The sequence below is a fragment of the Leptosomus discolor genome, chromosome 5 (assembly GCF_034619465.1).
Source record: "Leptosomus discolor isolate bLepDis1 chromosome 5, bLepDis1.hap2, whole genome shotgun sequence".
NCBI lineage: Eukaryota > Metazoa > Chordata > Aves > Leptosomiformes > Leptosomidae > Leptosomus > Leptosomus discolor.
The window spans coordinates 78,654,864-78,799,042 of record NC_141395.1 but is presented as its reverse complement, the minus strand read 5'-3'; the positions used below and the strand labels follow the sequence as shown (position 1 = coordinate 78,799,042).

The following is a 144,179-nucleotide window of genomic DNA, read 5'->3' as shown; positions in this document are numbered from 1 at the left end:
CATTTCTGATCCAGGCCAGGATGCTGTTGGCCTTCTTGGCCACCTGGGCACACGGCTGGCTCATGTCCAGTCAGCTGTCAACCAGCACCCCCAGGTCCTTTTCTGCCGGGCACCTTTCCAGCCACCCATCTCCAAGCCTGTAGCGCTGCATGGGGTTGTTGTGACTCAAGTGCAGGACCCAGCACTTGGACTTGTTAAACCTCATACAGTTGGCCTCGGCCCATCGATCCAGCCTGTCCAAGTCCCTCTGCAGAGCCTTCCTACCCTTGAGCAGATCAACACTCCAGCCCAACTTGGTGTCATCTGCAAACTTACTGAGAGAGCACTCAATCCCCTCATCCAGATCATCGATAAGGACATTAAACAAGACTGGTCCCAATACTGAGCCCTGGGGAACACCACTTGTGACCGGCCACCAGCTGGACTTCACTCCATTCACCACAACTCTCTGGGCTCAGCCGTCCAGCCAGTTTTTAACCTGGCAAAGAGTGCACCTTTCTAGGCCATGAGCCGCCAGCTTTCTTAGGAGGATGCTGTGGGAGACGGTGTCAAAGGCTTTACTAAAGTCCAGGTAGATGATATCCACAGCCTTCCCCTCATCCACTAGGCAGGTCACCTGGTCATAGAAGGAGATCATGCTGGTTAAGCAGGACCTGCCCTTCATGAACCCATGCTGGCTGGGCCTGAGTCCCTGGTTGTCCTGCACATGCCATGTGAGCGCCCTCAAGATGAACTGCCCTTGGTACCGAGGTCAGGCTGACAGGCCTGTAGTTTACCAGATCCTCCTTCTGGCCCTTCTTGTAGATGGGAGCCACATTGGCAAGCCTGCAGTTGCCTGGGACCTCCCCTGTTATCCAGGACTCCTGGTTAATGATGGAGAGCGGTTTGGCCAGCTCCTCCACCAGCTCCCTTGATACTCTTGGGTGGATCCCATCCGGCCCCATAGACTTGTGAATGTCCAGGTGAAAAAAACCTTTAAACCTCCATGAAACATTTTGGTGAGTTTAACTATATTACTCTTAACATTTCTGCTAAAGACTAATCTAAATGTCCCTTACTATAATTTAGGATAATCTTTCTTGTCCGTTCCCAGGCAATAAATTTACTTTCTCACTGAAACTGGAACAGTTAGATGTTTTCATGTGTTTCACAGACACTTTTGTAATTTCCCCCTCTGTAACATTAGTCTTCTCTGAAACAGGATGAGTGTTCTTCCCTGCTTTCCCCCAGCATCTCTTGAGGAAATCTTATCTGGATGTTTGTTCGTCCCCATACATCTGAGCAGTTGATTGTACATCTTCCTGCTCTTGGCTGTTTCTCCCTGATCTACTGTTAGACATATTTGCTCAGTTAGAGACCATATCAACAGTTACATGAGGTGTGGGAATCACGTAGCTGAGTTTTGGGAGACTCGTGGATCTCTTTCCCAGGCCAAAGCAAAGGATATGATGCTGCTGTCAGACAATTTCTGTGCTGTAACCGTGCAGGCGATGATGTAGGTATCTTCATTTCAGAGCTGGCAGGAGGTTTTATGTAAATTACAATAAATGTTGAGTAATTTTGTGAAGTTTCTTACACAGTTCTGTGTTCATCTACAAATGACGCTAAAATTCTTATTTTTACACCTTTAACAGTTCAGAGTAGCCTCAAACCTGGTTTCAGTGGTCTTCATGGATTCATCCAGCAGAAAGGAGCAGTCAGTGAAATCCTGCTTTTATGGTACCATCATTCAGAAGAAGCATTGTAGCCTATGGGCTTTCTCCCTTTCTAATCTAGCGATGCACAAAGTAGATCCCAGTTTCTACATATGTAGTAATAAACGGAACAGGGAAATGCTCGTTCTACTCTGCCCTGGTGAGGCCGCATCTGGAGTATTGTGTTCAGTTCTGGGCCTTCCAGTTCAAGAAAGGGAACCACTATTCAAGACAATTAGGGGACTGAAACACCTCGTATGAGTAAAGGCTGAGAGATCTGGGGCTTTTTAGCCTGGAGAAGACTGAGAGGGGATCTTATCAGTCCTTATCAATGTCTAAAGATGGGTGTCAAGAGGATGGTGCCAGGCTCTTTTCAGTGGCGCCCAGTGACAGGACAAGGGGCAATGGGCACAGACTGGAGCATAAGAAGTTCTGCCTCAACATGAGGAAAAACTTCTTTACTCTGAGGGTGGCAGAGCGCTGGACCAGGCTGCCCAGGGAGGCTGTGGAGTCTCCTTCTCTGGCAATATTCAAAACCCACCAGGATGCAGTCCTGTGCAGCCTATTCTAAGTGAACTTGTTTTAGCAGGTGGGTTGGACTAGAAGATCTCCAGAGGTCCCTTCCAACCTGTGCTATTCTGTGATTCTGTGATTCTTTGATCCCAGGACCAAGCAGCACAGTGCTGCTGTCATCCATACGAATAAACTCACCGCCACAACCAGAAGAAAAAGAGGGTGGTTTCATGTAAAGTGCCAAGTGACATGGGTCCCTGGTGGGGCATGACAAAATCGTGCCCAGGCAATATTCATGAGAGAGCGAGCTGATACAGGCCATACCGTGTCCTGATCTAACGATTAAACAACTGAACAACTCCTGGCACACTTCTGCTAATCCCAGTCTCTTATTAACGTATTTGCTTAGATGTAGCTGGTAAGACCTTCAGGTCTAGCCCAGGATATCAAGGAGTGCTGCATCATGTTTTACTGATGTGCAGCACTTTTATATCAGTGAAATGTTTTACTGCACTTGAGCTTAAATATCCCCTTATATAATCTGAAGGAAGGGAAAGAAGATAAAAGGTAAAACATCTATCAAACCATGGCTGAACAAGAAGGTCAAAATTGCTTGTTATGAGACTTAAAAGACTAGCACCATACTCCAACGAAATCAATTTTCCAAGCCCACTCACTCTCCTCACCCCATGCTTAGTTAAATTTAGCTGCAAAAATTCTCTTGCAGGCTATTCTTCATGATTATATGAAGTCGTTCTTTGATTAGGAGTGCAGAAAAGAAATTAGGGTGAGTATCACCAGAGTAAAAATGGAAACACAAGTTAGATTGTGAAATGAGTCATCCCAGCAGAAGCATGTAAACTAAAAGCAACAGCAAACCCAGAATAGCTCTTTGTGAGAGAACACATTGCAGTGGCTGAAATCTATCCATGCAGCTACCAGAGTAAACCACAGGAGATTTGACACACTTTGGATCATGTTTGTAATAGTTTTTGTAAGCTTTAGAAACATTTTGGAAAAAATTAGACTAAAATTCCCAGATTTGCTGCAAAACTATAACAATATCTAGAGAATAGGAAATAAACAAAGGAAACTTTCATCACTTGTAATAAAGATGTTACATAACAGACCACAGCCACTATTTGGTTATGATTTAGCATGTTATGGCCTCTTCGGACAAAAACCATTGTATGAAATAAAAACAGATGTGATATTTACAGTGGTTAAAAACCCTTTATCTCTTCACCTTCATGAAACGAGCTTCTTCACTGACTACTCGACAGGTATGGGTAACTGATGGATCATTCAGGAAATTCCAAACGGGCAGACACCCTATGCCACAAGACACATTAATTCCTGCCCTTACTGCTTGGCTTATCTCTCCTGTCACGTTCAAAATTTTGGCAATCCTCAGTGGAAATCGTTGATCTTCAGAAAACTATGTAACTTTCTATAAATTTAGCATTTGCAACACATAAACAACCACTGTACTAGCTAATGCATTGCTAATGCAATCCCACCATATACTTTCTTTTAAAGGCAAGCTGTATAACCACAGATGTCTGTGTAGCACTAAGCACAATGTTCACGCTGCTTTGTCGTGAAGTCTTTATTCCACATTTTTTGAAAGGCTCAGCTTCCAGGTTACTAGGGAGCATTCCTTTTGCCACTGCCTTGGATCATTTTTGATCCTCAAATCACTACAAATTGCAAACAGACAGTATCGATATTAGGTGTGTCTGTTTCCAATTTAAATTAAAAAAAAAAAAAAAACAGCCTCCCAGTGGTGTGCTCCTAAATTTTCCCACTAAACTGGCATTCTATAATAATTTTCCACCATTCAAGACAAGCCATTTCCATATCCATTTGGAGTCTCCTAGCTCAGGCTTGTGAACAGAGATTTTTTTCTGTCAAAGCCAAAGATCCACCTTCCACAGTATGGGACTGTGCTTCCTCTTTACTTTTCAGTCCAGAGTGTTTCATTCTCTGTAAGAAAGAACAGCTTTCTTCTAACTGGCATAAATCAGATCTTAAAAAAAAAAAAAAAATAGCCTACAATCTACCAGGGAACAGAAACCATCAACAAAATCAGTTCTGAGCGTTGTCATTTTTATCAGAAAAAAAAGTATATATTTTTTGCTTTCCATCTGGAGGCTAGTACACATGAAAGATGAATTAGTTCAATACAAACTCCAGTGAAGAAACTTTGCTATTTAGCTCAAATGCAAGATCGTGGAGTTTTAAAAGCCCAAAACAAAATTCTGCTGATAGCCTAAGTGAGAAAAGGTACTAAAAAATAACGCCAAATAATAATAAAAAAATGTCATGTGCCTTTAACTAATTCCCAAGTCTTTCCTTAGAGTGCAATTTATGGGGGTTTTTTAATAAGTTTGAAGCAGCAGTTTAACAGCTACTCCCCATGCCCTAGCTGGTAACGGTGCTCATCTGGGCCTGTCTCTTGGTCATCCTCACTTCGCAGCATGTCTCTATGACTCAGCTTGCACAGATAAAATCAAAGCCACCATGTGCCGCCAAGGGCTTGGATGGGTCTAAAACATGTCTGATAATGCAGATTCATCTCTGACCCGCAAGTGATAACAGCAGATCTAGTTCAGATTCCTGTGTCTGCAGGGTAGGTTATAAGTCACAGGTATTTTACTATAGGTACCCATGGTTGATAATAGATAGAACTTTTCGATCTGTCTGTGTCTGTCTGCAAAATTACGGTCTGCTTTGGAAAACGTGGTCCTCTGCAGTGCCTGCATGTGCTGTCACTTAGGGCTGCAGGCAGCGGTGTGCCAGCAGCGTGCGCAGATATCATCGGAGCTCACGGTAGTCCTGGCATGTGCAAAGGAGGAGAGGGAAGAAGACTAGGATTAAGCTTCAACGACAGGCAAAAATTAATCTTTTGCAAGGGGTTCTATGATTATTGAAATTCACCTTCCCTCTGAGGGAGACCCTTAACCCCACCTTCTGAAATGCTCTGTGATGGAGATGTGTGGGGAAGGAAAGGGATGCGAAAAGTCGAGATACTCATCATTCAGGAATCTAAATGTTCCTTTCAAAATGGATTCCCACTAGTTTTCCTCTTCTGATATCACTGAATGTATGTTTTAATGCTTGCACGGGTGTCCTAGTTTCAGCTGGGATAGAGTTAATCTTCTTCCTAGTAACTGGTACAGTGCTGTGTTTTGGATTTAGTATGAGAATAATGTTGATAACACACTGATGTTTTAGTGGTTGCTAAGCAGTGTTTGCAGTCCCCCTCAGGGGCAAAAAGAAGTGTAAATAATAAAAAATAATACATGACCTGCTTGATGAATTTCCCTCTATCAGGAACTTGATCTACAACATTTAGATTTTTGTTATTTCTCATCAGAAAATCAGGGAATTTTTAATAAGCCCCAGTAATCTAAAGCCCCTTCTAGAAAGGAAGACATACATTACTGCTCTCAAGAAAAGTGGAAATGTTGGACTCTTAGACTTAATTCAGTATCAATCAATTTAATATCAGTGTAGTATTTCAAATCTGAGAAGTTTGTTAAGGACAAGATCTCACCTTACCCAGGTGAGATTCTCCATAAAGATGTTGTTTCAGCCACTCCCCTTGATTATCCTCCTCATTAAGAAATATCTCTTAATGTCTATCCTAAAGTTTTCCATTCATAGTTTCAGGCCATTGCTTCTTACCTTATCATCCTCTGAGAATTATTTTCTTTATATTTATTGTTACTCTGAAGCTATATATAAACTATGATCACATCCTTCCTGAATCTTCACTGTAACAGGCTATATAAATTCAGCTCCCTCCATGTCTCCACCTATAATTTTTTCTCTAATACTTTTATCTTTCTCATCACTCTTTGTACTTCTTTGGTTCTCCACTGCCTTCATAAATGGTGCCATTCTTTTGCTGACAAAACCTATTTTTTACCAATGACAGAAGAAAATGAGCAAAGAAAAGGCATTTTTTTAAAAAAAACTCTCACTTTTTCCTTTACAAATTCAGAAAGATTAAAGGTAAAATTCTTTAGTTCCACTTACTACCTGTGGTTGTTCCTATCTTTTGACCACCAGGAAAGATTATAAATTGCCCAAGAGTTAGGGAGCTTATAACAGCAGTCACTGTCTATAACAGCTATCTGTTTCATACTCATTAAGTTTTCCTTTCCAGAACATTTCTCCAGGGACAATGATACAAAATTGAACAACAATAAAAACCATTGTGGGAAAAACTGAATAGTCCAGGGACACTCTTTTCAGCATATCTTTCAGATATATGTCCAGCAAAGGTCTGGAGTAACTTAACATTGCTGACAGCAAAGATCAAAGTGTGTCTGTAAATAAGGAACGAAGTGTTCTCTGCAAAGCTGCTCTTTCACACATGCAAAAGCGTAAATTTGTAGAATGAGCTGCAGATGGAATAATGTTTTCTAACATTTCCCACAGAAACTAGTTTAGTTCCTAATGACCCTTGGTTAAATTCATAAATACTGTGGTTTTGTCTGTATTTTCATCGTTCTACTCGGCAGAATGAGTATCTTTGGGTCTTTTCCTCTTATGCTTTGCATTTTGATGTGAACTTGATCACTAGCTTTGCCAGTATTTTTGTGTCCTGGTACAATTAACTTCCCCATGAAAACACTGAAATTCGTCATCTCTGTTCTTATCAAATATGGCAAATGGCAATATGACAAATATCAGAAGTACCTGCTTTCCATTACTTTTTCCTCTGCACTCCAGATTACTACAGAGTTAAGAATACACATTTTTATATGTTTTTTGTGCACTGGAAATCCTTTTGGAGAACCTGTGGAATTTTCTGCTGCTTCTGAGACCTCACCATTTGATGGGGACAGGAATCTGCTATATACATCAGGATTTGGGGGCTTTATTCTCTTCTGTTGCCAGAGGAAAACATGTGGATGTGGAGCATGAGGAGAAACAAGAAGGACCAGATAAGTGATCTATAAATCTTGTGCTGTTCTTAGTTTCTGATTTCTCAAATCCATAAAAATAAACCGATTTCTGACATCATGTTCATGCTAAGTTCGAAAAGAAAAAGTCAGGACTGAAAAGAACAATGTTTCCTTTTCCACATCCATAATCCTTTCTCTCCCCCAGGCACTCATGAGGCTCCACAATGTAAAACAGCTGACACTGTGTATTTATTTACTATATTCTCTTCTGCAGCAACCATCAATTCATCTGCAGAATTCACAAATGGGAAGCACATAGTATTTGTCACTTTGATATATAAATACTAACTAATCACAAGGTGAGTTGGAAATATATATCCCTTGACTAGGAAACCTGTGTACAATATTAAAATTGAGGAAGGGTTTTAGGCTTTGAGAAAACTGGTTTTGCTGTATTATGTACTACTTTGTCACGTTATCACAAGTACAAACCTCACATCAGTGAATCCTCACACAATGCCTGTGTGATATAGCAAAATAGTGTGAAAATGTGTAGCAGTGGGGAGAGAAATGAGGTTAACACACCTGCAGGCAGACCCCGGTTCGGCACTGCCAAAAGTAGCCCTTTCACTACTTATAGTAGGGTGTTTGGTTTAGATCTTTAAACATTTTGCAGTTGTCTAGTACTGTGCTTTATCTGTCATATTGCTAATACTGATACTGAATGTAAAGTTGACTGATTGCCTCTTAATTACATGTCATTAATATATCTATAAACAGGCTTCATCCTGCTCTGAAATAAATCACATGAATCGAGCAGTTTTCCCCTGCAGCAGTCATCATCGTTTTATCTTTTCAGAAACAAATACTCGTTATAAAGTAAGTTAATAAAACAGTTTGATCATTAGTATGGTATGGTATGGTATGTTGTGGTTAACTCCAGCAGAAGGTAGAGGCAGTTTTGTCTAACAAGAAGGGAACTGAAGCTCAGCGCTACTGTCATTGAGGGACAAGGAACATGACAGCCACATGGAAGACCGGCGCTCTTCTCAGTTTTCCTGCTCACTTCCTCCAGCATCAAGAACAGAAGAATTTGCTTCTCCAGACCCTGAAATCCTAAGCTTTTGAATTTAAATACAACCAAGGTAAGGCAACGCACTTTGCTATGTGTTGTACAGCGCCGAACTCAGCGAGGCTGCTGGTGGTTTTGAGGCTGTCCAGATGAACTGAAGGAAAAACGCTGAAATTTTACCATTTACTGGCTACAGTATGGCTACCTGCAATTCAGCCATAAATATAGCAGTACGATCGAGAGCACAGAGGAGTTACCTTCACCTTTTCTCTCTCCGTCTTTCTTTGATGTGCACTAGTTAAGGATATGACTATTTATACATATTTATATTCTTACAGAAAATATAAATATTCTCTTTAATCTTGGCACTAACTGTTGTCCTGGGGATCTTGGTTGATGGGAAATATTTCATTAACTATGCCTGTAAGTACAGAGACACTGGACTTCCAGAAGCACCTTTTTTTTATGTTTTAAGGGTTTTTGTGAGGCATTTCACAGCAGGTTAGAATAAAACAAAATAACCAAGAACTGTATTTTTGTTCAACCTATGGCTGTGGAAAATGAACAAGTTTGCTTACTTCAATTTTGTTTACAGTCCTCACTAAAGGGTTTGTTTAGATATCGCTTGACTGTCAAGAAGATACTGTAGAAATAAGCATGGCCTGTGTGGCCTCAAGAAAGTAAAAGACTTCGTGCTTTGTTCAGAGAAATGCTGTCATTTGGATTTGAACCAAATGGCTTCACAGGGAAAACACTGCTGCCTTCTGCCAGGGAAGGCTGCAAATAAACACCATCGTTGAAATTCATCTGAGTATGGAGAAAGCAACTCTGTGACTGTGCTCTTCTGAAAGCCTTACAGACAACACAAAATAACAATTGCACTCTTCTCTCTTACTCAGTTCTGAATGTCTTTCTCAGTTCTTGGAAATATTAATTATGAGGATAGATTTATTTGTGCCCCGAAACGCATGCCAGGTCCTTATACTTTTGATTTTTGACTCGAAGATGAAGGACGTAAAGTCCGTACGACCCCACAGTTGGTTGTGACTCTTGCTGCTTATACATCTATAGCCACTAGAAACGGGACACCAAATGGGAATATGAACCCTGTCAGCAGTGTCCTGATAGCTCAGCAGCCCAGAAGGACTAAAATGCTGGATGATTAATCGCTGCTATGCACTGCACAAAGGTAAAGGGCGGGAGGATGACCCCACGCATCTCCATGACCACTTAGACTGGAGCAGAGGTGACTATCCCAGCTAAGACTAGCTAAGAGCTGGTAGGAGTTGGGGCCTGTGAGGTACCACAAGGTGATACAGCCAGACTTTCAAGCACAGTAGTGGGCTCAGAACGTTTCATGAGGATTAGAAGCTTGGAGCAGCTCACTGCAGAGATGCTTAGATGCTGCCTCTCCTCTGCTAAAGCTTTTGCGTCCACTGTTTGTCACCTGACATCCAGAGGATAATCCCCTCATGCTCAGCTCACAGACCCAGAGCATCAGACTGATCATGGGCAAAGCAGTTGTGATGGCATGGACTCCCAGGGAGCCGTTCTGCCCGTCTTCTTTCTCAGAGACCATAAAGCTTGGAGCAAGGGGGACTCCTTTCATTGATCATTCATTAATGATTGTGTCCTGTTGCTGCAGACAAAGGATTCAGTTTTCTATTACTCCCATATGGCATCTTGTAGTGAATGTTATCAAAACTCCAAGTGGGGAGATGGAGAGGGCAACAAGTACTGGAGTGTCACTTGTAAACCACAGGAGGAATTGCAACACATCTTTTCTCCGTGCATGATGGTGACAGGGATGCTGACCTGCTCTCACAAGCCCTGTCATCTGCAGGAAGCAGTGGGGTTATTTGTAGAGGAATCTACGACCAGGGAAGCAAAGGTTTGTGGGTTGATTTCCCTTCACAAAGTTTCATACCACATGTGCAGCGATGACATTCGGCCCGAACGACTAGACTTAAACTAACTTACAGACATTTCTTTGAACTGCTTGTAGCAGAGATGGCAAAGATTCAACACAAATCACTTCAGCTTACTAATCCAACTCCATTGTGCCAAATTACTTATAAACCTAGCTGTAGCCCCCAGCACCTGTGTGCTGAGATTTTTTCAAGCCAAGAGCCCAGACCCTTCAGACAGCACAGTGGCCCTTCAAGTTTGGGAGCCGGAGATGCCTTCTGCCATTGCCCAGGTCAGAATGACCATGTGAAGCCAAGAGCTCACAGATATCTGTGAACTGTCACAACATTCAATCTTGTAAGCACTGCTCCCTTTTTCCAAAGGTCTCATTCTGGTCTGGGTTCAATAGTCCCGTGTCAACAAAAGTCCTGACACCGATGTTCAAGAACTGAAAATCTACCTTTTACCTTATGTTCTGTTGAGTGAGAAAACAGGCTGATTGGCACTTTTATTACTACATTCTCCATGCCTTGATGAATAAATCCAACACAGCTGTCATTCATGGGACAGCATCATGGCAAAACATAGTGGAGTTTCTCCATGATCATTCTTTCTGAAAGAGAAAATGGGGATGGAAAGAAAAAAACTTCAATTTTGCAGTATGCCATTTTCAGTTTGCTCCAGAATGTCATTACTACATAATAAATGTGAGCTGGCAAGCATCTGCTTCTTAGCAGAAAAGTGAACTATTTTGTTGAGGCTGGGAATAGTTTAATATCTGTGATAAATCATCTGTAGGAGGTAGGGAAGAAGGGGAAAATTGCTACAGAGCTCGTGCAGAGAAGCAGGATTGGCTGTGCCTGCTTAGAATTCAGAGCAGAACTTCTGCATTTGTATTAACACCAGGAGCTTTGAGAGATCACACCTCAGTAGCCAAATTTTGTTCCACATCATAGGAATTTAGCCATCTAAAAATTAAGCTAAATTTGGTCATCATTGTGAAACTTCACCCCCTTCTTTCCTTTTATTTTCTTTTGAGAAGAACAAAATACAAGCAATCAACCTCCTGGTAAAGGGATCACATGAGCATCTAGGGATCAAAGAACATGGGTCAACACGAAGAAAAGACTAGAAGCTAAATTGAGGCAACTGTGGCAAGAAGTCAAGTGAACACAATAGCTTTTGACAGCCTGAACTGGAAAGAGGCAGCTTGTGCCAGCTCAGGAGAGCTAGTCTGCTTTGCCATATTCTTAGATTATATAAGAGAGCACAAATAGAAAGTCAAGCAGAGGTAACCACAGACCCAGAATAAATGAGAGATCAATGAACCATTCCACACTTAAAAGATCTCACACAAATGACCTTGGCACACTAAAAGACAGCAAAGTCTATGCCTTGTGCTAATCTGTAATAAAAATAACTACAAAGAGCTGAATCTGATCTTGGAACAAAACTGTCCTTTACCTTATGTTTATGTCCTTTACCCATGCTTAGTACCCAGTTTATAGACCTAGTGGGACCTTTGTACTGCAGAGTCCTGACTGCTGAATGCAAGAGAGTGAAAGGTAAGGACATCCCAAACAGAAAATAAGCTATGCCTTATCATGCCTCCCGGCCTCGTAGTGCTCTGGTTTCTCCCTCACCAAAGCAAGCAAGAAACAAGAAACTGAACTCTGCTGAATCCCTTACCGAGGATCAACTGTCAAGACGCATCACAAGCCTTAGATATTTCCACAGCCTGGTGAAGGCACAGATCTGGTTCCAGTTCTCTCTGGAGACAAAAAGCATGTGGTTCCTTTTTGTATTTGAAGAAGAGGTAAATCTCTACTGTAAGGCCAAAAGCGTACGAGTAAACTTAGCTGGTAGGATTGTGGGGTTTTTTTGCGGGGCAGGGGAGAATGATTATATAGGAGTTTGTGGACACATATTCATTTCATTGGGTATTGTGCATCTCCATCCAGCTTAGACAGCTTTTAGGTCATAGTTTCCAATTTATGAAAAGTTCCCTTAAGGTTTCCCAAGAATTCTTTAAGTACTTCGACTTAGGAAAAAATCCTGTATTTCAGAGAAACAAATGCAAGTCTAATAGAGTTACAGTCATACTGAAGAATCTCACTTGATTGTTCTGATAATCAACAAGAAGACATAAAATTCTCAGCAGCAGATACTTCATGCCAGTTGTCATACAGAAACCTCGGCTGAGATTCCTCTGGGCTAGATACTGCAACACTCATTTTAGGGACTTACCCCTCAGAATAGGATCAAAAATCCAGAGCTGGAGCTCCTGAAGGAGGGTGCTGTGGTGGGTTGACCCTGGCTAGATGCCAGGTGCCCAGTAAAGCCAGTCTATCACTCCCCTCCTCAGCAGGACAGGGGAGAGAAAGTATAATAACAGGCTTGTGGGTCAAGATAAGGACAGGGAGATCACTCAGCAGTTACCTCCATGGGCAAAACAGACTCAGCTTGGGGAAAAACGTAATTTATGACCAACCAAATCAGAGAAGAGTAATGAGAAATAAACTCAAATCTTTAAAACACCTTCCCCTCACCCCTCCCTTCTTCCCAGGCTTAACTTTATTCCCATTTAGCCCACCTCCTCCCCCCAGGTGGCTCAGGGAGACAGGGAATGGGGATTGTGGTCAGTTCATCACGTGTTTCTGCCACTCCTTACTCCTCAGGGGAGACAGTCTTCCATGACTTCTCCATCTTGAGTCCATCCTAGCGTGGATCTCTTCCAGGGGGTGCAGTCCTCCAGGAACAGACTGCTCCAACGTGGGTCCCCTATGGGGTCACAAGTCCTGCCAGCAAACCTGCTCCAGTGTGGGCTCCTCTCTCCCCAGGTCACAAGTCTTGCCTGCTCCAGCTCGGGCTTCCCACGGGGTCACAGCCTCCTTTGGGCACCCAGATATCTGCTCCGCCGTTAACCTCCATGGGCTGCAGGGGAACAGCCTGCCTCACCATGGTCTTCACCACAGGTTGCAGGGGAATCTCTGCTATGGCACCTGCAGCACCTCCTGCCCCTCCTTCTGCACTGACCTGGGTGTCTGCAGAGCTGTTTCTCTCACATACTCTCCCTCCTCTGGCTGCAACTGCTGCTGCGCAGTAACTTTTTTCCCTTTCTTAAACACGTTATCCCAGAGGCACTACCACCATTGCTGATGGGCTCGGCCTTGGGCAGCTGTGAGCCCGTCTTGGAGTCAGCTGGCATTGGCTGTATCACACATGAGGGAAACTTCTAGCAGCTTCTCAACAGAAGCCACCCCTGTAACCCCCCCCCCCACCAAAACCTTGCCACACAAACCCGTTACAGGCGGGGAGGCCCTTTCCACTGCAGCCTGGTCCAAGCTTATCATGTCAGAGGATGACATGCAGCCAAACCCCTGGGCAGGAAGGGAAGAGGTTGCTGAGCGCCTTGGTGTGCTCAGGTCCATGACACCCCTCTGTGGATCCAAGCTCCTGAGCTACTCAAGGGGAGCATTCCCTGAGTTTGGTTTCCTCTCACGAGTTTTATCTGCTCTTCTGAGAAATCCCTCCTTCTACCCATAGAGCCAAGGCTAGCCCAGGGCTTTGCATACTCAGCTGGGAAAACAGGAAACCTAAGCATTAGTAAGACCTCCTCTCAACCTCAGGGGATTCAAACCTATGTTCCCTGGGAATATGTGAGTAAACTGTGGGGTGAATGGGTTGTTACTGGAGAGTATCTGACCATCCTGATTAAACCACCTCCTCATTCAGTGATGACTGCAGGATTTATTGAACAAGAACAAGAAAGCTTGAGTCAATAGGATAATGATTAGACAATTTTGGTATAATAAAGGAAATCCTGGGGCCCTGGTCTATGTTTAAGCAGGGAATTGTTTCTTTTTTCACTTTTTTTTAAAACCTGGAACTAACGTAAAATGAGTATGCAGTTCCTGGTAGAGAGGACTAAATTCCAGTCTGCCTTTCACTGCATAAGTATGACGCTTTTTTCCTTTTTTTTTTTTTAATTATTATTTTCTGCATAGTACACAAGCTTAAAATTTCCAAGACATTTTTTTTACCTGTCAGACTGGCAACAGAAACAGAAATCTGAATGAGCACAGTGAATTGATGTCCATCAGTACTCTCGTGCTGAAGTCAAATTATAACTGAAGTAAGAGTTTGGTACTTAGGGGAGCATTTGGGACTGGGATTTGCTGTTTCATCTAGCACCCAGACATCTGCCTATCTGCACCTCCTGAAAATATCCTTTCTTTGTGGAAGAAAAGCCCTTTCAAGAGAGGAAACATGCTAACAGATGAGACTGGGGAAGTCACTGATGTTACTCTGTTCCTGTACAGTCAGTTTGAGGTTAAAAGCTAAGAGGAATGACTTGTTTGGACATAAACTTTTGCTGATGGCCAGAAGCAAATCCTACACCCCCTTTCTGCCGGTTTAACCTCTTGGGTGTCAGATTCCTTCGCAGATTCATCTTCTTGATAAAGCAGTTTCTCACTAAAGGAGGAAGGAAGCAACCGGGAATTTCCTGGTTATGCAGAAAAGCAGGTGTGTGATTCTTCTGTGGACTTTGAGCCGTTTCAGACAAGAGGAGCTTGCTGCTCATCTTCTTCAGCAAAACTGTGGGGACAGGTGGGCCCCCAAGCACCTTTCAAAAGGACCTTTGAAAGTCAGACTGAGACCATGAGAAGATGTGCCGATTTTTCACATTTTAGGGTGCCAGGTAGTGATACAGATTACTGCACGTGTGCCCCATTTAGGAGGGGCTGCTGGATTGCCCCTGTGAAGGTCTGTGATCATATGTGTACATGCTTGGTCTCTTCACTAGCTGTGGGTAACCAAGACATCTTCAAAATTCCCAAATGAGCTCTGGAAAGGCCACTGACATGCTGGAGGTGAGCTCCACACAGCAGCCTGGATCCTGGCCCCAACTGTCCAGCCCAAGGACACCATTAAAATTGTGCTCTGGCTTTCTTCAGCCTTGGTTTCCAGAATCCCTTCACACAGAAAGAGGGAACAGAGGAGGAGGAGGAGGAGGAGGAGAATGGAGGGGGGACCTTGGGCCTGGGGAAAGGGGGAAGAAAGGTGTTGTTTTAATATCTTTATTTTTTGTTTCCCACTACCCAAATGAATATTTATTTCTTTTTTTATTTTAATTGGCAATAAATTAGTTTTCCTCAAGTTCAGCCTGTTTCGCCCGTAACTGATGAGTCATCTCCCTGTCTCCATCTTGACCCATGAGCTTTTTTATCCTAATTTCCCTCGTCAGTTTGAATGGGGGAGCGAACAGCTGAGTGGGTGTTTGGCTGTTATCGGGGGCTAACCTACCACAGCACTGAGGGAATCAAGGGAAAGACAGTCCTGCTCTGTATTTACTTGCAGCTGGGATGTGACCGGTACAGTAATCTCGGCTGAAGAGACCAGAAATACAAGTTGCCTCCACAACTTTAAAACCCATCAGTAGCAGAGATACAGTCCAAACTGTCCATGGAAAATAATGAACAGCCTTTTTCACATTTACTTGGAGAAGTTTCCTGATGAATACCCTTCATATAGGTGCTCTTTTGTCAGAGCATGCTCCTCCAGATTCCCTCTATTCCCACGGCTAGCAGAGTGTTTCATTTCTTTACACCAGTTCTTCATCCAGAAAGTACCAAATAAAAGCTGTGTTAAGAACACCATGGAGTTCTTCCTGCCAGCAGCTCCTTGTGGGATTTCAGAGCACTGGGGGACCTTGCTCCGTGTTTTCAAGGCCCAGGCCAGAGGATGCAGAGGTTTACATGCCATGTTTTGGAATCAAACAGGAAACCATCTGAAGGACAGAAGACATGAAGACATTTCGAAGCTAAGAAATGAGCCAATAAACTTCACCGGTGCCTTCGGAAATGTCTCCACCAGGGTCTTCCAAGCTTATGCCATGTGTTTCATTAATGGATGTGCATTTCAAAGGCAGTTATTTCTCCTCAGTAGCTTCCTAATGCACTCTCCACTGCACTTCCCCTAGCTCTCAAACGCATTTTGCCTTTGGGGCATCTTGGGCAGAAGAATATTCCATTAAGGGCTGGCAGCTTGGAGCACCGCCAGGATGGCATCGCTCTTGCCCACGCCTGGCATATTGCTTAGCAACACCAAGGAACATCTATTGCACATCTTGCTATTTATGTTTCATGCTTCACATGTTGACTTTCTCTCCTGCCTCCAAGTTCCTCTGATGGAAGTGCTGTACATTAGATGCCCCAAACACAAGATGGACAAACACAAGCCCCCATTCTGTCCCTATGAACTAAGGAGGCAAATGATTTCATCTGCTGTGACAAGCCTGTCAGCTTTTCCTGCTTGTAGTTATGGAAAGTTGCAGCACCTGATTAATATAAAATATCTGCTCATTGTTAAAATAATGCTATATTCACAGATACAGGGATTACAATAGGGATGCTCCCAACCTTTAAAGCTGATAATGATTCACCTAGAGTGTTTTTTAACACAGTAAGGCATTCCATTTTGTACAAGAGCCTGCCCTCACTGTCCTGCTGGCATGCTACAAAAGATCTCCATGCCTTTTGGAGTCTCTCTGTTTTACTGGTACAGTTGTACCTTCATACTGGTATTCCCCACATGCATTCCTTTCAAGGGGTACAGCTGACTGGGAAAGACAGGGAATGAATGGGCAGCAGGAGGCACGAGTGGCTAAAGATGACCAAGAACACCAACCCCACCCAGCAATTGTTGGCTAGGATTTTTTAATATTTTCATTCTTCCCGCTTTTCTATGTCTAGAGTGCACACCAACAGAAAGCCCAGAACGGCACCAGAATGTGCTATGCTACAGTGCAGCAGCTGCAGTACCCATAAAAATAATAAGGTGTAGGATCTTCTGTCTGAGAGGCTTCACATTTTAAATATTTGACTCTGTTTACAATTATTTAGAGAGGAGCTCAACAGGTCAATATAGTTTCAGAATAGAAACCTACCCTGTTACCCCCAAACGAGTGTTTTTCAGGGAGGCAGGAGAGAGGGAATTCTCTTTCATATCCAGCTGAATTCCTTCACAGTGAAATAAAATGTCTAGCAAAGAGCAAAAACCATATATACTGAATATAAGATATGGAAACATAGGGAAAATACCAATGATAGTTGTCTAAAATGTGATGTGCTATATTCACAGAGGTGTGTGGAAAGCTCTTTCTGGTCTCATTTCATTTAGTAACTCTCAGATGTCACCCTGGGATTTGGGGCTTCTGTTTGATTTTAAAGAACTATTTCTGGAAGCAGCCAAGCTACATTCTGGGAACCAATCCCAGTAATTGAACATGAAAAATAAACGGTGACTGTATACCTGATGCACTATTTCCATTTTCCTTATGCATTTGACTGGAAAGAAGATGTGAAAGAGCATCTTATGAAAAATTTTACATTAATTTAAGATAGCCATCTATACAATAAATACACAATATTGGACACCGTGACTTTAACACAATGAATCAATTTGAACCTTGATGTAAGCGGAAATTATTTGTGTATGTAGTCAAATACCACCATTCTGGGGAAGAATGGAATACTTTGTGGGAAAAGAAATAAGCACAACAGTTTAGAAGAAGGATATTAAGTACAGTTGGGAATACAGAAAAATTCAGATTAAAATTGTATAAATTACACTCATATAAAAATGGGTCTGTTACTGCCATTACAAAATACATGAAAGCACTAGAGTGGCAAAAAAATCTTATGAGATTCAGGAAGCTCAATTTCTCACAGTGTTAAGTGCTGTGAATCAGAGTATATGCACACAAGGTATTTTAGACTTTCTACAGAAATTGCAGTGAAATTAGACATTTTGTCAGTGCTTCTTACTAAATTTTCAAGGCACGTCTAACAGAAATGGCTTCAGGATGCAGATAAGGTTTTTAGTTGTTTGGGTGATGTCTTGAAAGAATCAACAGAGATTTGAAAGCTAACAATGGATCACTAAGAGAAAAATATAAGAAGTGTGAAAAATATAAGTGCAAGGCCGAAATTGCCACGTATACCTAACTGTTCGTTACTAAATCCTGTGAGCCATGCAGCAAGTCTCCTCAACAAAAATCTAAACTAACAGTAGCATCCTACTCAGCATATGAAATAAATGTGGGGAAAACAACGTGGACATATGTATCAGTCAATGTTAGTGTTTTTCTTTCTGCCAGTTTATGCAGGTAGGAATGAGCGGACCAAAGAGGACGACTGCGTTCAAAACCCATTCGCTCAGGGCAAGTGGCAGCTCACCCATTCTCCTGCAAAGGCGAGAGGCGAGGATCAACACCAAGTGCTGCAATACAGGCTTGGGAGAAAGGCAAGACTCCCTGTTTGTAGCAGTGGCCCCACGAGTGACGGTGGCTCGCACCCTTCTGCTCTATTTTGTCAGTGTGCTACCCACCGGCAGCATGGGGAGGTCCAAGCAGCTGTCTGAGCAACGCCACCTCCAGTGTAAGGTATTTCTTCCTGAGTAAGGGAGTGCATTCAGCAGCTCCCCACTGAGACACAGCTGCCTTTGTACAAGACATGTCAAATGAGCCTCGGGATGAGCAATCCATATGCTAAAATGTACTGTTGAGCAGATTGCGCAGTTCCCTGCCCAATTACAAGAGGAGCTACCTGACTACTCAGACTTGTTGGGACTACTACCTCCTTTGGAAACCAAAGCCTTTGCTCTCAGTTGTACTTTGATGTGGGAGTATCAGTCTTGAAATCATAGCTGTCATTCACACCACATGGGAAACCAGGGTACGTGCTGGCCTTCTTACTTAAAGAACTGAGTCAGAAGTTCCACAGTAGTCACAGAGTTCAAAAACGCTACATAGTGGTCATGAAGTGACAGCCATACACCAGCTGTGACCAGGAGCAGTTCTCACCAAGAAAAGATGGTAAGAACAGAAGGACGTATTCCAAATTCCTGGTACGAGCTCGGTGAGCCTGAAAAGCTCAGCCCTGATCCGTCTGGCCACTGCCATCACATCCTCTTTCAGGACAGAAGATTTCCGAGGCCGAAGGCATCTGAAGACAGGTAATCCATAAAGTTCAAATTTCAAATGCAGCTTGGGCTGCTGGAGACTACTGCTGATGACAAAAACCATGTGCAAGCTATCAGTAAAGTTAGTGTGCAGGGATTTTAAGTTAAGTGGGGACCACTGATAGAAAATGTGGGTCAAGGTGGAAGAAGCCTTCAGGTCTCCCAGTCAAATATTTTGAAGGAGCTGACAACACTTGCTGGTTCAGAAATGTTCTTTCCTTCAGAAGACTGCAGAAAGTGCAGGTTTTTTTTAAGACAGACTCACTGCCTCTTTTTTTTTTTTCCAGAAGAATTCCAAATATCTGCTGACACCCTCAGGCAGAAAGGAAAACTTTCTTTTTGTTTAAAAAGAGCATGCTTCTCTCTAAAAAAAAAACCCACAAAAAACAAAAAACAAAACAAACCAAAACCCAAACAAACCCAAATAAAGAAAACCTCTTATCCAAAGTAACTCAGGAGGGGGAGTTTGCTCATTTTACTCAACTCTGCTGCAATAACATCCAAAAGTAGCTTGTCTGTAATACTGGAGCTCGGGGCTGTGGATAACAGACCACAGTTCCTGTTCTGAGCAACCTACAACAGAAGTCTGAAATATTATTTTTTTGATTCTTTATACTTGGTTATCCCGAGCTTTATATCTCCCTATACCTTCTTCTCTCACTAGACAGTAAATACTCTCAAGGTGAGCAGAGCTCAGGAGGCCCAGAGCATGCTTTGGGCACTGCTGAAAGCCAGGCAACAGGTGCCGTCTTCTCCAGGAGGAAGAGAAGACCAAGAAGCGGAGGCAGAACGTCTCCGTGTTCAAACAGTAGCGATAGGGCTACTCTGTCCCTGTAATTCTGGTCCTGGCTCTGGGCACCACAACGGTCCGACATTATCGTGGTGATGACACCCACCGAGAGTCTTATCCTTAGCCTCCTGATACTTAAATTGTTCTTTCTAAAGTGCCAGCTCTGTGTGATTAGGTGAGAATTTAAATGCCTTTTCAAAAATAAATTTCTTCATTTACAAAATTAAAAATAAAAAAAGAGGGAGGAACAGAAATTTAAAAAAGACATTTAAAAAAAAAAAAAAAAAAGCTATTTGTTCCAGTCTCATTATTCTAAATTGGTTTCCTCCTTCTTGGCTAGGAAAATTTGCACTTCGGAGGCTCATTTGAGCCTTCATCATCCTCATTTCCGTGTTCTTCTCTGCTAAAAGGAAACAACAGGGGCACTGCTCAGTTCTGATACAAGTTTCCTGGGCCATGCCATTTTCTGGAGGAGGTGATTTTCCAGATAAGGAAAATACCTGTTACTGTACACCAAAAAGTTTTCAGTTTTGCTGTGATCTTGCACGCAACAGGAATTAATCAAGTAACCCAGATGTACTGGAGCTAGGGTCATACCCTCTCATCTTACCACCACTGAAGACAATTTGAAAAGGTCTTTTTTATGAAAGCATAACCCAGGGTAACCATTTTTATTATCCCTGTTTAAGATGTATCTCTTATACTTGCTCTGGCTTGGAATATTCCTCCAAGGGTAGCATCTTGCTCAGAGGAGTAAGTGCCAAGTTGCCACGTGCAAATACCTACCATTGACTTGTGAATGACATAATGTGGCACAGCAAACACAGACTTCAACAGCAAAGGGCATACAGGAGGTGGAAAGAGGATTGTTACTGGACAGCAGGAAAAACACCATCTTTTTTTTTCTGGAAGAGACATGACTTATTAGAAGGGAAGAAAAAGTGAAATGTGAGCTCAGGAGGATCAGGGAAGGGCTTCTGCAATGGAGATGGAGCTAAACCACCGTAGACCAGACAGGACCAGCCACAGGGAAATTCCAGTGCAGAAATGACAAATAGAATGTGAATGTGAATGTATTTCTACAGATTGAAAACTTGCAGTCAGGCAATACCGCTTGATCTTCACACTTCCTCCTTCAGGTTTCCAAAGGTTCTTTGTGGGGTTTTGTTGTTTGTGAGTTGGTTCTTTTCAAAGTGACAACTAGAATTTAACAGATACCCTCTCATGACCAATCTTCTCCTTTCTTGCCCACACAAGCCCTCCTCTTCCCCATCTGTAAGGAACAACCCAGAGCAAAGTCATCACAGGCATCAATACCCAGTCTCAGCATCTTGACCTTGTACATCAGTGGACGCAGGAAAATAATACAAAACAGGAGAAACCTCAGACGGTTGGGAGAATTTTTTAGAGGACTGAGGTGGTTTGCTTGATGGAGTTACTCACATGGGGTTAGCCCATGGCACTTCTTCACGGCACACTGCCTTTTCGGGAGGAGGTACCTTGAACTAGCTCAGTTGCCAGAAGTAGCGTAGCTGCTTCACGTGTTACCTGTTATCAGCTCTGAGACAGACTCCTCTGCCAAGCTGAGATTTGCATCAAGTCCTTTGTCAGCTACAACACTGATGACTGAGACTTCATCTGAGCATAAGAAGAGAGAAATGCTTGTTTCTCACAAAGTGAGAAGGCAGAAAATCTGAATGTGTGAATGGGCAGAGGGATATGACTGGGAAGACCAGGATCATGGGCATCAGCAAGTGTCTGCATGAAGTCCAAATGCAATCTCAGTGGATTTTCCCTGTTGCCAGTGAAGCATTCAAAGTCAAACAGGATGGCAAGGACAATTACGTGCCTGCAGCTATGACTGATGCAAGCCATTCATCTAGACAGCAAGAACTTTCTTGAAATGAAAAGATAGAGCTGATAGCAACTATTGGAGGAGGAAACAAGACTGAAAGATTAGGTCCAAGCTACAATTAGAGGCATCATTTTGTATTGGTCTGAAGAATCCTGCAGTGGCATCAAAGCCAGGCTATTCTGCAGTCGGTAGTCAAATACGGGGTTCAGTGGGAAAAGAAAAATGTGGGAGCATTGTAAGGGGAAGCCCTGAGGGAAGATGCAACAGTGCAAAGAATTGCTTGACAACATCCAAGAAATAAATGAACTAAAAACCACTCCTAGGTTTACCTGGAGGGCTCTTTTACACAGAGTATTACTTTTTAAAACTTGTGCTCCTTTCAGCCAAGGTGTGTCTCAGACTATTTTTAGTTCAGGAAGAAGAGTGAGGGGTTCCATAATGACACAAGGAAAAATTTTTTCACTGTGAGGGTGGCAGAGCACTGGAACAGGCTGCCCAGAGAGGGTGTGGAGTCTCCTTCTCTGGAGACATTCAAAACCTGCCTGAACACGTTCCTGCATGACCTACTCTGGCAGGGGGGGTTGGACTAGATGATCTTTTGAGGTCCCTTCCAACCCCTAACATTCTGTGTGATTCTGTGATTCTGTGTGGGAAGGAATCTAGCAGAGGAAGAGAAAAGAGTAAAACCAAAGCTGAGAAGTCAAACCGAAATCCAGAATGCAGGTTCAAAGGTTAATGGATGCAAATAGCCCAACTGGGGTGCTGCACACTGAAAACTAGCAATCATGTTGAACATGGGCAGAATCAAGAAAGGATGAAAAAGAAACATACCGGGCCATGGTAAAGGCACAATTAAACTTGCTTGATCTAAGTCTAATGATTTTTCGTGGAGATACAACCAGTGCAAATGTGGTCCAAATTTGGAAAATATCTTTTGCCACCTTTTCCTTTTTTCTAATGAAAACATTTCTGCTGTTCTTATTTTCATATAAACAGCTGTTTGTACAAATACTGCCAGTTTTCATCCATTAGCTTCCCTCCAAGTATTCCCAAGGCTAAAGGTGAAAACAGCAATGCTCTACAAAGTACTATTCCTAATCACCGCAGCTGAAGGGCTAAGGGTGTGAATGGACACAGGACAAAACAGCAGCGTTCACGGGCTGATTCAAGAACGGACACCAGCAGAAGTGAGAACCTATAAACCAGCCTTATAAGTAGGTCCCGGAAAAACCAGTGAGAAGCTTGTTGTATATGAACAGCTTGGTCAGCAGGTCTGTGCACAACTGTTCTGCATCACAGCGTGAGAACTTTGAAGCAGGAAAAGGTCTGAATTTATGGCAAACACAGCAGCCAGGTATGTTGTACCCAAATGTAAGTGGCTTTCTGTGATGCACACGGGCTGCATACAGTTTATAAGTGAAGTTTCATTTGTTCTAACCTACGAAAACGTAAAGAAAATGGGTTGAGAGGAAGGAAGTTGAAGCCTTTCCCATTATCACCTGGGGCACACGCTCTGTGCCGCATTATGGAGAGGACACACTGCTATGGAGCTAAGCCCTCCTCCTCCTTCCCAGCCCCTGGTTAAAATGCTTTGGATGCTTCCAGCCTGAGAAATTGCCTCTGTACTTCCCTTTGACATTGCAGTATGACATTCAAGGAATGTGAAACTAACTTTTTTTTTTTAGTTAGCAATCATGCCAAAAGCACTTAAGCGTAGGTCAAGATAAGGTAAACAGTATGACTCCATCACTAAATGATTCTATTAAATAAGGATACTTTTCTCAGTAACAGTTATACAGCATCCCGAAAGATCTTTCTTTTCACTGCTTCCTTCATTCTGTTTTTTTTTACCAGTGTAAAAAAAAAAAACCTAAACAAATAACCAAAAAACCAAACCACACTTCTGATATAACTGGAGATCCCTGATCCTAAATATGATTAGGGTTTTTGTTTGTTTGCCCCACACAGTCTGGTCACTTCTTAACTGTGGATTATGCTCTGTCATGGGAGAAGCAGCTTTTAGCAGTTTTTAAACTGAAGAAAACTTCTCAGGTGAGTATGTTTAATCTGGAAAAACCTGGACCACAGTAAAATAGTTTGGCCTGAAGGAGATGAGCTGGGATGTGCTTTAGAGACCTCATTAAAGCCTCCGGGAGACTGAGACTGCCAGGGCTCACGTGACTTGTAAGAGGTCTGGGTTTTATCAGACTACATGCTGTGGACCTGCCATATTAAAGAAAATGAGTCTTTGGTTTCTATTTGTTTCTTAATTAAAGTGTTTCTAGGAAAATCTGCCACCTAAAAGAAGCCAACTGGTAAAGAATAAAAGAGTACCTAACCAAAAAAGCTCAGTGTAAAATTAGTTATTTCAGGCAATAGCAAATCTCAGGAAAAAAAAATGCGCTTTACTCCTTCAGAGCTCAACATTGGTGTTTTTTCAAAATGTACCCTATCATGGCACATGTTCAACACCCAGTTCTGACCCTGAGTACTGGCTAAGGTCTCAGTGCTGTAAGATTTCCAGTACATGAGGATACCATATAGCAACGCAAGAGAAAGAAAAGAGAAGAAACATGTAACCTGTTTCCCTTTTTTTTTTTTTTTTACTGATGACTCTGCATGAGTTAAAAAATTGACAGTAAAAGGAAAGACAAAGACGACCCTCAGAGCTTAGGATGTGCTTTGTAGCGAAGGTTTTGCCCTGGGACTTTCTTTCTAAGAGAAAGGCAAATAAAATGAAGCAAAACAAGCTCCAGTTTGAGGCTGGTAAACAGACCCGTAAATGTGCACATTGCTTCCAAAGCAAGGTGGTTGAGGCAGAAAATATTGGGATCATTGAAAATAGATTAGAGGCTGCCCTAGGGAAAGTGGAGTACAACAGCTGGACAAACCTTGATGGGCTGAGGGACCTTTCCTCATTCCCAGAACAGCTATACAGTTTCCTCCTAATAAACCACTAAATTACACTGCTGAAATTATGTGGTTTCGAGGTCTGAAAAGGGCTATTAGTCTTTTCTCGGTACAGCCAGTAGTAAGTAGGTAGACTCAAAGACACCTGCCTGAAACAAAGGGTTACTTAACACATCACGCAAAGCACCTTTAGTTTACTTTTTAAAATGGGAAGAAGATGGTAGAACTGCAGTCCGCATAAGCAAGAAAAGACCAGCACGATGTGCAAAGTCTCCAAGAGTAAACAGCAAAACAAGCGTTTTTTAGTTTGTTCTTTCTTGTATAACTCCCACACCAGTAAAACAACCCTGAAAATGAATCAGCAGTATTATCTCCCAGCGTCAGCCATCTACTCCCTTAGCAAGAGAGTGCTGCAGGGGGGAGGTTCTCCTTTCTCCTGTATAGTTAAGAAGTACATCTGTTTTCCTTTCTTTTATGCAGAACATGCTGCTCTCTGTCCTCGCCAGGAGGAAAAAAAAAAACAAAACCAAACAAAAACCAAAACCCAAAAATCCCCCAACCCAAGCAACCAAAAAAACTGACCCCAAAAGCCCCAATGAAGTCAAACTTTAATTTTCTAATAATAAATGAGGTTATCAGAGCCCATTAAGAGAAGAGGCTGGGGGGTGTGCGTGGAGGAAAAGTCCCTTAAGTGCTAAACTAACAATTCCATAGAGCCTTTTTTTACGCATGTTCTGGAAAGAAGCTTTATTAAATGATTTACTCTCACTTTAGAGACAGCACTTACCTTAGCAGAATCTGGCCAGAAGCTGTCTGCAGCTTGCTTCTAAAAACACAGCTTTGTGTCAAACCAGAAGTGCGGGAAGAAAAGGTAAGTAGATCCAGAGACTCAGTTCTGTCTTGGCATTTTGAGATGGTTTACTTTGTTCAGAAATGGGCTTTCAGCAGCAGATGCAGTTAGTGCAAACACTGCACTGGGTCTAAGTGCACGAGCAGGACATTGTCAGCTCTGCTTGCAGCACTGGTGGCAGCAATGGGAAGAACTGTGTGAGTGGGAACAGCAAGTGAGGACCTGTGCATGGCTGACAGCTTGCTGTGGACCTACTACTTTTCGTCCAGATCTTGTGATATCTCTAGTATTGCCTTAAGTATAATTACTGCTGCAATTACCATCCTGCTTTGCTACTCTGGGTCTGCCAATCCTTCTCACATCCTCCTTCACCAGAGCAGATCCCAGTTTATCCTCCTAATTTTCAAAGGTCACCGGTTACTTCTGCCCTACGTGTCCTTATCAGTTAGCAGCTAGGTTGGCTCCTTCCTTGGCTCTTTAGGTGGCTGCACTGCTGATTTAAATCCTCCTCCCTGCCCCAAGTTCCTTTCTGCCATCTTTCTTGTGCGAGATAAATATAATTTTGCAAGTTTTAAGCCTGTCAACCTGTCTGCACCTCCACCTCACCTCAAAACCCACTTTGCCTTGAAGCAGCAGCTGCCATGAGAAAGAAGCTGAACTGCATTGCCACCAAGCCTCTTGACTGGGAATTAAGAGCACAGTCAATTCGTGTTAATGCTTCCCAGTGCTCTCGTTACCCCAGACCTTTCCACTACTGCTTGCTATTCATTTCCTTCTCCCGTTATAATTCCTCTGAAAACTGAGGCAGGTTCTTGATGCCTGGAGCTAAAGTCCACTGTGCAGCAGGATGAGACCTGGCCAACAGGCAGTCTGTACAGCATGCAGGGAAGGGAAGGGATGGGATTTTTATATTTAGGACTGTAGTGGAAAGTTGTGAACTCTGGAACTGAAAAACTTCACAGTCCTTAGCTGTCACATCCTAGTAGTCTACAGGCAAGGGCATGATAGCCTTTACCCTGCCAGGTATCACAGAATTTTGAAGATGGATATACTAACAAATGAGCATGTTTGTAACCTAGCCATGTGGAGGTGGTGTTTGTTGTTTGCCTCACAGCTTAATCCTCCACAGCCTCTCTGCTGTAGAGCTCGCCTGAAAACAAAAGGCAGCTTATTCAGTTTTCCCATATAAGCAGCTCTTCTTTGAAGAGATGCAGAGAGGCTTTCACAGCTGTTAAAAAAGCAATGCTGGGACACTTAACACACCTTCCTTCCAAATTATCTCTGGGTTGCAGAAGGGCTAGGGTATTTGTACATTCTGGTATATTGCATCTGCCTGGGAAACTACGATTTTGTAGGTTCCTTGTGAACTGTACTTTAAAACATCAAAGACCTCACACTTGCCTGTCTTACTGTTCCTACAACCTCAGCTTACCATTTCTTAATCTTCCCCCGAGCTACCACCCACCTCCCTGCCTGCTGTTCTCAGACTGGTCTTCATTAACAGGGGCAGAGGACGAGCAGAGCCTGTGGGGGCAGGGGCTGAATGAGATCACTCCTGTGGCACTTGGGTGCTGTGTTTGCCTCAGGCTGAGGGGAAGGAAGAGCTCTGTGGATGGTCTGCAATAAGCCACTCCTGCAGCCCTCACCCTTTTCTACCTGGCACACATGGGCTGTGGAGCTGCAGGGCACAGATCCAGCCCTGTGGGCCAGTCTGAGGCAGAGGAATTTGTGACCGTGAGTGTTCCTGAAGAGCAATCAGCAAGAGCAATCACCCTCTTTCTCAGAGGCATGAATGGCCACACGGAGAGTTTCTCCTCACCACTGCTGCCTGGCTGCCCACCCTGGCTATAAGAAGAGTCTATCAGAAATGATCGTATTGTGTACCAGGTGGAGGTACCTGATATGGTGCCCCTCACACAGTTCCCTTCCCTCCTCTGTCTCTTCTGCTAAGGCCACCTCAAGCAAGGGGGGAGTTTGATGGAGAGGAGAAATCAGGAGACCTGAGATTAAGAAAAGCTGTGGAAACGGCAGCTCCCTGGGGCTAAGCAAAGCTGAGGGTTTGGGGAAACTGTGAGGTTTGTGCTTTCCTAAGGGTGAGGTCATGAGATGGCCTCACAAAGTCAACCAAGGGAAGAGCTGGGGTAGGTAACAGGTGCTCCTAAGAAGTTTTGTACTGTGGTGCTGTTTGATGGAGGAATAATTCCCGCCTTAGCTGACAAACACACAGATCCTTCTCGTTTCCCACACCCTCAGAGTGCCCACCCAAGCTGGAGTGCACAGTTCTGCCTATTGAGGCAGATGCCTCTTTGGGCAGTAGTCAGATGAGAATGGGAGAAGCCACATTTCTGCCAGGCAACAAGACAGTCCCAATGCAAAGATCTCCCCAGCTCTGTACAACAGCCTGAATCTCTTGTAATCTGCTTATTATTCCCTTCTTTTTTTTTTTTTTTTTTGTTTTTGAGATTTTCAATGATGTCATCTTTATAGATCTCCATTTTCCATATATAAAACAGGAATAAACATTTCTTCTTTCCTTCCTTCCTTATGAAGATCAACTTGTTAAAGTCAAAGAGTCTGGAGTCTGCAGTGCTACAGTCATACAGCTATTACAAACCAGATAGACACAGATCAAGCATATGTCTTTGGGTTAATACGGATTTTACTTTGCCTTTGAGCTATCAACGATGCCGTTGACTACAGGTGCATCAGGAAACTTTAGAAAATCTCACTGGCGGTCGCAATACCAAATTTTGTCCCATTCTTTTGCCACCATCTCAGAAGCTGAGTGGTGGCTAAAGAAAGAAAGACAACAAAGAGCTGGGTTTCATTGGAGATCCAAGTTTAGAGCCTCACGAGAAGCTTCAGAGACAGGAGAGCATCTACTATCGGTAAAAAGGTACATCTTTCCTGCCCAACACTAACTACTAACCTCTCGCTATATAAATGCCAGCATCTTCCTCAGCAACAGCCACCCAGTCTATTCCTTCAGGCTCTAGAACAGGCACTAGGCAGCAACAAGTTTGCTATCTTTACTGCCAGTGCTGGCGTTTCAAGTATTTGTGCCGTTCTTCATATAGGTTTAATATGGCTCATTGTGGTAATATTGTTGCTAATGAAACAAAAAAGCCGCATGACTCAGAAGCCTCCTCTGCAAGGACCTTGCATAACTGTAAAAATACGCAATTTCTGCGTGTGAAAGGGAGACGGTTTTCCTTTCTCACAGAAGGTGCAAACTGCAGCATCTTATTAATGCAGGTAACCTGACTCATGACAGCCAGCTCGCTAATGTGAAGGGCACAGCTCATGGAAGTACGTTTGCTCCTGTTTTACTTGTTCAGTTTCACACTGTTCTAGAGTTGTTGTTGTCTAGTTCTTCAGAATTACACATTTCGAACGGAAGCTCTAACAAGCTTTTAGCTGTGCAAGTCCCAGTTCAATATGCATGTGTTGTAATTTTACTGGGGACCGTACCAAAAGTCCAGCTGGGAGGAGATTCGAAGTCATAAGCTGCTGCTCACCAAACCCATTGGCAAGGGCGTGCTCCTCCTTCCCTTTGGCAAGGGTGTGCTTCTCCTTCCCTTCTTTGCCCCCACACCTACGTCTTACTAGAAAACTTTAGTTTGAGCTCAGTTTGTGACAGCTGATGAATTTCACTCTGGATATTCAGTAACTATTGCCCAGAGGCAACAGCCACGTAAGAATTTCAACATCTGCAGAACCGGGCCATTAGACACTCAACTGACAAATAATGCTGTCGGCTGTCAAGGTCCAGATAGCCTTTTGACTGGAATCTGAAAACTGGAGAACATGTCGGGGGTTTTTTTGAGATGTATTTGAAAACACAATTCAGCATGTGCTAAATTAATGATCACAGGCATGGATCAGATGGTTGGTACAGGAAAAAGAATCCACGCGCCATGTGCCTGTTTCTGCTGTGATGTGTCGGTAATTAGTTTAAATATATCTGTTACATCTGTTGATTTTTGGTTCTACTTTTGAGTAATAATCTAATCTGCATCATTATTTAAAAAATAATTTAGCTCCATACTGCAGCAAAATTTATTATAATACTGTAAACAAACGCAAATGAAGATCGCCCAAGTCCCAGGACTGTAACAACATAAATGAATAGGGATGGATAACTCATTTTAACACGTACATGAAATATTATTTAAGCTGGCAACCTGCTGGTTTTCATCATTGTATCATAAACAACCTTTAAGATTATGTAACAGCTGTAAATATAGCACTGAAGCAATTCATAGTTAAGAGAGGATTGACAGAAGCACTGTCTCTCTTAATTATTCAGCTATCAAATTTAGAGAGGATTTGTTGATCCAGCAGCAGCAGACTTCTGCCCTCCAGTGTGATTCTCACTTGTGCTCAGCACCCAGTGAAACTGAAGTATGTTTTGAAAGAAAGTGAATTGATCTCCTTTTCCGTGATAAACATAATTTGTTCTTCTGTCATTTCTGATTGCTTTTTTTGCTCATAAACACTGAGCTAAGCATTGTGTTGGAGCCTGGTTGCCCATAGAGACCTCAGATCTGCAGCGTTGTCTCTATTTAGGGCAATGCTCAAGCACCTGGTATTGTGTAATCGCACACACAGGTGCTTTCCTGAGCTGGAAATAGCTAAGTAAGTCCAGACCCAAGTGATTGTCACCTTTTTTGGCCACATCAGCTTTGAAAATGTTCCTTTCCACTCTATTCTAGCAGAACCGTGTTTCAGCAGTGCTAAAACACCTCACAGGCTCAGGCTAATTTCAGACTGGTTTTAGTTAAAAATTCTTCAGGCCCTCATGCAGGACAGGGTTTTCCACTCTCTTTCTCTGTGCATCTCACATATTAGAGCTACCTCGAAAATTAAAAGCTTTACAACCAGAGTTTCATCAGGTCCATACCAAGCCATGGTTCTGTGACCTGACTGTCAGGGATTCGCAGGTTGGGCTATGAAGTGTTGGATTTGATGTTCAAACCCCACTATCTAAGAGGACCGCCTTCCCTTGCATGTGCTCCTGCCAGCGGGGAGATTTTCAAGGGTGCAGATAGGGGGTTCCTATGGAAGCGGTCAAAAAGGACAGTGCCCTCCCTTGGGGGATGGCTAGCATCAGAATCCACTCACTAGGTGTGTCTCAAATAGTCCAAATATTTTGCCTTTGAACAGCAAATTATGCCTCTCCTTTTTTCTCAGATAGAATCGGTGGGGTATTCACGACAAGGATCATTTAAGTGGAATGAGGCTGGAGCACAAACTTAACACCTTAAATGGAACTGGACTACAAATTACATGTCTGCCATTAGGTTACTGATCTGTAGGATGTATTTTGAAAGCATAGCAAAATTCTGGGTGACCTTGGTAGTTCAGGATTAATCTGTAAAATCAAAATGGATTCAAAATGTTTCATTTTAGAAACTGAAAAACTGTATTAATTCATATCATAACAAAGCCAAGATTTTTCCAAGGAATGAAGAAGGGTAGAAACAAGAGAAATGTATTCAGAGCATAGTGCAGTACTGAGAGTCAGGTATGTTTAAGAATAATCTTTAGGTTGTCATATCTCTGAGGACTGCTGCAAAACTCATCTCATGTAACAGAGTGGAAATGCCAACTTTCCTGAAATAGTCTTAAAAAAATGTTTGTTTTGAAAAAATCCATTTTGCGGGGGGGGGGGGGGGGGGGAAGGAAGCAGAGCAGAAATGGAGTTTTACCTTAAACCTTTGTAAACTGCTCTACTTTAAGAACCAAGTCTAAATATAAAACCAAATCTGCAGAGTGTGTGACCATGGGTGAATAAAATATTTTTTTTTACCTTCATAATAATAGACTAGACTTTTCAGTAAGCATGCTTATAAGTTTTACTTCTAAAACTATTGAAAATTTTATATGAGTTTGATGCTAGAGGGATTCATATTTCTATTAACATTTCAGGAGCCAAAACTATTTATTTTCCCAATAGATATTTGATATTCTTGTCTTGGCTGGCTTAAATGAAATATTTTCCTCCAATGTTTAAGAATGTAGAGCAGGGGAAGAACTGCTTCTTTTTTTTTTTTTTTGTGGATAGAAAGGAGCTTTCATCTGACTTTTATAAATTTAGGACAAAACCAGCAAGCAATCCAACTTACTGCAATCTCAACTGCATGCTATTTAGATGGTCAGATTCACAGAAAAATAAACGACATTCTGGCTGCTGGATTTGTCTTTCCTATCGATTTGAATAATTTAAAAAGAATTCTCAGGATGCAGTTATGTTGTACGGATTTCATGTAATTTTGAAAATTTCATGGTGTGGAAGTACCTTATTTGACGGGGAGATGGATCACTAGCTCATGAGTTAGGAATGGGTCTAGAATACTTTGACCCTTGGCAAAATTGCATTGTCACTTCTGGGTTTACCAAAGATGGATCTAACTGTGTTATTCTCTCAGTTACGGCTTCACTGCTTCATGAAAGCAGAAACAATCTACCTAAAATATTCTCCTCTGTCAAAGTTTTAATTTAGTTTCTATGCAAATAATGCATGTGTGCAGGCACTATTGCTACTGTGATTAACTGAGAATAAACCTGGAGCTTTCGGCTCTGAAAGTACAAATCCACACAATTTGAGCAAAAGCGGCAATTCTGTCACATACTATTAAATAACGGGCTGCAATAGTCACTGTTACTCACCATAGGGAGGGCAAATCTGCATGCATTAAACACTGTTTATAATGCTGAATATGGAGGTGCTAGCAGACAACGTAGAGCCCTCACTTGATCAGTTTTAAAGGGTAAGAATCAAGCAAGGCATGAAGACGGGTTGCACACAGCTCTGCCTGCAAGCACATCTACCTCACTGTTGGTTTCTCTGGCTGTACGACAGTCGTTAGCTACCATAGCTGTGTTACTGAAAACAAACCAGACTAGAAGTAGCAGTTGCAAATGAAATAATTAGTCACCTCTGTTTTCCTGCATTTTAAGAGGCTAATTGTTCTACATACAGTTACCGAAAGCCTGTATCTTTTTTGCGTGTGAAGTAGTGAAAGCGTACTTAAATACTGCAAATGTGCCTCCAATGAGCCAGCTAGAGACACTATGTGCTGCAGTGGGGAAAGCGAAAAAAAAAATGCTTTTTTCTCAAGTCTCAAAGTGATGAAATCTCGATTTCAGGGGAAGGCTGTCTTGAAATGCCTGACAAATAACCCGTTGCATTGATATTCTGTCAGAGCCTTCCGCTGCTGAAGACAGAGGTAAAACAAATAAATCCCTTCATTAAGGAGCAAGCCGACGTCAATACTGTACGCGATGTTTGCAAGGTCAATGCCATGCTCTCTACAGGCAGGTCTGTTTATAACTGCTGTGCTCAAAACCAAAGCCTGCTGTGGATTCCCATGTGCTGACAGCAGTTACTATCACACCAAAACCAAAATAATAAATGGCACCAACTATTCTTCAAAGGGAGACCTGCATTCTTCAGGGTTAACTCCAGAGAAGAGAAAAGCGATGTCAGCATGGAGGTGAACGTTAAAACATATGCTGGGGAAGCTTTGAAGATCACTTGGGTTCTGGGAGGGAAAGAGTTCAGAATTTACACTCCTTTTTTCCATCACTCCTCTCTTTCCAGACAATCCCCATTTCTCTAGCTGTCATTCATGTTTTCTGTGCCTTTCACTGTATTCTTCCATGCCTAAACTGGGAGAATCCCTTACGGTAACTTCTTAGGATCTCTCCATCCCCTTCTTCCTCTTTCAAGCTATGTGAAGGGGGCAAAATTGAAGTGATGTGCTGCCGGAGGATAAGTGGATGCTGGATAACTGTATCTTACCCACAGAGACTGTTCACTCGGAGAACATACAGACTAAACATGTACGGCTCTCTTTAGCTGCCCGCTCACTCACTCATTAACTTCTGCGTCACCCTAGAGGGGGCTGAATGATGTTCCCACCCTTAGAGGTGTCCTTTCCAAGGGAAGGGGACGCAGCAACAGGGTTTAGGGTCCCCAAGGACTCAAGAAGGCAGACAATCCTCCTACTAGGACTCCAATAAGCAGGTTACAGCAATCAGCCTTAAGCCCTGAACCCTCCTGAGCACATTTTCAAACCAAGAAGAGAATAAATGATTCAGGCAGAGAGCAGATGTTTAGGCTGTGGCTGCTTGGTTCGAAAGAGAGAAAGATGTTTTCCTCTGTTGATCTTGATAAGGTTGAGTTGTTTCACTCTTTTATTTGGGAGAAAATAAAAGCTGTTTTGAAACGCTACCCCTGACTTGCGGCGGCACCCACCGGTCTGCTGAGGAGTCGTCACATCAGCCAACTGCAACACGTAAACCGGGTAGGGCAAAACGGGCAATGTTAACAGCCTTAGCTGTATGGAAGAGCTCAGCGTACACCTTGCCAGTCTTCTTGTCTGATTAAATTAAACTAAATTAAAACAAGTCACCTCTGAGGTCTAGATGGTAGAAACATGCACAACAGAGATCTGTCTATGCTTTAAATCCTGCATGAGGTGCGGATAAGAGGAGTGTGCCTTTGCAGCTCAGTTTCATTGATGTGTGAGCTAGTATTCATGTTAGGTTTTCTTTTAAGGATACTTGAATGACTCTATTTTTAGGTTTTACTGTGATCTTACTTCATCAGATATTGCATGCATAATGCATCATCAGCAACAGAAATTTTAATCATAGCGTAGCATAAATCAGCCAAAAGATGCTACAAGAAATCAAAGTCCCAATTGCTTTGCTTGGGGACTTGAGTAAATGGATTCTGCTTCTTAATTCCTGAATTCAGACAGGCTCTATGGGGGATGATCCCCAGATGTCTAGCTGATTGGGGAACGTGTGTTGCAAGGCCCCTCGGGTCCAGTCCCAAAACATGAAACATCACATTTCAATCTGAAAGCAGCTTTTACCTTTACAGTTTTTGCTTAAGAGAAATTGAGACCAGAATTTGGGTCTCTCATCTAAATAATTCAGATAAAGTACAGCTCCTGATTGACGGCAGAAAACCACTTGCTGATCATTCACAAACTCCAAACTAAGGAAGAAAAACCTGCAAAGTAATTTCAGTGCAGTCCCCCATGACCCAGCAAGTAAGCTCTTCACAGGCACAGGAGGCTCAAATACTTCCAGTTTCATTTCCAGCAGCAGAGAGTAAATACCTGGGGCTGTGTCCTGCTATTAACATGTGAAGGAAATAGCCTTAAAATCAGACAACTTATGGAACAGCAAAGAACACTGAAAGAGAATTAACAGACATGCTTTTGAGCTGAGAAGGCTTTTTACTCATTGTTGCTGGTTTCATTATGGACAATGCACTTAATCTAGCTCAATAGCTTTAAAGACTGGGTCCAGTATGTTATTTGTGGGGGGCAGATTTGGGGGGCGAGGGTGTATTCCTTTTCCTTGCAGGTTACATGGAAGTGACAGCACCGGCCACTTCAGCTAGAGGAGGCTCGACTGTGCAAGCCGATCTCTGCTCCTTGTTTCACCCTCTCCGGGCAGCAGAGGCAGGACCAGCTCATGGCATGCTCTGTCCAAGGACACCCTGGGCTTGAAAGGAAGCACTCAGGGATTAGGGTAGCTCTTGCTGCCTAAATAGCCACTCTGGGTTGGATGGATGAGCCAGATCTAGACAGTAGGTCAGCAGCTGGGCCTCTCCGTCTTAATGGGACAAATGTTGAGTAAGGTATTTAATCTGAGGGCCAGAACTATGACAGCAGGAATATTTTTTTCCTGACTTCAGTGACTCCTCTTCACACAGTGTTTTATCTTTTACAGGGAAGAGCTTTCTCCTCCCCAAGCTCTGAAATCTGGAAGAGCCTTTTGTATTTCTCTGGTTCGAACATTTTATCTTCAAGTTATCTCTTTCCTTTGATTAGGCCTTTTATTTCTCTTTCCCCTGGCTTATCCATCTCTGTTTCCATAGTATATAATTGAGCTGCTGAATATTCATTATTAGTCCCTAGAGTCACATAAAGATCTCCAGAGCATGATAAAACTCTCCTTGGATGTGTTTTGGTTAGATTAGAGCCAAAGAACTAAATGGAACTGGGAGATGCAGTACCTCCAGTTAGTTTAAAAATAATTGGAAAGGGAACATTTATCCTTTCATAAGGAAAAGGAGGGATGGAAAGAGAGTTGGGGAGTGAAAGAGAAGGAGGGAGGAGGAAGAAAGCAGCCAGGCAGCTAGCAAGAAGGGGAAAGCAGACTCTACTTCAGTCCAGCCCACCATGATGTGAAATCTCTTCTGTCCTGACACCATTGTGTTTACCGAGGATATTGCATCACTGCTTGGCAATGATGTCACAACATACAGATTTTCAAAGCAGCAGGGGCAAAAAATTCAAGCAACTAACTTCTTAGTCAGCCAAGCATATACCTGCCAGTAGCAAGCCCCCCTCTGCAAGCAGAGGAGTAGTAGTGCTGGTAGTGCTCCAGACAGCGCAGCTATTAACGTGAGAGGAGATTACGGGTGCCTGAGCAAAGCATCAGTGTATTATTTCCCCAGTTAGAGGCATGATCTAGTTCCTTGGGGATCCCAGGCCCACCAGGGCATCAACCTGCTGCAAGGGCAGGTGCTGTGCAGCCTGCGACCCTGCCTGCTTTGAGCCCTGTACCAGCAGGCTGATTTCACTCGACTGGGTACAGAGGCAGCAGGGACAGCGGCATTCCCAGAGGGCAGGTCAGAGCATCTGGAGGTGCCATCCTCAGCACCGACTGCTTGATTCATCCTTGATGAATTTCCCATCTGATATTGCAGCTTTTTAGCTGAATAAACAGATCAGGAAAACATGTCAATTTGGAAACCCAAACCCATCGCTTTTTTTCTTAATAAAACGATCTGCATGATAGAGGGATTTGAACAGTTTTGGATTTGTCAGGCAAGTGCCATGTTTGGCTGTAGTAAATACTCCTAATATTCTCATTTAGCTGGACTTCTGTTTGACCCTTTTATACCTTGCACTATATGAGATACTGCCCCGTGACTGTGGTCAGGAAACTAACCTAGATCTATGTATTTAAAAGCATGAACAGTATTTAAAAGCACGAAGAATATAGTATTTAAAAGCATGAACAGGAGAGAATAAAAGGCTCCAGCCTTTCCAGGAGGGTAGAAGGGCATATTCCTGAGTGGGATACAGCTGAACCACAGTTCCCTCAAGTGCTGGGTAAAACTGAACCTGATCTTTCTCTCCACTCTCCATTGCTAGTGCTTACATCATTGCAACCTGCTGATGTCTCTGCCCAGACTCTTCCCCTCAGTACAGGCTACTTATCCCATCAGGGATCTGTGCAGTCAGCCAGTGTGTTACACATGCTACAGTTACGTTAAATTCACCACGAGGGTTTGCAAAGAGTTTCTTACAATTGTGTGCACAAAGTTCCAAGGTGAACTTTTGCACTTACAAGTGCAGACACACAGTATTTACACAACGAGAGGCCACGGCGGGCTGTATCCCCATGATCATCCCTCTCTGTACATACCCGAAGTGATTCCCAGCACTTCAAAGCTGCCTGTAATGCTGAAAAAAAAAATGATGTTCAGGACACGCTGTCAGTTAAATAAAAACCCCACAACCCTGAGCTGTGTTACGGAAGTCATATTAATTGCAAAACAATGCCTTACAGTCGATGATCTGTCTGTGTGACATTTCATTTGCTGCCTTAGGGAGTTTTCGGAGACAATATATTTTAATGAGTCACTGCAATGACTTAAAATCGAGTCAGAAAAAGATACTTTCTGTAAAACACTACTTCTAATTGGGAACGTGGGATATTCAGGAAATATCAAATATCTCTTGTTCATGTAACGTTTTTTTACAAACCCAATGCAACACTTTTCCTTGGTAACTGCTGTGTTAACGGAAAACGTAAACCCTGGCCCAAGAAAATAATTGTTATATTTTGAAATAGAAAGGGAAATAATTTTCACTCAGATTCTTTAGCACTTAGGTTTAAAATTATTCTTTCAAAACAAACAAAATTAAAATTACTAAATGTCGAGAACAAGACTCCCGAAAACTGACATTGCCCATGGGGCTGGGGCTCCTTGGCTTAAGGACCTTTGCTCCATTTCATCATTGGTTATACTATGTCTGGTCTCATGAAGCTCATGACAGAATGAATGTCATGAATTTAATGAGGTTATTATAAAACAATTTTTTCAAGTTACATGATTTCCACAAGGTAAGCACGTGTACTTCTCAGCTTTCAAAAGACTGTAAGAGGAAAAGCCAAGCTGGCAGGTAAAGATGTGCAAAAGAGCAACATAATGGACTGCGAGAAGGATTGAGGAGAAGGAAACGAAATTATATAACCACCTACCTTACTGGGAGATATCCCAGTAATCAATTACTGAGACCAAGAGAGATGTTTTTCACAACAGGGACCTTCTCCAGGCTGAGGTACGAGCGAGAGGTAATTGGTAAGCAGGAAGAGGCTTTGCCAAAGAAAAAATCAGATAAAAAATTAATGTGGTTTACATGTTCTGAGGCATCCTTTTGGATATAACTGTGTCTCTCCAAATCTTCTGTAGCAACCCTAATGAAAGCAGCCTCTTAGCTTAAGGAAGTAAGTGAAATGCACAAAACTGCATGATACAAAAATCCGTTATGACCCTCCTACTATTTGTTTGCCCTTTCACCTGTAATTTTGCTGGCCAAAAGTGGAGGTGCCCAGAGCTGGACACCTAGCCAGTCTGTAAGGAAACAAAGCACAGAATTTCACAAAATGGCTGCAGTTTTCTCTTTCTGTACCGGACCAGGCATCACTAGTCGGTGAAATTAAAACCAACTTGGAAGAAATCCTGGGTTTTTTCAATTTTCATTATAAACATTTTGCCCAGATAGAATAAGACAACACACAAGTTACACAGGGACGCAAGGAAAGCACTTGAGTTAATTGTGTACAAAATGGCCAGGAAGGGGAACAGGAGTCAGGACTCCTTTGTAACCTCTCAGGAAACCACCTTGCCCTCTGAAACATTTACCAGTGTTTCTGAATTGATTCCAATGAGGATTTTTTTCGTTAAAAACTGGATAGGTTTGGTCTTTATTTCCAAATAATCCATGTTAAATTTAAGCTAGTAGAGCAAAAGGCTGTTGATTCAAAAGAAAAATTAGAGACATCCAGGGAAAATTAAACATTACACGAAGCATCACTCTGATTCTCTTTAAGAGACAAATAAACTCTGGATGTTTTTTGAATCTATGCATTAGCAGTCACAAGACAGAGACCACTACGAAAAGTATTGAAGGTGTTACACAAGCAAACATTAAAAGGACACAAAGCCCAAGGTTTTTGAATTGGAATTGCTCACAGCCATCAAATCTCTGAATGAGTTACCATTAACTTCATTTTTCACCCAGACGAAAATAAATAAAAGATATGTTGAACTGTTATACATAATCAATTATAGGGCAATGTATTGTGGAAATGTAACGTAGGGTGATTGCTTAAGTATTGCTATAGGTTAAAAAAAAAAAAAAAGGAATTGGGAAAGACACAGACACCCCCGCAAACACTGTGGTCATGGAAGGGTGGTTCTATCGCTTTGCCTTATCTCGCTGCACACAGCTGCCCCTCGTGAATATTTATTTGTTCCCGACAAATATCCAAACAGCAGCACCCAGGGCTGGTCTTTCAGAAGGTGGCACTGTGGAACTGAATCAGATCTTCCCGGGGGTGGGGGGGGGGGGGGGCTGGAGGCAAAAAAAAAACCTCTGACAGGATTTACACATTTTCTGAACCACAAAATCTGGTGCATCATGTCTGCCACACAGAAGGTCAGGAAGGTACGGAATATTTTGGAAAAGGTATAGAAACGCAAGCTCCAGTGACATCTCATCATTAAAAGCCACGTAATCACTGATCTATTAGCTAAGTGTAGACGTGCAAGTCCCACCAGCCCAGGCACGTTCCAGTTTGGCTAGTTAAAGTCTGCATAGCTGAATCCTCTCTCCTGGTTAAGTGGACATCACCTGAGTGCCACCCTTTTCTTGGCCTCCTTTAGTTCACTTGCTTCCAGGTTTCCCCTTCTGTTTGCATCTCTTTGTTTTGAATTTCTTTCCCCATGCATGTGTTAGCCTGAGCCTTTTTCCATGCTGAGTTTCATTTTGTTATTTTCAGCTCAGCTTTGAATGAGTTAGATTATGCTCATGCTGTAGAGCATTGCCAATCTTGTCACACCATCTGTTTCAAAAATTAGAAAAGAAGTTGAATCCTTTAATGGGATGAAATAACTGTACTTTGCTCTGGGAGTTTTCTTCATGGGTTATGTTTTTTGTTCACTTTCTTTATGGCCCAGTAATTTAAATACCATTATGTTCTCTGCCATTATGCCTTCCTGAAAGCTTCATTTTGCCTAAGACTGCTGACTTTCTATACAATTCAATTTATTTTGCACTTCCAAACACAAAAGTCTTCACAGGTTTTCTAAAAACTCAAGCACTAATGCAGAACAGCATGTTTTACAAGACAATAAATAGGTGGCTCTTCCACTGGTATTTAAGGCCATATAGATTTCTACGTTATCACCTAAAACAATAAAGGGAAATAATTTCAGTATTCATCTTTAAAAACAGTTGTGATTTTTACTTAAAACTGAGCTTTACTCAGGTTTCTTTTGTGCATCCAATTGCTCCTGCCTTCACTAAATTAAATCTGGAGGATTTCTGAAGAGTCGGTGAGCATGTGCTCATCTACCCCCACAGCAAACAAACGGAAAGCATGCTGGAAAGGCTCCAAGAGAAAAATGAGGCGCACAGGAGCCCAGTTAAAGAGTGGCTACGGGAGTGAGTAAGAAGTGTTTCTCTTGTGTGCATATACGAGCACGAACCTGTTACGCATCAGCTATACTCTAGCTCATCTCTGCAAACTGCCAGTAAAGGTGAGCGCAGAGGTCTGCAACAACTAGACATGACCAGGAATTTTTTTTTGCTAAGGCAATGAGCATGTATAATACAATTAAAAATTATACCTTCTACTAATACAGTCCTATGTACGTACGAGAGTGGGTTTTTTTTTTAAAAATCATTCATTAATTTCAGTGGTTTTTTAGTGACTGATTTGGACCTGCTTTCTCCAGAGGATGGTATTCTCCTCACCCGCAGGAGAAAGGACAGAGCAGAGCTGATGGAATCCTCCCTGGCACGGGCCCTTCACCAAAAGGGCCACCAGGAAATTTCTAAGCCCATAAATAAACAGAAAAAACTCTTTTTTTTTTTTTTTTTCTCTGAGACTGAGGCAGAGTACAGCAGTGTCAGGGGATTCAAGAGAAGCTGAAGACTTCAACAGCTGTAGGAAGTTCACGCAGCAGCTCTTGACACGTGTCTCTGTTTCAAGCCCAGCGGCAAGGTGCCGTTGATGGGGAGCATCCCAGGTCTTGTAGTCCTCACTCTTCGCTAACTAGGTTGATCTTCAGTACTTCAAGCTTTCTTCCTTCAGCTGACTGTTGTCTTCTGCTGGACTTGCTGGAGCTGCTCGGGGAAAACAGAAGCTGGCTGTAACTTAAGCGTAGAAACACGTACTAGAGCAGAAAGGGAGAACAGCTAGAAATGAGTGAGTAGTAGGGGTCCGTGCTGTCTCTCGAGCCCACAAGCAGTCTGCAGTTAGCTGCCCCACAGAACACCCACAGCCAGCACTGCCTTGGCCCAGCACCTTTGGAGAGCCGTGCATTTCTCTATTCCCTGGAGCTAGGTAGTGGAAGAAAAGACACCAAACAGTTCTTACTTCCATCGTACCTCTTTGCTTTATGCAAACAAAACAAAGATTATAGTTACGGTCATGGGCACAGATCCGTTTTAAGAGTCAAGAGAACTTAGAGGAGTAAAACTGGCAAGCTCTGATGGCACCATCTTCCTTCGTAAATCACTGTTCTTGTATTTGTTTCAAAGGATAAGGTGCAAAAAACAGGATTAGAAAATAATCATGTCTGTTAGGAAGGATTAGACTACTGCTTCAATTGAAGAAACAGTTTTTCAGCTTGGATCATTTCTAATAAAATGCTGAGATCCTTCAGCTGATCTCATCTCCTAAGCCCTGAAGTCTTCTTTCATCGGCAAACTTCTTGTTTCTGTGGGAGTTTTGATTGCATAAGGACTGCACATGTTCACAAGATTCGAGTTACTTTTAATTTTTTATATTACTCTTTGAAATTAATTATTTATATACACTTTTTAGAAACTTTCAAGTTTGCTGTTACGAACTTAATGCATCTTTTCATCTCCGGATCTTTTTAATACTGCATTGTTACGCAGCTCAATTCAATCAATAACGAAGCCACTTTTTTTTTTTTTTTTCCCTCATTCTAATTAGCTGGCACATTTTTTAATAGCTTACAAAATAAAAATGACAAAGTGATTTATTTTTCTGAGACAATGACCTAAATTTTCATACATATCCTCTAAACCACTGTTTACCTTTAAAGCACAAATCAGCCTGTGGCACTTCATTATATTATCTGCAGAAGACTGCAACGTGATAGATTACACGCAAAGAATTTTGAATTCCTGCAGTGTCACATGTTTTGGTAACAAAATAAAATCATGATTATACCCTAGATTTCACACTAACTAAAACCGTGCATTTATGTTTTCCCCATGGCAGGCTCTGTACTGACAGAAAATATTCTTTTATTCTGTTCCTTAAATGAAGTCAGCATAGAATTCAGTACTCTAAAAAATCTGTTGCCGCTAGGACTTCCTCAGAAAAATAATGTTATTATGAGGATCTAGTCAGCCAGCAGGTTGATTAGTTTAAGCATCAGGTCCTCAAAGGTCTGTGCTCATGTTTCTTTGTGAAAGAAATGAGCCACACATGAATCAATTTTTTTCTGAATCTGCACAGTTTGGATTATTTATAGATACTGCCTCATCATTGGTTGGGTTTTTTTCATTTCGTCCAAGATGGTTAACTAATCTGAAATTGTATGAGAGCAGCAAATTGCCTGAAAATGCCTATTTGTGCCACTCAGTCCGTGATGATACCTGTTAACCTTTGCTGCTGAAAGAGAAAATCACACAAAAATAGACAACAGTCGTAAGAGATTCTCACATAGTCCCTATAAACTTATGAATTAATGTTTCTGGGCTTTTTAGGTAATTTATATTTGTAGGTGCCTGAATTGCCACAGATCCATTTTTTTTTTTTTCTTTACTTTTTAGATGTTACCAGACTTTAAGGGTTCTCTAACAAAGGCTGCTATTTATTGAGGAGTTTTTACTCCTCTAATGTCTGTTGAGAGAAAGTCCAGCCCAAAACAAGGATCAATTTTCATACCAAAATATTGACATTCCAGAAAAAAAAAAAAACTCATATAAAAATAAAGTGGGCTAACATCATCAGGATGACTGAATTATATAAAAAATACAGTTCCATACAAGGCTGCACACTTACTACCTTTTTGATGCCAGCAGATCAAATTTAAGAGATTCCTACCCCTGCTACATCTACCTCCTTGTTAAAGCATCTAAATGTGGGTTCCTGTCTCTCAGTAGAGCAACTGACTCACCTGCCCATTCCTAGGTTCATTTAAGATGGTGTACTGGTTTTAGCTGGGACAGAGTTACAGCTCCTGTGGGGCTGGGTTTCGGATTTCTGCTGAAAACAGGGTTGATAACACCGGGACGGTTTTGTTATTGCTGAGCAATATACACAGAGTCAAGGCCTTTTCTGCTTCTCACACCACTGGGAGGGGACACAGCTGGGACAGCTGACCAAAGAGACATCCCATCCCATATGACATCATGCTCAGCAACAAAAGCTGCGGGGAAGAGGGAGGAAGGGAAGGGCATTTGGAGTGATGGCGTTTGTCTGCCCAAGCAACCATTCCGCGCGACAGAGCCCGGCTCTCCTGGAGATCCTGGCTGAACACCTGCCTGCTGATGGGAAGTGGGGAACGAATTCCTTGTTTTGCTTTGCTTGTGTGCGTGGCTTTTGCTTTACCTATTAAATTGTCTTTATCTCAATCCACGAGTCTTCTCATTTTTACCTTTCCGATTCTTTTCCCCATCCCACTGGGCAGAGAAAGCGAGTGGCTGTGTGGGGCTTAGTTGCTGGCCAGGGTTAAACCATAACAGATATCCTGGCATACCTGGAGTACTCCTGGGATGTCAACATGCAGAGGTCTCCAGCAGGCAGTTTGCCCAAAGTGGATAGGTCTAACCTGAGGGTTGTAAACGGCAACACTTTACAGGACTTGAGCAGGCAGATTGATCCTGCAGACTTTGGGGATGGCAGAATAATTGTAATTTACAGATTCATAATACCAAAATACTGCATTACTTGTCCCAGATTCTCACCACATTTATCCAGGGGGTGGGGAGGAGGGAGGGGAGGAACTTTGCAACGCTCACATTGCAGAAAGCAATCCCATCGAGAGGTGGTGCTGTATGTTCATCTTAGAGTTAAGTTTTATCGGATGATCAGCTCTGGTTAGGCAAGAGGGGTGGGAAGCAAGTGCTGTCCATCTACAACACGGCTGTTAAAATCAAACATCGACTTCTTCATAAGAGCATTGCAATACTTTTTGCCCTACTGCTGCCCACAGAGTTATATCCACTCTCACAGAGAGATTTGTGCGGTATAAAGTGTGCATCAGCTGATTTTCATTTGTACTTCACATCAGTTGTGGTTATAAATTCAAGGTGACCTCTGAACCCTTCTCTGCAATTGAAGTGTTCTACAGCTTTAGTGAACCTCTGCTTCTGAAATTATATCCCATAAGCATCTCGGTTCCGATAATCATTACAGGTAGCTGTTCTGCCACAAAACTTTTAGATAGAAGTTGGGTTTTAGTGATTTAAGTCACTATATTATACATGAAAACTGGAAGTTATTCTTAAAACATAGTAGTTGGTATGTCATTTGGCCAAGAAAACACGAACCCTTGTTTGAACCAATGTCTTGAATGTGATACTGGGCAGTAGATTTTATTCCGCTTTATTTTACTGAAGACAGACTGCTAGGACTGGCAAAAGCATCAATTAGTCTGGAATGATCAAGAAGAACTAGGAGCTACCAGGAGGCTGGTCAGCCTCACCTCGATCCCTGGGAATGTGACGGAGCAAATAATCCTCAAAACCATCTCTACACATAGGAAGGACAAGGAGGTGACTGGGAACAGTCAGCATGGATCCATGCAAAGGAAATCATGCCCGACCAACCTGATGGCTTTCTAGGACAAAATGACTAGCTCGGTGGACAAGGCGAAAGCAGTCGCTATTGTTTATCTTAACTTCAGCAATGCTTTTGACATCATCTCTTCATTGAGAAACTGATGAAACTTTGGCTAGATAATGAAAAGTCAGGTGGAATGAAAACTAGCTGAACTGCTGGGCTCAAAAATTTGTCATCAGCAGCATGAAGTCTGGCTGGAGGCAAGTCACCAGGGGTGTATCTCAAGCGCCAACACTGTTTAACACCTCCGTTGATAACTGGATGATGGGACAGACAGCACCCTCAGTGAGTACGCAGATGACACAAAACCGGAGGACTGGCTGATACCTGAGATGTGTGTGCTACTGTTCAGAGGGTCTTCAACAGGCTGCAGAAATGGGTTGACAGGAATCTCACGAAGAAAGGAAAATGGAAAGTCCTGCATGTGGGGAGGAATAACTCCATGCGCCAGTACAGGCTGGGAGACAACTGGCTGGAAAGTGGCTTGGCAGGAAAGGCCCTGGAGAGCCTGGTGAACGCCGAGTTGATCATGACCCAGAAATAAGCCCTCATGGCAAATAAAGTCAACAGCCTCCTGGGCTGCTTTACGAAGAGAGTTGCTGAGGTTGACGGAGGGAGGTAACCCTCTCTCTCTACTCGTCCCCCACCTGAAGACCTGGATCTAGCTCTAATCTCTCCAGTCAAGACAGACACTGAAATAGTCCTGCAAAGGTGCTTGAGGGACTGGAGGATGTCATATGAGAAGAGGCTGAGAGGGCTGGGACTGTTTATCCTGGAGCACAAAAGGCTCAGGGGCATGTTATCAATGTGTATAAACACTTGATGGACGGAGGGAAGGAAGATCCAGACTCTTCTCAGTGTTGTCCAGTGACAACGTGAGAAGCAATGGACAGAAATCGGAAGTTTTCTATTTAAACATAGGAAAACTTTTTCACTGTGAGGCTGGTCAAACTGTGGAATAGGTTTCCCAGAGAGATACTGGAGTCACCATCCTTGGAAACATTCATAATGTGAATGGACACAGTCCTGAACAATGTGCTCTAGTTGACCCTGTTTTGAGGAGGAAGGTTGGATTAGACGATTAGATAAGGTCCCTTCCAACCTCAATGATTCTGCGATTTTGTGATCATTTTCTATCAGTGTATATATAAAGCTGTTTGTCTGTCTGTCTCTCTGTACCAGATAGGATCTATCCCAGTGACCCACTCTCTATGGATTCTCATTTAACACAAAATACTGCAGAGCATGGCAGAGCATGATGATGTCAGCTACAAAACAACTGTTTCTGATGTGTAACATGGAAGTTATTTCACCTTTTTCTCAGCAAGAAGATAGGAATCTCCCAGACAAAAAATTATGTGAGTACTTCAGATAAATAAACTCCCACTGAAATGGTTTTACTTATTTTTTAATGAAAGACTCACCAGAACTCACATTTTCAGAAGTTAATACAGTCATAAGCAGCACATGCAATATTTGCTTTTCTGTTTTACCTGTGAAGTTTCAGCCCCCTGGACGATGCTGGTCTTCTTTTCCACACACATGGCAGATTACTGAACATCGTATTTTCCTTTTTAGCTATTAGCACGTGTGGTGGGTTGACCTTCACAGGCTGTCAGATCCCCACCCAGCCGCACTCTCACTCCCCCTTCTCAGCAAGACAGGGGGGAGAAAAGAGGATGAAGAAGCTCACGCACCAAGAAGACAGGGAGATCACTCACCAGTTACTGTCACAGGCAAGGGAGACTCGAACTGGGGAAAATAAATTTAATTCATTGCCAATTAAAGTAGGTCCAGAGAAAGAAAGACAACAATTAAAAAAAAAAATACCTTCCTCTACCCTTTCCCCAGTGCCACCCTCACCCCTCCACTCCCGACCCCTCTCCCCCCGAGGGGCGCAGGGCTGGGGCTGGGGGTTGCGGTCGGTCCCTCGCAGCCCCTCTCGGCCGCTCCTCCCTCCTCCCACGGCTCCTGCTCCAGCGCGGGCCCTTCCCCGGGCTGCAGCCCTTCAGGGACAACCTGCTCCCGCCCGGGCTCTCCAGGGCCGCAGCTCCGGCGGGAAACAGCCCCCGGCTGCGGCCTGGGGCCCTCCCCGGGCTGCAGGGGGGGCTCTGCTCCAGCGGGGTCTCGCCAGGGCTGCAGGGGAGCCCTGCTCCGGGCCTGCACCCCCTCCTGCCCTCCTCCTCCTCCTCCTTCTCCCCCCTGCAGCCCCCCGCCAGTCCCTGGGACCCCAATGCCGCACTGCAGGTACTTCTCGCCTTTTCCCCGCACAAATACAAATATACTCTAAATCACTAAGATTGTTCAACATTTAGGTCAAAGCCCAAGAGTTTAAAAAACCTGAACTTCCACCGACTGCCCCCGGCAAGAGGATTTACAACGCATCGAACGTGCCAAAAGGAAAGTAAGGAACAAGATTCTTCCTTCACCCCATGTCTTCTCAATCAGACACTGAGAAACAAGTTAAACGTGCCAACCGTGTATGAAGTTCAATGGAATGGACTGCAGATCACCCACAGAAAGAAGCTGACTTAACATGTAGCTGATTCGATTTCATATGAATTATCTTCAGATCTCATCAGTCTCCAAAGAACATGCATCTAACATTTTTCCTCTGTGCCCACATTAGTATGTGATTTGAAAAAGTACTTTAATTGGTTTGTAAAAGCATTCCCTTGGGAGCAAAGTGAAGCAGCATGCATGTAGTCTGTGCTACAAAACAGGTCTTCTGCCGTTTGTAATTTGCTTAGTTTCACAACACATGCTGTTTCTGGAAAAGCAGGTTGTTTTGCTATATTAAGCTTGTTTGAGCTGCCACAATTAATATGTGAATTCTTGTAGATACCAAGATAAATGTTCAGGACCAAATTCTAAGCAAAATTCCTTCTTCACCCAGCTGCTGTCTCTCTCCCCCATCCTCTGGAGGGGAACTGGACTCAGTTGGCAAAAGGAGCACAGCAATTCAGAAAATCAGAATCCAACAGAAGCAAGGAGGAGTGGGCCTCCAAGAACTAAAATTTTACATGAAACTAGAAATAATGTAATGTAAAACTGCACTGTGCTGAAAAGCAGACTGTGCACCAAGTGCTGTGATTTTGGACAACTCATGGTATTTTATTTGTGTGACAAAGCCCTGACTGCTGGATTTCAGAAATAAAGATTCACATAGGAAGCTAAATCTCTGATTGCCATGAGTTAAAGCTCAAAACGAGACACAAGTGTAACCGTTAAGTCTCAAACATCTGAAGGAAACACAAAAAATCTAATTCTTGTTATTATTGCTTAAATTTTATGATCGTTAAGCCAGCCTCATGGTTTGGAAGAAGCAGAGCAGATTATTGCATTTTTAGTGCTTGGATTGCTGATGCTATATGTGTCATAACAAGTCAAGATAGGAGGTGGGAGGATGGTCAGTTTGCAATATTATCAGAACATCTTGCTCCAGTACAAGCGCTTTGCATCAGTGAAAGTGAATGTTCTTTACAGAGGGTGTAACAATTAGTGATCCCATTTCAAGTATGGGGAGCGGGAGAACAGATGAAGTGTCTTGCCCTGAAGCACACAGTAAGGCCAGGGCAGAGTCTGAGTCCTGAGTCCCTGCTCATGGAGAATGCATTCATGTACGACAAAAGTAGTTTTTACAAATGATATCTTTCACCCAGCCAACAAGTTTAACAGGAAAGGTAAATTTGCAACAAAATGTTCTGATACGAACTTTATTTCCTGCAGGTACATTTATTAATCATAACTGAAGAATGTATAAAAATGTTTCTGCAATTTGACTGTGCAAGCTACATCGTAAAGTAATGTAGGAGCTAGGCATCAGCGTCTCGGCATATCCCTAGAGATCCTGAAATTAATAGCTATAGTTATAACTGAATTGTATTCTGAATGTTAGCAGTGGCAAGGGACATTGTGTATGAACTGAACCATATTCTTAGTCTAGTGAGATACTGTCTCACTAAAGGAGGAACAGAACTGGGTCAGCCCTAGCAAAGGCAGAATCTGTGTCAGGGAGAGGACTAGTGTTAGCCCTTAATCATATTTGAAATTTCGGTTTTCTTCCTTGTGGGCAAAACACTAGGGATTAATTCTGTGAAACACAAATATTCAAAGACGAGCAACTCTTCCTTGCTTTTTGCCTCCCAGTTCTAAACGTACCTCATGCAGGCACAGTCTCCTGTCTGTCCCTTCACGCGCTTCCCTTACTCCCATTGAATGGCAGTCCCTGAAGGGTGGAAAATGTACCATGGAGAATGGCATTGCTGTCTCCCTGGTGCCTGAAACCTGCTGACGGAGACAGAGAGAGGCTTTTGCGGGATCAGCAGAAGCAGGTGATAAAAGAATGGTACTAATGTTCCCTCCATCCTTTATGTTCCTCTCAGCCCAGCTTCACCTCACTTGGGTTCTCTGAAGAGACAGAAGTTATCAGAATAAGGGAATCTTCTGCAGTGCTAGAACACGTAACATTGAACTGTGAGTTACTGTACTACAAGTGAGGAACCCTGTACCGCTTATCAATTATACTCAAATGTCCCATTCACTTCAGCAGATGAAATGATGGGCCTATAAAATTTATTTTATAAACCACACAATTCTATAATACAGGATTTGTTAGCACAGCCCTCACTACGCTGAAATCAGCTTGAGCCTCAGGGGATTTCAGACGTTAGTGAAAAAGCTGTGTTAACAGGTGGCCTTTTGGAGCTGTTCATCACTTGGAATTTGAAGTCACAGTATAGCAACCTGGGTGGCATCAGTCACTGGCCTTAATTCTTTCCTCACCAGACTCATCACAACACAGGAAATCGACCATCACATCAACCAAATAGTGTGACTGTACAGCTGAGATTTTAATCTCTTATAGGGTTCTCCTGATCTGTTGGGTGTTCCTCCTCAGCAAGGCATGGGGTGGGAATGTAAGTAGGTTTCACCTTTCCAGCCAGCCATCACAGCTGGGAGGAGATGCTGGGGCTGAGATAACATCGAGAGAGCAGCACTGAGAAATGATTCCTGGTCCTGAACTTCACCAGCCTTTATCTTGTCTCCTGTCCCCTACCTCATCCCTGACATAACTTCACCCAGCTACAGTTTAGTTAATGATATCATGGTAAACTATTATCAGAATTAAAGAAAGCACTTTTTCAAGATATTTCAATCAGAAATTTTTTCTGTCAAGTGTTTCAAAGACAAGGAGAGTTCTGGGTAAATATTTTTCAAGTTGGATGTGCAGTCACATAAATCCATTCCTAATGAATGTTATGGGAGAATAAAAGTAATCTCATATGAAGAAACAACAAAACCCTACTATTTCCACCCGCTTTGGAGAGCCATTTTGAAACTCACCAACATAAGCCCAAGAGGTTGAAGATGAGAGGCTGATGGAGTCCTTGGGTTTCTCAGTCTTCTTTGAGAAGTAAAATTAAGGATTAAGTCAAGATAATTGTCAAACAACAGTTGTATTTTTCTCAATTTCAACTTGCTTCAAATACAGGTTACTGCCTCTCATGATTCTGAATTGTAAGCAAAGTTGCTTCTTGTCACTATACAGAGTTCCCGGAAAAAAAGGTGTTGCTTCATATATTTTTATTCTTCCTTTTGCTTTAGGTTTTGCCCTATGCAAGAGAGCAAAAAGATAATCCATTGCAAGCCAAGTGGAAAGGTATAATTTTATGGACCACTTCTCTCTGGAACAGGACTGATGAGGTAGGAAGCAGTATGTCTCTTGCTCTGATATCGCACCATAGCTGGGAGCAAAGAAAGGTTTATGCCAACCTGTTCCTCTGAAAAGGTCAAATAAGGAGACAAAGTCTTTCCTTCAGGATGGCTTCAATTATATAACAGCAATGCTTTCTGCCCACCCTTTGAAAGAGTGTACAAGAATACAGGGAGTATTGAAGTATCTTCTGAGCCAATAATAAGTAGATGCAACATGAAAGTGATTGAGTAATCACATCAGAAGTTTGTAATCAACAACAAACATTTGTCTAAAAGGCAGTAGGAGAATCTACAGGACAGGTGAATCTTTTACATTTTATGTAACACCAAAAAATGTTCACCTTTGATCTTGCCATTAAACATTTTATTGTTAATACAATAAAAATATGTTTCACACAGTTGCCTTTCCTTTAATGATCGGGTACACAAGTACCAGTTGTAAAGCAAGGACTGTTCTCTCCGCAGTTTTTGTAACTGGAGAGCAACACCAAGGCCATAGAAGGAGGATGCCTGAGACCATAGGCCACTCACATGGGGACTGGAACATGGTCAGATTCCCTGACAGAAGTCAGACCAGACATTCAGAGCAATGAATTCTTTGGGCACTATCCAAAATGAGCTCCCCCCTCACGAGCCAGGAAGGGGGAATCAGGAAAAGGAGAGGAGACCCACGGGTTGAAGTGAAAACAGATTTAATGAAACAGCACCAATCCCAACAGAGGCATACAAAGTTATCCTCAGCCAAATGAGCACGCAGCAGTCACAGTCAACAGGCGAGCAGTCCTCAGGAGCAGGGAGAATCCCAGCAGGAACCCCACAGGAGCTCCCCCTCCTCAGCAAACCTCCCCCCTTTATAATGCCCATGACATGATGGGATGGGCCACCCCTGTAGCTCACTCAGGTCAGCTGCCCTGGCTGACTCAAAACTGCCACCAGCCTGCCTGGCGTGGCTGGGCTGGGATTCTATCCCAGCCAAACCAGGACAATAGTTGTGGTTTGTTTTAAACGACTAATTGGTGGGGTTTTAATTTTCATATTGGGCCTAAGTGAGAAACAGTTCCTATTAGCAATTTTCTCCTTTTACACTAGAAAATAGAAAACAAGATCCATTAACCATAACGTGAAAGATCAGATGAGTGCAAGACAGAACTTCCATTCTGCCAAGCCTTATTCCTCGTGAAATCAGCTTTTCCGTTTTCAAAAACCCTAAGGAGATCGTACTGTCACCCACGATAAGTCAGACTGATGCAACCTATGACGGAATGATTACCCAGTCGCAGAGTGAAAGTCATCACAGCTTCTGGAGAAGCTATCCTGATACACAGAAAAGGGAAGGAGGGAAGGAACGAGGGAGAGAGGGAAAGAGGTGAATCTGACAGATCTGTCTACAGAACTGATTTGAATTTCTGAAGATTTGACTAATATTTGTAAAGGGAAAATAAATGAAAAATCAGATGCAATTCACTTTGGCTTTATTATGCACAATCACCAAGGGAGTGATTATGTGGTAAATCAGAATCCCCCTCCTGTATCTTGATGTTTAAACAGGCATTTTCATAACATTATGAAAGATTTTAATAAGGTCCTGAAAAAGAACCTATAGCTCCAGATGACCTGCATTTTTCTTCACAGACTTTTGCTACACAGTGTGTTTGGTATTAAAGTCTATTTTGTCTTGGAACCACACATTTTAATGATGCTTACAAAATACTGCACACCTCGAGTGAAAATATAGCACACAGTAAAAGATTTCCCAGTTAGGCACCATTTTTGTCAGCCAATTCTATCCAATTATCTGAACAATAAAACCATTTTAGTGGGAGGAAATAGATGACCGCTATTAGAGTAACCCAGTTATCCTTCCATAAATTAAGAGTAAGAAAGCTACATGATATTGCAATAGTTACAACAGGATATATGACTTCTAGGAGTCCTTTGAGATAAAAGTAGAGATTTGCACTTGGTTCCATTCTTCTGAGGAGTCAAAACATCACATATAGCTTAAAGTCTGTACTTCAGTTCAAAAAAAATAAATAAATAAACTGCATTCCAAACCCATTCACGTGACAAACAAGGAATGGGGCTTCCAATTGCCACACCTATTTGGTTTCCTCTCCATATACCAGCAGGTTGTAAAAAGTACTTTGTAAAGGAAGCAATGAGTCGTTCATCTTTTTCTGCTCTCCATGCAAACCCACCATGATAACTTCTAAACAAGGCAGCAAAAGATTCAGATACTTTAAGGCCATGATGCAAATACCTTTTACTCACTGACCGATTTACAATTTAAATAACTATATAACCACGTACAAGGCACCCTAAGGAATGACTGGAAGGCAAGCTGTCAGGAAGAGATTCTTGCAGAGTCTGTATTTGTAAAATCCGTCCAGCCACTTTGGATAAAAGGCATTAAATATGGTGCTCACAATTTATGCATGAGTACTACCAATAATGCGTAGCACTTTCATATCTTTTTTGTGGCTTGTTAATGAAAGGCCATAGAGAAAATTAATGATTTCCTCTTGGAAAACTCAACAAGAAACAGAAATTAGCAAACTTAAGGCCTGGATTTAGTCCTGTTCACATTTGTGCTGTCGCAACTTGTGCATGAACTTGTTGTTCTGCTAAAGTCAAAGGAACGTCTTTCAGCAGGACCATGATTTCTTCCTATTTACAGTCCTAGATTATCACCAACACTACGATATCAAGGATTAAAAAAATTAACTGCTGTTATTGCTGCAGGAGTTGGGAACTAGGTTTGAGGGTCAGGCACAGCAATTCCTTTCATCAATGACTTTTTGCTGGGAGAAAGGAGACCTCAACTAGAATTGGTTGGTTGGTTGGTTTATGTTCTTCAATATTATGATGATTTGAATTTAGAATATTAAAATTACATGCAAGCTCTCTTGCTTCAGAAACTTTGAAGTGGAAACCTGTTCAAGCACCGCCAAATAAAGTTTTTATTCCTTAGAAATAACTTGTTGTTATTCCTGAAATGAAAGTCATTTCTTCTGCAGGCTATTTAAAAAAAAAAATAAAGTAAATATCGCTTTCATGCTTTCTTTAGAAGGACATTCATAAAGCCAGCAGAAAATAGAAGCAATTGGAATACATAAGCAATTTAGAGACGCTTGTTTAATCTCAGTAATTACCTATTCAGCAGAGTCAGGATTGGTTAGAAAGGGCTATGCACACTTTGCTATTTAAAACTTTTAAAGAGTTTCCTCAGATGTGCTAAACACACTATAAATGCCGTATCTGTTCTGCAGAATCATACCAAGATAAAGGATGGAACGTGGTCAAGCAACAGGCAGTATTTCCTATGTAGCAGTCACAGTAGATGAAGAACTCTGAGCTAAATTTTGTTCACTCACACGGATACAACCTTGCTTACTTCAGTGAACTTCTGAAAGGCAAGATGACATCAGAAATCAGCACTGTCAGTGATTTTCTGAATTTCAGCATGTCTTGAAATGGTTTTATAAGTCAGCGATGTTGAAAAGCTGCATTTTAACACTGCGTTCTCTTTACGTTTTCTGTTTATCTTATTTTTAGTCAGATTACATACCATTTAAACACATGCGTGCTCCTTCACTCTCTCATTGGGCATCTTAATTAGCTTGGAAAAGTCAGATGAATTTGAGAATCCCACCTGCTCCCAGGGAGCAGAGATAAGGGTCAGGAGATTAAGAAGTACGTGGCAGGACATAGCACTTGGATGTGCAAGTTCTAGATCACTTCAGGCAAAATTAATAAATTCCAGTGCCTAAAGAAAAATCTGAATGATGGACAGCACCAGGCTACTTTACTGACAGCAGTAACCTAGTTTTGGAAACGCTGGCCTTACTGGCTGCCACCTTTTTGATCAGCTTTGGCCCTGAGGAATTTTGTCTTCAGCGTGACACCTCGTGTGCATCCTTAATGAAGGACATAGGGCTCAGAGAATCAGGCTGCAAGCACGCAGGACCAGCTGGCACACTTGCGAGCAAATCCGAAACCAGTTTCAGATTTTGATAGCCCCAGATGCCGTGTCAGGGCATGGCCTCTTCCCAGGCTGCTGAATCCAGCACAAACTAGATAAAGCAACACCTTTATCGCAGTTTTCTATTGATGAATTTGGCATATTGGCATAAATAAATGCATGAAAAAGGGAAGGGAAGGGAAGGGAAGGGAAGGGAAGGGAAGGGAAGGGAAGGGAAGGGAAGGGAAGGGAAGGGAAGGGAAGGGAAGGGAAGGGAAGGGAAGGGAAGGGAAGGGAAGGGAAGGGAAGGGAAGGGAAGGGAAGGGAAGGGAAGGGAAGGGAAGGGAAGGGAAGGGAAGGGAAGGGAAGGGAAGGGAAGGGAAGGGAAGGGAAGGGAAGGGAAGGGAAGGGAAGGGAAGGGAAGGGAAGGGAAGGGAAGGGAAGGGAAGGGAAGGGAAGGGAAGGGAAGGGAAGGGAAAATAATGATGCTAAAGTTGGGAAATAGTCTCTAATGTATGTCTTTGGTGACAGCGGCTTTTATTCAGCTTTGCAGCTCTGTAGGCAAAATTCAGCTTCGTGGTAGTGGCAATGTGGGCAGCAAATGGGTAACAGCGAAGCTGGTAGGGGGTGGCTGAAGAAAAACAGGAGAAATGGATGCAGGGGCTGGGAAGACCACGGGGATGTGAGGCAAGAAAGGGAGTTTGGGTTGGCTTTTGGTGAGGGATATCAAGTGATTGCCAGCATGGCTCTGGAAGACTCTGAGACAGAGAAGGGCACATAGTCTTTTCCTCCACCTACCCTTCTCCTCTCTATCTCCATACCTAGTCTCCTTCCTCATGCATGAAGTTCTCCCATAACCCACAAACCCTATCTTGCCCTAGCAACTAACTTTTTTTTGCATTTTTCCAGGAAAGAAACAACAACATCCACTCCTCTCCGCATATGTTGCTGCAGAGGGATTAAGAAAGGAAAAGACTGACTTTAGACCTGGGAGACAGGACTGGAGTGGGAAACCACTGGAGATACTGGAAGCGAGTGGGCAGGTATTGGCAGTGACTGCTTCTGCAAGGGGCCATTTCATATAGCATTAGCAATTGCCCTTCTAGACAAATACTCTAGAAAAACCCCGAAGTTTTCTGCATCGCAAACTCTATATCCCAAGCCTTAATCTCTCTGTGCCCGAGTTCAAACAAGGTCGAAGTGTCTTACCTACTCATCTCAAAAAGGTGCTGTATAAAGCAAATTAACACGTTAAATTGTGTGAGGAACTCAGATAAGTATCGATGAGCGCTAAGGCGAAAGTCCACAAGGAAATTAAGTTTCAAAAGCAGAATCTGGAGAGGTAACAAACACTCCACTGGGACACACATTGAACAGCAATGAGCAAACAAATTAGAGAATAGCTTCTCATTGGGTAAACACTAATTTGTATGTACCTAGACCGTGGCAGAAGTCCAAGCAGAAGCAAGTGCATATGATCAGGTACCGGCACTGCAAAACTCTGAGCTTGAATCTGAGGGAGTAAATTAAGTAGGCACACGCCACCTCCTGGCATTTCTCAAATAGAGCTTGGTGACATATTTATGTATTTCCCACATCGAAAATTTGCAGAAAAATGCAAATCTGACATACGTGATAAATAATTATGCCTGGAAAAAAACCCAAACAAAACAGAAAAGAAAGTTGCATCTACATTGTTATTTTCAAAATGAAATGTACTGGGGGTTTTGCTCCATATAGCATCATTTCAAAATTGACCTAAAAAGACAGAAGGGGTTAAAACATGATAAACCAGCTGAACAAAACGTTCTGGACTTACCTGCAGTTGGGGTGTGGGGGTGGCAGAGTGGAATTTATTCTTTAAAAGAAATGAAATTATGTGAGTTGATCCAAGTCATTTGTTAGCTACCTTTAACCCCGGTATTTCCAGCTAACCCGTACTTCTTACACAGACCAGCTAACAGCAGAGGGGCGGTGGGACTCCTGTGCCTTAGAGTCTGTTCCTAGCACAGGCGAGGAGATGCTGTAGGGAGCATAGGTGACCCTGGGCATTTCAACCAAGAGTGACTCCCAGGCTCCTGTCCCCTAATGCCACTCCGTGTTTCACCACGCCACTGACGACTCCGCACAGTCCCGCTCTCCTCCTTGTACCCACTCTTCAGGCTTTTATCCCAGCCCAGGTCTTCTGGCCAAACTGATACTTCCCTGTAACAGGGTACAGAAAATCGAGAAATATTTTGGGATAGAAAGGGATGAATCTCCTGCTTAGTTTTGATACTCGATCTTAAAACAGTTAATATTTACCTCCCTACTATCTCCTATTGCAATGTAACATTTTTTCATCTTGTAATTTTATGTCCATTTTGCCTGAACATATTCCTGCCTATTTTTTTTTGTTTCTTTCCTGTATTTGCTTGGAAGTATTTTTAACACCCTAAACCAGCAGGCCAATTGGCATTATGTCAGCACAACTCAGTTAATTTCAGATTAATCCTGCTGGTTCACACAAGCTGAGAATCTGGCCCAATGTGACAGGAAATTAAGTCTTTTTTTTTTTTTTTTTTTTTTTTTTTTCGTAGCAGAGGACTCACCCACAGGCCTTTTAGAAACTTATTTGGTTATTTTAACGGACGTGACATGTCTTTCTCCAAAAGACATTAACTGGAAAAACACAAATAATTTTTTTCTGTGATCAGTGGAACTAGCGAGACCTGATTTCCCGTGGGTTTGCATCCCACATACCTGTACTGCCACTGTAATAATCCCAGTTCCTCTGTTATTCTCACGACCTCATTCATCTTCTAATACTTTTGGTAGTGTCGCCCCCTCCCATTCCCTCGCTGCCTTCTGGGAAGACAGAAGCGCACATCAGGCCTGGCTTGGTGTTGTATCTGTGCTGCCTGCTGTTGGCTGTACCTGTAGCTCGTACGCACAGCATGCCTGAGCAGGCCAGGCCAAGTGACATTAAAAAATGCTGAGTTCACGTGAAGCGTTTTTCTCTCAGTGAGGTCACTAGTTCAGTTCACTTTGGCTTAACCTTTTACAGATTTTCACAACACCTCCGGAACAATTTTTTCCGTGAGACTTCTATTTGTATCCATCTGTGGCTGAAACTGGCCTGTTGGTTCCCAAGTTATTAGGGGCTGACCAGTGTGATTGCAAAAGCCTTAGAAACAAGGAAAAAGAAACAAAAATAAATTTCATGGAACATAATGTGCATTATTTGTTACCAGTACATTAAATGACACAGAATAAATACTATTTGCAGCAAAACTGGAGCACATTCATTCTTTTCCAGAGGGTTTTATTCAATTAAGAAAAAAGAAAATCTAGCTGAGACTGAAAACGGAAGAAAATAATGAGATGCTATTTTTGGATGTTACAGTAATCAAAAATGTTGACATTACTCTCCTATTATATAGCAGAGGAAAGAGAATGCTTCAAGTGAAGATACAGAGACTAGGCTGAGGTATATCAGCTCAGTGGAATGGATTGGGAACTTGACTAATCCATAATGTCACTGATTTGGAGTATGAAAAACTGTAGTGTGCTCAGCTGGGAGCCACACACCCAGCCAGGTCTTCCTATAGACAACGCTTCAGGAAATCCGAGTTTTATATACAGCATTTGAGACATCACATTGCCATCCACTCTGTATGGGAGAAAGTTCCGTACCTCATTACCCTTCTGCCCCCAGCTGGACAAGTACGTTAAATTTTAATAACACAGACCTCATTTAAATATGGTATTATAAACCCACTTACTTTATAGGAATACTACCATTCCTAAAAATAAAATCTATCAAAATTGCTCCAATCTGCCAGAAAAATTATAAATGTAGACACTCCTGATGCCGGAGGAAAGGACAAAAGCTATGTAATCCAATGGCATAAGAATGTCTCCTCCTGTTTGAATAAACTTGGTGTAAAGTCTCTTTAACTTCAGAACAATTAATGACAATAAAAAAAAATATCTGTGAATCATTAACTATTGTTTGATGTGGTGGTTTGATGCAAGATGGGGCTTTGGTAGTGGTGGAGGGGGCTACAGAGGTGGCTCCTGTAAGAGCCTTCGAGAAGCTCCCCCGGCTCCAATTTCAGACCCGTCTCTGGCCAAGGCGCCTCTGCGAATAACTCTGTTTAAAGAGTGGAAAAAACTGTTGGGCAAGTTCTCTGTGAGTCTTTGTTGGTGAGCTGAGGAGGGGGATGTGAGAGAAGCAGCCCTGCGGACACCCAGGTCAGTGAGGAAGGAGAGGGGGAGCTGTGCCGGAGCAGAGGTTCCCCTGCGGCCCATGGTGGGGTGGCGGCTGAGCCCCTGCAGCCCCTGGAGCCCAGCGGTGGCCCAGAGGTCGCCCTGCAGCCCGCGGAGGGCCCCGGGCCGGAGGAGCAGGGCCCGGGCCCGAAGCAGCCGTGGCTCCGAGGCAGCCCGCGCTGGAGCCGCCCGTGGGTGGGAGGGCGGCAGCCCCGGGAGGGACCCGCGCTGGGGGGTTCTGGGGAGCTGCGGCCCCGCAGGAAGGACTCGCGTTGGGGCAGTGGGGGGAGGAATGTCTGCCGGGAGAGGGACCCCGCGGTGGGGCAGGGGAGGGCGGCGAGGGCCCCTCTCCCTGAGGGGGAAGGAGCCGCGGAGACCCCTTGTGCCGGATGGACTGTGACCCCCATTCCCTGCCCCTGCGCTGCTGGGGGGGAAGAGGGAGCAGAGCCAGAGGGGTGGGGGGAAGGTGTGTTGTGTTTAAGACCTGGTTGTATTTCTCATTGTCCTTGATGGTGGTGGTTGTTTGTATTAAATGGATGTTGTTATCCCCAAGTAGAGTCTGTCTTTTCCCCGTGACCATAACTGGTGAGTGAGCCCTCCTGTCCTTTGTCTCGACCCTCAGGCCTTTTGGTTATATCTTCTCCTGCCCATCCTCAGGGGACAGGGTAGGGGTGAGTGAGCGCCTGTGGGGGGCTTTGCTGCTGGCTGGGTGGGCTCAAACCACGACAATACATCATATGAGAAATTTTCTTACGCACTTGAGGATTCTGTAATGTTGCCATCTTTAATTTTTATGTGGAATCTATTCTCCAAGTATATATGGCCATAGTTTTGGAAAGTATTTGGGGATTTTGGATGCAATTTTAAGATTCTTGCTCTGAGACATCTGCAAGACACAAACTTTTCTGACAGCGGCTGCTCAGCACTTCCTAAGAATCTCTAAAAAAATGTAATCATTCCAATCTATTTTTGCTGTCCTCTTGACAGCTGTCTTCTTAGTGAGCATAGTTGTCACGGAGAACTCTTGCTTGAGAAGAGACTGGGGGGAAAAAAAAAGGTATCTACCAGGAACTACTGGATGGTTTGAGGGGCTGAATTGGCATCAGCTCTCTGCTCTGCTTTCAGGGCTAGTTAATATTGTCAGTTTGAATCCACTATGCCTCCTGCCAAAATGAACAACGACAGAGTAAATGTCTTAACACAGACCCCAAGGATCTGATCTCTGCAGTCTAACTACGTTGGGTAGAGACATCTTCTATCATTTGGATGGCCATAAAATACTGTGATTACCACCCATTTATAGAATCAACCGTAAAAATATAAGGTTGGAAAAATACGCCACCAAATAAGTATTAACAGAACGATTATTTAATTGGCAACTGATAAAATAGATAAAAGGTGTGTCAATGAAATGCCTGAGAATAGTTTTCTTTACTGGTGGCTGAGCAAGCCGAGGAGTCATTGCTATGAAAACTACTGTCTTCTCACTACTGAAAGCCACACTTGATTGTTATAATGGATTTTCACAACACAGTGGTAAATCATTCACCAATCCAGCCTTTACAGCTTTCTGCTGCTACGTTTCCTTACCTGTTTTTTCTCTACCTACAACATTTTAAACTTAACTGTATCTTTCCTATACAGGTATAAAAGTAACATCAACTTTCTGCCTCTCCAGCATTATACTGTTGTGGAGGTACATTAATTCATCAGGAATTTTTTTACTCTTTTTTTAAAATTTTTCTTTAAAGCTCTTTGAAAAGAGCTCATACCCTCAGACCATCTAAGGCTAACTAATCACTCCTGTTACCCTTTGGAACCTCCACGAGCATTTCAAACTAAGGTACCTTTTGTTGCTTGCCGCAAACACTGAACGTTTGATTGTACTTTTACGTGAATTAGCAATCCGATTAGAAAACATAGAACTGCTGCCGCCAAATTACTAACGCAACTCACATTTCATTATTGGCTGCAGAACAGGACGTTTCCGCGTCACACCTCAGGTATTTGTAGAGTGAAAGCTCTAAAAGCTGTGCCTATGTTACGATTAGCACTTTAAAAGAATTAGAGGCAGGTCACGTGGGACACAGAGCTTTGCGCACGCGTGGCTCAACAGAGGCACGAACTGTTGCTCCAGAAGGTTGAGAAGGTGTTCAAGCAAACCTGGCCAGTCCACTTAGATGGGCTTGGGATGAGGGGTAGTGAAACCAAACCGTGCAGCAATTTCATGTGCGTGTAATTACACTTTTTCTTGATCTTACTGAGTAGTTGGATCGTCACCCTAGAGGCGCTCAAATGATCGGGTCCATCTCTCGTTGACAGTAAATGAAAAATTGCTGTTGGACAGCAAGGCGGCTGGATACTCTTCCTACGCCCTCACTAAACCGAAAGATTCTTGTATTCCACAACTAATTTTGCTACCCATTACACACAACGTTAAGGAAACTCAAAGAGATCAACTCATACATATTCATGGACTACAGCTGTTTGCTCTGATTTGAAATTGAATTAGGAAAACAGTTGTTTTAAACAGCCGCACTACAATTACGCCAAGGGCTTTACTGACTTTTATTGATTAGATACCACACGGTTTATGTAATAATGTCATAAAAGAGGCCTGCTTTAAAACATACCAACTCTCTTCAAACAAACCTCAGTCCCAACACTGGATTTCTTCTATGGTTTGAGCTTTGTAAGACTGGTCCATAGTCACAGATGTTTGCAACACAATAAAAACGGAGGAAAATGTTTTAAAAACTGTCAGAGAAGGAAAGGAATTCATCACAGACACAGGAGCTGTAATGTCGGACAACTGAAACTTTGGTTTTAAACTGGTTTAGTGTTTCTTAAGCCAAAAGAGAGTAACCAGGACATGTTATTCGCAGTGTTACCCTTCGCTCTGTGAGCAGCGGCTGAACGAACACCAACCTGACTTGCTGCTTGTCCCTAGTTCAGGCAACTAGGAAGAACTAGTGACTGCACCATTTGCCAGCATTTTCCTGAAACCATATGGTGTGACAAGTACGCTGGAGCCTGCACTCCCTCATGCACAGCTAACCGAAAAATGAGACAAAGAGCTTGAAGGAAGCACTCCAATGAAGAGAGCAGGCTGCCCTTAGCTGATCGTCAGAAGAATGATCTTTGAAGCTGGAGCTGCATCTTGACACGGCGAGTTGGGACCACGAGAATTCATTTGTATTCCTGGCCGATGAAAAATTTATTAAAACGTTCTTCCACATTTCAGAGAAGAACTAGGAGGATTATTATCACCAGCTATACTGAAGGGAGAACGAACAAAAGTAGCGATACAGAATTTCTCAGTGCTGACCGCTGTTGGCTGAAACATTAATAAATTGCTCTCTAATCCCAGCAGGTTATGCTTTATAGGCAGTGACTCTGCTTTTAAGGCTGAGGGAGTTGGGGTTGTTCAGCCTGGAGAAGAGAGGGCTCTGGGGAGACCTTCTAGCGGCCTTCCAGTGCTGAAAGGGGGCTCCAGGAAAGCTGGGGACAAACATTTAAAAGGGCCTGCAGCAACAGGGCAAGGGGTAATGGTTTTAAACTAAAAGAGGGCAGATTTAGACTAGAGAGAAGGAAGAAACTTTTTACCGTGAGGGTGGTGAAACACTAGCACAGGCTGCCCAGAGAGGTGGTAGAAGCCCCATCCCTGGAAACGTTCAAGGTCAGGTTGCACGGGGTCTGAGCAACCTGATCCAGCTAAAGATGTCCCTGCTCACTGCAGGGGGGTTGGACTGGATGGCCTTTAGAGGTCCCTTCCAACCCGAACTATTCTATGATTCTAACTAGATCTATTTGTCCATATAGTGCTCATGTGAACTGTGCTGTGACTCGATATATCATGTGTGCCTGTGGAAGGCAGGCTGTTCACTTTCTGTTAGTACTTGCATTATGTTTGGCCCCGAGAATTCAAAACCTAAGCTGGTTTTTAGAAATCATATAAACAAATAAGGACTTTAGTTTACGCTTTTAACACCCCCAGTTGCACCCACGTATGACAGACTTGCCAATTTTCCCGTATTAATGTAAGTTTTGGATACTGCTGAAAACATGTCACTTCCCCTGTTTCACATTTTTAGGGATTATTTTCAAAGTAACCCGAGTCAGAAACACTGATTCTGCTTATCCTATTGTAAAAGTAAGAAAAATAGATTCAAACAGTGTAAGAAGATGAAATGCTAGTTTTTCACCGAATAACATAAGCAGACCTGAAATCAGCGAACTATGTAAACCCTTAGTGAGGTTTCAGCTGATAACTTAAATGTGGAGAACATCTTGGACGCCACCGTTTTAACTCGATGGACTGGCACTTCTTCCTTCATGAAACAACGACGTACAACAGAAAACAAACTTTTTCAGATTTCCCCTGGCCTGCCCAGACTACCAGGCATCAAATACATCCGATTTTGAAGCTGGTAGTATTATTCCCAGGAGAACGGATTAAGAGATTACGCGGCTTCGGATCAGTAGCTGTTTCACATGATTTCCGTCTGGGTCACCCACCGCTGCCTGTGCAGATGCCTTTGAGCACTGGTCTCAGCCGAGCCACCAGGCACAGCCAGTCCGGCCCAGCCCGGGCCCTTCCTCCAGCCCTCGGGTGACCGGAGCCCGGCCCAGCCCAGCTCCCTCCCGCTGCTCCGTTCTGACTTGAACGCGGAAACACACAGCCAGGCCGCAGATCTTCCGCCGACACGTTGTTTCGGGGTCCAGCTTTGACTTCGCCTCGTCTCAAGAAAAAAACGCCCTTTCCCCCTCGGGCACGCTGCTCCCCTTCGCAGAGGGTCCCGCCCTTCCCCACGCACATCGCCCCTCGGGGCCGCCACCACAGGAACGCGAAGGTTTCGGCGGCAGCACGGCCCAATCTCCCTCAGGCAGAGCCTCCCTCCCCGAGGCTTCCGCTCATCCGGGTACCCAGAGCGGCTGCCCGGGCCTCCCGCAGCCGCGGCCGCCGCCCCGAGGCGGAGGGGCGCCGGGCACGTGATCCGGTAAGAGCGGGAAGGCGCCCGCGGGGGCGGGGCGCAGAGGGCGGAGCGGGACGGGTTGCCCCCGCCCCTCTGCCTCCGGGCGCCGGCGCGTCTGCGCCGCAAAGGGCGCTGGGAGTTGTGTCCGCCCGCGGCGCCCCTCGCCCTCCGCGGCCGCGCTCCGCCCTGCCTGGGCGGCCCTTTGTCCCAGGGCCGCCGCGCCGCGTCGGGGCTGCTCCTGCTGCCGCCGTGACCCCTTGTCGTTCCTTGTGCGTGGCGAGGGATGGGCGGGGAAAGGACGCGGCTGGGCTCGGCGCAGAACTACTGCTCCCGGCGTGCATTGCGCCCCGGCCAACTGGGGGGGGGGGTGGGGGGAAGATGGCGGCTGCTAAAGCGAGTCGGAGAGGTGGCTGAGGTGAGTCCGGGGCGGCCAGGAAGCGGTCCCTCTGCTTGTCTTCACCCTCCCAGCCATCTCCTTTTCCCGTTCTTCCGCTCCCTTCCCCTCTCTCCGTGGTTGGGAGCGAGGAGGACGTGCCAGCTGGGCGGGGGCTGAGGGGGGCAGCGGGGGGCTCGGGCCGACCTCCTGCAGCGGGACCCTTCCGGGCGGCTGGCGGAGGGAGGCGAGCGGGAGAGGCAGCCGCAGGAGCCGCCTCGGCCCGTCAGCCGGCGCCCCGCTCGCTGTCAGCAGGGCAGCCGGCCGGAGGTGCCGCTGTGGGCGCTGCTGAGCGCCGCTCCCGGCGGGCAGCCTCCCCGCCGCCCGTCCGGGCGGGCTGGTCACCGCGAAGGCTGTCCCGGGAGGCGCGTAGCAAGCACCGGGACCCCTCTCGCTTTTCCCGGGAAAGGGCTGGAGGTCCTGCCGCCTTGGAGCGGTGCCTGCGTGACGTTCCTCCGGAGGTAGAGGCCTTCCGTGAGGCGATCATAAGTCAAAACCTTGTCAGGAGTCAGGCGTGTCTGATGCGGTCAGGCATCCCGGTGGCATCCGTCTGAAAGAGGCAAAGCAGTGGAAGACTGTGGCTTTGGGATTTCCCTAAGCTGGTTTTCTTCAAATGGACCATAACACAGCGAGGTATTGCGTTAACTGAACACAATGCCAGTTCACAAAAGGACTACACTGCGAGCTTTCTTAAGTAGCCTCAACTTTGAAGTTAATTGTGCAGCATGGAGCCATACTTGAGATAATTGAGGTGTAGGTTCACAAATACTGTTACTGAGAACTAATTGTAATACACCTTCTTTTTCCTGAAGCTGAATACAGCTAGGGAGGTATCTCATGGTACTTTGAGCTGAGATACTGGGAAGAAAAAAGATCCTGGCGTGGACTGAGAGATCTCCGCTCTGTTGGAGAACTTGTGGAAGAGCCTGTAATGTAGAACCAGAGTTTTAATTCCTGTATCAAAATCAAGTTCACTATCCCAGTTGTTAAACTTTGTAAAGATACGTCATATGTTTGCTGTGCAAATCGAGTAGGTAAGCTAAAACCAGAGTAAGGGCCAAGGCTTTGGGAAGATACGGGTAATCTTGTACTTCCTGAAGCCTTTGTAATGTATTCAAAATAATTTGAAATGTTTTCTTGAGTAACTTTAGTATTCAGGGCATCTTGCAGGAAGACTCTCTGTATGGATGCTTTTAAACATAAAATTTCCCTGAGGAATTGGTGGTTTGGAGTTGAAATCTTGATTGTAGTTCCTTGATATGTGTAAAGGCTTATGCATAAGTTTTATTTAAGCCTTTTAATTACATTTTAATATTTGTCTAAAAAGATGCTGCTAGTAGGGGATTAATTTCGGATTCAGGGGGAAAAAATCACAAAAAAATGGGAGCTCAAATGTAGTTTGTAATTAAACAACTTTTAAAATGAAATATTTAAGTTTGGCACTGTGTTATGAAAATACTTGCGGCTAATGACAAACATGACCACCTGAACCGACCTTGTTGAGGAGAAAAGAGCAAACAAATTGTATATTACATGCAAGTGGAAGGAGACATTACAATACTAATCAGACTTGGCAGCTGTACTTCAAGTATAGTGAAAGGGGATTACACTTCTAATTGAGAAATCTCAGTTGTAAAATACAGAGGTTAGGGACAGCTTTGGTCGATACCAGTGACGTTTAACTGCCTGGCCTAAATGTGATGAAGTAATTCTTGTAAAATTACTGTGTGATTTATTTATTTTTTTTTTAATTGAAGATTTTTCTTTTACGAAAAGTAAAGAACGTTTTCTATATTTGGAATAAAGCAAAAAGTATTTATCTGTATTTTTAACCCACCACTGGCAACATACGTACCTAGGCATAGGAGAGTTGCTTTTAGTTTTGCTGAGGAAATGGATATTGGATTAAACTAGCCTTTGAGATGGTGGGGTGGGTTGCTAAGGAACACTTACTTAATGTGCAGGGTTTTTCTTGTCCTAAAACCATCTGCTCAAGACTGAATTCTCTAAGGTAAGGCAGGACAAATGTCCGTTTAGATGTGCCTGTTCAGATGAAATCTCTTGGGCGAGAGAGCAGGGCAGCCTCGTTAAGACAGCCGGGCTCATGCATAGCCTTGCTTCTCTACCTGAGAAAGCTGATTGAAAATCAAGTCAGGTACTTTCACAGACTTGCACTGTGCTGTGTAAATTCGTCTTATTTTGCATTTTTTGGATTCTGGGAATTGTAGCTGGAGCCGAACTGTCTATGTTTAGGAATAACTGTGTGACTTATTAATCTTGCATTGCATTGGCCGCTTACCTACCTTCAAAACTAAAGGCATTGATTAATTTTTCAAATGGGCAATATGAGTTGGGAACCAAGGGATGTAAAAACTTAAGTGCAGTGTATTTTGAATTTTTCAGCTCATGCCTGCCCAGCGTGGCTTGCCTGACTGTCAGAAGTGCTTAACCCGTACTCTCCTTTGCCTTAATTTGAAGGAATGGATAGGTGCCCAGCTGGCAATTTCATTCTGAATACTCAAAATCAGGTTAATAATTTAGTGTTACATAATAGAATGACATAATGGTGGCCTTATTAAATGAAAACACAAAACCTCAGGTATGCTGACTTCTGTTTCTTTCCTGTAGCATAGGGATATGTACATTTTTTTCCATTTTACATCTTTACAGAGATCTGTTGTTTTATGTTAGACAGGAAAAAGATGCCTACTCTTCTGTTTGGCTTTCAGTGCCATTTATGGACTCTTGGGATAATAAGAAATAGTTTCTGCTTATAAACTACCCTTTAATTTCAGATCCCAGGTTATTTAAAGTAATGACCAAAAGATCACATCTAAGCATGTAACTGGAGGAAGAAGATGGTCAGAACCAATAAGTAGAACAAAGTGTATTTTTATTCCTATGTTAGTGCTGCTTGAATCTGATAGAACAATAAATTAACCTTGGATTTCCTTATCCTGGCCACACTGTGTAGAATCTCCTTAAAACTAAACTGAAAGATTTTGTTCAGAAAAACAACCCTTATATGTCACATGAGTGTTGGTCTGCCTTTGAAAGAACATTCACTAGCATTGTCCTTTGAATACAGTTGTGTTTAGAATTGCTGTTATATCCTTAGGAAAACAAAACTTAGTCCTCCACAGAAAAGCAGACCTGACTCTTATTTACCTCTTTATAAGCCAGGAGTCAGTTGCTTTGGTGCAGGAGACGCGGTGTAGGGGCGTAACATCCTAACTCGCTTCTGGCGAGCTGTCAAGTAGCGCAGAATGACGTGGAATATGTTAAATAGTAAGTGTTAAACTATTTAGAAAAACTAAATTATATCTCATGGTTTGCCATATCTTTTTTTAATTGTAGCCAAGTTCTCCTTTACCAAATTATTTATTTTTTTTTTACCCTCTCTTAATACATCAAATTTAATTCTGTGACAAACAGCAGAGCAGACTTATGGTGAGAAGCTTCTTATTTTATTTTAGTTCTGTTCTACTGTGACAGATACCAGCATCTGTAGACTAAACTTTGCCCTAGGCCTAACGAGCCAGTGATTGAACACTTTATGGAGAGGAAATTGTGTAGTCTGTTCTGCATGTACAAGCCAGGCCGCCTCCATATTGAATTTTTGATCCTATTACAGATCATCAAATGATTAGAAATCCAGTGAAATATCTAAAAACAAAATAAAAAAAAATCTTTAATTTGAATACCTATGTTAGTTACTTCTACAACTTTTTTAGTAAATCCTTCATTAATACCTTCTAAAGTTAGTTGACTTTGCTAGCAGCAACAGTGATAATGTTCTAGCGGAATTTATTGAATTCCTGATTGCTAGTGTTGGTCCGTGAAACGCTCTGGAGTCTCTGGCACTTGGCTCCCTTGTGCCTCATCAGGTTCTTTACATTTTTGTGTTCTCATACATCAGTAAATCTGTCATCTGTAACCGCTCAGCTAAGTGCTTAACCACACTCCAAATTAGGGATTTCACTTTTCCATGTGTCTGTTGAACATCACCGTCCACAGCACATGTTTCTTTTTATAAAATTATGCTGCTTCTAGCTCTGTCCTTGGAGAGGGACCTAGAGCTTTCTAATAGGATAGGATATTTTAAATAAATTACTTTGGAGTGCTATTTTTAATCACGGCTGCTATTAGCAAGTTAGAACCTTTGACTGAAACACATATACAAAGAATAAAGTTCGGGTTTAGCAACTACGAACGTTGCTTTAGTGCGTCGTCTTTGAAACATATTTTGTGCCCGAATAAAATGTTTATTCTCACATTATCTGTGTCTGCTTTACATATGTAAACAACTATTAGCTGAATTATTTATTTTTATTTTATCTTTGAAAACAGCAATACTCAGTGTCTTCAACTGAGATTCTTTTACTTATTAGTGAAAAGGTACTAGGGGAGGTTGCATTTGATGGTTAAAACCTCAAAGTACTGATTTAATATAGAAAAATCTTTAAATTATTTGCATTTTAATACTAATAATTAGATGGTAGTTTAGGCTATTTTTATCCTCAAAATAGATTGTTGTAACTTCAGTTGAGTTAATTGTGTGAAAATATCTAGTTGCATCAAAAATTCTTTGAGCTTCTACTGTTTGTAGCGGTTTGCTCTCTGATATAAAAATCTGTATTTTTTACTAGTGGGAGAAAAATGTTGTAGAAAGGGCCATGCACAGATTTTTTCAGCATCATTTTTCTTTGTATAGCACAGAAAGCTCTCATAGGCATTTGAGTGGGGAAGTGCTGGGATTTATTTGAAGTGGAAGTACCCTGTAAGGCTATACACCACTTAGCATCGTAAAGAGAGGCACTTTGAAAGGTCATTCTGATAAATACAGAGAAAAATGTTTACTCAGGTGTCAAGTACAAGAACAGAAGGACTGAATTTCAAGAAATGGAAAAAAAAAAAACCTACATATAGTCTAGTCAGATAAAACCGATATGTGGGTTTCTGTGGTGACAGCCTCTGATGTTGGAGCTGAAGAAAGTGACTTTGGCTCGTTCTGTGTAATGAATTTCTACATATGTTTGGATGTAAATTGTCTAAAGCTATTGTCTTGACTTATTTTTTTTGTTTTCTTTATAGCTTATTATATTTTTGCAAACTAGAAGACAGATTGCTGATTAACAATGCCTGGCAGTAAGTATTGTTACCTTAAGTACATTAAGACAATATTTAGGGGTGTTTACTATTACGATACTTTCTTTGGGGGTTAAAAATTCTACCAGAATTAAAATGGAAAAAATGCCAAATTATGATACTTGCTGTCATTTTTAAGATAATTGAGATCTCAGTTTTATCCAGCCTCTGCCTTTGTAAATCTTTGTATGTTTTTCAAAGGGACCTAGTATGGGCTCTGCATTTTCCTTTTCAATAACAAGTTCACCATTTAAGACAGATGAATTTTGTGATTTAAAGTATGTCCTGAAATAGTTGTGTTCAGAAAATAAGTTATTCTGATATAGCTGTAATCCTAGCTTTTGAAAATTACAAATGTTTTTTATAGAAGATAGAATTACGGTTTAGGATATGAAGTGACAGGACTTACAATTTTTAACATCCCAAGTTAAATGAGATTTTTGAGGCAGATATTTCTAAGAATCAAATTATTATTTACCTTGAAGAGTAGCAAATTTGTCTAACAAAGGCTCAAGTTATGAAATGTATTATAATAAAATTTTAGTTGGAATTAATATTTTTTGGTTTTCTATTTTCAATTTAGAATAATCCTGTATGGTCTCTAGTAAAATTACTAACATCAGTCTTTGGATAAAGCAGTCTGCTTTATGCAAAGGATAAAGAAGTCTTCATAAAGTTACAGTACCAATCATACTGAGCACACTTTAATTATAGGTTTGTAATGAGTTTCACAAATGTTTAATTTCATGATAAAATGTTTGAGCTTTTTTTTTTTTTTTTTTTTTTTTGTAGTGACTTAAGATTTATAATACACTGTGACTGCTGGGTACTTAAAAATGTCATGCAGTAATTCTGTGTTGTGTTGTTTGAACCACTGTCTTGTAAACTTCCTTACCAGAAGTATTTAGGAGTTTTCTGCTTTTGTGGTAAATAATTGAAATTATTTTTCAGTATAGACATGAGTTTCTGTAACAAAATAGTGGCAAATATGTATGTATTATATTGTGTACGTGCTTCAGAAGCAGCTGCCATAAATTGTTCCAACTGTACAATGGTTCAGCTTCTGTACTACAGTGACCTGCTGCTGTGTTTCAGTTGCAGTGTTTAGTGCTACTGAGGCCTCTATCGTGATACTCACTCTTGCTGTGAAGGAGTGTGTGGTTTTGTAAACAATTAAAGCGAAGTGAGGTGTTGAGGTCTTTTTCTAAGCCAAGGATGCTTATGTTCAGGGGCATTATTAACTGTTTCCCCTGCTGCTTGTAGGGTCTGCATTACTACAGAGTCAGATGGAACTGAAAGGAGACCAAATGAGCTGGTTGCAATATTTATCTGTAGTAAGACATTCACAACCGTGCAGCCATTTCTTTCTCTTCATAGTTGTCTTGGTTTGAAAGACAGGTGTCTGTGGAGGAAGGCAGGAGCCTCCCTTGAAATGGAAAGTGCAACCCCCTTCCCTCCAAATTATTATCATTTTGAAATTAACGGGCCTTCAGGCAAAGATATGGGGAATAGGAATAACAGTTCTTTACTTATATATATAACACAAGGCAGGGAAAAACAAACAACCCCCTGGTTTACACTGACAGAGTCAGAAACACAACCTGACCCCCTGTTAGGGGGGCAGTAGCAGTCCGATAAGATGCTGGCTGCAGTCCTCCTGAAGCGATGGGTGTAGTTCTGTGGAAGCAGCGATCAGGTAAAAGGGTCTGGTCTTCCTCCGAAGGTCCAGTGGTAGGTAGGTAGCTCTTGTCCTCTGGAACTCCAGTGGGGGGAAAAGCTCCTCTGGGAATCCAGTGGAAGAAGGCTGCTAGGGTGTTGGAGATCTCCGTTTTTATTTGGCATGGACTGCTTGGCTCCTTCCCCCCGGGAGGAGCATCTCACACTGGGATGGGGAGTCGTGAGGCAGTTCCTTGATGGGCCATGAACAGGAGATAGCCCAGGAGCGAGTTATCGATGGGTCAGGCGATAAGGCCTTGTTGTGCCCATGAACAGGAGATAGTCCAGAGGGGGGAGGCAGGGAGCACCGCCCCACCTGGTCTCAACAGCTCCTGAAGATGGTGATAGAATTTTTTTTTTTTTTTTCCCCCTTTTGGCACATTTTACACTGTAACCTAGGACAATAGTGTATATCGATGAGTTTTTTAAGTGTATGGGTGAAGGGAAGGCAACCGAACAGATGTGTGTGTATTGTAATTCTTACGAAGTAACAGTGCTTTCTTAATACTGTCCTTCCAAAAATTGTGGTGATGAAGAAATGTGATTAGATTTTAATGCAAGCAAGCATCACATTGTGGCTAGTTATACGTTCGTCACTGAGCACAGAGACACCCTTCAAGACTTCAACTTTGTGGCATGTGAGAGGGGAAGCTTCTGTCTGCTTATTTAGGCTTCTCAAGGGATTCCACAGGATTCTTTTCCGAGCATATTGACAAAACAGGTTGCTACCATTTAGTGTTCCTTTGAAATCTTAAAGTATTTGTCCTTGAAATCTGAAAAACTCAGTTGTTTGTAAAGGCTGGGTTGTTTTTTTTTTTCTTTTTTTTCACATGGAGTTCTCTCATCCCACGCATCAAGAAGTTGTTAAGCATCTTTTGGAATAAAATATGGAAAAGGCTGTTAGAGTGAAATATTTTGCAGAAATGTTTTCTGTCACGCTAGAACAAGTTCTTTATAAACAAAGTAGGATAATAATATATAGTTAAAAGGAAAGTTTGATGGAGTTTTTGGGTTATACTGACCAACTCCCTCTTCCAATGTTCTGCTTGCTTTCCTGAGTCTCTGTAATCAGTTCCTGGTAATATTTTTAACCTTTTTTTTTTCAGTACAGTAGTTAGGAAATGCCTGGGTCTAGAAGTGGTGGTTTGGAAGGTCAGGAGAGGCTGAGAGACTGGTATTATGGAAAGACTGGACAAGTAGACTTAACTAGTCTTTCTGGGGACTGTAGCTGATCCTAGAAGTCACTTCAGAAGTCGTTCTTGAAGTTGTTGTACATGAGAATATACAGGACAATATACTTTTTAATCTCCCTCAGTATTAGCTGTCCAAAAAATAGACACGTAGTCAGAACTGGGATGTGGTCTGGAGAGGGAAAGAGATGAACACAGGCAGTTAACCAAAGGTGATGTTCTTGTCGTTGAACCTCATCTCAGTCATGTGTGCTGGTCTCTGCAGTAGTGGTTCGTTACAGGTTAGATTATCAGATTTTCTGTTGATGTTGCTGTTCAGTGATCCCCTTTGAGAACACAGGGATATAGTGCTGCGTTGAGTTTTAAATGAAATAATGTTAAGGTTTTAATCTTTACAGTAATAAATAGAAAATTTTCAGCCTGCTCTCTAAAGATACAGAAGTGCCTGGTTTTGATGAGCCGCGGCGTGGCACTTGTATTGACATCTAGTCTGTAGTGGAGGTGTAATGCTACGTAACTGCTGCAGCACTTGTAATAACCTTGCCAAAGCATTGCTTTTCATTGTATGTTTTTGAAGTTGTAACTGTATATAGTTCCTCTTGTGCAAATAACATGGGCATCGATGCAAGACGTGCTTGCTTTTCAACTTCAGATGAAGACACCGTGTTTGTAAGTTCTGCAGTGCTGAGAAGGCACGTGTGTTTTCTATATAATACAATAGGAGTAGATCAATTTGAGCCACAGCTGTTTTATTAACTGATTTAGCTGTGCCTTATCACAAAGAAACCGGGGCTTAAAAGATTAATTAGTCCTTTTATTTAAAAACAAAACCAAAGGACTTGTAACCAGATAGCCTTTGCAGTACAGGCAGTATGTGTGTTTCGTTTCTCACAAGTGTGCTCTCAGTTTTCTATTCGATGTCTTTTGTGTGTAGATAATTTCATTTGACATACTTCTGTTATGGAACATGGGTGGTTTTGGTAGGTTTTTTTGGTGGCTGCATTTGAATTGAAATGTTATAAATGCTTCTGTAAAGGAAAAAACCACATAGCTAAATCACATATCAAAACATTTGTTTAAGACTCTTTTTGGACATTATGTTCCAGATATTCACACTTAATCAGATGCTTGAAACACAGTTTGGTAATGAACTTTTTCAGAAGCAGCTAACATACTTGCTGGCTGTATTCCCTGACTTCAATTAAATATTTAACTTAAAGGCAGGTTTTCTACTAAAATGAAATTGCTTGGATTAGAAACATTGTGTGGTACAGGTGAGAACACCTGCTGACTATAGGAATGTGTTTTCCTCGTGGTGGCTGTGTGTGATTTTTTTTTTTTTTTTTTCCTTTCCTTTCTCTTGTTCTTACTTAGGCCATTAACATACTTAATCAAATCTTTGCTTTTCCAGGTTTTGTTAATGATGATTGTCACATTAAACTGATTTTAGCTGCTGATTAGCAGGTCCTCGTATGACTGACTGTAGCTTACCAATTAAGAGAGCAAATAAATAAAAATAAGTATTTTTGACAAATGTAGTTTCCCCATATTATTCCCTTGAATTACTGCTGTGAAATTCAGTAAAATAAACATCTCCTACGCTGTTCTGCCAAGTATTTGTCAGTTAGAAAGAGACCACTCTGATTTAAGCCATATATCAGAAATGTGGAAAACCTTCCAGGACTTGCCCTGTTCCTGGTTACGGTGAAGGGACTTTTGGTAACTTCAGACTGCTGCTCCAAGCGTGCTCGGTGGTTGATTGCGTCTGGTTAAACTACACTGACGTTTTGTTGCTCAGCTTTCCAACCACCATGTCGCTGTTTGCCGGTTGTCTTTGCAGAGACAGCTCGTCTGCAGTTGGTGTGTATGGGTGGTTTCCCTAGTTTGTGTGAGATGGAAGTAAACAGAAGATAGAGTGGTTGTCTTTTTTCCTTTGTTCATGGGTGTTCTCCTTTCACTTAAGTTGCTTCCTGGTCTTTAAACAAGCAACGCACCCCTCCCCCTAAAACGCAAAACAAAAAAACCAACAAACTTTAAAAAGTTAGGATTTTCTTTTTGAATAGAGCTTCCTTGCCAAGGGTAAGAAGGAAGACAGCACTTGATATGGAATTTGGAATGAGTGAATTCTTAACTCATTTTTAATGGTCTTAATGCATTTTAAGAGGCAGATAATCTTCTCTTTTTGGGTTTCTTCCCTCACAACAGTATTGGGAAATTAATTTATTTGTCTTTTGCAATTCTAGTTTTTTATTCTGTATATAATAAGTAAATAATAATAAGATTGTTAATGAGAAGGGAAGATTTATTTCCCTGTGAAATACAGTTCTAAAATACCCATAGTGGCTGGAGATGCATTCCAAAATCTGTCTATATTAATATTTCATGGGCAAAGCATTCTGCTGTTTTTAGTAAAAATTAAGCCATAGTTCTAATTAATAACTTTCTCCACTCTTTCTTTCTAATGTGCTTTTTTCCTCATCTGGAGTATGTTTCCCATGTACCCTTGAGACTTTAAAACCCTAAATGGGCCCTTCCACCTGATGAAGCATTTTTCATTTTATTTGATAGGCAGTAGAAGCCCTGTTAGTTTTCTGACAGTATTGTTGGCTACTGAGAATAGTGTTAAAATAAACATGTTATAAGCCTATCAAATTTTCATATTTCGGCTATTACAGAGGAGTTACACGGGGGAGTATTTCAGATCATTGTCTCTTGCTTGACTCTAGTGGATGAGAAACACAAGCAGCCCCGTGTCAGACCCATCTTCCAACTATTAACCTAACCCACACAGGAACTTGAAAAACAGCTGCCAAGGGTATGTCATGGTTTGGGCTTCCTGCGGCTGTTTGCTGTTGGCTAGACCTAGGCCAGTAAAAGAAAATAGCTGTATTTCAGAATATCTGTAGTTTTATAATACTGGGGTCACAAGGTATGTAGTGGATTCTCTACATAATCGTATACAATAAATGCTTTCAACATGTAAATACTTAGATACAGAATTTTCTCCAGCTGATTTTTAGGTGATTGTCTTTTCTACACTGAAAAGAGAAGTAACTTCTCTAAATGTGTCGTTTGATTAAGCTAAGGAAAAAAAAAACCCAGGAACTTGTAGCTGGGAAACTGTAGCTCTTTGTCCCCCTGTTTGTTTCAGTCATGATACCCTAAGCAGCTTTGGGTGCCAGTGGGGTGGTCACTTCCATATTCTGTAACGAATCTGCATGGATTTCTTAATTTTTGAACAAGTGTTCATTTTGTTGTTTTCTATTAGCTGTTAGTTCTGTCATTGTATACATCATCCTAACCCCATTTAGGAAAGTCAATGTTTAGGAGCAATTCCGTAGAAAATGAAAATCACTTATATTAACACATTGCAAATAACATCTAATGACATCGTTAACATCATTCCTCCTTTCATTCCTTCCATTTGTTTTAGAACACGCTTCAGCATAGCCAAGAAATGAACTATTTTGTTTCATCTATTCCTTGTCAAAGCCTGAAGCATTTATTTTTTTCAGCTGTTGTCATTTATATGTGCACAATCTGGGCATATAACTATAGGAAATCAAATGGTTTCGAGATGAACTTAATTCTGTCCCCATCAAAGCCTTTATGTGCTTTTAAACTATACGTGGACATTTCACTGAATGTTAAAATGTAGCTTAATAGGCTTTCCAGGTTTTATTAAAATACGGCTATCGTTGTTATTTACAGAAATCGCTTTGCAACTGGTTTTCCTATCAGTCGATTAACCTCCATGTGCAGCACTGTTTGCTATTGATTTCTCAGTCATGGGACGAAAGGGTAAGAAGGCTCATGCTGATTATGCATGCAAGTGTCCTATTTTTTTGTGCATGAGTATAAAGAAAAATGGATTTTCGTGAGGGGGAGTAAGTTTTCCACTGTGTGATTAATGCATGTCTCTGTGGAAAGACCAGGGTAAACTACTTTTAAAAACTAATTTGGCCTTCCCTTTACATGGTATAGGGACTTTCTTTCCCATCATTGACCACTAGGATCCCCAGTGGCTCTCTGGAGAATCAGGTACCTTGTGAACTGCTGAAGGTGGAAGTCAACTGTGTACGTGACTCTTGGTTTTCAAAGAGTGCTGTGTCATTTCTGGAGAGTTACATCGTTCCAGATTAATTCATGCAGGAATTAGACAGGAATGAGTAGAAAATAGCGATAGGTTGATGAACGAGACTCTTCCTCCTCTACTAACTTGTAATTTTCAGCTAATGATCATGTCCAAAGGTGAAAAGTTCCGCATTTTGCTGTTTTGAAGGTGCTTAGCTGAAGAGCCAAAGTTCTGCTTCATTCTGTGTTCTGGAGTTGGTGTGTATGAGGTGTACTAGCAAATTCTGTTTGTAGCTGATGTGTTCAAGGGAATGACCTGTGACTCCTACTGGTAACCCAGCTGGCTCAAAGAATTACGAGCCTTTTGGTACCCATGTAGAGGTCAGTGTTGAAATTTTCTAACATAAGGGACGTTTCGTAATTGTTTACTTTTCAAAAGTTAAAACAACTTTAGAATCCTTGTCTTGTACAGGTATATTTAAGAATCTTAAGACTAGCAAGTCATTTGTAAACTTGGAAACTTCTTAGTTTGCCTAAGTACAAAATATAAACCGCGAATTAGTTAAATCTGTTTATGGAGTACTTGCTGTTTTCTTGAACAGGCGTTTAAATAGGTAAATGTATTTGTATAGAGAGAATACTGCCATAGTCTGGCTTTTAATTGAGAGCAAAAAGGTTTCATTGTATTTGAAGAACTGTCTAGCCTTTGAGAATTTACATGTGCAGATAACTGAGTTCATGAAATGAACGCTGCTGAAGTACTGGCATGTTGTGTTTAAGAACTTTGGTTTCTTTAAAATACTGGATTGTTTTTCTAAACTAGAAACCTGGCAGTAAGAATTTATCTTTTCTAAAGATGTGCAAATTTCACAACAATTATTTGAGAAAAGGTAAATAATTTATTTCAAAATAGACTTTTTTTTTAGTTCTTTTTAAATTCAGTGGCTTTTAAAAAAAAATAGATTTATACCATGTAAAGTCTAAGTAGAATTTTAGACCCCTCAGATTTTAAAAAATAGTTGGTGCCTGTATAACTCAGCCTTCCCTTTCGTGTCCAGCTTGAGATCCGTTAAAGGGCTCGGTCCTTTCGTTTTTCAAGAGCAGCACAATTGAGATTCTAAATTGTGCTGGAGCATGTTACAGTACTTGCTGATTAAGGTCTGTCCTTTGGCTTGAAATGGGCATCCGAAGTCTTTAATCGTGGCTTGAGAATGCTTGCTCGTTCCTTAGTAGGTGCCTGAGTAAGGAATTTCAGCCTAACAGTTAGCTCTCATTACACTAAGTCAGTACTCCTTCCTGACACTTTTGAAAGCTGTTAATGTGTAAAGAAATACGTGAAGGTCAATCTTAAATATTTTATTGGTGTACTGCTGTAGTTCTAAGAAATACAGAATAATTCATGAAAATGCGAGAATCTGTTTTAATTGCATAAAACTAGAACATAATTGTTTAATGATTAGAAAAGGACTTTAAGATGCTGGTACCCTACTTTTAAACTTCATAGGTAACGAAATACGAATAGTTGTTAAATTCTAATTGATCTGTGTCTGATGCTATTGAGCTAGCAGAGTTCTCTTGTAATAAATGCAGTGCAAGACTTTTTCTATGTGTGTGTTTTGTTTTTAAATGAGTTTGTGATCTGTTACCGCCAGTAGTGTAGGCATGAGCTTCAAGTTCTTCAGAACTGGCAGAACGTTAGTTTTGTAAATTGAATCTGACGCTGGAATCGCGGCATGGTGAGAGGTGCTCGTTGCGGGGAAGAATGCTTGGATTGCTGCAGAAACCAAAGAGCCTGCGTGCCCACAGATGTCCTGTCTGGTTTTTACAGAAAGCTGAGACACCTGAGACTTGCTGATTAACAATACGTGCATATGTAACTACTTCTTCGTGTATAAACACAAAGCTGTCTCCTGGACTGGCCATGTCTTAGACTGAAGAGTTTAGTTTGGTGGGAAACAGAGTGGCAGTAGTAAAGGAACGTAGCCTTTAGGTCCTGGTGTAGGAGACACCTTGCTATGAAATCAGTATTTGTTTAGAAATAGGAGTATCATGACACAAACCGTCTTTTTTTTCCCTCCTCTGGTTTTAACTCGTTTCCCGACTGCAAACCCCATATTGAAAGCAGGAATAAAAGTTGGACTGTACCCAATTTTTTTTTTTACTGTGAACAGGTTATCTGTGCCAGCTGTGGTGGAGAGGGATCAAGGAGATTTACGTAGATGGGTCTTTCCAGATGTCTTCTGAAGCCAGAGTGACAAAATTTCCTTATTGTGTTGCTTTAGTAACGAGAAGTAAATGACCTTGTTATGGCCAACTTAATAGGAACATAAGTGAGGACAAGAACTAAGAAGCAAAATTTATAATAAGCCATAGAGCTTCTTTCACTGGAACTGGATTAATTTTAGATATACTTAATGTTGTATTAAAAATAGAAAGCGCTGGTGCTATCTCGGAGTAGGAAGGGAGGAGGGGGTGTTGAAGAGAAGAGAAATGAGCAAGTAGAACAAAGTTACTGTGTGAAGACAACAAAGGTGGGGGAAAGAAGAGACAGTGTGGAAGCACTGCAGGTGGTGGAACTTGTGAAAAGGAATGCAACCGGAGAACTTGGTGTAATGGAAAACTTCCTTTTAATGGATTAGAAGCCTTTAAAAAGCACCATCCCAAAGATAAATATCTTCCCTGGGGATTTGTTTTAATTGCTAATGGTTCTGAAAAGAATATTTCATTGGAGAAGCTTAGTGGTAAGCCGTATGTGACTAGGTTGGGTGGGGTTTTTCCCCTACTTCTTACTAGTAACTTGACAAGCACTGTCATTTCTCTGTTTTCACAAAAAGCTCATATTCAGATTATTTTTGCATGCGTTTCGCTGTATGGTGCTGTGCATCTCCCCGTGTTGTCTCGGGTACAGAAGAACACACCTTGGAGTCGTATCGCACCGGATTAGCTTTACAATTAACTTTACAGCTCTATTGCAAGAATAAATTCTTCAGGGAGAGTTGGTTTTAATTTGTTTCACATTATCTTGAGCACCAACATTTTTTTTAAAAAATAAATGTAAAATTGCCAAACCTAGGGAGTGGATGGAATTTTCCACATTGGCTCTTACTGAGGTTTTGCTGTTGTGGGGGTCAGAAGTTGACGTAGAGATGAATACCGTGTTCTCAAGACAGAAATTTCATCTGCATGTTGGATATTTTCTTTGCCGCATTTTGCTGGAGAGGGGCTAGAAACCAGCTGTTTAGAAGTCAAATAGGACTAGTGTGGGAGGTGGAGAAGAGGCTTATCTGGGGGATGGGACTTCATAGTGTCTGAGTGATGAGTCCTCTGTTCTCTCTGGGAGTGCGTTACGGGGACAGCACCATGGCTGACGAGCGTGTCCTTACAGCGGTTGCTCTTTTTATAGCAGCTTGAAGAATATTTTTAATTAACTCCCTTATATGGCCAGAATAATTTCCTTGTTCTAAAATATTTGATCTGTTTTTAATAGTGGAAAGGGAATGCCCTTGAAAAGAGTTTTAGTTCTGAATTGAATGCACCAACTGATATTAACAGTTCAAAACTAACGGGGTATGATGTAGTGGTTGAAATGTTATTTTAGGCATTTTCCTCTGGATATTGGAAACAAGTTTCTTTTTGTTTATATTTCTCATCTCAGATACAGAAAAATATGTAAAAGGAAAGTTTTTTTGTATAAAAGTAGAGTACTCCATTTTTACGTAGTTATACTTAAGTACGTTGAGCAACGAAGTGTAATTATAATATTGCTCAGTTTCTTCATATTAGCAAAACATGCATTTATCTGCAGATTCAAACTTTTATATTAATCATACTATTTTTTGATAGAATAAGATTATTTTTTTTTCAGTCTTGGAAGATAGACAGTAAAAATATGGACGACCAGATCCAAGCTTGGAACATAATAAAAAATACTCAGTGAGTGAATGTGGAATCTTGGTTCAGGTTGTTAGTGTCCTGCAAACAGTTGATGACAATATTAGATAGCATTACCAAATTTTGTAAGAAATTCTAGCATTAGATAAATAATCCAAGCCATTCGTTTTCTGTTTTGCTAGGTTTTGATAAAGAGAAAAATAATCTGGCAGTTTTAAGCTTGATGGGTAGAACTTGGTGTTTTATGTTTAAAGCCAGCTTGAAGGTTTTGTGTTTCTGTAATTTTGTATGAGTAAGATGTAGCAGTGGATATTCAGACTTAATTTGAAATAAAACTTTCTTATAATGTGTATTTTTCTAAGTCACACCGTAGGGTTTCTTTAGTAAACTGTGCAGTGACAGTTTCTGTGCGGCTCGATGTTTTCTCTGAATTTACTTGCAGTAAACACTAGTTTATTACCACTAGTCTCTTAAATCTAGAATTGGTATGGAATTGTTACTTAGTGGAAATTATTAGTTGTGATTTTATAATTTCCAGGGTTTATAAAAATAGCTAGATGAAAGTCCTGTGTTTGTATTACCCAAGTGGGTGCAGTGTCACAAGTAAAACAATAAGCTGATGAGAAGTAATGGGAAACCAGAAAGGAACTTCAGAATTGCTTCACTCAGAATTGAGTTTTCTACCTGAGGTATCATAATCTTTGTGAGTAAGGTTGTTAAGGGTTTAAATTCTGCAGTCCCTGCTGCTTAAATTCTGTGGTATTATTAGAGATAATGTTGATTTCGTTAACCTATTAATTTTAAAATGCGTCTCTAATCTTAAAGATAAACCCTTCTGTTTAATAAGCTGTTTTGGTCAGCGGTCTGCCTTAAAATTTTGCTGACTGTTCTTCAGCAAGATGAAGCAAGTAAGTTGTGCAAAAAATATTTATCACTCCACAGTGATAGGTGGCTGCTGACTGAATACAGTTTTCTCTGAAACTAGACCGATTCTTTGCTTCTAGTCACAGAAATAATGAACTATGTGTTCCAGGGAAGTTGAAGTAACGAAGCTGTCTTTGTCCAGATGAATTCGATGAGCTGTGAATCGCACATTGATGATCCCTCTTTCATTTTATTCTTGTCTCTTTTCTTGTGCCTGGCCTTGTTAACAGAATTTGATACTGAAGTTTTTTCACGTGTTTGGTGGCTTTATGTAGATGTCGCAGGGCTGATCAGATCAGCTTACAGGATCGCAGAGCCCTCGCGCAAAGTAACTGCTGCTGTGCTCGTGTGAGAGAGCGAATTTCTGAAAAAGGAGAGAGAGTACTCGGGGAGTGAAATCATAGCCAGGATGAGGCAGTATGTTCCAGTTCCAACTGTTGAGCAAGAAAAAGCCTATGATTATAATTCTGCATTTGAACCAAGACCATGTATGTGTTTGGGTAGGTGAAATTCCCATTTTCTGATTGTCTGGGCTGTTTCTTCGTACTGCTGCTGTGTAGGATAAATGTGTGTAAAAAGAAATACCTGTACAGCTGGGAAGTATGTACAGTCTTAACATGTGAAATGCAGGTTACAGGATTCCTGTAGCAGAAGAGAACGTGATGTTTAAACCTGGAACATGCCACTATTTCAGAAGTAAATAATAAGTATTGTTTAAACCTTTTACGTTGACTATCGTGTAACAGTGTGAAGTTCTCCCTAGATGCCAGTGTAACTTTCATATTTACTTTTATAAAATGACATAAAGGTGTCTTCAAGGGGGAGACCATTAAAATGTGAATTTTGCCTGATACTGGAAGGGAATTGTCATAGGATTTTTTTTGGCAATAAACCTGCATAGAATGGAACAGGGTTTTTTTACCTGGCTTAGTGACTGTGTTCTGTAGACTGACGAAACAGCTTAATTTTTGTTAAATGAATCTGTTTATTTGGATCAACTTCTGTCTGGGTTAAATTTGCATCCAAGAAGTACAGGATCTGTTTTCAATTGCTTAGCTTCTCTCTGTCTTTTAAAACATTCAACTGGTCTGTGTAGTGAAGTGTTCCTGGATTTTGTTTTCTTTTTTTGAGTTCAATCTATTTTTAATGTATGTTGTTAAGACTTGATTTTTGTGTGTTTTGGTGGGGTTTCTTATTCATACTTTTTTTTTAAACCTATTTATCTTTTTAATAGTCTGTCCTGGTTATATCAAAACACTGAGCAGTGATAAATAATTTTCCCACAAAGTGTGTCTCATGACTGTTAATTGTTTTGGGTTTTGCTTTTGGTTTTCTTTTTTTTTTTTCCCTGTGTTCTTTGTCACTTAATTTTTTTCTGATAGTGTACTGCTTAAATTTCTTTACTCAAAATGTCTTTGGAGGCTGGCAGCTTTGATAGATTAACTCTAGCTTTCTGATACTTGAATGTTGTGTTTAATTTAGAAAATTCTTTTGATGAGATTAACATTCATATTAATTTGTGTTTTGATGATAGGTGGGGGTTTTTCCCGTGTAAACTGTGCTATAATTAAGTACCTAGCAATGTAAATATACTGCTGATAATCCAGGATGGGGAGAAGAGAAAGTTTTCAAATCTTAGGCAATACTCTTCTTGTTAGGCCTTTCTTAATGTCAAAATTCACTGTGTGCCATAACTTTGAAGAGCAGTATTTGAACGCTGTTGAGTTTCCGTTAGCTGAAACCATCTGGTAAGGCTGTCAGAACGAATTGGTACCGTTATCTGATATTTCATCCTTCTCAAAGGACTTGCTGCATCCAGGTTTTATGTTCGACCACAGTTCTAAAACATTGTTTGAAGACTTAGATTGTGGTTCTTTTTAAGTGACATGAGAGAAAATTCTTGCAGAGGGAGAAACTAACTCTAGAAGAGGTTTTAATTGCCTTTGTCTTGCATACGGTATTTTATGACATTTTTCTCTTCTTACTGTGTTTTAGATAGCTGTAGCAAAATACTTCACTACAGTTATTGTAAGAATATTGTGTTATACTTCGGAGTAATCAAGCATACTGTTTACTTTGTAGGAATGTTAGTGGTCCATAAGGTAGAAAATACAGTAGGAAAACACAAGTACACAGAGTGTTGAGCCCGATGCAGAGCTTCATACCTAACTCAAGGAACATTTTCAAATATTAGGTGTATTTTGATGCTGTTACTTGACTTTCCGAACACTGAGTGATGTACTAGACACTAATGAGGTACTCCTTTCTTATTCTGATGTTACTTACGTTTAAAATGTCACCCAACATTGCTCTCAATAGAATCTATTGGAACAACTATCTGAATTATTTCTGGTTTCAGTCAAGTAGGTTCTTAACCTCTTTTGATACTTACGTTTTCCAGTGGCATATGAAATAGCTTTGATTTTTAGCTACTTACGACCTGGAGCTTTTAAGTAAATGTAGATTTTTACATTGGCTACTTATGGGAGTAGGAGATGATAACAGGTGGAGTCACGTGAAGAACTGAACAGTAGTAACAAAATACCATTTCGCACAAAAATTCTCAATATTTCAGTTTATTGCATGCATGTGTTTTGTTTTTATAGTTATATATTGAAGTTGTGTTCATCTTACTGATGATACGTGACTATAATTCATTAATCGAGTTAAAAGGCCACTGATGAGAACTTAAAAGCATGCTTTTAAAATCGTAGCTCTGCCTTTGATAGTTGTTTCTGATTAAATAAATTGCAAGAATTAAGTTGCTGTCAGACTGAGCACAGTTCAGCTTTTTGTCCAAAAGACAGGTAGTATCAGAAGACAGGAATAGAGGGACAGTATCTACTCATGTGGAGTCTTGTAATAAAAACAAGTACAGGAGAGGAAGTCTCTGTCGTGAATCTCCCAGATGTTCTGATAAATATGGTTAAAACCAACTAAGGTTGCTTGGATTTCTTAAGTAGTACAAATCCTGGTGTATTTGGCTAATATTTCTCACATCCTGAAAAATTTGCAGATAAATTATAATCATCACAGTAACTGCCAATGTATCCTTTATTCTTCTCCCTATTTTGATTTGCAGTAGAAGCTTTTGCAGATTTTACTATTTTTAGCAAAGTGTTTTACGATTTTTTTGGAGTGCATAGATGAAAACCTTTCATAACGTATTTGTAAGACATTTAGATGCTCTGAATGCTGTAGGTGCTGAGATTTGAAAGATGAGACAGGCAGTGATCTGCATGCATACTTGGTATGTTTTTATTCGGTATATTGTTTTCAATTTAGTGGTTCTTATGCATCAGAGCTGCTTTAATGTTAATCTGAGGCGTGACCAGTGAGTTAGTCTGATATGTCCACTGAAATATTTAAAACCTGATTTGTCAAAACATTAAAATTCCTTAGAAATAAATGTGCACTGGTAAAACAATTGGACAGGTATCTAGAAACATTTTTTTGGGTTTTTTTTTTGTTGTGCTGAGTTTTTCCTGCAGGTAAACTGGAATTACTGCAAAGTTCTAGTCGTCCTGAATGCTAGAAAAAAACAAACCGTATTTTGTAGGTTTCTACCTTGTTGCTGGCAGTGCAGCTCTCTTAAAGTTAATAAAATTGCAAGTTACAAGTATTGTTCTGATGACGAGTACAGAGTTAGTAGTAGAGTAGAAATGAAATCAGAAAAATACCTTTCTTCACTTCAAGTAACTGTCTTTTGTCCAATGCCCAGTAAAATAGTGGGATAATGAAGGGAGAGCTTGCTCTGTAGTTTGTGCTTTATATCGTTGCCTGTAAAACAGAAGATTTAATAGCTGACTTACGGAGGAGTGAACGTAATGCATGTTTGGTTATGTTTTGAAATAATCATTCGGAATGAAGATGAAGCAGGAAATGAAGTAGCCGTTGTTTTTAATATTACTAAATTTTGAATTTTTTTAATTTTTTGCATGTTTTAAAGTATGGCTGGATGACAGGTGCATTCTAATGCTCAGCACGCGTATTTTCTCATGTATCCTTATAAAAATTTTGCTTATTTGACTTCTCAGTCATTTTTAATTGCCTTCATTTTTGCTTTATTGCTGATAGCAACAAGCAGCTGAATTCACTGTATTTTTTTGACTCCTTGCTTGTCAGCTGGTCACTTAAAATGAAAATATGGGAGTTCTTAAAACTTAACTCTAAATTCTGTTGGGCAAATCTCTCTGCAGGAGTGTGCTGTTGCTGTGCCGCTTTGCGACCTCGCTACAAGCGTCTGGTAGATAACATATTTCCTGAAGATCCAAAAGTGAGTCATGACTTTAAGGTTTTAAGAGATTGGCATTTGAAAATTTTTACTTAGTAACTAATGCTTTAGCATTTAAAAAAAAAAAAAAATATTTTCTATTTTGACGTTTTACAGTAAATTCTGCTTTAGCACTTCATAGCTGTAACAGAGGTTAGAAGAATAATTTAGCTGGAAAGGGACCTCTACAGATGATTTGGTCTAATTCCCTTTTCAAAGCAAGGCTGTGCATATTGAAGAGTAAAATTAGTATTTTTTTGTTCAGAGAAGTAGAGATTTAATTAAACAGAGTATTCTGCAGCAAAGGTAGCACTTAACTTCGTAACTACTTAGAACCACAAACACTGGTTATAGTTGCAGGTGTTAAAGTTTTCTGTTTTTCTAGAAGATTTTAGTTTTTGAACTTGACACGTAGACTGTAAGTTTTTATAGTTCTGGTAGACTGTTGTGATCCAAAAAGGGGTTTTGTTTTTGTTTTTTAATTTCTCCAGTTATTCCTAGACAGTTTTTTCATTTCTGGAACAGTCTTGGAGCTATCTTAAAGCCTGGCTCTTCCTTTCTGTGAAAACAAATAACTTCTGTGTTACCATTTAGTAATGCCACGAAAGACAAAAAGCTTTATTCCTCTTACCTGATGGTTATAATTATAACCTCACCTGAGGAGATCTGTATCACAGTTCACATTGGAACTAATAGGTTAATCTTTGATCTTGTTCTAACAATTAGTCTTCAGGTAGCCTGTATGTCAGCTTTGTTCAAAATGTGATACTGAAGAAACAGAATATTTAAGCTACAATCTAAAATATTTAAACTACAATCTTGTTTGTATATAGCGTCAAAATTATGCATCAAATACACTTTTTTTTTGGACGAATGGGAAAAGAAAAAAATTACATTGTACCAGTAGGGTAAAAAGTGTGTTTTAGAACTGGTGACATATCTCACCTAATATCTGTTGATTTTTGCAGCTAAGCTATTGACAATTTTGCTCTTTTTTTTTTTTTTTTTTTTTTTTTGGTGGCTTATTCCCATCTGTATGGCTTTAAATGTTGGGTAGACAAAAGGAAAAACACTTTAAATATTTATACTTTCTGTGAACTCTTTTATTTTAGATTTTGTATCTCTGTTTTTAGGATGGTCTTGTTAAAGCCGATATGGAGAAGCTGACTTTCTATGCGGTTTCTGCACCAGAAAAGCTGGATCGAATTGGTGCTTACCTAGCAGAGAGACTCAGCAGAGATGTTGTCAGACATCGCTATGGGTAAGGCGTCAAGTCACAGCATTAAAAATAGATGCTAACGTGTAGCTGTGTTTCATCGTGTTAGTTCTGATCAAGTGTAGGAGGCAAGACAGACCTGGCCTCTTCGTAGTGAGTTAACCCTGTCTGGCTGCCAGGTGCCCACCCAGCTGGTCTATCACTCCTCCTTCTCAGCCTGACAGGGGAGAAAATAAGATGAAAAGCTCGTGGATCGAGATAAGGACAGGGAGATCACTCAGCAGTTACCATGATGGGCAAAAAAGGCTCAAGTTGGGGAAGATGAATTCAATTTGTTGCCAGTTAATAATACAGTCGGATAGTGAGAAATAAAACCAAAACTAAAATCACCTTCCCTTCAGCCTTTCTTCTTCCCAGGCTCAGCTTCACTCCTGACTCCTCTACCTCCTCCTCTCTGAGCAGTGTAGGGGGATAGGGAAGGGGGGTTGCAGTCAGCTCATAACACTTTGTGTCTGCTGCTCCTTCCTCCTCACACTCTTCCCCTGCTCCATCACGGGGTCCCTCCCACAGGATACAGTCCTTCACGAACTTCTCCAACATGGGCACTTCCTATGGGTTGCAGTTCTTCACTAACTGCCTCAGTGTGGGTCCTTTCCACAGGGTGCAGTCCTTCAGGAATGGACCGCTCCAGCACGGGTCCCCCATAGATCACAAGTCCTGTCAGAAAACCTGCTCCAGCGTGAGCTTCTCTCCGCGGGCCGCAGTTCCTGCCAGGAGCCTGCTCCTATGTGGCCTTTCCGTGGGCTGCAGCTTCCTCCAGGGCGTATCCACCTGCTCTGGCCTGGGGTCCTCCGTGGGCTGCAGGTGGATATCTGCTCCGCCGTTAACCTCCATGGGCTGCAGGGGGACAGCCTGCCTCACCATGGTCTTCATCATGAGCTGCAGGGGAATCTCTGCTCCAGCACCTGCAGCACCTCCTCCCCCTCTGTCTTTACTGACCTGGGTGTTTTTAGGGCTGGTTTTCGCTTTTTTCTTACTCTTTTCTCACAGCTGCTGTGCAGTATATGTTACTTACTCTTTAATGTGTTACAACAGAGGTGCTACCAGTGTTGCTGATGGGCTTAGCTTTGGGCAGTGGTGGGTCTGTCTTGGAGCCAGCTGGAGCTGTCCCTGTCTGACATGGGAGCAGCTCCCTGTGTCTCCTCACAGAAGCCACCCCTGCAGCCCCCCTGCTTCCAAAACCTTGCCACGCAAACCCAAGACACCCTTGAATGTCCTTCAGGATATTGGGAAGTGGGGATATCTTTCTTTTCCGCATTTTTGGGTAAACTGTATTTAGATGTGAACTTTAAAATTGTTATACTCTTTAAGTCCTATTTACGCTAGAAATTTCAGAGAATGTATAGTCAAAAGAGGGAGAAGTATTTAAAGAGTATGGAAAAGGACTATGAAAATGTTGAGTCTATGAAGTGGCAATATCCATCACAGGTTATCATTATTGGCCTTCATGGTGTGAAAAGCTATTTTTATAACTTTATAGAATGGGTAAATGGCCACTTTAATTTTGTTCCCTGCTCATCTTTACTCTTTTTTTAATTTACTTAGCATCTTGTCTGACTGTGGGGGAGCATGGATAAGTTGTTGGCTTTCTGTACTGGGATTTGGGTAGACAGAGGAGCTGTAGACCTGAAAGCTGGGATTTGTAGTTGGAAATAAAATGTGCTAGAAAATAAAACTGCACTGTAGTTAGTCTGTAACCAAGCATTATGACATCTCTTCTAAAAATACTCTATTTCCTTCCCTGCACCTCACCCCCCCCCCCAAAAAAAAAAAAAAAAAAAAAATAATTGAAGGGCCACGAAGATGATCAGGAGGCTGTAGCACCTCCCCTGTGAGGACAGGCTGAGAGAGCTGGAATTGTTCAACTTGGAGAAAAGAAGGCTCTGAGGAGACCTTCTTGCAGCCTTCCAGTACCTAAAGGGGGCCTACAGGAAGGATGGAGAGGGACTGTTTACAAGGGCCTGTAGTGGTAGGACAAGGGGTAACAGTTTCAAACTGAAAGGGGGGAGGTTTAGATTAGATGTAAGGAAGAAGTTCTTCCCTGTGAGGGCGGTGAGGCACTGGCATAGGCTGCCCAGAGCAGCTGTGGCCGCCCCCTCCCTGGCAGTGCTCAAGGCCAGGCTGGATGGGGCTGGGAGCAACCTGGTCTGGTGGGAGGTGTCCCTGCCCAGGGCAGGGGGGTTGGAACTGGATGGTCTTTAAAGTCCCTTCCAACCCAAACTATTCTGTGATTCTATGAATGCAGGAAATACCAATAACTTCCTTTTTTAGATAATGCAAAAATATATGCCTTCTAGCTTTTGTAGTAATAAGTACCTAAATTGAATTAATTGAGGTAATGATAAATGTAGCACGTGTTTATGTAAGTCTCTCTAATTAATTTTCAGGTATGTTTTAATTGCCATGGAGGCATTGGACCAACTTCTAATGGCTTGCCATTCTCAAAGCATAAAACCATTTGTGGAAAGTTTCCTTCATATGGTGGCCAAGCTTTTGGAATCAGGTGAACCAAAGCTGCAAGTTCTTGGAACTAATTCTGTGAGTAACCAGATGCTAAATCAAATCAGAATAAATCTTGAGTTATTTGCTATGGGGAAGGCAGTTTCAGAAGTCCCAAAGTACCTGCCAGTTAACATGAATTGGGAAGATTCTGTATGTGGCAGGGTACACCATTTGGGTCTAAACCCAGAGCAGATACCAGCTGGAGGCAGAAAAACTTTTCTTTCAGTCTCTCAACTCAGTCTCTGTGATTCTGTGATTCAGAGTCTTCTGATGGCTGGGCTCATTCCCTGCAGAAATAACTACTTCTGGAAGGAACAGGAAAGCTGTTCTGTGAATTCATAGTTTGAATACTTAAACAGACGCCCTGGTGCCCTTGTGTAGCTAAGACAGTGTTTTCTTGCTCTCCAGCAACGAGAGCAATGGTGTGAGGAGGAGGAAATAACATCCTTCTCCACAGCACTGGCACTACACAGAAAGATTCCTATTAGCTGAAAAGTAGCCAGAATGCAGAAGCTTTCAGCATTACAACCTCACCATCTTATTAGGTTAAGTATTTCAGGGTTCAGACCCAGGCTTGAAGGGCATAACTGGAAGGGTCAAAATGAAGATTTGGAGATCTAGCTTTCCAAATAGTGACAGGTGGGATCAGTATTTCAATTCTGTCATACTTCCCCTCGAAGCATTGTATTTCCCAGCTAGTGCCATAGCAATCTCATAAATTCCAGGATGGTGATGTGGCCGGTTTTCACTTAGTGATGGCTTTCGCATGCGTGAAGGAGTGTGGTGGTTTGGCCCTGGCCAGATGCTGGGTACCTGTCTTGGTTTGAAAAGACAGGTGTCTGTGGAGGAAGGCAGGAGCCTCCCTTGAAATGGAAAGTGCAACCCCCTTCCCTCCAAATTATTGTAATTTTGAAATTAACGGGCCTTCAGGCAAAGATATGGGGAATAGGAATAACGGTTCTTTACTTATATATATATATATATATAACACAAGGCAGGGAAAAACAAACAACCCACTGGTTTACACTGACAGAGTCAGGAATACAACCTGACCCCCTGTTAGGGTGGCAGTAGCAGTCCGATAAGATGCTGGCTGCAGTCCTCCTGAAGCGATGGGTGTAGTTCTGTGGAAGTAGCTATCAGGGAAAAGGGTCTGGTCTTCCTCCGAAGGTCCAGTGGTCAGCAGGTAGCTCTTGTCCTCTGGAACTCCAGTGGGGGGAAAAGCTCCCCTGGGAATCCAGTGGAAGAAAGGCTGCTAGAGTGTTCAAAATCTCCGTTTTTATTTGGCATGGACTGCTTGGCTCCTTCCCCCCGGGCGGAGCATCTCACCATGGGATGGGGAGTCGTGAGGCAGTTCCTTGATGGGCCATGAACAGGAGATAGTCCAGGAGCGAGTTATCGATGGGTCAGGCGATAAGGCCTTGTTGTGCCCATGAACAGGAGATAGTCCAGAGGGGGGAGGCAGGGAGCACCGCCCCACCTGGTCTCAACAGCTCCTGAAGATGGTCATAGAATATATTTTTTTTTTCTTTTGGCACATTTTACACTGTAACCCAGGACAGTGCCCACCAAAGCCACTCTGTCATTCTCACCGCCTCAGCTGGACAGGGGAGAGAAAATACAACAACAGGCCCGTGGGTCAGAGAAAGAGAATTTAACAAAGCAAATAGCTGCGCACGGAAGCAAAGGCAAAACAAAAGATCTTATTCTCTACTTCCCATCAGCAGGCGATGTCCAGCCACTTTCTGGGAAGCAGGGCTCCGGTACGCGTAGCGGTTGCTCCGGACAACAAATGTGAAATGAATGTCCCCCCTTCTTCCTGTTTTTCCCAGTTTATATTGCTGAGCAGACGTCATGTGGGATGGAATATCCCTTTGGACAGTCTGGGTCAGCTGTCCTGGCTATAGCCCCTTCCAAGTTTTTACCCACTCCCAGTCTACTGGGGAAATGTGGGGGAAACAGCCTTGGTGCTGGGTGAGCCCTGCTCAGCAGCAGCCAAACCACTGGTGTGTTATCCAGCTACACCTGCACAGCACGGCGAGGGCTGCAGCTCAGGCAGACCCAGTACAGGGAGTAACACTTGCGTTGCTGGACATTGCCGTTGGTAGCAGCGTGGGGGTTCCTTGTGGATTCTGTAAGGCTGTTGGATGTGATTCCCCGTTGATGGGATTAAATGGAGTTGCAGTTCAGGCAGACGGGAGGGTGTAGCCGAGTGATGCTACTCTGGAGTAGAACTACTTATGGTGGAATGCAGAGAGTTCTTGCTCTGATGTCGTGGTAGAGTGTCCCCTTAGTTCGGGGCACAGCAAGGGAGCTTTACTGAAGGCAATGAGGTGTTTGTTTATTTATTTAAATAACTTTGAGCCAGGCTACCCTGCTTCTTTTGATTTGCTTGTGTAATAATGCCTGGGCAAGGCCTCTTAGGGAAATGGCTTTGGAACTTATTTCCTGTGCTGCCAAATGGCAAAGTCTACGTCGCTTTCCGGCAGTTTAAAATCCTTGGTGGCAAGCCGTTACTGCCAGCCTCCACTTTGATTTACAAGGCACAGGTCACTTCCAAACAAATGTTATTCCAACAGAACTCCACCGTATAATAATCTGTGTGACATCCCTGCTAGTTCCTAATGAAGTCTTTTATGAGCAAAGCAGATTAATGGCCTTTGTAAATTAGGAGATAATTTGTGTTTGTTGTAAAACTCAGTAACCAAAAATAATTACATTTTTCTAAATAAGATGTCAAATTCTGTAAGGAGAGTGAATCTATATAGCTCTTCAACAGTATTCCAGAGGCTAATTTTAGCCTAATTATGCTAATTTCCCTAGGTGCCTTCTGTAGTCATTGGAGAGAAAAGGTAGAGTCTTTTTGTGTTGACTCAAGAGGAGCATTGGCTCTAACAGCTTGTCTGTTATGGAGGACACTGGCCTACTGCGATCTTAAATAAATTTTGTCAGACATGGAGACAGTTTACCATCATGTTTAGCCTTTTTTAGTTTTTCTCTCTCCTCCTGAAGGAAATAAACAAACAAACAAGAGTAGAGAAGGTAGAGTGACTGAAATATCTTTCATGTTGTGCTTCAGTTATTCTAATGTACCACTTCGGAGTGGAAACTGGTATTGTCTGGAAGAGAAAAATAAATTGCATATGAAGTCAACACCTTTAAACTGGTGAAAAGTCAGACAACCTTTGGAAAAGTTTCCATAATATTTGTAGGTGAAACTCAAATTTCAGGCCAATACCAATTTATAGTCTGCTTACACTTAAAAAGATACGGGGTTTGATTGTGGCCATAAGTATCTATTGATTATTTTCCACCCCAAAGCTGACTTTCAAAGCTTCTCTGGGATACAAAGGCACTGATGTCTTTCAAGTGAGATTCAACTGTCTTACTCGAGTTGTAGTTTTTTCTCAGCTTCACAGGCAGATTTTGCTTCAGCCGTGGGAACTCTTGTGATTGCTCAGGAGTCCGGGTTTCAAATTAAACCGATCTGTGTACTGAATGACTCTGAGTAGTTTAAAGTCTTGGAAAGATCTGGAAGCTCCCGGTGTGTTCCAAGGTTTTTTTCCCTGACTTCCAGATATCTGGTTTTGGATGCAGAACTTACTCTACTTCATGCTCTATCTTCCAAAAAACCAAAAGTTTCATTCAGCTGTTTGACATGTTAAATTCTATTTTTGAAGTTAAATTTAATTTTTTAAGTTGATTTGCTTTTAAAAAGCAAACCTGAAGATTACTGCTTTAGAAAAAACAATTGTTTGGTTTTCATTTGTGTACATTTTGTGCCTGATTTTCAGGTTACGTATAATTAATTCCTGTGACTTTTTATATGTTACATTTTTAAATTACGTTAGCTTATTTCCTACAGCAGCAATGATTTTTTACTAACATAGTTGTAAATCTGCTTATATAGGCAAATACTTGAAAACAAGTGAAATTCCATAGTGGACATTCTGAATTGTATTTTTTTTTTTTTTCTAAGTAGACCAGATTTCAAATTGGCAGTGTCTATGAAGTTCAAAATGTCTTTTTCTATGATGGAAGATATTTTTATTAACCATGTGCTAGGATAGCATATGCTGGTGAGGAAACTGAAAAAATGTGGTGGGAAAAAGTGAGATTTCCTTGGCTTAAGTTTTGCAGAATGTGGAGGCTGCTTGCAATAAGCTTTTACTTAGAAACTTAGGGCAATACTAAATTTCTCTCTCTAACCATTTTGCAGAATTTCAGTAACCGAATATCATGTAAAACATCTCTAACTGTCAGTAAAAATAATGAAATGTATTGATTAGACCCATAGTGGTTATATTACTGGGATAGAATGAATTAATTATATTTGTTCTTCCTGTCTAGGGGTGAGCAGCTTTAAAGTCTTTTAACTTGTGGTCAGAATTTTTGGGGAAAAGAGATATTGTTAAAAACACTTTTAATTTTCCATCATTTTTTTTTTTTAGAGAGGATCCAGAAACTTTCTTTAGCAAGCAGCTGCTCAAAACCACTGGGAAGTGTAATTTAGTAAAATTTTCATCTTAAACTATGATGACAAAACTCATGTTGAGTACAAAACGTTTTAAGCTAATTTGAAATGTTGACACAGTGAATTCTTTGTATTTTGATAGTAAAATACTGGGGGTTCAATCTGAAAAATAGCAAATATATATAGATCCCAGTATTGCCACATTTTAAATTATTATTTACCACAAATGCTTTCTTTAGTTGATAGGGAAGCGCCCGTTTTGGAAGGGCAGTTTCTTTTTAGGACCAGTGAAAGAATGATACTGTCAGTAACAGCGTTGGGCTTCCTGTGCATGAGAAGGTGACCGTTACTGCTAGGTGTCATCGTTTGTTATTTAGGAGAAGACAAGCAGTATCCCGAGTGGAAAAGTGACCAGTCGGTGCCTGATGTAACAACATGATTTTTGCATCTGTTAGGGTTGGCTTGTAAAAGCAGTTGATTTTGGCAGAAGTGCATGTGTATGTAAAAATAGTATAAAATGGCAAGACTGTGAAATTGAGGAATGTCAGAATTAATATTCCCAGTAGAGTACTCACTTGTTTGGCTGGCTTGTTTGCAGCGTGCTGATCTGGAAGTGTGCGATGGAAGCACATCCTTATTACAAGATGCTTCTCTGATTCCATGTACCGCTACAGAATTAACGTACTAGTACTGATTTAATGTACAGTAAAGCATTCAATCTCTAGGATCCCTGTTTTATCTTTTTTTTTTATAGCAGTTAAAGGTACAGAGAGACAGAATTACACAAAGCATGCTTTCTCATCCTGTAGGTTATTAAATTATCTGTTAAAATCTATGTCTCCATTGACTAGAGCTTGAGTGGTGCTGGAGAAATGGCTTCAGGCAGTCTTGTTAGGGTCCTTGACAGTGAAGTATTGCTTCCTCCGCCTCACGCTCATGCTCTCTGGCCTTGCCCGGGTTCGTAGCCCCGGTACCCAACCTGCCGCTGCTGGTTTCTTACACAGCCGCACACGGGCGTTCAGGGTGATTGTCACCCAAGTGGCATGAAGTAAAACAGAACGTGAAGCTATCCATCCCATTCCAATAGAACTCAAAATGAGAAGCGTCAGGTGACCTTAACTGTTAATAACTAAACTAAATCACCAATTTCTGTTGTTGAGCACCATATCTTGATATTCTTTATCGTGGTACTTTTAATACTGTGTTTGTGAAGATAAAGCATGAATCCAGCATCTGAAACTTTTCTCTATAGAAAAGTTTAAGTGTTGTCCTTTTTGCATTTGTTTGGTGAAGAGCATAACATACATTCCCACACTTCTTAATGCTGTACTGTGTAGTTTATAAAAGTCTATGTCTATAGGAGATCACTCTTGCTATGTGATAGTTTCCTAATAACGAAATACAGTAGCTTTGTCTGTAAAAGATGGTAACTATCAGTATCAGCACCCCCCTTTCCTCTATCTGAGATGTGAGAAAATTGCAGGCTGTAGAAGACAGACTGGGGAGCTCAAATATAAACAAAAAATTACTGCTCAGATCCAGCCTACAGTTTTTAGAGGGAGATACTTTAAATAACATAGCTCAAACTTAAATACGATGCATGCTGATTTTACTGTTCTTGAATTGCTGCAAAAACCTGACCTTCTTTAAAGACGTCCAGGGAGCATTAAAGTTACAATTTTTCTTCTATTCTACTGGCTACGTAAGAGTGATAAGACAGCATAAATATATATAACAAATTATGTCCTCAGGAATTTAATTTGAGAACTTGGATGATTTACTGACAAGACTTGCACAATCTCTCCCTGGTAACATGATCCAACTTTCTCGACTCAGTCTGGAACAAACATCTTCTGAATAGATAATATATTTCTTTTTTATTTTGTGATAGATGTGTATGTTTTTATACTGATTGAATGGTATTGGTTTCAAAAATAATGAAAATAAGATATTACCAATGTAAGTTCCTTTTTGTACCTTCTGTATTGTGCAAATACAAACGATGCTTGTACTGGTAAATTTCCATAAATTACCAGTGAGTGATTGCAAGCGTTTACTATGACTGGATGACATGTTTACATCTATAAAACCTCTGTAAGTATATCCCAGGCAAGTGCTTGGACTTTCATAGAGTTTTGTAGGTTTTCAGGCTTAATAACGTTTACATTTGAGGTATGCTTGAAAATGTCTTGGGTGCTTAGGAGTAAATATTCCTTATTTAACAACAATAAGAGTTTAAGAGCACCACTGCTAAGCAAGGAGAAAAATTTCTCTAATGAAATGGAATTGTATACCTTACCGAACGGCAGTGCACCTCAAAACAGTGTGATCACCGTTGGCTTTCCCGTGGCCTAAATATTCACTCATCTGAATGCTAATCCTGGAATATGCTTCAGAAATGCTTTATGTTCAGTGGGAGAGATTGTTTTGTTCTCCACATGAGAAAATAAAAAAATAAAATAAAATTGCCCTTTCTGGACATTTTGCTGTGGCATTTTGAGAAGTAGAACTTCTCTGAGTACTTACTTCCCTGCTACAAAGCTACATCGTGATGTAGGAGAAATGTCCCCAGCGAGAGGGAGCCCCTGACACCTTTTTGGCCTAAATTCCTCACTTGTTCTTATAAAGCTACTTCTTAGTACAATAAATCTTTCTTCCAGCAAAACAGTTATTAGAGTTATTTTAAGTTTTCATGTTGGAAGACCCTGACAATTGAATAATTTTGTATTTTGTATAATGTAAATATGCTAATATTAAATCCTAGATGAGTTAATGCTCTCGTGGCCGCTTCCATAGTCTTTTGTGTTCTTTAAACTTTTAGCTTCCATTCTTTTACTTGCTTTTATGGAAGTTTGCTGCATGAATCAATTGTAAACTTGAAAACTTGAATGTCTGGAAAATACTAAAATCGTATTGATTTTTTTTTTTTTACCCCTGGACTTTACGCTTTATTAAATTGTAAGGACTAATTAGGTTCCCGTCTTCCAATGACTTTAGAAAATCTATTTCTGTTTTGTAATTTACCAATTCCATGAAACAAACCAGTGAGATGTAAGACATTTAAAACATTTTCCAGGGTCTGTCAGGAAGGAAATTATCATTTTATCATTCACTGTATTGAAAAAAGTATGATTGCTGTTTGTGGATTATCTTTCAAACTGCAGCGGTAGACTATACAAAATCGGTTTTTGACTGTAGGTCACTTTCTTACCACTTGATGGCAGAGGATATTCTTTACAGCAGGACTTGTAAAATGATCTAGTATTGTACAATTTTGCTCAGTTTTCAGTAATGGCTGAGAATATAGTTTTTGTATCGCTTTCAGTGGGTGAGCTGGTAGTGCAGTTGAAAGGGATAAGTGTTCTAGAGAAAACAGAAAAAAAAGACTGAAAAAAAAAGTAGAAAAAGTGGTTTTGTTTTGTTAGTTTGTGTTGTTTTTTTTTTTTTCTTTTCCCTGAAATATACAGCTTTCACTTGCAGCTTAAAACTACCTCAAAACCTCCACAAATCAATACGCTGTAGATTATGCTGAAGTGCTTTGGGCTTGTCTAGATGTATGGGAGTAACATGCTGATAAAAGCAGGTTCTACATCTCAAAGTATAAAAGAAATGCCTCAGCCTGTGCCTAGCGATTAGCAAGAAGAATACTGGGGTGGGAAAAAGTTGAGGGAGCTTAATGGGACAGCTCTGTGCTTCAGGCCAGAACCAGCACTATGTTAAACCTTTCCTGACAACCTTTCTTTTCCCTTTTGTCTTCCCTCTGTTCTTAAAACTGTCAGCGATGGAGGATCCAGAGGGTCTTTAGGCAGCCTGCTCGCTTTAGGAAGGAAGGGTTTTTAATGTCTAACTTAAGTAGCCTTTACTTTAGTGTAAGCCAATTATTGCTTTTCCTATTACCATTGGACAAAGAAAAACATTTATTTCTTTTCTTTTTATAGCTCTCTTCTGTACATTGTGAGACTAACATCTTTTAGGAAGCCGTAGACTAGATAATTTAATGTCTTTCAGTCTTTTTTGAACAGGTATTTATCTAAAGCTTTGTTCATCCCTTGAATAATTGAAGGACTGTATCGGTTAATCACCATCTTCAGCTGGATGCGGTACTTCATCTAAGGGCTCATTAGTGCCAATTAAATGGCAAAAATTTCTTCATAGGTGTTACGGGTAATACAGTTGTATCACAATATATTGATTTCTTCTTCATGACAGTATAAGGGCACTGGCTTTTCTCGAACGTGCGGTTTATTATAACCCTAAGTTTCTTTTCTGCATTCAGCCGTCTCTGGCTTGTCTTGTGCAGCTGTCTTAAAATGGCGTTTTGCATTTGTCATCCCTAAATTGCTCCCTTGATTTTTCAGGGCCTATTTCCAGTTTGTCAAGAACCAGGGAGGAAGTGTGCCTACAGCTCTGGCCAGCTTAGTGTTCTTTGCAAATCTGATGAGCCCACTCTGTCATCTAAGTCTCTAGTGAAACTCAAATACTGCTGTATTCCAGACAGGCCCCTTCAGAAGTTCACTCAATACATTATTGCAGTTTGATGATTTACAAGTGTTTCTGTATTTTTTTTCCAAATCCTTTTGCATCTATCTTACGGGGAATGTTATTTTGACAGTGTTTTTCTAGCTTCCCTTTGAGAATTTTGTATCACTGAAGTTAAGATATGACAGTTGCTGTTTCATCTGGATTCACAAAATCTATTTCCTTGTCATAGGAATAATTTAGGCTGGGTTGATGTGATTTGTTCTTGACAAATCCATGTTGGCTGTTACTTACCCCTTCGTTACTTTGTAGATGTTTGCAAATTGGAAGGGTTTTTTTAGAGTGTCTTTCTGTGAATGGAGTTAAAGTTGACTGAGTTATAATTCCCTGACTCCTCCTTTTTCCCTTTAAAGATAGACAGAATTGACAGGATGACTCCAAGTTTATTTCCCTTAAATTTTGATGTCAGGAAGTTGCTAGTTCATCTGCCAGTGACAGTGTGCCATTTAATTGCTTGGACGAGTACCTGAAAGGAGGCTGTAGTGAGGTGGGGGTCGGTCTCTTCTCCCAAGTAACAAGTGATAAGAACAGGAGGAAATGGCCTCCAGTTGTGCCGAGGGAGGTTTAGCTTGGACATCAGGAAAAATTTCTTCACCGAAAGGGTTGTCAAACATTGCAACAGGCTGCCCAGGGAGGTGGTGGAGTCACCGTCCCTGGAGGTGTTCAAAAAACGTGTAGATGTGGCACTTCGGGACATGGTTTAGTGGTGGACTTGGAAGTGCTAAGTTAACGGTTGGACTTTGTGATCTTAAAGGTCTTTTCCAACCTAAAAGATTCTATGAATTGATGACACTTGCTATTCGAGTGTTAGATGTTTCCATATTGTATAGTGTGTTTTATTTAATGCAGCTGCACCCTTTCATGATGATCTAAATGGCGTTCTAGTGGAAAGGCTTTAAAAAGAAAACTCTCCAATTTAACTTTTGCTTCTCTGAAGTTAAATATTTAAGTATTTTCAAATCTGGATTCTTTCCTAATGCAATGTTTTATGTTTCTTCTTAAATGAAGCTTAGTGTTCATTATTCTCTTTTGGGGAATTGGTATCAAAAGCTTTTTTTAACGTATTTAATTTTCCAGTTTGTCAAATTTGCCAACATTGAGGAAGACACACCTTCGTATCACAGACGCTACGACTTCTTTGTGTCTCGATTCAGTGCCATGTGTCATTCGTGTGACCACGATCCAGAAATACAAACTGAGTAAGTGCCATCCTGTATGTATTACAGAAAACTGTCTTAACACATTCATATAGTCTGTAATACAGCTTTTATTATGATATTTAGTGGAATAGTTCATTTCAGAGGAAGAAAATGAAAGTGACTTTGTAAATAGCACGGAATATTGCAAATCTTAGGTGGCTAGAACTCCTAGAACATTTAAGTGGAATTTTACCTGAACAGTGCCTGCCAGATTGCGTGGATTCTTTCCGGAAAGGTGCTACTTATTACTCTTAACTGTGTGCGAGTTTCAGAACTCATTTGAGAAATTAATGGGGCTACTTACGTGACTAGCCAAAGCATATTCTGAGGCTGCTATTTGAGAATTACTCGTTAAAATTGAATTTTCTTAGATGTCTGCAGTGTGATACTGTGTGTGAAACTGAAATGCCTTCATGAATTAGTATTACAAATTTTTACGCTATTATGTAAGCACCACGATTTTTTTTACTTCGGCTCCCCCTAGCGATGTGTTCTTCCTATCCGTTGTCAATCGGTATTTAACTCCCGAGCATTTTAGAAAACTTAAGGCTTTGCACATTGTATTGTTTGCATCTCTGTTGTACTCATCTGTTCTATTTCCGTGCGTTAAATTCTTTAGCCAGCTGTGAAAAATCCGTGTGCTGAACATTTGTTCAACCCTTTAGGTATTGTTTTTATGTTGGCTGCCACACATAGGTTTGCAGTTTCAAAAATCGGTGAACTGTGTTTGCAAAAAGAAGGAACACTGCGTACGTCGCTTGGGAGAAAACAAAAAACCAAAGAAAACAATTGTGCCTCCTTTAGTCTTCTGGTTCATTCCTCCTTATTTTTTGTAATTTGCTGCCACCTAAATTTGTTGTCCTATTGCTGCACGTAGGGTTCTGCTGTAAACTTCGTCTCTAAAGGGGTTAGGATTCAATCTGCCTGCTTCTCCTCTACTTTTTCCCCTGCCCCCACCCCCTTTCCTTTAGGAAGATTATTCCAGTGAATGGTTTTACAGGATGACCCCCCAGGAATTGTTTGGGCAAGAACTGAATCGTGCTCAGGGACCAAAGGGCAAAGGGGATGGGAACTTCTTAAGCAGGTGTCACTAGTGAAGCCGGTGTATCCTGCAACTACCTCGTAACTTAGGCTTCTCTCAGCTACAGTATATTTACCTGAGGCCGATGGTTGCAACTGGTATTCATAAATGTTTTAATGAGCTTTTTGAGATTCTGCCTTTTTAGGCTTAGTGAAATTAAACATTTCAGAAGAGGTTAGGATACGGAGGTCAGCTCCGGATTTTCAGTACTACTTTCACCTCATTGCCCCTCGCAATGAGAGTACTATTAGTAATGACCTAGAACATGGAATGAATTAAGAGACTAATACGTAACCCTGGTTCATCTATCGAGTATGCTCTACCAGTCATAAGGATACCCCAAAGGAAAATACCTCAAAGCTGTGATTGCTGTAGGAGTAAGAGAACTGTGCTCAGCTTTCGCTCTTCAAATTGTCAGCCTGCACCATTCTCTGTGCTTCGGTTGGCAGTGCTGATGTGCCCTTAGACAGGGAGGAATTTCATCCTGGTGACAGAAGGCCGTACATGACCTTGATTTCAATGTGATCTCCGCTTTACTACCCATCTGAGCCTTCTTTAGAGAAATGAAACCTTTCCTGTATGTGGTGAAATTTGATGCTGCACCTTCCTCAGTACTTCAACCTCCATTTTTCAACCTCCTATACGATAGTAAGAACATTAAATTAGTCGTAGTGGCACTCCAATACACAAAAGCGTGGCCTTTTTTCCCCACGTGAATCAATTTTTTTACTCAGGTTAATGAAACATACAGCAATATGACTTTTTCCACATCAACCTAGACCGAATGTATCTCTTTTGAAAGAGGTCTTTATGAGCAGCAATCATTCTTGGAGGGGCTAGGGAAGTAATTCAGCTCATCCCAAAACAGACATCTGGAGCCACCGTTCACCTGCATAGCTTGGGGTTCCACTGAACTGGCTGCCTTGGAAGGGAGCTTGAACATCATCTACACACACGGTCAGGTAGTGCAGGCTTCTGAGTCTGAAACGGAATCTCACCTGGTGACGTTTCCCTTTCAGCAAGGGAGGTTAGTGCTCGTATTTAATGTAGCTACAGCCACGGTATCAGAAAAATTTGATTGCCTTAGCAACTGATAGTTAATATGCAAAAAAAAAAAAAAAAGTTTCAGTGGTGGAATTTTGGAAGCTTTTTGTCTTAAAGGTCACTCTTAGATCCTTAATATTAAAAACTTCGTATTGGGTACTGCGCTGTAGTTGTGGTACAGCAATAGTAAAAGCTTTTCTAGCTGTTTGCATCCCTCTTCTTCCCTGTTTTCTGTGTAACCCTTTTAAAACTGTCTTGAAAGATCTAGAGTGGTATCAGATCCATATTGAATGCGCGTGGCTTTGTTCAGAAATAGCTGAAAAAAAGAGAGTTCTAGATTGAAGTATTTACGAATGGAAATTAAAGAAAAATATTAATTATCGAGTTGTTAGCTCTGTAGTTCATCTAGCAAATGTTTCGTTGCAGCAAATTTGACTGGAAAAAGGCTAACTGTGTTACCCATACTGAAATTAAGATTTAAAAAATGAGGGATGGAATTTAATAGAAATAATTTCAAATTTTAGTGAAGCTTGTGCTTATTTCACTTGATCACTGTGTCACCCTTTCTTCTGCTTGTTTTCAGTATGTAAAGTTCTATTCCTACCGTTTATTATAATGGCTAATTTGCTATTACCACTTCCAAAAAGAGTATTTTGCCATTCATTTCATTGTAGAGATTGTCCTGCAATCTATTTTTGTCCAACAAAACAAAATACTTAACGGCTAGACTAAGTCTTTTTTTTTTTAGAACTTATATTAATTTTTCCTCTTTGTTGTTGTTGTCATCCTTAATTTGGTTCAAATGGTTTTAGGCTAGAAGTGGTGGTTCCTTTTTGTGCATGAGGCTTAAGTTGATAGAACTATCCTTTGCTTTCCATCTTGTGAATCTTGCACAAATCTTTAAAGCAGTCCACAGCCTTAATTACATCTTTTAAGGATGTGATCACGTGGCTCTGGTAGCCATTGCTTCACCTTTGCTGGGATAACTTCACAATATTTTTCTTCAGTACTGGAATAGGTTGAGATTGGGCACAGCTTCAACTGATGGGTAGTAAATGGCGTAGAGTTAGTGGGGTTTTACCCATGTGACTTTCTTTTGGAGGTGGTGAACACAGTTCGAGTATTCATTGATCAGTGTCAGCGTTGTCCTTACAGATCATCTTCTGTTCAGTTACTTGTTTTGTCGGTTTCCCTGTGAGCTATAAAGGCATTTAAAGGCAATATGGGCAACCTCAATGAATTGGTCAAATTTCCGAATTACTGCTTTTCAGAACCTAATGATATTCCCCACGACATGATTACTACTGTCTTAACAGGTAAACAGCCATTCTGGGAGGTGCGGTGTTTCTCCTTTTCGGTAATTCCTTTTTTCCTTCCTTAGGATCCGAATTGCTGGAATCAGGGGCATTCAGGGAGTGGTTCGAAAAACAGTTAATGATGAACTTCGAGCAACTATATGGGAACCTCAGCACATGGACAAGATAGTGCCATCATTGCTGTTTAATATGCAGAAAATAGAAGATATTGACAGGTATTTTTATCCCTGGTCACTGACATGCTTTTTAAGCAATCTTTAGGCTTAGTTTTTTGCGATAGATACCTTTTTCTTTTCTTTTTAATGGAAGTAACTATTGATATTTGCTAGCTGAGGCTCTTTGAAACTGATAGCACAGCTCTGCTTAACTGCTCTTATTGTTTCTTGTCTTAAAGTCTTTTCAGCTACCTTTGTTTCACTTATTCTAGATTCTGTTGGCCTAAAAATTGCTCCAGAAATTGTATAACCTTGTTTAGACATCTTGAAAATTGTAAACTCTGTGTTTTGTAATGTAAGATACAGAGACAAGTAAGCACGGGCTTTTAGGTGACTCAGATGATTTTGCTAGTTATATTTGTTAAAATTAGGGGATTAATTCCCATTTATCCTTCAGTAAAAAAAGTCTGTCCTGTCTGCATCAGTACTTACAGTGAGGATTTAGAATTCATTTATATGTAGACACCCTTTTCTTTTTTTGGCTTTCAATGACTCCTGGGCATATTACCTGCCCGGTATGCTTTCAAAAAAGATCTCTGTGATAATTGATGTTGAGGATATGCCAGTCAGCTTACAACTGAAAAGTCACTTTTTTTTTTGGTCCATGTCTGTATTTAGGGCTAAACACTGTGTAGGTGTAAAAAGTGTTTATTGCTAGCACTAGGAAAATGTCCGTAAAACTAACTTCAGCTGTGCAAACAAGCTTCAATGTTTCTTCATGTCCAGCCCCAGCTGCTTCAAAACTTGCTTGGTAAGTAGGCTCAGCAGCCTTCCTATAACAACACGCTTTTCATGTTTTCACGTGACAGTCCCCTTGCTAAATCTGCAGGTTTCTCTTCTTTGGTTTGTTGGGGTTTGGTGGTGGTTTTTTTCCCATCCTTCAGCCTTGTTTTTCTTCTCTTATTTCTAACTGCCAGTACCTGTCTCTTCTCTAAAGGAAATTTTCAGCCTAATGACTAAAATCAGTAGTTGTCTGTCTGCCCATGCTTTATCCATTTACTGCATATAACTGATGGCCCACACAGTATGTACAGAAATACCCGCTTGGGTTTTCCGTCTGAAGAGTGATCTGAACAAGAGACAAAGGTTTCTGAAACTGCTGTTTGAACGAGGAGAGCCTAGTTGGCCTTTGCTTGCTCTTACGGGGTGTCTAGATGCAGGCGGGCCCTTTCCCTTGTCACTCTTCACGGTGCCCTCACACATACGCTTTTCTTTGTATAGCGAAATTAAACTGACTGCTGATGGAAAAACTGACTGAAGTAGGATTTGGATCAACCACTTTGAGCAGATCACTTTATATATACTTGTAAGGCTAATTTTTATCATTTGTTGAGCAATGCAATAGTGGTGGTAGAAAAACAAATCTGTTAAAAGCAGATGTTAATTAAATATCTAAAGGAGTTGCTTGAAACTTTTTCTATAATGCACATTCAACAGAAAAAAAAAAAAGACTAACAGTTTTCCAAGTGGCAAGTAGGGGCCCTGTATGATGCTCATATGACAGAAAAGCTGAAAACAGTATTTATAAATTGTTGTTCTCCTGGCCTTTAATAATGTTACAGAGAATTTCTCATCTTGTTTTGTATGTGACTTCTTATTTGTGGAGGACAAACAGAGGCATCTTGAAGAGTGGGAGGAAGAAGCATATTGTTCTGGCAGATGGAATCAAAGCATTATTTGAGAAAGAGCAAAAATTCCAGAAAATCCCCCCAGATTAAGTCCATCGAAAATAACCATTTTTGGTTAAAGCTGAAATACACATAGGTAAAGCTTACCTTAAAGATCAGAGCAATTTTACCTTGTGGAACCTTAATAGCTTAATTCAAGATTCTTCTGAGTACATGTCAGTGAGACACTTTTTGAAGTTAAGAATTTAATATTTAAACGACATTTCAAAACAGATAATTGTTTTTGTGGATGTCGTCGTTTGTCCATATATCTGAATGCACATTTTAATTACCTGACTATCAGAAAAATTTGCATGTGTATTCTAAAAATCAGACTGGGCTTTTTCTTAGTTGTACTTCACTGCGATTCAGTATTACAAAATAATTGCCATGCATACTTCAGCACGGTATAAGGCATTGCCTGAAAGACTCTCCCTTCTTCCTTGAAGTTTTCTAGAAGAAAATTCCGAAGAGTCAACCATGTATGTCCATTTCTGTGCATCTCTAAAATGGGGAAGGGGTGTATGAAATTGGAAAATCACTTAATTTGTGACCCACTCTTCATGATACTGCAGAACTAAGCCTGCCAGCCTTATTTAAGGCAGAAAGGCACTATAGCACTTGTAGACTTGACTTCAAATCATTCTAATATATCCGTAATGCTCATCTAAATTCTGTTTTAGAGGTAGATTAGAATGTATTTCTTAAGATGCGTGAATCATCGTCAAACATTCCTGTAGCTACTCTGCTCAAAAGTAGTGGTTAAGTCGTCTTCACATGTCCCATCCTGTTGGCCAGTCCTGCTTTTGTGGTATTAAAGAAGTCACATGCCTGAGATGCTGACTTGCTCTGAGCCAGTTCAAGCCTGTGATTAGAAGTTTGCTATGGAAACTCCGGTACTTCAACAGGTCCCTCCTTCCAGTTCCTTGTCGCCACCTTTTCTGATAGAGATTATGCGTAAGAAAGGAGGTAGAACAGTTAAAGGGAGTGCTTCTTGCCCATTTCATTGCAAAATGCCTTTCATGTTTCAGTCCTCTGGACTTGTGGTAGTAGAGAAAGTCTGGATGGGGAGAAGCAGTAGTAATTGTTTAAGTGTTGCCGTTGGATTTGTCAGGGGTTTTCTGATCTTTGTTTAAAAACCAAGTCAGTGAAACAAAATGAGTACGAGTTGCTCGTTTGAATGTAGAAACTCGAGAGGCTGTACGAAGATTTCCTTTACAACTGAAAAGTTAAAAGAGTAGTTTTATATTAATTTGTTGGCAAATTTTATCACCTGAAGAAATAGCAACTGTGGTAGTAATAAATTCTTCCCACACCCATTGCTTTTTTCCTTTCCCTCCCATCGTGGCATCATTTTTTATTGTTTCTGGCTATCAGTAGTACATTACTATGATTGAAATGTAATCTTTTTGTTCAAGGACAAATTTCTCAGCAAAACTTACGTAGTTTAACACTCTTCGTGGCGTATTTATCTGATACAGAGTTTGACAGTCTGTATTTTTTTGTTATTGTTATTTTCTGACTGAAGAATCGGTGGCTATGTTTCTTTTTCAGAATAAGGCTGTTAGGGAAAGAAGAATTCTCCTTCAACAAAGGCAACCTTTATAAATATAGTACGGGGAAACTAACATCAATATCTGCATATTAAAAATATATTTCCAAATGTGAAAGGTGTTTGGTTTTTTTCTCGTCCAAGTTATTATTAACATACCATGTGATAAATACGGGAGTCCAGTTGCTCAATGGTATCATAGAGGGGAAGAATACTGCATGGCAAAAAGCAACTTGGCAAAGTGCTATATTGTAATCAGGTTAAAAATTAGAGGTTTGTATGTACTGATGCAGACATTGTAATAGATATTACACTTATTTTTTCAGTCCTTTGTTGTAGGTCAGCCCTGGCTAAAAGCAAACTCCCACCCAGCTGTTCTTTCATTCCACCTTAACCCCTCAACAGGACAGGGAGAAAATGGGATGAAAAAGCTCAGGGGTTGAGGTAAAGACAGGGAGATCGCTTACCAGTTACCATCATGGGCAAAACAGGCTTGACTGGGAGAAAACTGATTTAATTTATTGCCAATCAGAATAGATTTGAGTAGTGAGAAACGTAGACAAAACCTAAAACACCTTCCCCCCACCCTGACTTTCAGTCCCACCCTCACCCCTCCACTCCCGACCCCTCTCCCCCCGAGGGGCGCAGCGGTGGGGCTGGGGGTTGCGGTCGGTCCCTCGCAGCCCCTCTCGGCCGCTCCTCCCTCCTCCCACGGCTCCTGCTCCAGCGCGGGCCCTTCCCCGGGCTGCAGCCCTTCAGGGACAACCTGCTCCCGCCCGGGCTCTCCACGGCCGCAGCTCCGGCGGGAAACAGCCCCCGGCTGCGGCCTGGGGCCCTCCCCGGGCTGCAGGGGGGGCTCTGCTCCAGCGGGGTCTCGCCAGGGCTGCAGGGGAGCCCTGCTCCGGGCCTGCACCCCCTCCTGCCCTCCTCCTCCTCCTCCTCCTCCGCCCTCGGGCTCCCTCTGCTGCTGCTCCCTCCTCGGCTTCCCCCTCCTCTGCCCGGGCCGCCTTTGGCCCTTTCGGAACCCTCTTTCCCCCCCGGCGCCCCCAGCTTGGCTGAGGGGCTCAGCTGTGCCCTGCGGTGGGGCCGCTGGAGCCGGCTGGGACCGGCTGGGTCCGGCCCGGGGCAGCCCCGGCCGCCCCTCACCGAGGCCGCCCTGCAGCCCCCGCCAGGCCCTGGGCACGGACACCCCGTACCGTCTTCTGCATGGTCATGCTGGGAGCCAGTCGGTTAGAAGATGACTTAACTTGTACGCTGTCTAGTTAGAGGTAACTGTGTGGGTGACAATGTTCTGTTCAATCAGACTCTTTTCCAACTCACAAGCCATCTGTTCCTGCAGCAGTACTGGAGTTCTGTTTAGCACTCACCCACACAGTGTGGATTCAGTAGTGGGCAGGTGAATGAGATCATTAGTCTGAACAAAAGTACTAAGATTCTGCCTAACTTTTGGCATGCTTTCATGGTCTTTGTTCATTGTTAGCAATGGGGAATGTTTTGTCAAAATGCAGCGGATAAATTATATCAGTATTAACTGGTGGTTTTGCCATATAGATATTTACTAATACAGTGGTCAGTACTGAGTGAACAGATGATGATCTATGGTCCTGCTATAAGAGAATAAAATATTTTATCCAGAATTCTGGTTTAATGCATACTTGAGATACACTTCTTGCCTAGATCAAAAGCGTGACTCATGAATGTTGTAGAACCAATGGTGGAGGTACAGTAAGATTATTATTGATCAGTAGTAAAATCAATGTATTTTTGTCTTATTGTAGCAGAATAGGCCCTCCATCATCTCCTACAGGAGGCGAGAAAGAGGAGAATCCTGCTCTGCTGGCTGAGAATTGTTTCAGGGAACTACTCGGACGTGCAACCTATGGAAATATGAATAATGCAGTCAGACCAGTTTTTGCGTAAGTTGACAATTCATGGAAGGTCTTATGTTAAGAGATATTTTTAATTTCATCTTCGAATTATGTTGCATTAAATTCCTTCCTCCTTTTCAACCCAAAGGATTCTACTAACGGTTGTTCATATTTCTTCAGAAAATTGCCCCTCTCTTAATCTCACTTATTTGTTGCCTGTTAACTTCAGGGTAGTTATGGAGAAATGTGTGTCCCATTTGACTGATTTTAGAAGTGCAATGTAATGATTCGGCTGGGTTGTTGCCTCAGCTGGCCTTTCATTGAATGTGAAACTGTTCAAGATATTAATGTCCCATAGACGACCATTGCAGTCAGTGAACAGACAAGCTAAGTAGCACAAAGGAGCGCTGTGCCCGGATTAATACACAAAGTTAAGATTTCTACTTTCTTGCAGTTTTCTTCCAAGACCTCTTTTGATATTCTGTGAGGAATATCTTTTAACACCTCATTTAGTAGTGAATGGCAGATGTGCACACAGTGTGCACGTTATGCATTAATGCACACAGTACAAATTATAGCTGATGTATTAACTATCAACTCCAGCGTTTTTAAGTGCTCTGCATTGCCCCAGTTGCTTCTTTAAAAAATATGATGTAAAAAAAAGCTACAAGCATTAAGGTAGCTTCAGTCTGCTTCTTTCACCTCTGCTAGTGTCTATAAATTCAGCATGTTCCCAGGAGAAATCTTTGCGGGAAGCTCTGGACTTGGTGATACAACTTCCAAACCGTGGCTTTTCCTGGTGATGAGGAGAGCTGCTGGCTCCTTGTAGATTTTCAAGATACTCACCTGTTACGGGAGTATCTTCTCTTAGATGGCCTGGTTCTTCTGCTAAAGACTAAGAATTTCATTCATACACAGAAAGACTTTCAAGCTACTGAAAGCCATTTTTAAGTTACTACCTTCAGGGGTGGTGGCTTTACCAGTTCCCTGGGCAGCCTGTTTCAATGCTTCAACAGCCCTTTCAGTGAAGAATTTTTTCCTAATATCCAATCTAAAACTGCCCTATCACAACTTAAGGCCATTTCGTGTTCTCCTAACACTTGTTACTTGGGAGAAGAGACTGACCCCCACCTCACTACAGCCTCCTCTCAGGTAGCTGTAGAGAGCCATAAGGCCTCCCCTCAGCCTCCTCTTCTCTAGACTAAACAACCCCAGTTCCCTCAGCCGCTCCTCACCAGACCTGTTCTCCAGACCCTTCACCAGCCTCATTGCCCTTCTCTGGACACGCTCCAGCACCTCAGTGTCCTTCTGGCAGTGAGGGGCCCAACACTGCATACAGGATTCGAGGGGCGGCCTCACCAGTGCCCAGTCCAGGGGCACGATCACCTCCCTAGTGGTGTTCCTCAGGGGTCAGTATTAGGACTGGTGCTGTTTATAACATCTTTGTTGGTGACACAGACAGTGGCATCAAGTGCACCCTCAGCAAGTTTGCTGATGACACCAAGCTGTGTGGTGAGGTCAGCACGCTGGGTGGAAGGGAGGCCATCCAGAGGGACCCTGACAGGCTTAGAAGTGGGCCTGCACAAACCTCGTGAAGTTCAACAAGGCAAAGTGGAAGGTCTTTCATCTGGGTTGGGGCAATCCCAAGTGCAAATACAGGCTGGGCAGTGAATGGGTCAAGAACAGCCCTGAGGAGAAGGACTTGGGGGTGTTGGTTGATGAGAAGCTCAACGTGACCCATCACTGTGTGCTTCCAGGCCAGAAAGCCAACCATATCCTGAGCTGCATCAAAAGAAGCATGGCCAGCTTGTCAGGGGAGGTGATTCTGCTCTTGGGACACCCCACCTGGAGTGTACTGTGTTGAGCTCTGAGGCGCCAAACATAAGGACACGGATCTGTTGGAGTGAGTCCAGAGGGGGACCATGAAGATGATCAGGGGACTGGAGCACCTCTCTCATGAAGACAGGCTGAGAGAGTTGGAATTGTTCATTCTGGCGAAGAGGAGGCTCTAGGGAGATCTTGTAGCAGCCTTCCCATACTTAAAGGGGGCCTACAGGAAAGATGGTGAGGGACTTTTACAAGGGCATGTAGTGACAGGAAAAGGGATAATGGCTTTAAACTGAAAGGGGGGAGATTTAGAGTAGATGTAAGGAAGAAGTTCTTCACTGTGAGGGTGGTGAGACACTGGCATAGGCTGCCCAGAGCAGCTGTGGCTGCCCCCTCCCTGGCAGTGCTCAAGGCCAGGCTGGATGGGGCTTGGAGCAGCCTGGTCTGGTGGAAGGTATCCCTGCCCGTGGCACGGGGGGTTAGAACTAGATGATCTTTAAGGTCCCTTCCAACCCAAACCATTCCATGATAATCTGCCTGAATGGATCTTTGGGGCAGATAGAGAGGAACTGCCGAGGGTAACAGAGAACATATGCTACCCTGAAAGATTAAAGAGTCAGTTTCTATCATGAGAAAATAGTGGAGAGTATGATTTTGTATTTGATGGAGAAAAAGAAAATAGTAGCTAAAATAAGCTATCGTGTACTAGAAATGATGGACTATACTGGAATGATATTAGGGAGAAAGAAGACATGAGTAAATACATGAGCTGCTAAGCATTGAAGGATTTAAAGAGATAATTTTGTTTATCTTATTACCCCAAAGCAGGATTAAATATACTTCTGTGTTTGGAATGTGCACAAGGCAGGCAGCTATCCCAAACAGCTAGTCCAGTTTAATACCTAGTGATGCAAATATGCCGTTATCTTGGCAGACAAACTTACACCTTTAAAATTCCTGAAAATCTTTCTTGTAGGGATTTCTATTGAAGATATGTCATGTGTCAACATGGCAGTATGTCCCCTTCGATCTGCAGTGGACTGCATGATAATTTAGGGCACAGCAGAGGGTAGTTTTATGCCAGCTGGTTTAATGAACCTTGAAGGAGACTCGTGTACTCAGCTGGGTCACTATGCTGGTAGCAGCTGGCCAGTGATGTAATTGAGACCTCCAGATTCTAGGCAAAGTAAGTCAAACCATCCAGTCACTCCTCTTGTGTTCAGAGTACTGACTTCTTTCACCTCTATGCTTCCACGGTTGTTATTGGAAGCATATTTATATGTTTACCCCATTCTTTGGGAAAGGGCAGACCTTTTTGGGTTTTGTGGTTCTTAGGTTTTTTGGTTTGGTTTTGTTTGTTTGTTTGTTTCGTTGTTTGTTTGGGTTTTTTAAAGCTAAATCATTCCGCTTAAAAGGCATCCCAAATTACTTTTTTTAAATCTTCTGCGTTTAAAAATGCATTTATTTCTGTCATGCTTTTCCAGGTACTCATCTCCTTTTTGGAGAACTTGATGTATGCCCTATTCATAGCTTTCAGCATAGTGCTTAAGCAGAATTTCTTGCCTTTGCTTGAAACTCTGGAAAAAGTTTTTCATTGATACTTCCTGTCCCATTTAAAGAGAAACTGATGCATTTGCCGTTCTGATTCGGTTTTGATATTTCTTGCAGAAAGTGTCGAAACGCTTCAGAGTGATAAAGGAGTATATAGACAAAGAGTAGCTCATTTTTTGTTTTCTGTATATATTATTCTTGAAAACACTGAAAAAACGGTTTTTAGAGTCTATTCTGGATGTAACATTCAACGTTAATTGTATTGTAGCCCTGATTCAAAACAAATTCTGTATCTTATTTAGAGTAAAAGTCTGTAAAGGTATTATAACCATCCTCTTCAATGTCTTTTTCATGTAAATAAGCATATGATGCCACAGCCTTTTGTATGGAAACAGTATATGGAGTCGTAGAATTGTTCTGGTTGGAAAAGACCTTTAAGATCATCAAGTCCAACCGTTAACGTAACACTGCAAAGTCCACCCCTAAACCTTTTCTGCCGGGCACCTTTCCAGCCACTCACCCCCAAGCCTGTGGCGCTGCATGGGGTTGTTGTGACCCAAGTGCAGGACCTGGCACTTGGCCTTGTTAAACCTCATACAGTTGGCCTTGGCCCATCAATCCAGCCTGTCCAGATCTCTCTGCAGAGCCTTCCTGCCCTCGAGCAGATCAACATTCCCACCCAATTTATTGTTATCTGCACACTTACTGAGGGAGCACTCGATCCCCTCATCCAGATCGTTGATAAAGATATCAAACAGAACTGTCCCCAATACCGAGCCCTGGGGAACACCACTTGTGACTGGCCGCCAGCTGGATTGAACTCCAGTCACCACCACTCTTTGGGCTTGGCCATCCAGCCAGTTTTTTACCCAGCAAAGAGTATGCCCATCCAACCTGTGAGCAGCCAATTTCTCCAGCAGAATGCTGTGGGAAACAGTGTCAAAGGCTTTACTAAAGTCTGGGTAAACAATATCCATAGATTCTCCCTCATCCACTAAGTGGGTCATCTTGTCAAAGGAGATCGGGTTAGTCAGGCAGAACCTGCCTTTCATAAACCCATGCTGACTGGGAGGGTCTGATCACCTGTTGTCCTGTACGTGCCATGTGGTGGCACTCCATAACCTCCCCCGGCACCAAGGTCAGGCTGACAGGCCACTAGTTCCCCTGGTCCTCCTTCTGGCCCTTCTTGTAGATGGGCATCACATTTGCCAACCTCCAGTCAACTGGGACCTCCCTGGTTAGCCAGGACTGCTGATAGCTGATTGAAAATGTCATGGTGAGCACTTCTGCTAGCTCCCTCAGCACCCTTCGGTGGATCCCATCTGGCCCCACAGAGTGTCCAAGTGGTGTAGCAGGTCACTAACCATTTCCCGTTGGATTATGGGAGCTTCATTCTGCTCCCTGTCTCTGTCTTCCAGCTCAGGGAGGTGGGTACCCGGAGAACAACTGGTCTTAGTATTAAAGACTGAAGCGAAGAAGGCATTAAGTACCTCAGTCTTTTGCTCATCCTTGGTCACTATGTTTACCCCCACATCCCATAAAGGATGGAGATTCTCCTTAGCCCTCCTTTTGATGTTAATGTATTTAGAAACATTTTTAATTGTCTTTTACAGCAGAGGCAGATTAACTCCTAGTTGGGGTTTGGCCCTTCTGATTTTCTCCCTGCATAACCTTACATCATCTTTGTGGTCCTCCTGAGTTGCCTGCCCCTTCTTCCAAAGATCATAAACTCTCCTTTTTTTTCCCCTGAGTTCCAGCCAAAGCTCTCTGTTCAGAACACCCTCTGTTCTGAAGGCTGGTCGTCTTCTCCACCACCTCATCTTTTGGCACGTGGGGACAGCCTGCTCCTGCACCTTTAAGTCTTCCTTCTTGAAGCATGTCCAGCCTTCCTGGACTCCTTTACCCTTCAGGACTGCCTCCCAAGGGACTCTCTCATCCAATCTCCTAAACAGGCTAAAGTCTGCTCTCTGGAAGTCCAAGTTAGCAGTTCTGTCAAGCCCCCTCCTTCTCCAAGCATCAAAAACTTTATCATTTCGTGATCACTGTGCCCAAGACAGCCTCCAACCATCACATCACCCACAAGTCGTCCTCCCTTCACAAACAATAGGTCCAGTGGGGCACATTCCTGAGTTGGCTCACTCACCAGCTCTGTATATTCTTAACTGTTTATCTTTGGTACGACTAGATTCCTTAACATTGTGAAACTAGAACATCAGGAATTTCTGTTACAGCCAACTGTTTTGTGATCGCACCCTAACCCCTGAAAAGAAATGCTTTTCTGAAGTTCTAGTTTTCTGATCTAGGTAATAAGTCATTGTTCGGAAGATTTGTGTAAAGAAATAATCCCTTTGAGGTGAATTTTGAGAAAACTGTAAGGTGCCATTTATTATATCTGTGGAATGCCATTATTTCAGATCCCTTAATTTTTTTGTTACAGGCATTTAGACCACCATAGACTATGGGATCCCAATGAATTTGCTGTTTCCTGCTTCAAAATCATCATGTATTCTATACAGGTATGATTTTCTCCGGGGTCTGTTTTCCTTGCATACATGTTTCAAGCACATGAGACAGGGTTAAATGCTTACCTCACCATGATAACAATAGACAGTAGATGAAGTAAAAAAATCCAGAAGATCCCTTTCCATAACTTCTTAGCCTTATTCTTCAAACTTTTCAAATAGCAACCTAATTGTGGTTGGTGATCAGAGGTTATCCGATTTACTTTCAGTTGATATACACTTGTAGAAGAAAAGAGATATGAAGGAATTCTCACTGGAAGGTAGTGCAGGTGTCCCTCAGCAAGCTGCAGAACAAGGAGCAGGGTAGCCATACTGATCTGATGTTGTGCTCGATAAATAAATCTCAAGTTGGTCGCACCTCCGTGCCAATACAGCTCTACTGCTTTTGCAACCCAAGAAACCAGCTTCACGTGGAACTGTGTTGTGTTTAATTGATTTTTACTAATGGGCAGCCTCCGTTGTCTGTTGTAAACATGATCAAAGTGTGATTCTTGGATTGTGTCAAGCACAGACACCCAGAAGTGTCTAGGTTTGTGGAAGAAAGCTGAGTTTTCTCAGCATTTGTATCAGTGGTGCTTTTTTGTAAGAGCAGCTGAAGTCCTTGAACTGCAGTTAGCTGAATGAAGTACCGCTTCACGCTTCCTCTGTTCTTGTAGATGTTCCTGGATATTTTAATACTGTAAGCTGTTGTGTACCGGGCAGGATGGACCTGTGTTTCTTCATCTGGCGTGGTGGTTTTTTTTTAATCTGTATTTAACAATGAATTGATTGAAATTTAAGTAAATTTATGAGGGAGAATGTTGCAGAATAGGAACATGGTCGTAGCTATAGCTGAGTGGTGTATGAGTTTATTCATATTAAAGGCACAAATGAAGCTTTTATTTCTGTTTGTTTTTTAATAGGCACAATATTCCCATCATGTGATACAGGAAATTCTTGGTCACCTTGATGTTCGCAAAAGGGACTCACCACGAGTTCGTGCTGGCATTATTCAGGTTCTTTTGGAAGCAGTTGCAATAGCAGCTAAAGGATCTATAGGTAAGTCATCTTAAATTAAAGGCACCAGGTCAAAGGATAGATTTGAAGGGAGGTGCTCACTTTTGCTTTGTTTTCAGACTGAATGAAAACATCTGTTTTGAGGAGGTTTTGTATTTATTAATTTCTTCTCCTATGTGATTATAAAATGCTTTAAATTTTACTTGGTTTATAATTACCCCAACATACTTGCTTGGTCATTTGACTATTTTATAATCCTTTGCATTGAAAAAATGAGTAGATATGTTTTTACAGCCTTGTGAAAGGCAGGAATTCCTGTTTGGTAAGAAGTCACAAAGTCTGAGAGAACTGTGGGTGACTACAAAATGTCGAAAGCACCGTCGCTTTGTGATACAGCTGCTATGAGGTGGGTGGTAAGACGGGAGTCGAGACTAGAACAATCTTTGAGAAATTTTACCTTCCTAACTGTGAAACAGCTGAAATAAGGAGATTGATGTCATTAATGGTAGCATAGTTCCTTGAAATGAGAGTAGTTACGAAGATGTGTACACACACGTGTGCAGTGCTGTTCTTTGATCTCCTTCCTGCTGAAACATTATTGCTTTGCTTCATTAGCATTAGCTTGAGTCTGAGCCTGTCTTTTTTTTTTTTATACAAGACCTACCTGCATACACTGACTTGTGAAGTCTTTTACTGTGTTATGAAAAGAGCTCGTTACTTGAGCCAGTGTGTAGAACTGGATTTTAGTAGCAGGTTTTGAAATCACTGAAATTCAGGTGCAAATACCTGCAGTTTAACCCATTGTCGATGCTGATTTTCTGTGTAAAGCTTACATGGTGGGTTGACTCCAGCCAACAGCCATTTGCTCACTTCCCTTTCCCACAGGACAGGGAGAGGGTAGAAAAAGGTGAGAAGCCTCATGGATCAAGATAAAGACAATTTAATGGGTGAAGCAAAAGCTGAATGCACAAAGAAAGCCAAGGAATTTATTCAGTGCTTCCCATTGACAAGCAGATGTTTAGCTGCTTCTTGGAAAGCAGGGCCTCAGCATGCATAACGGTTCCTTGGGAAGACAAATGCCGTATGAAGAAATGTCTCCCGCTTACTCCTCCTTTCGTGGAGCTTTTATTGCTGAGCATGACATTCTATGGTATGGAATAGCCTTTTGGTCGGTTTGGGTCAGCTGGCCTAGCCTGTGTCTCCTCCCATTTTTTGCACAGCCTTACACTCTGCAGGGACAGGTTGGGAAAAGCTAAAAGCCTTTTCAGTTGCTAGAACTGCTCAGCAACCGCCAAAACACTGGTTTGTTGTCAACACTATTTTAGTCACAAATCCAAAGTGCAGCACCTCCCAGGCTGCTAGGAAGAAAGTGAACTCCCTCCCAGCCAGACTCAGTTCAACTTGATAGTAACATATTATGCTTATATAGCTGATTGTGTTTCCTGATTCCTAATTAATTTCTAAAATACCGAGGTGTAGGTGCACTTCAAAAGTTTATCCCTAGGCCATATCCCTCAAACAGTGAATTTCACTTATTCTTTTCAGCTTGATCTGATTTGTCCTGAAAAGGCATTGGAAAGGTTAGTTTTCGTTTTCTTAAGACATCTTTCCCTTGACACGTGCAATCATTGTTATGTGTTGTTTCCAGGCCCAACAGTTCTGGAGGTTTTTAATACCTTGTTGAAGCACTTGCGCATCAGTGTTGACTTTGAGCTGGGCGATAGGCGCAGTTCAGCAGGAAGTACCACTTTCAGCACAAGCTCCAAGGAGAGTGATGAGAGGATTGTCCAGAATGCTATTATTCAAACGATTGGTGAGTAGGCTCGCTTAAAATTCCTCCCCTTCTCCCCCTTCCTCAACGAGATGGTATTAAAACAGCTTGAATCAAAAAGGGATAATGGCAAGCGTGGTATCTCTGATTGTACTTGCCTGTAAATCTCAGGCTCACTTTATGTATTTGACTTCTGAAAGACCGTTCTTTTACTTGCTAACTAAGCAGATAGCCGATGAAAATTAAAAATGCTGGTGGACTTACAGTAAATTTGTTGCTTATGTTATTATATGACCCTTGAAATATAGACATCATTCTGTACATTTGGTACAGAAGTAATGTTAGGCCTATGAAAATCATATTGCAAGCAATCCTGTACAGTAATACAGTGTAGCAGGTACTATTTGAAAATTGTGGAAACCAACGTTAAACATAGTGGCAACAATGACACCTAATGGCCGGTTGTGCTACCCACGACTTAACTGAAGTACTTTTAAGCACAATCCTGAAAATGAGAGCAACAATTTCTGTAAACTCTTTCGTTAAAATAGGCTCTCCCCTTCTTTCAGATTTTCTCTTTATGGTAGCAGTATTATATATTGCAGTGCATTTGTGATGTGTCTTTGCTTAAAGAACAAGGGGGAATGGAACTTAAATGTTGTTCACTGATATGTACCTTTGCTCGTGCCTTGAAGCTTTCTAGAACAGTAGCAAAGAACTACTGGATTATTTCTCACTAGTACAGTAAAACTCCAGGTTAAAATGTTAACACCTCTCCCCCCCTCAAAATCCCAAAAAAAATGCTCAACCCAACCTTTTCAAGCTTCTTGCTATCAAAGTTACGTTTATACTATTGCACAGATGTGAAATAGAATAGACTATCTCAAGTTGAAAGGGACCCCTCGGGATCACCAAGTCCACCTCCCTGCTCCTCGCAGGACTACCTAAAGCTAAACCATATGACTAACAGTATTGTCCAGACACCCTTTGATCACTGACAGGCCTGATGCCTTGACCGCTTCCCTGGGGAGCCTGTTCCAGAGACCGACCACCCTCTCAGTGAAGAACCTTTTCCCAGTGTCCAGTCTGAACTTCCCCTGGTGCAGCTTCATTCCATTTCCTTGGGTCCTGTCACTGGTCACCAGGGAGTGGAGATCAGCACCTCCCCCTCTGCTGCCCTCCTTGAGGAAGTCGTAGACTGCAATGAGGTCACCCCGCAGCCTTCTCTTCTCCAAGCTGAATAAGCCAAGTGACCTCATCTGCTCTTCAGAAGTCCGTGAGGCCTTTCACCATCTTGGTTGCCCTCCTCTGGACACACTCTAAAGCCTGATGTCCTTCTCATTAAGATAAGAGGCGGAGAGGGCATTAAACATCTCTGCTTTGTCTGCGTCCTTATTTGTGGGGTGCCTGACCTCATCAAGCGACGGACCAGTGTTATCTCTGATCCTCCTTTTGCCGTTAACGTATTTTAAAATGTCCTTTTTGTTGTCCTTCATGGTGTTGGCCAGCTTGAACTCTAATCAAGCTTTGGCCACACATTTTTTCTCCCTATGGCGGTGAACAGCATCTCTGTGTCCTTCTGTGTCACCTGTCCTTGCTTGCCATGTCCATACAAGTGCCTTTTCTGCCTAAGTTCTAGAAGAAGAGCCCTGCTCAGCCAAGCCAGCCTTCTCCCCCCATTGCTTGACTTCTGACACTTTGGAGTTGCTTACTTTGATGCTCAAGAGATGCCTCTTAAAGTGACCAGCAGTCACAGACCCCAATACCTTCAAAAGCAGATTCCCAGGGGACCTTACTAACTATCATCTTCAGCAGCCCGAAGTCTGCTCTCCCTGTATCCAGGGCTGAAGTTTTGCTGGCAGTTTTTCTCCTATCACCAAGGATTTGAAACTCAACTACTTAGTGATTACTGTGACCAAGACGACCACTGATAACCACTTTGCCCATGAGTCCCTCCCTGTTTACCAACAGCAAAGCTGGGAGAGCACCTTTCCTAGTCGGCTCCCTTAGTTCCTGCACCAAGAAGTTATTTTCAACGTGCTTCAGGAATTTCCTGGATGTGTTTGTGTCCTCTGTATGATATTCCCAGTTGATGTCTGGGAAGTTAAAATCGCCCATAAGGACACGGGCAGCTGGTCTAGAGATATCCCTTAATTCCTTGTGGAACAATTCATCAGTGTTGTCATCCTGGCTGGGTGGTCAACTGTAGAGTCCCACAACATCTCCTTTATTTTCTTTCCCCTCCATCCTTACCCAGAGGCTCTCAACCGTGTCCTTGCCAACTGTAAGCGCCGCAGAATCCAACTCCTCCCTTACATACAACGGCGCCCCCCTGCCTTGTCTGCCCTGCCTGTCCCTCATGAAAAGCCTACAACCATCCATCGTGGCACACCAGTCACAGGTTTCACTTATGTCAATGATGTCATAGCTCTGGGACCACGCAAGGTTTTTGGCCTCTCTTGTTTATTCCTCATGCTGCGTGCGTTAGTACAGCGACATTTCAAAGGTGTTCCAGTGTACTCAGCACAGCGTGAAGCAGACTGAAGGACCTCGGTGGGACACCATCCCTCAAACATTAGCCTGCCGCCCCCAGGTTGTCTCTAGCAAGCCTGGTTGTATCACTTTCCTCCTTCAAATCTAGTTGAAAGCTCTTTCAATGAGCGCTGCTAACTCCTGTACAAAGATCCTTTTCCTCCCTTGAGACAGGTGTACCCCATCTGTCACCAGCAGGCCTGGCGGTGTGGAAACCGACCCATGATCAAAAAACCCCAAATTCTGCTGGTGACACCACGCCTGGAGCTAGGTATTGATTTGCTGGCTCTTCCTGTTTCTTCCCTCGTCGTTCCCTGCAACTGGAAGGATAGAGGAGAGCACTACGTGTGCTCCTGATCCTTTAACCAGTCATCCCAAGGCCCTGAAATCTCTCTTGATGGTGCTGGGGCTTCTTATTGCAACTTCATTGATGCCTCCATGAAAAAGCAATAATGGATAAAAATCTGAGGGCTGTACCAGAGTAGGAAGCTTTCTCTTCACATCTATAACCTGGGCCACAGGGAGGCAACAGGCTTCCCAAAGACGTGAGTCCGTTCAGCGTATTTGGCCCATTCAGAAAGCAGTCCTCCTGTGACAAAGACCCATCTCTTTTTCTTTATGGAAGTGGTTTTGACACGTGGCGTAGCCTGATTTAACCTCAGCAACACCTCCAACGTAGGTGAACCTCATCCTTGTTCGGTTCCACTTGCAGAGCCTCGCACCTCTTACGCAAGGGCACCTGGGAAGGTGGGGTAGTCGTGGAGGAGACGCCTGCTGTGCTGGGCAGGAACCTGTCCCCATTGCCCCCCATCCCTTAAGTCATCACGTTCTGCTGGCTGGGGAGAGGACAGGGGATCTTCTGTATCATGCGTCCTGTCTGCCTGACAGGTCTGTCCCAGGGATGGTCGGCTGGGGTTCCAGCAGTCTGTCTGTCTGTCGCTCTCTCTCACACTCCCTGATATTCCTCAACCTCCTCACCTCTCCCGGAGCTCCGTCACTGAGCGGAGGAGTTCCTCTCCCTGGGCACCTCCCGCAGGGCTGCTCACTGCTGCCGTCAGTGCTGCCCCGAGAGCCGGGCACCCCCTGCAGCCGGGCACCGGGGCTCTGTCTGGGCAGCTGTGTCCGTCACGGTGGGTGCAGAGTTTAGAGAGGCTGCGGCCTTCTGCTGGGTGGACTGTAAAGCTGTTCAGCAGAAATGTGGGTATTATGCCCTAAAGCAAATCATAGTTTTATTCTTCATTTGTTTTGACCTTGTTAATATATTCCTTGTATTTATAAGGCTTTTCTTATAAAGAGAAGGGCCCTATATCTCTTCCCATCCGTGATTTCATTCCATTTTTATTTAGGATTTTTTGGAAGCAATCTCCCAGATTACCAGAGATCAGAGATTATGATGTTCATTATGGGAAAAGTACCTGTTTTGGGGACAACTTCACAATCACTGGATACCAGTCATCTTGGGTTTGTATATCCTACATTTTTTACTTTCTAATTAAAAATTTAGATTTTTAGAATCCTGATTAATTAAGAAGTGAAAACCTTAAGAAAAGTCAAATGCAAGTTCTCGCTTATTGGGGGCTGTATTAAATACTGTGACAGAATCAAGACAAGCACAGTGTCAGCCCTGTGAAATCAATCTCCAGACGTGTTACTGACAGGAAACGCCTGATTGGAATGCAACTTATTTTGCACTAAACCATTTCTTCTCTCCACATCTTTAAAACTGTTTCTGAAATTGTCTACTTCATGGTGGTTAATTCCTTAACTTTATATGTATGTTTTGTGAATGAGGGAAATTGGACTGTGACTGCCTTTTTTCAAATAGCTGCATGATTTACAAATGGGTTTTAGTTTTTCTTCATTCTGTACAAGATGATTTCAGAATAAGAAATAAACTGCAGAAATTCCAGTGAATTTGTTTTGGTTTAGATTTTCCCTATTTATTTAGAAATAGGAAAAAGCTATAGGTGGGCAGACTCTGTAATAAACTCACGATTAAAAGTCTGCTGTACACCCAAGTAATATTTTTTCCCTGTGACATGAATAACTACGATTAAAGATTGCTTTTCTTCAGTGTGGTGAAAGCCACTGAAAAGGCTGCAGCTGTTCTTTCCAGGTATGCATGGGTACTTTGTCCCACCTATGTCTGGTCCCCTGCTAGCTTCAGTAGGAGGTTGTTGTCATTCTCCTGGCTTCTTGGTGGCTTTTCCTATAGTATTGTGTCTCTGCAGTATGGGACACTGTTCCGTGGAAGATCTGTCTGTGCCAAGCAGTTATCACTCATTAAGAAGGTATTTGAAATACGAATCTGTTCAGAATCCTGTACTGGGATTACCAGTTGGTGTGAGGTGGGGTTTTTTGGTTGGTTGGTTGGTTTTTTTACTATAAAATTTTCCTTTGTGGGACTTTGTATAAACGTGGCACTGAGTAGTGTGTCGTTCTGAAGAAAGCAGGCTTTCTGGCTGCTGATACAGTCTTGCATTACTTACCTGAAAATTTGGTCTCTGCTACACAAGACATTTGAATGATACTGCCAGCTGGATGTAGCCAGGATTATAGCCTGTGAAGGTGGAAGCTTCTTCTGTTACGTAGGGTCCAGCTTTTGTGAAGAGGCTTGCTCTTTCCTTACGCTGTTTGATGGACAAAATGGTTCGTACCTTTTCTTCGAAGGACTGTCTTTGGAGCAAATTATTCCAAGTGCGTTTTTATCTTGTAAGTTCTTGCAAGAACAGTGCATGTGTGACTGTATACCAATAGGTATTTAACTTCTTTTAGTACCAGCAGATGGAAAATGAGAACAGATGAACACCAGGTTAAGTGGTGTTCCGTGCACCTTCCTGTGATCTGAAGTCTGCGGGTTCTTTCAGTTTTTCTTGCTGATTTTGCAGATTACACTTTTTCAGTCTCAAAGTTTTGGGGTCTGACTTAAACAAGAAGTGTCCTGGTTTCTTAAAAGACTCAATTACACTTTAATTGATAAGAAGTTCTGAGCGCTGATGCTTGTGAAAATTAAGTCAAGCATGCAGTGGTTGAACCTTTCAGATACAAGGAGATCGCTGAATGAAACATGAAGATTTAGATCTGCTTCACATACATAATTTACTGTTTTTTCAATTTATATGTGTCGGTTTTTAAGCCTTCCTATAAATGTCCCTTTCAAAAACATTTAGTTATTGCACCTCATATAAAGATATTTGCCCTTGGCTTATGGTCATCCAGCAATCCCTTCCATGACTGCTGTGTTGGTGTGTCAAAAACACAGTTGTTAGAATGGTGTCTGGAATACAATGATAAATTAAAGATATGCAAACTAATTTTCAACTTTTTTCCAATTGTAGAGATTTGGGAACTAGAAGGATTCAGATCATGTTGTTGAGATCTTTACTTATGGTAAGCCTTCTGTGTTCGGTATATTATGTTATAACCACACAATATTTAACTTTATGTATACTTTTATACATACAAGTACAGTACTACAACTCTGTATTAGGAAGTTAAACGTACCGTCATACTACATACATCTGTAGTTCTACTGGGTAAAATTTCACCAACATTTTCCCAACTTACATTACAAGCAGCTCAAGAAATATTCCTCCACCTCTTGGAGCACTTTAGAGAGTATCAGTTATAATTGGATGTGAAGATCCAAAAGAACATCGTAGAGTAGGTTGTGTTGACTAGTTCTGCCAGCAATGCTGGCAACATCGAAGTGAAATCACTTTTGTCTCTGACACCAGAAAAGCTGTAATTAGTAGAAGGGCTAATATATTTAAAACCGTAGGAATGGAAGCCTATCTCCAAGCCCTTAGAATCTCAGGCACATTATTCTTTCCTTCCTGGTATTTCCCCAGTTTCTTTTAAGGTATGATTAAATCTATCACAGATACGTTTTTCAGCTGTAAACCTTCAAAGGGTATTTCTGGAAATACACCCTGCGGTAAGAATCAGAAGTGGGTAGTAAAGGAGGCTCTTGCTGTAGAGTCCTGGTCTATAGTGTTGCAGAAGCTGAAAACAGTTTAGTGACTGAAGTAGGGGAAATAGCATAAAGAGTGATTTCATGACGAAAGCAAAAGAATGCCTTCCTGGAAAATTAGTTTCTGTCCCTGCTTTGACATGGAATTTGTGTGTGGTGTTAGGCAGATCGGTTAAACCATTCTTTGCTTGTCAGAATATGAAATCCTAGATTATGGCTTGCAGAATTGCTGAGCATTCCCAGTTGCAATTGAAGGATAGAAAGTATGTTAGAAGGGACCTCAGGGTGTCATTTTGCGCATTGTCTTCATTAAAGGTAGACTCAGCTATGCCTAAACTGTTCCTAGCAATATTCATCTCACCAGTCTTAATTTTCATTCAAGTCAGTAAGAGTTGTTCTAATTATTTGTAAGGAGCCTGTAAGTATGCTTTAAGGGCTATTCAAATTGTGCATGTGGAAGGAATTTTAACGTTTTTGACACTGAATTTTGGTTTGTATCCTCTTTTGGAATGTGGTAGTAAAGTCCCATCAGGGCACAAAGATGTGAAAGTGAATGTTTTGATGCTTAATGAATTACTCAGACATTGATAAATACTGTGGAAAAAATGTGGGAAGGAATTCGTGTTCAGAGTAAAGCTTGTGTTACGGTATATAAAGTTTTGTCTGCACACCTAATAAACTAGAAACTACTGAACCCTGCCTGTTCTGTGTACTGAACTGAGCGTTGTACATCATGTATTCTTTACAAAAGAGTAATACTTCATAACATAATTGGTCTGTAGTCATGCATACACACAGGCAGGCAACTTAATGTTGTATAGGCAATTAAAATCTGACGCTTCATTAAAAGTATGCACTCTTATTTGCAGTCTTACTGCTTGTAATATTAGTAATTTTCCATTTTCAAAATGATTGATTAGATGCCGTCGTGTAACCTCATGCTCCTCTGCCAACCGGTTTCCTTTCAACCTGTTCAGTTACGCTGTAGGAACAGTGCTTGCTTACATGGTGCGGTTTAACCCCAGCAGGCAGCAAAGCACCACCAGGCACTTGCTCGCTCTTCCCCAGTTGGATGGGGGAGAGAATTGGAAAGGTACAAGTGAGAAAAGTGGGTTGAGATGAAGACGGTTTAGTAAGTGAAAAAACGAAACGAAGAAAAACCAAAGAAAGAAAAAGAAAAGCAAGTGCTAAAAAAATATAAACCAAAACCAAGCAAAAACCCCACCCAAACCATAAAAACCCCCACCCAAAACCCAGTCGGTCACCACCAGACAACTGATACCCAGCCAGTCCCTGAGCAGTGGCAGCCCTTGCAAACTGTCCCCTGTTTTGTTGCTGAGCGTGACATCATACGGTGTGGGACAACCCTTTGGTCAGCTGGGGTCAGCTGTCCCGGCTGTGTCCCCTCCCAGCTCCTTGGGCACCCCCAGTCCGCTCGTTGGTGGGGTGCTGCGAGAGGGAGGCAGAAAAGGCCTTGGCGCCGTGTAAGGGCGGCTCAGCAGTAACGAGAGCATCCCTGAGGTACCCACGCTGGTTTGGTCACGCATCCGTGGCACAGGAGCGTACCTGCTACTATGGAGAAAATTAACTATCCCAGCCAAAACCAGTGCAGCACAGTTTGTACATAAAAGCTGTGATGGTATGGAACATGCATAATGAAGATATAATTATTATGTATTCTTAGATGAAAAGAAAGATTGCTTTTATTTTAATTAATTTTGAATAATTTTGCCACCCTAGTCTTCAACAGCTTGTGCTTGTCAGTTTCTGAATCCTGTTTTGGTTTCGAGGTTGCAATATACTGGTAACCTCCGTTTTAAGGGACAGTACATTTTAAAAATTTCTGACTGCTCTAAATGTTCAGCTGGTTAATATTTAAATTGTCAGATAGAAATTAACTTTGCCTTATATACTCACAGAGCTTGCTCTAAATAAAAGTAATTGAATGAGGCAAGTCAGAGGTAGTATTAGTTTTAAAAAAGGAAAAAACACCACCGTGGTACTGGATTTCTAAGAAAGTGATGTTTGCTGTTTGCTTTCTTTTTTGCAATAAAGTAGAATCCATACATGTTTAAGATGTATGTATAGGCCCCGATTTCTCTTTTTCTTCACATGAGCATACTCAGTACCACATAGGAGCAGCTCATCGTCTGAAATGGGAAAAATCTCTGTTGGAATTATTACCATCTTCATTTTCTGCCCTTTTTCAAGAAAAATTCCTAAGTGGTACCTTTATTTTTTGGTGGGAAGTATGTTGGTAGAGGAAGGATCTTGAGAAATACCGCTTTAAAACAGATGAGGGAGTTCATTTGAACATGAGTATTAAAGTCCTTCCAAATTCGTAGTGAGGTTAGGAATTCTCAGCACTACCACAATACTTCAATTTGAATCCACCTTTCAGATGCCAAGGCAAGTCTGATAAGAAGTGAGTGACATCTGCAAGTAATTCTTACAGTGCAATAATGACACACATTAATTTTACTCCCTACAATGAACAGGTGACTTCAGGATACAAAGCCACAACGATAACTAACGCACTTCCTCCCCCCTTCCTGGACCCGTTGTTGTCTCCTTCACTCATGGAAGACTCCGAGTTAAGGCAGCTGGTCTTGGAAATACTGCATAATCTCATTGATCGGCATGACAACAGAGCAAAGCTCCGAGGGATACGGTACTTCTTCTTGTTTGCTTTGGCCTACTTGAAATTCTAATTTAGTATCTGAATTATAAGAGCTGTTGACTTTTAAATATCTTTGCCAATATGAAATGTTAATGTGCTGGTTTGATACGTGCACTGGGCTCAGTGTTGTTTACTGATGGCAAGAATTTGACAGGTAAGCCTCAGTGCCTGATGCCTTAAATGACCATTCCAAATGGAATTTCACTGTGGGAAGTTTCACTGTGGAAGACAGAATATGGTATTTTATGTAGAGGAAGAAAATACGTGGTTGTTACAGTTCTGTTTTGGTTCTCTCTCTTCGACTGAAATTTGAATGCCATTGTTAAGCGTGGATGTGTTTAAAATGGAAATTGCTTCAAGATTTGTTTGAATAGTTCGTGTATTTTGCATCCTCTTCCCTTTCAGCTTCTTCTTGCTAAAATGACATTTTTTGTTTCCTTCGTAGGATAATACCAGATGTTTCTGATCTAAAGATAAAACGAGACAAAATTTCGAGGCAAGACGTGAGCTTCATGAAAAAGGTAATGGAATGAAAAAGTTAACTTCTTTATCTATGAAGAAGATGAAATAACTGAAGCAGTTGCTTCGCTTTTCTTCTACAACTGTGTTTTTGCAATGAGTTGCGAAGATCCGTACCAAGTGGTTTTAACTCAAGTTACGGTGATTTCAGTATTGAGGTGCTCTAGGTACTTAAGAGGTGATTCCATGGAATCAAATTTTAATTTGTCTTCAGTGAAAACCCTTGCGTGCATGAAGTTAAAACAGTGTATGTGTCTAAACCACAGTTCTGAAAAGGCCTCCCTGTAGCTAGATCCCTGTGCAGTATTTCATTTATGCTCAGTAGTAGGTTTTCATCTGGATGGCTTTTAGCTTGTTCTATTTTCAGGTAATTTTTTATTTAATATCTTTTTTAAAAGCCTTGACACAGGGACTTGTGTCTTACGTTTTAGGTAAAGATGTCCAAGAAAGTTAACTTTGAAGGAAAAATGCACTGCCTTACAAGACAGTTACTACAGGCCATGGTGCCAGTTGACTTCTGAGTATGTTTGGTTCTAAAAAGAAACAGATTATTCTATTTTTTTTTTTAGATGATGCTTGTGTGGAGTGAAATTACTTCTTCACAATAAATACCTTATATTCTATGTGAGAAAAATGCAGTTAGTTCTTAGTATGCTCTGTCATTCCTGACTATGGTTTCTGTGTAGGTGTGTTTGTAAATAAAATCCTACAAATTACTGAAGTAATCTCAAGCAGGCTTTAGGACGTTTGTCACTGTTACTGGCCTGACAAAATACATTAATTTCTCACAGCTATCCCATGCCGCTTTGGTTTTGTTTCCTATTAGCTGCGCGATGAAAAATGCGTGTCCTCAGAGTGTTGGCTTAGTTTAATATTCTTACTATAAAAATCAGGAGAATTACAGTTTAACTTGTCCAGGGACAAAAATACTACATATATAATAATATGCCGACTGGAGTTGTGCAGCTTTCATGTAACATTGCGAGACAAATGTTCTTGCTAAGTTGGTGCAGTTGATGTTCGGTACGGTATATGTACACCCGTTTTGATTAATACTGGAATAACGCAAATCTAAAGAATACTTCAACATTGGCAATTATTAGTAATGTATCTTTGTAAAAAATGAAGTAAATTTTAAATAAGGAATTGAATTTCTAGGATTTAAAAGTTTTGGATAAGTTGTGTTTACTGATTTTGCTAGATTAAAATTTTAACCATCAGACTAAATACTTGAATTTTTTACACGCTCATCTGAAAATGAAGGCAAAAAAGGAAGAGAGACGGTCTTCCCAAAAAAATGTGTTAACCCTGAGGAGTCATTAGCTGTGTGATACTGTTCCAGGTGCATATCCTAACCCCAGTGTTACTCCGCTAGTGTAGATGTGTACGTTACAGCCTGCTCTTCTGAGATCCCTTGCATAATCACAGGAAAGGGGTGAAGCACCTCTGGAAGTCCATTAAGATCTGAATGACCATCGAGGCTTGTTTGATGTTAGATGGGGATCCCAAGGCAATTGTGTATCATAGGTGGAATTATACCAGACATAGGCACAAACCTATTTGCATCTCAGTCCGCTGTCTCGAAGCTGGGAGGTTTATTTCTATCCTTTCTTTGAAGAGAAATATTGAACTTCCTGCATTTTGCAGTCTTCTAGAAAGATTGTAAGTGTTGAGAAAATCCCCATATCTTATTTTCATATCTAAGTGCAATTCTTCATCAGTGGGATGAGTCGTTTCATTACTTTTATTTTCCAAATATGCTGTGTCTTTAAACAGCTGACCTTTACTGTGCTTATTTCATAGTAGCTTCTGTGCTTTGCTGATAGCACCGTTTCCCTCTTTTCTAAATAAAACATGTATTTGAACAACTATATATTTGATTTTAGAAGTAATAAAAAGACCAACAACATCATTATTATTTCTTAAATTAATATGTCCCGCTTGAAAAACAGATGTTAAAAAAGAGTTGTCTTTCTCCTTCTAAAGCTGAACTAGTATGCCCAGAGGTAACGTGTCAGTCCTTAGATCTTAGAAGTTAACTGATACAGACCTGTATCCTCTACAGATTGAGAATGCTGAGGTGGTACTGAGTTGTGTGTTACATGCGAAACCTGCTTCTTACCCTGCCTTTCTGTGTTTTCATTTTTTGTGTGTTGAGATAATGGTTTCTTTACAAAGATTTGGTCAAGCACAATGTTATGAGGAAAGGAACGTCACTTTTGAAGTTGAGGATCTTTCATTAGGTAACCGATGATGTTCTTCACTAGAGCTAGAGCCTCCCTCTGCGCATTGGTCAATGAGCCCTACTTATCTTCTGAAACACCCTCTAGAAGAATTTTTTCTCAGTTTGCTGTTCAAGGAGACTCGCTTAGTGAAGAAATTTGATGTCTTCACAAGGATAACCTCTGAAGCTCCTCAGTTTTTTGAAAGTTCTTGGGAATGTTTCAAGATCTGCTTTTTGTTTTCTGCTTTTCATAAATGGGCAGGTTTTTTCCTGACTATTTCAGTAGGAAATGAATGCCAGTGCCTGGCACACAATGAAGTATTCACGTGCAATTCTCTGAATCATCGTGCTTATCTGTACATCTCTACATAAAATAGAACAGTACTGTATTATAAAGAAGCTGTTGCTATAAATTACTGGACTTCTTGATTAATCATGTACTTGTTTGTGTATGTACGTGGATATATGTATTTTGGGCTTCTTTATTGTTTTCATTCTCTGTCTAAAATTATCCAGCATCAAAGTTGGCCCTGCTTGGAGTGGGGAGTTGTACTAGAGGACCTTTAAATATCCTTTCTAACATGAATTATTCTGTGATTTTAATACTCGTTTTCCCTTTTTTTTGTTTTTTATAGCACGGTCAGCAGTTGTACAGACACATTTACTTAGGCTGTAAAGAAGAAGACAATGTCCAAAAAAACTTTGAGCTACTGTTTACATCTCTAGCTCTTACCACAATTGAACTAGCCAATGAAGAAGTGGTTATTGACCTCATTCGATTAGCTATTGCTTTGCAGGTATGAGTCTGAATCAGTGTTGCGTTCATTGATTGACAACTTCTATTTGTAACTGGAAATGTGGATAACTTTTTTTGTTTGCCTGTTGATCTTCAAATTGGAAATCGCATCATTCAGTCCAAATTTGATCGATCCATTAAGGAGGTCCACTTTGTACCTCCCAATCACTAACAGGGAAGCTTCAACTAATCGGATTTGTTACAAACTTCTGCAGCATGCTCTCTTCAGGAAATACAGCTGATGTGGAAATCCGTTGGAACATTCCCTGGAACCGCTGATCCATTCATTAGCAGATGGACAGGGTGTTCTTACAACCTGTGATCTTGCATCAGTGTTACATATAAAATATATTGGCTGTCCTCACCTTGGAAGAAAGCTTTTGTTTAAGTGGTTGTTTGGAAATATTTGTCAAACCAGACTATTTAATCTTTAGAGTAAAACTCTTACCGGTGTTTTGACAGACTTTATTCCTTATTATTTCCTTTACAGGATCAAACATTATTTCATACTTGCATCCAGTCTTCAGTGAAACTCTCTAACTTAGTAGGTTTGTCTGTGTTGAAATTAAAGCATTCAAAAAAAGTAGTGCTAGTACGTGCCATGGAAATTTGATGACATTGTGTCCTGTATTCCCAGCTCACTCTCTGTCATTAGCCTTGTTCCCTAGTGTGCACCTACATTATAAAAACTCTGAAATGCAGAGTGCATCCTTCGTTTTAAAATATGTCGCTGAACCAAATCCTTACTTGATGAAAATTACATTAGGAGTTTTACTAGAGCAAAAATAATACATTCTGAAGAAATATATAAATGCTAATAAGCATGAAATAATTCCTTTATGGTACTGTATCTGTGATACACAAGAGTGAATTTTATTATTAAATTGTTGTTTCTGATTTTCCTGAAAAAAGTTACGATCAGCAAGTGGTAAGGACAAGAGACTTCCCAGTCATTAACCTGTACTTTTTTTCAGAGAAACAGAAGTTTGAGTTGAGTAGATCTATTTTTCTTCTTTTCTTGAATCCTTCAAGCTCTCAAACTTCAGATCAATATATACCTAATACATACCTAATGCAGGAGAGAGCTAAAAGACTAGGGTTTTAAGATGAGAGAGATTAAATGCTGAGTAATACCAGATAGTCATCATATGTCAGCTAGTGTTACTACTAATAATTTTGACTTCCATATACTCGGGACAGCCTGTTAACTTTGGAAAGTATATTGCTATCCTTTATATTTCAGGACATTGCCATAATCAATGAGGATAATCTACCCATGTTTAATCGTTGTGGTGTCATGGCATTGGTTGCAGCGTATCTAAACTTTCTGAGTCAGATGATTGCAGTTCCTGCCTTTTGTCAGCATGTCAGCAAGGTAAGACATGAGGGATTTATGTCATTTAGAACAGTACACGTTCTACTGCAAAATGAGTAAATGACTTCTGTAAAGTAATTGCTTGTGGTGTCGATCTCCTGTATTTGTGTCCACCAACATTGCTCTTTGGTCTCTGATGGCACGCGTTAATTGCTGACTCTTAAAATTATGCAGGGAATATTCGTCTCTCAAGGTATAACATTTTTACTTTGTTTATGGAACCATATATAATGGGCTAAATCCCCATCTGGTATAAGACTTTACAACTCGCTGGCTTTGGTAAAACAGTACTGACATGCACAAGAAAGCAACTTCGTCATTGGAGAAAATAGCTATGGAACTACTCTGTTTGTACTATTTGTCTTGGTTTTTTTTTCAGGTCATTGAAACTAGAAGTCTGGAAGCATCTTACTTTCTGCCAGAAACAATTTTCAAAGACAAATGCAAGTAAGTAGATACAGTAGGTGAATTAATGAACATTGAAGCACCTATTTTACTGTTAAAAATTGCCCATCATTGAAATATGTTGCATATGTGAAAAATGATTTAGATGTTTAATAGTGTCCAGGATAGGCAGAAGAAAACCAAGCATTAAAAGCATATGTGGAAAAAAATGTGGTTTTCAGACTTTTTTTAACGTAGTCAGAGGTATTAATAACTGCACAATTTGATGCTTGGTGTAAGTGCTAACACGGCAAAGTGCATTTTCACTGGATCACAGCATGGCTGAGGTTGAAAGGGACCTCTGGAGATCACCTGGTCCAACGCCCCCCTCCTGCTCAGGCAGGGTCACCTAGAGCAGGCTGTCCAGGATCACATCCAGATAGCTCTGGAATATCTCCAGGGATGGAGCTCCACAACCTCTCTGGGCCACCCTGTGCCAGTGCTTGGTCACCCTTACAGTAAAAAGGGTTTGCTGACGTTCAAAGGGAACCTCCTGTGTGTCACTTTGTGCCCATGGCCGCTGGTCCTGTCACTGGGCACCACTGAAAAGAGCCTGGCTCTGTTGTCTTTCCACCATCCCTCCCTTAAGGTAGTTGTACGTTGTGCGTTGATAAGATCCACCTTCTTTTCTCCGTGCTGAATAGTCCCAGCTCTGTCAGTGTTTTCTTCATTGGAGAGATGCTCCAGTCCCTTAATCCACATTAGTGGCCCTTTGTTGGACTCTCCAAAGTAAGTCCGTGTCTCTCCTGTCCTGAGGAGCCCAGCACTTGACACAGCACTCCAGGTGGGGCCTTGCCAGTGCCAGAGAAGGATCTCCTCCCTCGACCTGCTGGCAACACTACTCCTAATGCAGCCCAGGATACCCTTAGCCTTTTTTGTGCAAGAGCACATTGCTGGCAAATGGCAAATACTATTGCTCTGCAGTTGTTTCTATTTAACAGAGACCATATTCTCTCAAGACGTAGCAAGAATAGGTGAGGAACATATTTCAGATAACCAAGAATTGTTAAGGTAAGTTAGTATATTGCAGTTATTCAATGGACAAATTATGGGATCTATATTAATTCCTAAAAAACTCAGCGAGTTTGATTTCTATCAAGTCATTATCACTGACCCTTTTTGGTTGCTTGCAGACATTGGAAAAGTATTTTACTTCTTGAACAAATCCACATTGGTAGATAATAACTTCAGTTATATATTTTGACAGTCTTCCAAAGTCCTTAGAGAAGCATGAAAAAAATTTATTTTTCCTGACAAACAAGATTGCAGAATCCTTAGGAGGCAGTGGATACAGTGTGGAAAGATTGTCAGTTCCATATGTACCCCAGGTAACAGGTAAGTGGTGACTAGTGACAAAAAAGTACCAGTTATTAAGAATGCTTTCTTAATGTCTTGTGTGCCAATGAAATGTAGTGTGAGTCCTTGGCAATAAAATGGTATAATTTTGTGATGGTTTTGGTTGTTTTGTTTTTTTTTTTCTCATTAGCTGCTGTATTATTGCTGAGAGTTTTCAACTTTGTGTCCTTTTAACATTATTTTTTCTTCCTTAAATTCAGGAGGTGGGGCAGAAAGTTCTTGAACCCACTTTGACTCTTTTTAATGAAGTCTTTGCTTTTGAAAGAATACCTAAGAAGATAGTAGTGACTATTACTGTGTTTCTGTATTAACTTGAGTTAGCAGGTGAGGAAGGGTTATACAAGTCAGCGTAGTTTATGCTTTTTATGTAAACAGTGGATGGAATGTATTCCATCCCTTTGCCATATGGCCTTGTGCTGGCTTGAGTTATTGACCGTAGTCAAATTCTCAATGAGCAGATGTTAATTTAATCAAGAACGTTATGTTTTCCTCCATGAGATACCTGTGCTGGCTTGGTGTCAGATAACACAATGAAAATAAAGTATGCCTGAGGAAGATTTGGAAGAGTTCATGCTACCCGGGATGCTTGTTATCTCATAATGCTAGAATGTAGTGTTTCAAAATATATCATTAATTTTAGTAAAAGATGGATCCATTTTTTGTATATTCCTGTGAAAGTTATGGTTAAACCCAAAAAGCCAGTGAAGATTTTTTCCTAATTATTTCTAATATTTCTGAATATCAATGATATAATGCTTAACAATGACTTATAGACATAAAATCACCATTCTGTCTTTAAGATGTTGGTACTTCTTACCAGTTTGAAAGACATTCATATTTGTAACTTTTTGTACCTTGTTCTCTTCCTTATTTGGGGGAGGTAGCAAGCTGATAATCTAAATGTACATTTAATCATTTTTTTGTCTATACATATATAATTTTTTTTTAATTTAGCTCTATTTCCATCAGGCAAAAAACCTCATAAATGCAGACACAAGTCAAAAGGTAAAAATGAGTTGTAGGTCAGCCTGCTGTCCTGCTAGCTGTGGTGTATCTGCGTAGGATGTGCACAGTCAAAAAAAATAGTCTTTTAGAAGGCCTTTTAGACCTTTAAGCCAGAAATTGTGTCGTACGTAGTGTTTCCTTCCGCCTTTTTTTTTTTTGTTTATTTCCTTGATATACCTGTAGCAATGTTAGCTGCTGCAAGGTTTGCCTTTGTGTTTACTCTTGACTTGGAACTCCACAATATGGTAGCTTCCTATTTCCTTACTCCGAGCAGGTGGTAGGCCTAAAGGTATCATTTTGGTGATAGTACTAATTACCTCTTTGAGTCACATTACAAGAACACGTTGTTCTTCCCAGGAAAGTTGAAAGAAGCTCTCAGCTGTTCACAGAACGATGATTCATGTCACTCTCCGGCTGTTCAGGATAAAGGTCCACTAGTGGGACATGTATATGTGCATATGTTCCGTGCGCATCCCACCAGTTAGCTGGGCTTAGACCCTGTCCTACCCACCAGCTGTCTCCTGCTTCCCAGGGTCCCCAGTCAGTGGCACCTGAGCGTGTGAATCCCCAGAGCCCACCGCTCCAGTCCAGCTGCTGGTACGGGTGCATGTACACACGCGTCTCAGTCAACCCCCCCCGCGGGCTCCGTGGTCTTTCTGACAGCGGGCCTGGGCCTCCTGCTCCCTCCAGCTGCCTCCCCTCGCCAGAGACACGCAGACACGCAGGGACACCCCCTGCTCGCAGGCCACTCAACCCACTCGCCTGCTGGTCCAGCTTGATACTCCCTTGCGAGCGTGCGCTGGGGCCGTGCACCTTCGCGCTCTCGAGGCACGCCGGCGGTCTGACTCCGGTTGCTGCGCTCAGCCCCCGTGCACGCACCGGCCCAAAGAACACAGTCCCTCACCCAGGAAAAGAGAAATGGGATTTAATCAGGCGATGGGACAGGCTGCACCGATGAGGCTCAGGGCATGGCCGGACGCACGTACTGACACTTCTATTCTCTTATCCCTTTATTTCCCTTCTTGCTCCTTCAAACCGTGTCAGTCCTCCTTTCCCCCCCCCCCCCCCTTTGCTTCCTCCCCCAAACATCCCATCCTAAGCCTTGTGCGATCCCAAAGTGCTGTTCCCCTGCATCCCGCAACATGTCCCGTACCCCAGTCACTGATCCCGCCTCGGTCATGAGATGACAGAGAGCTGCTTGTGGTGCCCCATGGGTTTGGTGCCACCCCCGGGCCATGAGGAAGGCCCTGGCAGGGGCCAGGGCAGTGGGTACTGGAGCGCCACCACTGCCCTCGTGCCTCTGGGCTGCTTCGTGTAAGTGGAGACGAGCTTTGTATCATAGAACAGAAAAAAAATGTGATTTTCACAGTTTTCTCCCTACTTAATATGTTGAAATTAGAGATGAATGAGCAGTTTTATCAGGCCAGTATAGTGAGGCAACCCTTACAAAATCCAAAATAGTCCCAAAATAGTCCCAAAAGTGTATCTTCTGGTGCTTGCCTGTCAATTAGAGAGAGAACAGCAAGATGGCAGCAAAGATGTAGTTTTGTCTTCTGTTTACTCTTGAGGGCTAAGGTGATTTCCTCAGAATCCATATGTATTTGGTCTTGTACCAGTGAGCCGTCAGGGATTAAAAATTAAATAAATCCTTCAAAATGCCACTTCAGATGCTCGGGGTCTCTGAGAAGCTTGCAAAGACAGCTAGAAGTCAGGTGTTTTTCACTAATCTTGTTCTTTCACTGCCTCTTGCTCTTAAAATGGCATTTCATTTATATGACTTCTGAAAGTTATTTCCTGATTTTTGAAAGCTGAGTATGTTCCGCTCTGCTGGAATGAGTCCTGTTTGTTCATGCTCAGCATTTGCCCCGCAAAAGCGCTTTGCCAGAGGGGGTTTAAACAAAGGTTGTGGAAGAACCAGCATAACTTACCTTGTGGTGGGGGAGTTTTACAATTGTTCTTCTTATCTTAGTATCAAGTGCCTGTAGGTTCTTCTAACTGTGTGCAGTGCCAGTCAACAAATAGTAATGGCCGGGTCTTGGCTAAAATGTAAAATGTAACATCACAATTCATGGTTTTGTGAGATACATGAGAGTCGGGCCACTCAAGTCTCCGTTGGTCAGACAATCCTCAGGACACATCTGTAAATCTCTTTTTTTACTGTTTTTTTAAATCCCACGTTAATATGTTAAATGTCAAAAATGAGGAAAGATTATTGGTGTATTGTCTCAGGAAGGCAGTCACAAAAGGAAAATCCACCACCTGGTGGATCATTCGATCATAATCGGCTTATGCATTAATGAAATTGCTGTGCTCCTTGTATCAACGCAGTTGATCTCATTCTGACCACTTTTTAGGCCAGCTGGACTTGCTGACATGTTTGTAGGAAGTTAGAAATGGAAAGAATATTTTTCGCCAAGTAGATTTTTAGACTCACTGAATATGGTACTTGTAGCAACAAGAATAAGGAGGAATTGTTGTTCATTTCTGTTCAGAATTCTTTATTTGTTCTGTCAGTGAGTCATGTTCCAAGAAGCCCTTTTCTGTTTCAGAATACCTTCAGATTAGGACCTTAGTATTTCAATTTCACAATCGAAAAAAATAAGTTCAGGCTTTTTTAAATTACTCTGCGGCAATATATCATCATATGCTACTTATTATACATTTCAATCAGATCTCATTTCATTTTTTTAATTTCTGGGTTTCAAGGAAAAGTTGGCAAGCACTGGGATGAGAGGGGGAAGGGACCACAAAAAGGTTGTTTCCCTTCATATTTAATAATTTAGAGCAGTAACTGATCATTTTTCACAACAATCCAAATGATAAAATATATGATCTTGGGTTAAACAGGCAAATAGAAACAAATCGGCATCTGATGTGTAGAAATTTGATTGATCGTATTTCAACTGTTATACAAAAAAGTGAGAAGTTGTTTTTCTTCTAGATGAGGACAGACTCTCCAGGAGGAAGAGCATTGTGGACACAGTATCTATTCAGGTGGATATTCTGCCTGGCAACAACATAGAGGATAAGGTATGAAAACACTGGGATACTTTAAAGCAGCATCTTCATGGGGGGTGAATGCAAATGAAGATTGCCCCGAAATTCTGATATCTAATTGTTCTAGCAACGTTAAATGCTTTGAGGTTTTGATTTTTTTTAACTCCTGTGTTTATAGAGATGGGTTGTGAAAGACACCGATACTGGTCTTGCTCTACAAATAAAGTGTAAAGTATTTTGTCACTATGGTTTTTACAGACAGTAACTACAGAATATGGGGCGGCAATACATATATATGCCAAACAACTAATGAGTAAATACTCTAAAATATTTTCTTTGCGTTTTGAGGTATCAAATAAATTCCTGCATCATTTGAAGTATCTAGAGAGTCTTGTTCATCACCATGGGACTGGCAGATGTAAGACTAGTGGGAGACCTGCTGTCTTTGAGAGGGGCAAGTAAAGACTAGGCAGGCTGCATACGCCACGGTGTTAGGCATCACTTCTCCCTTCCAGAAGAGTTTAGCACACAGCACTTTGAAGGTCATGGGAAGGATAAGGTAGCAACAAAAAGTTCATAGGGTGCAGGAGCTGATGCTAATTATCCCTTAGGAAGACTGCATTATAATTAAAACTATCCTACATCTTTTGACACTTCCTTTGAAGTCGTTCTTAAAATAAATTTCTGTTTCTACGGCATTTTTTTCAAGGCTCTGCTGGCTGTGATGGAGATTAGCTGTTGAAATTGAGGTGTTTGTACCTGCAAATGAATCCTGCCTTTAGCATCTTCAAGCACAAACGGGCTAGGGACGCGAAACAGAATGTGTAGACAGAGTCAAGCTGAATGTTAGTTAAAAATGCAGTATTAAGCTATTGCAAAGGAGCAAGCTTCAATTTAGAACTTACTGAGAGAAGGGGATTATGATTTGCATCATTATTATTATTCCTTTCTGCTCTGTGCTGATGATACCTCAGGTGATATTTTGTGTTCACTTCTTGCTCTCGTGCTTTAGCAAGGGTACAAATAAACTAGGTAAAAGTTGAGGAGAAAGAAGACAAAAAGCGTTTGAAAAATACGCCAGATTTTCACAATCTTTTACCTTTCTGAAGACAGTAAATGCTCGTAGTAGGAATGGGGATATTTGCCATTAATATCCTGAAAGTAGAGTTAAGTGAGAGTTTCCATTTCAGATTGCAAATGATTATGCTGACGCTACGTTAAGCATTGATACGGAGACATTTTTTGAAGAGGATATAGCAGTTGTAGATACGTCAAAATGTTTGTCTGGGTTCCCAGTTTAACGTGGTACAGTGTCTTGGATAGTGAATTACTGTTTGTCTCTCTTGAAAACAAGAATTTTATTCATCGAAAACCTATGAAACAAAGTAGTCCTCCTTTAGTTGCTTCACAATTTCTCTTTGCAATGCAAAGGGAAAACCAGTATTTTCTGATTTGGTGACTGCACCTTGATACCTATATAGCAAACAGCCGAAAAACTGGTAGAGAGACCAGAATGAACTTCTCAGTCATGGTGAGGCTCCAGTATTAGCGCTCTTGCGATGGGTTAATCACAGAATTATTTAGGTTGGAAAAGACCCGTGAGATCATGGAGTCCAAGCATTAACCTAGCACTGCCAAGTCCACCACTCAACCGTGTCCCCCAGCGCCACGTCTGTACATCTGTTAAATACCTCCAGGGGTGGTGACTTCCCTGGGCAGCCTGTTTCCTCAGGAATGGTGCTCGGTAATTGTTGCTAATTCTTGTTCCCTATAATGAATGTTTTTCGCCACCTGCAACATAAGGTGACGCGCTGGATGTAACTCAAGAGGAGGGAAAAAAGAAAAAAGCCCACAAGGATACAAAAATCTGTTTTTTTTGCTGTGTAGGTTAGTAAGTATAACATAAGCCATCACTGTCAGCAGAATTAAACTGGAAAAAAAAAAGGCTTTATGATTGAGAGGATAAACTCCTTAATCAATGGAAGTTTTAGGATTAATGATGTGTGGTATCATTTCTGCACTGTGAGGTAGAACATTGTTTGTCCATAAAGTACCTATTATTCTATATAATATGAATGCAATTTTTTTTTGTCATCACAATCGAAGTTTTTTTTGTTATGGCATGTGTTCAGGAAGATGGTTTATTCCATCTTTATCTGCGTTTATAAGATGAAAGCACTTATAAAAGCAGCTAGTGCTTCTGTGATACTGATAATGCTGGCTAATATCAGCAGCTACTACAGATGTTAATTAGAAATCTGAAAGGCTGCCATAAATAAGTAGTATTTACCGAATATGAATCATATACAAGGTGATCATTTCAAAACCTGAATACTCTTTATCTCTAGCCATACCCACAAATATTTGACATAAAACATGTTTTGCTGTTTGTTTATTAACGTTTTATCTATTCAGAGGTAAAGAATACAACGCCGATGTAGTCAAATCTATTAGAAAAGTATCATTTACAGCTCCATCTCCTGAAATGACACTGATGTAAAAGGGAAACAGCTACTTCTTCTGGCTTTTCCTTTTATAGTAGGTTAAATCAGTGAATTAAAAGATTGAAAAAATTCCGAGTCTTCTGAATTGGGGGAAATAACGTTTTGGTACCTTACAGATCTTTTCTCTTAAATCATGTTAGACCGCTTCTAACGAAAAAGTGCTGCCTGTTTGTATTAGTTTTGAAGGATTAAAGTAAGGCAGTCCAAGCCAAGAAGCCCTGTTATCTGCCATCTAAGCATTCTCCCCTAACACTATCACAGTGGTTTCGTTGTCAATATGCTTAATTGGTATAGAAGCTCTAGGTCTATAAAGGATTGAAACACAAAGATCCATGGACTGGAGCTCTTCAGAGAAACGTTCGTGCATCTTTGGCAATTTTGCGGCCCCGAGCAGTTCCTAATGAAGTACATCTGCAGCAGCAAATGGGTATTCATGTTTCTTAATAAACAGATTTTCTCAGTGCATCAGACATAGCTTGTTATGAAGACCCCTTTAGCCCCAGTGTTTGACATAAGCACCAAACTATTTGGAGCCTGTACTGGTATTGCCTAAAGCAATAACCATTTCCACTCGACCCTCCACTGCCATCTCTTATTTTAGTGCCACGTTGCTGGTAACTCAGCTGGTCTCAAGAAGCAGTTGCTATTATTTGCCACAGCTGTCTGAGAACCGGTACTGAGGCGTAACAGTATAGAAACACCACAGCAGATGGCTGCCCCAAAGGCGTCTGTCAAAATTCAAGTCGTCATTTTCCAAAGTATTGTTGCCATAGAGCATCTTGACTAGAATTTGGAAAGTTTTCCTTGATCGCTGTGATTTCAGTGGCTTAAAAATGTGAATTAGTGATCTGTTGGCTGTCAGAGAAACTCCAGAGAAAGCTGTTAGAAACTTGTAAGGCAGAAGATCTCTGTGGCCATTTCGGCCTTCTGTGTTTATCACATTCCTTGTTTTTTAGAAGTGTATATGTTATATGTGAGGTTTAAAGGGTTGTGTTTCTTTGTGTTTAGGTTGATAATACTGAAGAAATCACTTTCGAAGCTTTGAAGAAAGCAATTGGTAAGATGTGTTACAATTACGTTTATGCAGCATAGTTCTAGATTACTGTGGAGTTGCTAGAGAAAAAGGTGTGGCCAGAATAACATAATTAAAATATTACCTTTATCTCTCTTCAGCTGGTAAATTTACTTACAACTTCCGTTATTTCTTTCTAAATTTCTGAAATGATATCTCGATAATTTTAGCGAGTTCCTTTCCTGAAGCTAATGTGAGTGAATGAAAAGCATCTGGAAATGCCTGTCGTGTATTAACTTGGCCAAGCTATAAATAACCTGATAGTTTCAAATCCCATTGAGTGATTATTTTCAAAGACCCACATCACCCTGACTCGGCACCCCACAGCACCCAGCACCGCAGTGTAAGCAGTGACAGGTGACAGCTCGCTTAAGTGTGGTTGCATTACTCCAAATACAGCGCTTCTGTGCTCCTGCAGTGCACGTTTGAACGTTGATATCACACTTGATAGGCAAAGATTATATTTGTTGTCTTTTTTTTTTTTAAGATAACAATGGACTTGAGGAACAGGAAAAAGAAAAAAGGCGTCTCGTGATTGAAAAGTTCCAAAAAGCACCATTTGAAGAGATCGCTGCACAATGTGAAACCAAAGTGAGTTTCTGACGAATGTTGTACGGCATTGAGGATATTAATAAAAGCATTAGTGGAGATGTGCTGGCTAAAGGTGATTTATGTTACCATGTCGCTGCTGCTGGTATTTCTGAAGAAGTTCAGTTCATTGTCTTCAGTTATTGTCTCCACTATTATCAGTCTGGGGAGATTCTGGTTATTCAAAGTGTGGTTTTGGTTGTTCTTAGACCATTTGAAAAGGAAAGGAGATCTCATGTACTCTTCATCTTAATGTTTTCCTTGCTCCCTTTGAAATCTAGATTCACAGTCCATTCTAATCTAGATTCACAGTCCTAATTCATCCTGGGATAACTGGATCAGTATTTACCCCATTATATATTTTGAATAACTAAATGTGTTTCGGGTTTGTTAAACTCCTATCTGCAACAGCAAAGTTTGCTATACAATTCCTTGCACTCCAGGACAGGCTCACTCAATCTCACATGTCTCTTCAGGGCTCAGAATCCTGGCAGCAGTGAGAAAAGAAATCGAGGCAGGACATGCTGCCTGGGTTTGCCACGTGGTGGTGTGGAACACACTCGCCAAGCGTGGCCTGACGCGTTCATTTCAGCTTGGTTCAATATCTAGTAGTTAATAATTCAATTTTCTTCTTTTTTCCTAGGCAAACTTGCTTCACGACAGACTCGCACAGATACTGGAGCTCACCATTCGGTAAGGCTTTATGCAAGAAGAATATGATGAATGAAAAATGAGTTACAAAGCGTTGGTGACTACTTTCAGATAGTCGTGTCATAGTCTTCTTAAACACATGTAATAGGCTGCAAATAATTGACTGAATGCTGTAGTTTAACCCCGGTAGGCATTTCAGCCCCACATAGCCGCTGGCTTACTCCCCCTCAGTGGGATGGGGAAGAGAATCGGAAGGGTAAAAGTGAGAAAACCCATGAGACAAGAGCAGTTTAATAGGTAAAGCAAAAGCCATGCGTGCAAGCAAAGAAAAATAAGGGATTTTATTCCTTCAAAAAAAAAAAAAATAAGGAGGTCACTCACCACGTCCCATCATTGGGCAGGTGCTCAGCCACGTCCAGGAAAGCATCACACGTAAGAGTTACATGGGAAGATTAATGCCATAATTCCAAACGTCCTCCCCTTCCTGCTTCTTCCCTTAAAGCTTTTATTGCTGACAGTGACGTCATATGGGATGGGGATGTCCCTTTGGTCAGTTGGGATCCGCTGTCCCGGACTGTGTCCCCTCCCAGCTTCTTGCCCAGCCCCAGCCTACCCACTGGCAGGGCAGCGTGAGAAGCAGAGAAGACCTGGACTCTGCGCGAGCGCTGCTCAGCAGTCACGAAAACGTCCCGGTGTTACCAACGCTGGTTTGGTCACAAATCCAGAACACAGCCCCGTGCAAGCGACGGTGAAGAAAATTAACTCTCTCCCAGCCAAAACCAGTACGCTGATGAAGAGTAGTCTTCATCTAAAATAGTCACTTGGATTTTCTTGTTGTTACTTTGAACCTTTTAGATAGCAGAGAGTGTCCAGAAGCTATGTCAGAGTGTACTTATATTCCTATAATATTTCTCTGTGTATCAGCAATATTGAAGAATGCTGCTGGTTTCCCGTTGCTGTACCTGTTTGAGAAAGTAATGAGACGTTGAACACCCGAAATACTACATGACATTATTATAAAGACTTGTGCAGGATAAATAGTATTTGTTAGTAATAAAATGCATTTTCATAGTTCTGTAACATCGATGAAGTTGATGATTTAGACCGCAGTACAAAAAGAAACCCAAGGATGATAATTTCGTTAGAATTTCAGGATGGTTGGGTGAGGGGGTGGATATAATTTATTTCTGTTTCTCGTCTCTTAGTGTATAAAGTTATTAAAAAAAAGAAAGCAATCCTTATAATTATAAATTATATATATTGATTGTTCTTCTCACACAGTCCTCCACCTAGCCCCTCAGGAACGATGACCATTACTGCTGGACATGCTCATTACCAGTCTGTTCCAGTCTATGAGATGAAGTTTCCAGATCTTTGTGTGTATTAAGTGTCTTCTGAAGTCTGCTGGACATTATTTAGAGTAGAGTACAATAGAAAGAACAAGATGAGTTCTCAAATTTTATTGTTTGTTTCATCTAAACTAACTTTAAAATGGTGACGGACATGAGCCAAATACAGATTACTCTAGCCAAACTCATGACACTGTCTTGAGTTGTTTTCTTCTGTAATATATTTGAAGTTAGGTTTTTCATATATCAGGTTTCTTCGCTTTCATACTTGAGTACGTGTGAATTTAAAACTTGTCTTGCCGTATTTCAGTTACTTTAGGAATTTGTATGTGTGTAAATTCCTTAATTTCAGACATTGTAACTGTAAATCTGTTAAAGCTTTCTTCCTGGTGTTTTTTTTTTTTACTGTTTGGTTGTGTTGTTTTTTTTTTCTCCTCTCCACCTCAATATGTGTCTAAATAGAATGCTTTTGGCTTGCTTCATCTTATTAAATGTTCCAGTGGAGCACTACCTTAGCTCCATGTTGTTCATGCTGTCATAGCGAGTCAACCTGTTTATTTTGGAATATATAGAAAACACCAAAACCTTACACGTGTTCAAGTACAGTAAATGAATTCATGGACACCTGTTAAGTATTTTTTGATGCATCACATAACATGCTTTTTAGATATATACGCCCAGTATATGTCCTGTGTTTCTTGCTAAAAGTTAACTGCTTTGCTTAAGAGGAGAAATCTCTTGAAGCACTGAATTGTGCAATATTTTTCCTATCTTAAGGTGTATGGTTTACAGACTATACTTTTGAAAATGCAGTAGTATTTTACTGTCTGCTTTAGTATAAATACACGAGAGATATATTTAGTATAGCAGAAGATAAACTGAGGGCATTTTAATTCATAAATAGAGAAATTACAAATATATTCTATGAGGTATTTCTCTGTAGTTTATTACAGCTTTTTAATGATATTTTAGAAATTGAAAGAAAACTGGATGAAACCATTTAAAGGCCAAGAATTTATTAATATGTTTTCAAGCAAAAGCATTTTTAGAGATGCATCACTGTGTTCATTTTTGTTTCATTTCTCAAAACTTTCTAGAAATGAGGAAAATATGGTAACTTCCATAGGTTTATGTATCTGAGTATACTATTCTAATGTAAATAAAATAAAACTGATAGAGTAAATCACCTTTTGATGGCAATTGTCAAGGCTGTCTTTACAACTCCTGGATTCTGCAGGCAAAAAGAAAAAAAAAAACAGCTTTTGTTGGTGCCCTGAATAGTAGCTTTGAAGTCCCTTAATCTGTCTGAATCTGACTGAAGCAGCACAAACGTGAATGGATGTTCTCGAATGTCTATAATAAATGCAAGACATTTCTGTTAGCCAGCCGTTTGGATGAACAGTGATCAGGTCATGAACAATGGGATCTAACTTCATTTAGCCCTGCCTTGAGCAGGAGCTCGGTTTAGA

The 144,179-nt window shown here is 41.5% G+C and overlaps 1 protein-coding gene across 2 annotated transcripts; it reads left to right on the top strand.

Annotated features, from left to right (window-relative positions):
- The first annotated feature begins 75,871 nt into the window (after window positions 1–75,871).
- EFR3A (EFR3 homolog A) lies at window positions 75,872–143,087 on the top strand. Of its 2 annotated transcripts, none has more exons than XM_086466255.1 (23): window positions 75,872–75,884; window positions 85,172–85,248; window positions 86,379–86,506; window positions 88,909–89,059; window positions 99,114–99,235; window positions 102,742–102,891; window positions 107,889–108,026; window positions 113,794–113,872; window positions 114,781–114,916; window positions 116,523–116,687; window positions 120,524–120,638; window positions 122,516–122,567; window positions 125,649–125,821; window positions 126,276–126,351; window positions 129,209–129,370; window positions 130,613–130,744; window positions 131,124–131,191; window positions 132,396–132,523; window positions 136,491–136,579; window positions 140,059–140,107; window positions 140,610–140,713; window positions 141,354–141,403; window positions 142,643–143,087. In XM_086466255.1, the coding sequence occupies exons 1-23, from the start codon at window positions 75,872–75,874 to the stop codon at window positions 142,746–142,748; spliced, it is 2,463 nt and encodes an 820-aa protein (XP_086322381.1). In that variant the 3' UTR covers window positions 142,749–143,087. The 2 variants fall into 2 exon arrangements, with proteins under 2 accessions (XP_086322381.1, XP_086322382.1); XM_086466256.1 differs by lacking the exon at window positions 75,872–75,884 and adding an exon at window positions 133,499–133,549 and having other exon boundaries at window positions 85,202–85,248.
- The last annotated feature ends 1,092 nt before the right edge of the window (window positions 143,088–144,179 follow it).

What these genes read in the sequence shown, in the direction of transcription:
- EFR3A (XM_086466255.1), top strand. An exon ending in GTTGTCAGACATCGCTATGG is followed by an intron (nt 86,507 to 88,908) that starts GTAAGGCGTCAA and finishes ATTAATTTTCAG; the next exon opens with GTATGTTTTAATTGCCATGG. An exon ending in GCAGTCAGACCAGTTTTTGC is followed by an intron (nt 108,027 to 113,793) that starts GTAAGTTGACAA and finishes TTTTTGTTACAG; the next exon opens with GCATTTAGACCACCATAGAC.